Below are 144,179 nucleotides of genomic sequence, written 5' to 3'. Positions count from 1 at the left end.
GGTGTCCGAGGACGTAGCGTGTAGCTAGAGGTAGATTGCGCGTGGCGGCCATCTTGCGCGGTAGCCCTAGAGGTAGATTGCGCGCGGCGGCCATCTTGCCCATTAGCTCCTGGGCCAGAAGCGGTCTTTTATCACTACTAACCGTCACAAAGTTTAAAAAAAAGAAAGATTAAAAAATCCTGGAATGGTGCCGAACCATCGAGCGTTCCGGACTGTTGGATGCCGGACTAATGGAATTCTACTGTATTCGAACATGCCACAATTCTCGTTACCTGGCATTACCCGAACAGATTTACAAGCCTTACTTATACCCGCAAACGTAACACTAGTGATTTTCAAACTACGGCAGTGGCAGTACGTGTAATCTCGCAAGTCACGTTAAAATCATGGCTACATAGTGCCAACATGCAGGATTTACATTAACTGTAAGACGACATATCTGGAAGTAGTTCCCAAAACTGTATGGTTAACGACATGGAATCGAACCCAACAGTGAGAAAAATACTATAAATCACTACCTTAAGATTTAACAGGGGAGAAATAGTGAGATTGTACCCTTGGTGTATGTAACCATAACCTGGGACTTACAGTAGGAATTTCTCAAACATGACTCAACATGTTGAATAATCTGGTATGGGAGAAGATACTTCATCGTGGGAGCAGTTCCAAGCGCGCGTCAACAGCTAGTGCCACGTAAGGTCGCTTACTCACCAAGACATTGGAACCACTGTACCCTATACAGTTTCGGCACATTCCCCACACAAAATTGTGGTAAAACATAACGCACTCATTCCATTCTACAACACCAAATACCACCCTTTTAACCATATGAGTAGACTCAGAACCTGATATTTAATCCCGTTTACCTTCATACCACTGTCTACTGTCCATCTCACAACATTGCGAAGTCCATCTGTGGTCGTTTCTTTGTATTTTTATGGAAAGTCAATGGAGGGATATTATAAGAAACGGAAAAGAGGAAAATAAAATTGGCTGTTCATATAATCGGACATAACACTTTCGTAATTAATATTCTTGACGGGAAAGTATTGACCAAGAGAGGACTGCCAAGGAATAAGTACTTTTTTTGCTAGCTGCTTTACGTCGCACCGACACAGATACGTCTTATGGCGACGATGGGACAGGGAAGGACTAGGAGTGGGAGGGAAGCGGCCGTGACCTTAATTAAGCTACAGCCCCAGCATTTGCCTGGTGTGAAAATGGGAAACCACGGAAAACCATTTTCAGGACTGCCGACAGTGGGGTTCGAACCTACTATCTCCCGAATACTGGATACTGGCCGCACTTAAGTGACTGCAGCTATCGAGCTCTGTCGGAATAAGTAACTTGGAAGACATCGAGAAGAGGTGAATGCATGAATGAATCAGATATTGAAAGTGATTCTCGGCCGGATTTACAGGATTTAAAGTGAGCTGAGATGATGAATCTTGTTAATGTTAAAGTAGCTAAATAAATGAACCTTTTTCTCAGTAAAAATATGATCTTTTAATATGATACCAACTCACGTGTTTTGCGTACACTAATGTAGTATAGTTTTAAAACGTGTGCTACGAAAATATTATGATTTTTTAATATTCCCAATTTTAATTTTTTCTGCAGATATTGCATTATAAAAGGTAAACTATTCAAGAAATGTCAACCGAAGTAGATCCATACTCCCACAACAGCATCACAAACATTTAGTAAACCTTTCACGGAAATGCACCCCGTATTTTCTGAGAAAAGAAAGCATTTGTTTCAGAAAAAGTGATTTTTAGTAAATTCCATTTAAAATTAAAAGTATCGGTAAAGCTCACCTACTGCAGAATAGGAACTTTAAAAAACTCCGCCAAGACAACACTGAATCTTGCAATTGATGCTCAAGCAGGGTGAAAACAACTAATAAAACAAGAATTGCTCTTCAAAACACGACAAACCACAGCCTTTTATTAGAGTTAACAGTCCTTGAGGTATGTGTAAATCACACAAAACGTGTCTTGAAGTAAAATTGCACCCATATATTAAATACATTATCTGAAATAGTAAATATTAGAATATCTGAACGAAGCAAATGCCAAATTAAACAGAATGATTCCAAGTTAAGAAAACGTAAAGAAAAATTGTGAAAATGTCAAAATTTGATTATTTGGACCTTTACGACTTCCCATAATTAGACGGATTATTCTTTAATTTATTCGTTTACGTATATAATGTTAAGTTTTCGACGTTTAATGCAGTTGTTATATATAAATTAATGATGCAATAATAATGTAGAGAGAATTTTAGATACCATCCGGAAGGGCATTGCCATGTTCTTTGGACATATCAACAGAATGAACCCGGGAAGATTGTAATACGATTTTTTGAGAGCAGGAAAACTACGGTGCGGAGCTGGTGAAGAAGGACCTGGAAGAAATGGGAATACAAGGAACGGAAAGCAGCAACAAGGATGCCTACAAGTCGAGGATCAAAGCTATGAACACGTTTCAAGAACAAGATAGATCCCGTACCCAAGCGCCATGGATAGAAGAAAGGAGGAGATTGCGGAGTGAACAAATGAAGGAGAACTGGACGAGGATTAATGCCCAGAAATAGATGAAGCTGAATTCGAATTAACGTGCTCCACACTCGTCCAAAAGGAATGGAAAGGAAAGTACGTATATTTCTTCATGACGCAACAGTCAAGTAATTCGAAAACTTCAACAAGTCATTAAAACAAAATCAAATGCCGTGTTTAAATGAGAAGGTTGTTCATATGTACAAAAGTACTTCCTCCTTCCCGCTTTCCTTCTAGTGTACCATAGCTTCGGCGACGAGTTCTGAGAGCACAAGAGACGTATTTCATTACATCACAGTTGTACCAATTCCTTGAGTGTATTTTAGTTCATAGCAGTTTCGTTCGTAATATTATGTTATCTTGTAGCACGATGATATGCTAATGATGTGTAAATGTTATAATTCACTAAGGCCCTTTCTTGCATGATAAAGTGGATTATGTGTAGTTCAAAGGAGGAGTATAATTGAACATCAGAAGTAGTGACTCCAGTAAGTAAATGAAGACAAAAAGGATCACATTTCACAGTTAAAGGACTGAAGTTTCTCTCGTAATGCAGGTTGGTGCCTTAGAAGAATGAACTGTTGATCCCCAAGGCAAGTTCTGGAGACGATAGACCACTCCACTCGCAGCATCCAGAAAATAGGCGCTCCTACTCTCCTACGACTTCTACATTGCCAACAATGGATTATACACAATGCTGGAAACTATACGGGGGGGGGGGGGCTGTAAACGATTCTTATATCGGCTGTAAATATTAATAGCTGTCACTAATAAGGGAACATCTCTCGTATTATTAATAAACAGTGCGAGTTTTCAGGCGGTACGAGTCCTGTAACTGTTTCCTTGTATTTACGAAGGTGGTTTTCCCTGGTTTTCCCATATTTACACCATGTATTACAGCAAACAAGCATGTAATTTTACACGCCTGTTTATATCGTGAACAGTAGAGCCTGGAGTTTTAGGCAGGAATAGGTTAGAATGCAAACTTACTGAAGCGGGTAACAAGTATAGTCTACCCTGCACAACGGCTGTGCTGTAAGTTTTGCAGAAACAACAGGGGTCCGGCCCATAACAACGCCCGCAATCTATGTTACTCTCGCTACACAAAGTAAGAAAGGGTGAAACGACATTTTCTAATAACCAAATTAGTTACCAGTCAAACCTATTACTGCCTACATTATGCCACATCTGTTCTCATGTAGCAGTGGAAGATAAAGACATTCACAATCCGTAACCTCGGAGTTAAGTGGGACCTGATCGTTACGCCTACGTCCGATGATCTTTGTCATACAAACAAAAAAACAGCCTTGGCCGAACAACGGAGTGCTGCTCAGTTAGAAGGCCTGCAAAATATGAGACGATGCGTGGTCAGTGCGACGAATTCTCTAAGCCGTTATTCTTAGCTTTGTGGTCTGGGACTGCTCACTCGCCATCAGATAGCTGAGTGGATCCCGAATCATCCGTGGCATCCACCTAAAGTCCTTTACCTAAGTGAGAATAAAAACTGAAGCCTCCAAGTAAGGGGCAGCCGACTAACCCCTAGGTCGTGCAGCCGGTAGTAGGAGGTAATTAATCTCATATTGAGTGGAATAAAGTGGTTATCTTTATACCCAGAAGCCCTCGCCTATAGGAATTCTAGTGTCACTCCAGAATTTGAACTAACGTTTCTTGTGGTTCCTGACGGGGTTCGATGTCGCTTTATTTCAGCTGAACCGAGCACTTCTTTTATAGCTACGACCCAGTTTCTACAACGAATGTTGTGTTAACACACCGAGAACAATAGCTGCAATCGTTTAAGTGCGGCCAGTATCCAGTAATCGGGAGATAGTGGGTTCGAGCCCCACTGTCGGCAGCCCTGAAGATGTTTTTTCCGTGGTTTCCCATTTCCATACCAGGCAAATGCCGGGGCTGTACCTTAATTAAGGCCACGGACGCTTCCTTCCAATTCCTAGGCCTTTCCTATCCCATCGTCGCCACAAGACATATCTGTGTCGGTGCGACGTAAAACAAATAGCAAGGTGTTAACACTGCTGTTAAGGAGACTTTCACACACAATTTAACCAAATGGTCATACATCAAGAATTGTTACGTCTAACAAATTGTTAATACTCGTGTTAAATTAACATGGAGGCAGCCCTGAGTTAAACCTCTTGACAGCTGTTAACGTTTCAAAATGGTAACATGTAGAAGACGTAAGATTGAAGACTTACTACTGTTTGAAGAATATTTGTAAACTGAAGAAGGCGAAGGATAAAAAGGTTCTAGAAGAAACTGTAAATAGGTCAGAGTTTCCCGTAGATTGAAACTTCTCAGTGTCGCCAGTGCAGCTGTTGCTTATAGTTCTTATATATTTCGCTTAAGACTCATTTCATGTAATTGTAAGCGACTATGTTCATAGAATTCTGTAAAGAATTCCTGTTGCTATTGCAGCGTTAAGAAGGCATTACATTATTTTGGTCGCAGTAAAAGACTGCCCGAAAATCATTCAAGACATATCGATTATCGCATTTTTCAAGTGGTGTAGGAGCCTTGGAATATATTGAATACTGGTATATACAAGTTCATTCTTTCATTTCCGAAGCACACTCGCATACTTTCGAATTGAATCTACAACCTGTGACAAAGTTCGGTGAATAGTCCTGTACTATCAACATAGATGAACAATGCACGACAGTGATCTTACTGTTCTTCGAAACCGTCCCTTCTCATAACTATGCACTGCTGAGTTCGGCGATATATGTCCTGGAAACTTTGCAATACTTCCTTTGGGATGATGTTCAAAACGTCGTTCCCTCAGGTAGAAATTCCTTGTGGATAATGCCTTGACTATCTAAAAAGGTGATGAGCATCGTTTTGATGCGTGACTTTTCGGCTCTGACCTCTTCCCGACGAGGGGATCCCGGAGAACACTATTCCATGCTTTGCCGTTTCGTTTTAGGGTCGTACCTGAGACACCAGGTTTCATCCTCAGTGACGATACAGTTCAAAAAATTTGGTGTTGCATCCACTATTTCGACAAAATCTTGTGAAGCCTCTAAACGTGCTTGCTCCTGATCGTCAGTCAAGTGATGGGGCACAAGACGAGAACACGTTTTCCTCTTCCCTAACTTCTGGGTAACGATTTGTCGCACAGATTCACGGTTAATCTGCACTTCATCCGCTATCATGCACACAGTTAATCGCCGATCGTTCGTGATTAATGTCCTCACCTTCTCAATGTTTTCGTCACTGACGGCGGTCGCCGGTCTTCCGCGACGGGGGTTGTCAGAAACACTTTCCCGGCCTCCTCGAAAATGGGCGAACCATTCGTACACACACACTTCAAGGACAGTGCTTGATATTCATAAACACGTATCAGCATCGCAAACAGGTCTTACACGGTACACACACGATGCTAAACTGAACAACGCTGGGAGCAGGTGGTCAAAACCTGCTGCTACGCAGATGCAGCGTTGCGTGTCGCCAGTGTTGCCGGATCGACCGTTCTGAGTTCATTCACCGACCTTTTTTGTCACAGGTTGTATAAATACATTTGTCTAGCACTCATTATAATTACGCTGTTGTTGCCCCTTACTTGACACGTTTATGTCTTAGTGGTCTCCGCTAAGCATAACCTATAATAATGTCAAACACGTGTAACAAAATACTATTCCAACATACTGCTAGGAACGCTTTATGTAAGGAAACAAAAGATGCTCACTGACAAAACGCGTTCAGAAACTTCGCGGGAATAAGTTACCCTAATTTGTCTTCCACAATAGCTTCGTAAAAATGTTGGAAATGTGAAAAACAGGGTACTTTCAACCGAAGTGTTAAATTAATAACAATTGCTAGTTAACATTTGTTAAGTAAAATTTAACGTAGAGTTGACGAAACAGGGCCTATGTCTAGGCATCTCGCTGTTTGTACGGTAACTTAAAAAAAGAAAGAAAAGGATAAAATGTAGAGATGTGAGGCGTGTTCGTATGTTAACACGACGCACCAAGAAAGTCCCCTTTATACCAACCTCCTCACTTCCTATACACAGCGAATATGCAGGGGTTGAAGTGAACACAAGAAATCCATTAGTATTATATAATATAAGCCCCTCTCTCACCACTTTCTCCTGCTCCACTTTACTCTCCAGCATTCCGTCATATTTTAAGCTCCTCTCCACCCTGTTCTGTTCCCTTCCATCTTGCTCTTCCTTCTTGTATGCCGGAGCAGTTCTCCTTCGTACACAAGAAGACAGTAAGGACACTTTGGAATGTTAGGCAGACCGCCTCACAGTAAGATCAATCCAGCCTCCGCCTCTTGTACAACAATACACTACTCCTCTTCAAGGAGCGTCTCATCTGCTTTGGGTTTAGCTATGATTAAATGTTTAGATAATAAGGGATCGGGAGAGAAAAACTGACAAGGTATCTATACAATTATACGAAGAGGGAGTAGCATCGGAAGCAGAAGAAACAAATAGAGAGGATAAGGAAAAAAACAAAAGCGACAAAACTTTGGCAAAATATAAGAAAATGAAGAGACAATAGAGTGAGACGTATTATAAGGACGAAAAGATGAAATAGAAAAAATAAGAATAGGGAGTAGAGAGAAAGGATTATGAGGGGAAAAGAAAATATAAAAGAGTAAAGATGCGAAGATTTTATAGAATAGAGTTGAGAAGATTCAACACAGAGAAAGGATAAAGAACGAGAAGAGAGAATAGGGAGAAAAAATATTAAGATGAAAATGCAAAAAATGGTAAGTCTGGGAAGAAATAATACATAAAATGGTCAAGAATGGGGACAGAAATATCAGAGAAAAAATGGGTAAGAAGGGTAAAGAAAACAGAGAGAATTATTATAAGTATTATTATAAGGAATGGCAGAGAAAATAGCGCGAATAAAGATAAATAAATGAAGACACAATAGAGAAAAGAGATAGAGACGGAACGAGAACACCAAGAGAAAGGATAGAGGAAAAGGTAGACTGACAAAATGATTAAGAAAAATATGACAGAGGAAGTGAAATATGATACAAGGTGGGGAAGAGAAACAAGCCAGCAAAAGGGCAAGAAAATACGGAGAGTAGAAAGGAGAAATCTGATACCAACTCTTTAAATTCAATATCCCTTATAGGTTTCACCAAGGACGTCGAAATTTCTACCCGAAAAGGTTACAACCCTCGTGTGCAAAAATAATACGACAATCTGTACTAATATAAAGAAAACAAATTGTAGCGATGTGTGAAGCAAGTTCTTTTTGGAATTTTCTCAATTATGATGACATCGAATTTTAGTCCCGCTAACTACTTTTTACGGTTTTCGTAGACGGCAAATTGCCGGAATTTTCACCCTCAGGAGTTGTTTAGCGTGCCAGAAAATCTACCGACACGAGCCTGAGCTATTTGAACACCTTCAAATACACTGACTGACAGAGCAAATGCAACACCAAGAAGGAGCGGTTCGAAAGGGATGAAAGTTGGGGAAAAATCAGAGACGGCACGGACGAATAATTGATGTTTATTTCAAACCGATATGCAGGTTACACAATGCACACGGCATCGACTCAGTAGGATGTAGGACCACCGCGAGCGGCGATGCACGCAGAAACACGTCGAGGTACAGAGTCAATAAGAGTGCGGATGGTGTCCTGAGGGATGGTTCTCCATTCTCTGTCAACCATTTGCCACAGTTGGTCGTCCGTACGAGGCTGGGGCAGAGTTTGCAAACGGCGTCCAATGAGATCCCACACGTGTTCGATTGGTGAGAGATCCGGAGAGTACGCTGGCCACGGAAGCATCTGTACACCTCGTAGAGCCTGTTGGGAGATGCGAGCAGTGTGTGGGCGGGCATTATCCTGCTGAAACAGAGCATTGGGCAGCCCCTGAAGGTACGGGAGTGCCACCGGCAGCAGCACATGCTGCACATAACGGTGGGCATTTAACGTGCCTTGAATACGCACTAGAGGTGACGTGGAATCATACGCAATAGCGCCCCAAACCATGATGCCGCGTTGTCTAGCGGTAGGGCGCTCCACAGTTACTGCCGGATTTGACCTTTCTCCACGCCGACGCCACACTCGTCCGCGGTGACTATCACTGACAGAACAGAAGCGTGACTCATCGGAGAACACGACGTTCCGCCATTCCCTCATCCAAGTCGCTCTAGCCCGGCACCATGCCAGGCGTGCACGTCTATGCTGTGGAGTCAATGGTAGTCTTCTGAGCGGACGCCGGGAGTGCAGGCCTCCTTCAACCAATCGACGGGAAATTGTTCTGGTCGATATTGGAACAGCCAGGGTGTCTTGCACATGCTGAAGAATGGCGGTTGACGTGTCGTGCGGGGCCGCTACCGCTTGGCGGCGGATGCGCCGATCCTCGCGTGCTGACGTCACTCGGGCTGCGCCTGGCCCCCTCGCACGTGCCACATGTCCCTGCGCCAACCATCTTCGCCACAGGCGCTGCACCGTGGACACATCCCTATGGGTATCGGCTGCGATTTGACAAAGCGACCAACCTGCCCTTCTCAGCCCGATCACCATACCCCTCGTTAAGTCGTCTGTCTGCTGGAAATGCCTCCGTTGACGGCGGCCTGGCATTCTTAGCTATACACATGTCCTGTGGCACACGACAACACGTTCTACAATGGCTGTCGGCTGAGAAATCACGGTACGAAGTGGGCCATTCGCCAACGCCGTGTCCCATTTATCGTTCGCTACGTGCGCAGCACAGCGGCGCATTTCACATCATGAGCATACCTCAGTGACGTTAGTCTACCCTGCAATTGGCATAAAGTTCTGACCACTCCTTCTTGGTGTTGCATTTGCTCTGTCAGTCAGTGTACTACCCTAGAGTAGTATGCCACACTGGGCTCAGAAGACCAGCGCTATACCGTCCGGGATACTCAGCCCGGCAACGAGAATATAAAGATGAAAACATAGTAAAAAGGAGTAAGGATGGGAATAAATCATACAGATAAAATGCATAAGACTGGGAAAAGAAATCAGAGAGAAAATGGATAAGAAGGGGAAAGGAAAACAGAATAAATAAAGGGAGAGAAAATAGTGACAATAAGGATAGGTAAAGACACGATAGAGAAACAATACAGGGAAGGAAATAGAAAATAAGACATAGAGGAGTAGAAAGCTGCAAAGAGGAATTGCTAAGGAGCACTCGTCATTACAGAACAAGAGCAACCTTACACTGTGCACTGAGAGATTTGAAGTGGAAAGTTAATGAAGCAGTGCACTGTATCTCTTCCAAAGAGTCCACAGAAGAGCAGACTCGGACATCTGATGTTCTTTATCCAACCATCCGGTCTGAAAGAGACTTATCCCAGACCAAGGAAGATGACCATGGAAAGAAGAGCATTTATGAACCATGCATATGAGTGAGAGATATAACATTCGGCCAGAAAACTGGTCCGTGAGGTCCCAGTTTGCAAGCAGAGGCTGTGTATCGACGAATAGGTGGGAAATCCTGAAAACGCTTGGAATCTAGCACAAGACACTGGAAAAAGAAAACGCTTTTCTTTTTGTAAAAATCAAATGATCACGAATATGTCTCTTGGTCATGGCTATCCATCAACGGCTGCTAATTTTAGATGACCACTAGCCAACAGTATGAGGGCCCTATTCATCAGTTGAGATCTCAACCTTCAGCTGCGATGCCATGTTTTTGCTGCCCTTCTCTATGGTTTGAAGGCTGGACGCTCAGTCCTTTGCTGGAGAGGCGGACGGAAGCTCTTGGAATGTGCTTGTATAGAAGAATGCTTCGAATATCCTGGGTGCAAGGGAAGACCAATAAGGAAGTCCTCAACTTGTTAAAAGAGAAAAATAAAGCTTTTAACAACAATCAAGGAGCGAAAGCTCAGGTACATCATGATAGGTGAACGATATGAACCTCTCGAACTCATCATCGATGGCAAAATTGAATGAAAACTATGTATGGGGAGACGGAGAATTTCCTGTCTTAAAGACCTGCACCGCTGTAATGGACGAACTTCCACTGACATCATTCTAGCTGCCGTTTCACTAGTTAACGTTGTCATTTGGATCGCCAAACTTCTTGGGGAGACAGCGTCCTAAAATAATAATAATAATAATAATAATAATAATAATAACAATAATAATAAGAAGAAGAAGAAGAAGGAGAAGAAGAAGAAGACCAGCCATAAGACATAGCCTGCACGGTTGCTAGGTAACACTGTCTGGCCAACCATAAATAGCTTACATCACAGTCTGCATGGTGGCTAGATAACATTTTCTTGCCAACCATCCATAGCTTACATCATAGCCTGCACGGTGGCTAGGTGATACTGTCTGGCCATCTATCCATACCTTACATGACAGCCTGCATGGTTGCTAGGTCACTTTATCTGGCTAACCATAAATAGCTTACAGCACAGCCTGCAAGGTGGCTAGGTAATAATTTCTGGCCAACCATCCATAGCTTACATCACAGCCTAAATAGTTGCTAGGTAACATTGTCTGGCCATCTATCCATACCATACATCACAGCCTGCACAGTTGCTAGGTAACATTGCCTGGCCATCCATTTGTAACTTACACCATAGCCTGTACGGGTGCTAGGTAACATTGTCCGGCCATTCTTTCATAACTTACATCATAGCCTGTACGGTTGCTAGGTAACATTGCCTGGCCAGCAATCCATACTTTACATCATAACCTGCGCGGTTACGGGTAACATTGTCAGACCATCCATTCATACCTTACATCACACCCAACATGTTTGCTAGGTTACACTTCCGTCCTGCTAACTTCCGTATCGCAAATTTTAAGATGAACGCCAGCGATACTTATCTCAAAAATTATAGTGCAAGTTTTAAAATATACAGTGACTATTTTAAAATCATAGCCTGTACTACACCTAAATGATAATCTTCAGCGTTTCCTTTCTTTACAATACTTTCTGTTATATTTGTTTAAATTGTAAAAATTCAGGGTCCTTGCTGTCATTCTGATTTGTGAACTGATGTATTTCGAATCATCATAATCATTATCTAAAGGCTTCGCCTTGTTGCTGCAACCGGTGATCTCTTCTCTCTGCGATCCTTTTCACCTCTCCATAACCTTGGCATCCCATCATCTCAACTACCTCTTCAATGATCTTCTTCCATGGTTTCCCTCTGCCTATCTTTCCCATCACCTTGCCTTCGAACAAGTTTTTTTATGAAGTTGTTATGCCGGAGAATGTGACCGAAAACTGACGCTTTTCTCCTTTTTATCGTTGTTGTTAAATGTCTCTGGGTGTTTATTTCTCTCAGCACTGCTTAATTAGTTTTCTTCTCAATCCAGCTAGTTCTTGTCATCTTCCTCCATAGCCACATTTCCACTGCCTCTAGTCGTTTCACGTCCTCCTTCAAGAGAGTCCATCCTTCACAGCCGTATAGCAGCACACTCCAAATGAACGTTTTGATAAATAATTTCTTTTGTTCAGTATTTAAGGATTTAATAGTTAAGAGCTGCTTCTTCTCCTCAAAGATTTTCTTACACTGGGAAATCCTTCTTTTTATTTCCACAGTGCATCTGTTGTCATCGGTAATAACTGATCCTAAATATCAGAACTTGTGCACCTGTTTTATTAAAACATTTCCAATTCTGAGCTGCGCCTCTGGCTTCATTTTAGATTTGCTTACAACCAAAACATTAGTTTTATTTACATTAATGTTAAGTTGGAAATCCTTTAAGATGGATGTTAATTTTTTGAGCATGATCTGCACGTTCTTCTCATTGTCAGCCATAAGTGCAATATCGTCGGCAAATCTAATACAGTGTACAGTTGTTCCATTTATTTTAATGCCAGGTGTTTTGGATTTAAAAATTCTCATTGCCTCTTCAATGTACAGATTAAATAGAAATGGTGATAAGGAACACCCCTGTCTTACTCCTTTCCTGATTCTCACCTTGCATACTTTATCATTACTTTCGATGTTTATTCTTGATTAATGCAGTAACATGCGTTTATCGTAAAGTTTCTTCTTAAAAGTCACTGCTATTTGTACATGCTACTTACCAGAACACAGTACGAATTCAATTTCTTAAATATATATTTATGAATATTCAGGTGAGCATCTTTTAAATCACACCGAACTGTGTACAAAAATGCTGCTCGTAACGGAGGAGGCGTCTCACGAGACGCGTCGCGCCACCCCGTTGATGAACGAATGTAAAATATTCGGTTAGCGCACGCTATGTGCTCCTCATCTGTCTTCGTTATTGTTCGCGACTGTCATGGCGGACGGGTCCCGCGGGGAAATAACAGAACATCATCATAAGAGTTCTCAAACTGCAGTTCTTGGTGAACGTGTGGCCCGCTATGTCTCCGGCGCGCGTCAACAGCGCATTGTTGTGCCTGACTTTAACCCAGTACTACCTAGTTCTTCGCGGGCTGGTATCCGGGGAGGGGTGTGGGGAGGGAATAGTCACCTAAAAAAATAATGAGCGCATTTTATCACAGTCCATTTTAATTATTATAAAAATAACTTCCATGTAACCACAAACACTAAATCTGAAGGTGCAATTGTTTTCGAAATAAAGTGTATCTGCGAGGAACATAATATTTTTTTACAATTTGCCTTACGTCACACCTACACAGAATGGGATAAGAATAGGAAGAAGGACGCCGTGACCTCGATTAAGATACAGCCCCAGCATTTGCTGGTGTGAAAATGGGAAACCACGGCAAACTATCTTCAGGACTGCCGACAGGGGGGTTCGAGCCCACAATCTCCCGGATATAAGCTCATATCTGAGCGCACCTAACCACACGGCCAACTCACTCGGTTTGTTTTACATGTTTTACATTCAACCTATGGCAGTGGCTTCGAGTTAGGTTCAACACTGGGTCGGGAGTTTCCGTCGTGTCCGCTCTTTGGTTGTTTGCTTTGTCTAACAAGGAGGCCGTCAGATGTTCGGATCAGTGATTCTCTTTAAACTTTGTCGTATCAGTACAAAGCCGACCCCACGGTGCAAGAGTAGCGTGCCTGCTTCTTACCCGGAGGCCCCGGGTTCGATTTTCGGTCACGGCAGGAATTTTTACCTGAGTCTGAGGGCTGTTTCAACGTTAAGTCAGACTACGTGAATCTTGAGATGGCGGCCACGGTCTAAAAAGCCTAGAATAACGACAGAGAAGATGTGCAGGTAAAAAATATCCATTAAATATTCGTAAAAAATTGCGAAATCAAATTCAAATAATACTGGTACTATACATATTGTATGATTTATTATTTCTACCTGCGCATCTTTAAATGTCTGGTTCGAATCTTAGGTGTTTATTTCTACTTCATTAACATTTTGTTAAATTATTGTTTATTTTATTAATGTGTAAAAATAAAAATAATTCTAGTAACTGTATACACAGAATACATTTCCTCTTGTAAATTTATGAACCATAATATATTCATTTCATGAAGCCTTGTGTTTCGATACAGTATGATGACCGCGAAAGCGTCGAGGTATGAAAACACACACACGATGAGTCACCTAACAATACCATAGGTAATATTTCTTAAACAACAAGGAATTTTGTAAAACAGCTTTCACAGAGAGAACATTAGAATGCCTCATTCAATTATTGGATCCAATTAAATGAAAAAAAAGTCATATGGCTTTTAGTGCCGGGATATCCCAGGGCGCGTTCGGCTCGCCAGGTGCAGGTCTTTCTATGTGACACACCTAGGTGATCTGCGCGTCGTGATGAGGATGAAATGATGATGAAGACAACACATACACCCAGCCCCCGTGCCATTGGAATTAACCAATTAAGGTTAAAATCCCCGACCCGGCCGGGAATCGAACCCAGGTCCCTCTGAACCGAAAGCCAGTACGCTGACCGTTCAGCCAACGAGTCGGACAATTAAATGGAAAATGTATGGAAGTAAAATTCTCAATACACATTTAGGTTTTTAAATGTGCACCCAAGATCATCATTAGCGTAATATCAAGCAGAGGAAAACATATTAATAATGGCGTTCGTTGCAATGTAATTAGTTCATTCAATCACAAGTGAATGTAACCTGAAGCTGATGCTTGAAAATACCTCAGACGTTCATTCACGTGCAGTGACAAACATGATCCACGACCAGAGTGCAACAAAGCAAAGCAAAGTCACCTCCGTACAGGCCATGAAGGCCGTTGGAGAAGTGGAAGGTAAAGGCTTCCACCATTGTTAACCTCGGCGTGTGATGGGGTAGAGTGGTTAGCTTTACGCCCGGCCGCCTTTGCCCCCAGGAATTAACCTGGTACTCATTTTTGGTGTACTCTGAGTGAACCTCTGGGCCATACACATCTCCGGAAATGGAAATGTCGTTCCTTAAATTTTACGACTTCCTGACGGGGATTCAAACCCACGTCCTTCCGGGCGAACCGAGCACGCCATTACAGTCTCGGCCAGGCAGCCCCATCCAGAGTGCAACACAGGGCTATTTTTAAGCCGTACTGTCGTGTATGTTTGGTATAGTTGTCCTTAATTCGTGTAAGGCTTCAAAGACTTGCCCGGTTCATTCTGATGGGGAAGTGTAAAGGAGAAAAGAGAAGTAATGACTAACATCAAAGAAGCTCCACCAAAACTCCATACAAAATACGGGTACATCACCCGAGTAGACAAATTCAAATACCTGGGTGAGATCATCATGAAAAATGGAATGGACAAAGAAGCACTTCAGGAGCGAGTACGCAAACTGGAAATAGCCCACCAAACATCCCGCACAATCTACAACAAAAAATGCCTTTCCCAAAACACCAAGATACGTCACTATGAAACAGTTCTGAAGCCAGTAGTTCTATATGCAGCCGAAACCCTGTCTCTAAATGCCAACAAAGGACTCCTTGAAGAACTGGAGAAAAAAGAACGCATAATTGTGAGAGGAATCTTGGGATCAAAGTACAGAAATGGAATCCATCAAAAGAGATCCAACAAGGAAGTCTACAGCAAAATAGAGAAAATTACCGACACAATCAGAAAAAGACGGGCACGATTTTACGGTCATCTGAAAAGAATGGACGGATGAAAGTTAACTAAAGAAATCTTTCACTTTTTTGATTCAAACCCCAAAACCAAAATTCCCTGGTTTAGAAATACCAAAGAAGACCTGCAAATGCTACATATCTCAGCTGAAGACGCCCTTAACAGAGATCTCTTCCGCAAGAAAATATTGACGAACGGGCTAAACCGAGACGAGCAACCGAAGAGAAGACACGGTGCCCCTTGGACAGAGGAGCGTAAGCAGGCCCACTCACAAAGAATGAGGGAAATTTGGGCTCTAAAGAAGGCCAAGTTCAGTGTCAAATGCAACAAGACTTAACGTGGTCCTTGATGGCCCCAGCGAATTATATATATATATATATATATATATATAATATTAATAATAATAATAATAATAATAATAATAATAATAATAATAATATAGTGTAGGTGGGTGGGGGTGAGAATGGTAAAGAAACTTTTCTGATAAAACCAGAGAGATTTCACTCGCCGACATTGTGCGATATAGATTACACAATGAATTTTTACTTTCTAAAAAACCACGACGACAATGCGATCAATTGTTGAGAGTAAGAGTCTGGATTCAGACCATAGAGGGGCTGTCAGGAACATTTTTTCAGTAGTCTGCGCCAAGTAACTGAAAAATACTATGAGAGGAATGTTTATGTTTTGTAGATCTATGACAGAGTAACGAGGGAAAAAAATATTGTCCATACTGGAGGAATATGGGATTAAGGGCAGATTATTAAAAAGCAATCAAAGACATGTATGTTGATGATTTGACTGAACTAATAATTACTAATAATGTTACTGGCTTTATGTTCCACTACCTACTTTTACGATTTTTTTGAGACGCCGAAGTGCCGGATTTTAGTCCCGCAGGAGTTCTTTTACGTGCCAGTAAATCTAGCGACACGAAGCTGACGTATTTGAGCACCTTCAAAACACTAAGAATTGATCGTAGAATGAATCCTCAATCAAGATACCCGTACGGGTTATATAAGGCTGTAATCTTTCACCTATGTAGTTCATAGTTTACATGGATTATCATTTAAGTGGCAGGGAGGGATTCAGTTAGGTGCGAATGTAGTATGCAGTTTGGCCTATGCCAACGATTTGTTCTTACAACGGATTGTGACTAAAGTCTCGAACGTGGTATTTGAAAATAGTTACAATGAGTATGATATGAATTTGTTTTGCTAGTTACTTTACGTCGCACCGACACAGGTAGGTCTTATGGCGAAAGGCCTAGGAATGGGAAGGAAGCGGCCTTAATTAAGGTACAGCCCCAGCATTTGCCTGGTGTGAAAATGGGAAAGCACGGAGAACCATTTTCAGGGCTGCCGACACTGGGGTACGAACCCACTATCTACCGGATGCGAGCTCACAGCTGAGAACTCCTAATCGCACGGCCAACTCACCCGGTAATATTAAAATTAGCCTTTCTAAAACTAAATGAATGTCAGCAGGAAAGGAGCCTAAGAGAATTGAATGTCAGATTGGGGTTACAAAAGCTGGAACGGATAGATTATTCGAAGTGTTGAGGATGTGTTCTCCCAGGTTGGGAGGCTTACCGGAGACGATCTTTCCACCCGCACACTTATTGTATGGGAAAGGAGAGAGGTAATTTTAATTTCTCCGTGATAGACGAGATTATAATAATCTCCTCCGCACCTGCAAAGTGTCTGAGAGACTGAATGAAGGTGCAGCAAAGCTAATGCAGTGAGCTCGCATTTACGATCAACATTATTCTGTAAGAAAGGAGTCAACTCTCGGACAAAATTATCTTCACACCGGTATGTTTTCAGACCAACTTCCCTGAACTGGAAGGAAAGCTGAGTGGAATCAGGATATCTCATAAGTAACAGTAATGAAAGCAGGGTAGAATGGTTGCTGATACACATAGGTGGGAACAATGCCAGGAGTGTACTCGGAATGAGGAGAAAAACGCGAAGATAGTAATGAACTCGACTGATGAATCTGTATTCAAACCGGCTTTACAGGTGGAGTCATGAGAGGCGAATGGAAGAGAATAATGAACTTGGTCATGAAGGGTAAGAGAAGTAGAGGGAGACCAACATGACGATGGTTAGATGCAGTTTATAATGATTTGAAGATAAAGCCGCAGATATAGTTACAAAGGATTATAGGGGCTTGCATGCTGAACGCTAAAATGCATCACAGTCTATAACGAAGATAGATGCATGTGTTGGATTAGAGTTTGCTTTACGTCACACCGACACAGAGAGGTCTTATGCAGACAATGGATAGGAAATGGTTAGGAGTAGGAAGGAAGTGGCCGTGGCATTCATGAAGCATTTGCCTGGTGAGGAAACGGGAAAGACACAAAACCATCTTCAGGTCTGCCAACAGTGGGGTTCGAACCCACTATCTTCCGGATGCAAGCTCACAGCTGCATACCCCTTACCTCACGGCCAACTCGCCCGGTGATATATATTTTTTTTAAACCGTCGAATCCGCCACTTTTTAACCTACGATCATAAATTCTGCGGGCTGAAACACTACCACTGATCCGCCGCAGAGAGAGGTGTTGTTGAGGTGGTATTAATTAGAGAAGATAACATTTAAAATGAAATACATATTGGAATGATGAGAACGAAAAATGTTGAGTATGACTGCTTAAACCAACTCAATGTAACTAGCGGACCCATGCGAGAAATCTTGCATGTTCGTAAAGTATGTGGTGGAGTGGCCTCCTGGTGAACTAAGGCATACACAAATCTGTACAATATTAGACAGTCGTACTTACAACTTAACGTAATCTTTGATTTTTTAAAGATTTATGTTATCCACTTGAACGGAAGAAAATGCAAGTGTATTATTATTCTGACAAATGTTCCGGAAGTAATTTTTGGTTTTTCTATCATTCTTTTCTTAACTGATAATTACAGCATATTATAATGGCATAAAACAGGCGTTTCAGCGGCAAAAATGTGAACTGGGCAGCAATGATGGCGCGTATTATCCCACAACAACAGTATTTGCAAATCGCACACTTCGTACAATTTTTAAAACTCATTTTTTTTATAGATTTCATCGATATTAATTAAATGAGATTGCAATTCTTCGCTATTCTATTCTCATTTGTCACGATCGGTTACTTGTGAGCGCCGCAAAAGGGATTATACTACTGCAATAATATATGATAATTAAAGCCTGGATTTTTAGGCAGTAATAAGTAAGAATACTAATATACTGAAGCGCGTAACAAGTATAATTCATCCTGCACACCGGTAATGTTATGAGTTTTGTATAATCATTAGGGTTAAGGGTCGTAGGATTTATGTTAGTCCTACTATATAATTAAAGAACTTGCTAGACGGTACTTTATAATAACCCAATTAGTTTGCACTTAAACCCATTACTGGCTTAAAACCTTGGGGTTTACTAATAATCAATAATATGCGTCTAAAATATCTGCTTTCCTTTAGAAACCCCTTCATTATAATAGAGCGCTATTTCACCATTAATAAATGCATGAAATTCCTAGTCGCATCACGTCGTATGAAATAATAATCAAATTTGAGTAGAGCTCCAGCATCAAAGGGGTGAAGTATCGAAGTTCATTGATGACAGCTTGGAAACAGAATAGCATACAATCAATCTACGACTCGGGAACGTGACAGAATTCGTAACATATGTCGGGGAAATCAAATCCGAACTGGTATGCAGTTGAAATTAACAGACCTATCTATCTAGCACAATCGTTTCAAAACAAGAGTTGTGTTATCAGATGAATGTGGAATTTGAGAAGAGCTTTGTAGCGGTGTCGGGATTTCTAACAATATCTCTTTTGTACGCTATTGATCCTGCTTTGCTGTTGTACATCGGCAGAGCCATTGAGATAGCAACAGAGCACGGATAATGAGGAGAACACACATTGCAATACAGTCCACTGCCAGCGCCATCAGTCAGCGACGCGCCCCATAAGGCAGACACACTATTAACTGCTCAACAGAAGCGCTAATGATTTCAAATGACGATCATATGGGATAGCGAATGATTAATTTCGACCAGCCTCGAGCTTCGCAATGTCATCACGGTTAAAGCACGTTACGGTCATCTATCAAGGTGACCTATTTATGGGTGATCGTGTTGAATGGTTCAGACGAGGGCGTGCTGGGTTTCTGAATGCGAGTTGGCAGGTTTGATACCAGACTACTGTGTCTTCTATTCATAGTATGACTGTTGAAATAAAACTAGGACTGGTGTCGAGTAATGAAGAACGTATCTAAGAACTAGAGTCCAGATTTTTATGCATTAATAGGTTAGAATGCAAAGTTTCTGAAGCGAGCAGCAAGCATAGTCTACTTTCACAACGATTATGCTATGGGCTTTGCATAAACATTAGGGGTACGTCCCATCATAGCACCTATAATTTATGTTACTCTTGCTACATTATAGAAGAGCGGGTGGCCGATACTTCCTATTAATCAAATTTAGTTTGCAATCTAACCTTTTAGGGTATGAAAATCCGGGCTTTACTAATAACACTATATTCAAACGATAGTGTACTAATGATGGTTTGAGAGTGTCTACAGATAATCACATCAAGCACCTGTCCCAGCGCTGAAAACTTCCTTTTCACGTTCCTCAATTGAAGACGTTGGTTCCTGGCTGAGTCACTCTTCCACAGCATTAACACGTTACGCGCCACAGAGGACACCGGTCACTATGTTCAGATCTCCTACTAGGCCATGGAGGACACGGGCGCCCTCTTGCAGAGAGTAAAATTTATGTTTAGGCTCACAGAACAATATTTCAAAAAAATTGCACCTAACAGTTAAGATATGATCAGATCAGATAAGATGATACCCATTTCCTATAACCTCGAAAACCACAATTTAGGGGAGACTACTTTGTCTTCTATTCGTTTCTTTTGACATGTAAATTTATTAATATTTTCTATGTCATAGAACATTGTTGAGAAGCATGCAGTAGAAAGACAAAGACCAACAAACCAGGAACACAGCGTTCGGGTAAGAACCAACATTTAACTCTTGAAACGAGAACCACTCTCCCCCAACTCCACAAAGTGAAGGTCATCACGGTAGTCATTCGCACCACGTCCGACACCTCAAATGATCATATTTATTATTTCAGTAGTATAGATCCCTTTTGCTGTGCTCAAGGTAACGTACCGTGGCAAATGAGCATTCAAAAGAAAGAGTATAGACATTAGCAGTGACGAATTGCACTTTCATTTCATAAATATCGATAATTTCTTGTAAATGAGTTTTAAAAATTCATAAAGTGTGCGATTTGCAAATACTGTTGCTGTAGGAAGATACGCGCCATAATTGCTGCCCACTTCACATTTTGTCCGCTTGGGACGCCTGTTTTATGTCACTACTAGCAAATGTACCCGTGCTTCGCTACGGTATTCTACATTGTATACGGATTCCTCCGCAAATTTCTGTAAAGGCGGTGAAATTAAATTAAATTGCATGCCTCTTAGCGCTATCCCATAAACAAAACAGGAAGGTCAGAATACGTTGTTCCTGATGTAAGGTAGACATTGAGGAAGTTTTGAGGATAATGGAGGGCCACATTTCCTACTGCCAATCACAATCGAGTTCGAATGATTTTATTATAATCGAGAGATGAAGTGCTATTTCACGTATCAACAATCGAGACAGGACAATAAGTCGTAAGAAAAAGGTTGTTGATCTCTCCAAAGAGAACTGGGATTGTGCTACCTGTTTTGTAATACGACTTACCGGTAAGCCACCAATTATCGCAAAATGAAGGTCTGCACAGTCATTAAAATTTCATCCGTATTTTGATATTTTCCGGGGCCAAAAATTATATATTTGTATAGCTTGGAATTTTTTCTCAAAGACAAGAGTTTCCAGGTTTAGGATTAGCACTCGCATACATACGGAGTAAATAAGGAGGAAATCAACACAGTTAAGAAAGTTGAAAATAATATCTGAGGATAGCCGAATAGGACAAATATGTAAATACCAAGTGGATATATTGGAAAATCAAATGTCCCTCAATAAATGATGAAGGGATGAGTTAATGATATAAGAAAGCGGTAACAGAGGAGAAATTTAGGTAGAGGGATCCTCGGGTAAACCGATAAGAAGATAACTTATGGTGTTATTACTTAAGCTATTCGAGGACGGTTATAACCTCCAACGATTTCCCGCCAATATCCAGCAGAACGGCCGACTACGTCTCTCTTGCTTTCTACGCAAGCAACAACCATGAGTTTACAGGAATGTTAACGAAAATGGCAATACGTTACTTCCTGCTGGCAAGAAGTAAGAGACGTTGCCATGGTACCCTGTAGGTTCGTTGTCGGTCTAAGTCATTCAATGCAGAGCATGATACCTGCTGAAAATAGTAATTTTCCCAGTCATTTGAAGAATAAGCTAAATTATGAACATAACAACAGGTTGTTTATCATGAAGAGACGTTTCATATGCAGTCCACTGATTTTACAGAAAATCAATACTATAAGAGAGAATGGAGGAAAACTGTTCTGGTTTTCCTATAAACCCCCCGTCTATTCAAAGATTTTAAGATCATATGCATATCAAAACCTTACCCGGGATGACTATACTATAAATGTGATGTTTGGTCAAGATCTATTCAGCAGTTTCGCCGTAATGGTGGAACAAACAAACAGACACGAAAAATAAAAACCACAGATTAGGACTTGAGTTGGCCTAAAATGGGTAAATATCTGAAAAATTGGCAAAACAAACGAAATTACAGACCCACTACAAATTTATTTATATAGATAATATGTTGTAATGATCAGTTAAGAAAAGAAAGATAGTAAAACCAAAAATTATTTCCGGAACATTCGTCAGTATAATAATGCACTTGAATTTGCTTCCATTCAAGTGGATACCATAAATGTCAAAAAATCAAAACATTACATTCAGTGGTAAGTAAGACTGTATAATATTGTACTGATTTGTGTATTTCTTAGTGGACCAGGGGGCTGCTACACTGCATATTTTTTTTGCTAGGGGCTTTACGTCGCACCGACACAGATAGGTCTTATGGCGACGATGGGATAGGAAAGGCCTAGGAGTTGGAAGGAAGCGGCCGTGGCCTTAATTACGGTACAGCCCCAGCATTTGCCACTGCATATTTTATGAACATGCGAGATTAGGTATTAAACGTTCAAGAAACATGCAAACCAACTTGAATACGACGGTGTTTTAATTATTTGCTACAACCTACTTGCTCTACACTTATACTAGCTTGTATCTATTCCTTTCCTTCCATCAGTTTACTTCCTCCACAATTCCTTAACGATGTTAAATATTTTTTGCACTTCTTCCCGGATGTATTCAAACTCTCTGGACAATAACTTTACAGTCGTATACAACTCAGATTCGTTATCATTTTCCTCATATTACCCTGAGCCATAATCTTTCTATAATTCCCTCGTCTCTAATCTATTTTTTAAAAGATGCACCAACCCCATTTCTCTATATCAGGGATGGCGAACCTATGACACGCGTGCCTTAACCTTCCAAGTGTTGATCGTTTCGCTCTTAAGTGCTGAGCATTCTTAATGCAGCGTGCAGATACATTAAAAAAATTATAATAAATAAAAATTTGTAACTACATATCGCATATTATGTATCAATTTGTTCAGGAAGAATTAGAGAATAAGATAATCGTACATTTTACTTACAAGTAACCAGTAAAGGTATAATGGATGATTAGTCATATTAAAAAAACTAATCAAAAGGTATTTCAAATTTTGAGGTTAGTCACAAGCACTACATTGTCTGAAATTAAATTCCAAAATATACAAAATGTCCCACATTTCATTACAAGCACAATGATATATAATAATAGAAACTTCAATGAATAATAAAAAAGTCACAGGTAAAAAGATTCGGAGAGAGTTTGTTGTGGTGGGCCATTAAGTCTGGATGTGAGTGGTAGGGTTAGCATGTTTAGATTGTCTACATCACCATCATTATAGTCACGGGTATATAAACTAGGGTCATATTCTTCCCCACTTTCAGAAGAAAAGTCGTCTAATGATAAACCATTAGGAAAGTCTTCTACATTACCAATGTCGTCTTCACTTTCATCGCTCTCAAGCTCCTAATTGCGCTTGAACCCTTTAGTTCACTCAAGTTTATATTATAAAAATCACTAAACTAAAATAAACCAATTCAAATAGAGTAAATCAGGCACACAATTATCACAAATTGGCTAGCAAACACTAATATTCAAACGTTCGAAGCAACTGGACAGTTTGAGTAGACGTAAACAAAGACAAGTTCACAGCTGAAAAGATCGCCGCTTACTGCTTTCCTTCCCCAACCAAAGACCTAATTGGACTGCCTAACAGATAGAGAATTTCATTTCGCAGCGAAAATATTTGTAAAATCGCTTGTTATACCGACTTTACGAGTTATTATAACGATTTTACGAATCGTCTCACTGCGAGACGATAGCACTTGGAGGGTTAAGTGACATGCGAAGACGATCTCTGAGGCGGGCAGCAAAACATACTAAAGTTTTCAAATGTTTGTAACATGTAATAAATACATCGAGAATCTAGCAACATTAAGCTTTAATAAAAAAAGTAATGTCACAATTAATTCTACGACCACATTTTTTACAAATTTTATTACGTTAAAGCAAAAATAAATAATGAAACATTCAATCATTTATATGTCATGCTATTTAATACCTAAATGAAGTGAAATAAGGGATTTCATGATGATTTTAAAGGAAAACAACCGGTGACACACAAGTTAGTAATAAACAAGACCTTAAATGACACGCTAGTTGGAAAAGGTTTGCCATTTCTGCTCTAGAACATAATAAACATTTATTCTCATCTCTATTTGTATATATGCTTTGAGTATGTGTACCCACATTTAACCACCATATACACCCCTCATTTTCCATTTTGCCATGTAATCTACGTTTGTCCTCATTCTTTCAAATACAATATATTCCAAAATTCTGTGAAGCTATTTGTTGGTTTTCAATATCCTTAACCCCTATAACAAGATTTTATTCACATACACTTGGCTGTTAGCTACAGTTCCTTTACAAATATTGCCATTCCTGCCGTTTCCAAAATGTTTTATATTTTATTTGGTGTTGGAACGTTATACTGTATTTAACATTCATCACCTGATCCCATCTTCAATCTTAGCCAACACTTGATTGTCTTTTTAACAATATCTCCCTGTAGACTTACATCGTTCTTACTCCACATTTTGCTGCACAACTGGGTTAATTTCATGATTATTTTATCAAATTTACTAGTGATCTCATCAAGTGTTCTTGCACAGCATTAGAAACCGCCTAATAAGTAGTGAAACGCCTGCTCTTAAGGGCTTTATTGAATAGACAAAGGACGAACCGTCGCAAAAGGAGAGATTATCGCTGCAAGGCAGGTGATCCGAAAGTCCCCAGCGAAAACAATCCCAACTGTACATTTTTTTTTCGTTTGCCGCGTGTGGAGGTACGTTACCATCGTGCACAAGCATACTTCCTGAGAATCTTCCCAATCAAGGCACCTTGATCCCACAAGAGTTGAGTGATGCCACGTTGTATGTGTATGTAACACTAAAGTTGCTTCAATATTTTCCTCTTCTTAGTGGACGCGTGTCTCAGACTGATCCCGTTGTAAACTATAAACAACTTATCTATGCAGTGCTACCACATCTTGGCTGTTGCGTCAATTATATACAGTGTTGCCAGCATTCTCCATGTCTCATTTCAGTATTGAAAGTGTTCAAATAGGCAGCTTCGAGTTCGTAGTTTCCACGTCACTGAAAACCATAAACTTAGTGGGACATCAAACTGCTAGCCATGAGCTGTAAAGGTAACTCCCGGAGACCCTGATTTCGATTCTTTTCTCATTCAGGCATTTTGATTACTATGGGTAATGCCGTTACGGGAAGGAAAAGCCGTACACGGACTCTCAAAATGTGGCCCATACAGGGCTTCTAACGACGAAGAGAAAGTGGTCCAACGGGAAGTATATATTTTATACATGGAACAATATCGACTGATACCCTACCAGTTCAAACGGAGCACAGAAGATTCGAAGGTTCAAGTGAGTGTACTTCATGAAATATTTGCTCTGGGATCACCAAAGAAAACCCCACTGTGATTCTAATCTTACTTTCATTAGACAATGTTCCAACTTCGTGCTACAGAACCATTCTTGGAAGCTCCGTGAGTCTTGCTCTGTATGTTCATGCCGTAAGCATGTCGTTTTAGAAGTATACTCGGTGGTGGTTTTAAGTGTTTTATCCTACATAAAGAATGGTATTTTAAAGAAAGGACGAAATTTCCTAAACTACAACAACAACGTGCAAGTTATTCGGTTTTCTATTGGTAGCCAGTAACGAGAAAGTGTAGAGCAGTCGATTAGGTTACAATCGAGCGAGCAGACAGAAAACTACGAAAAGAAGAAATACGGACTAGAAAAAAGAAACAAGGAAAGAAAGAGTCTGACGAATACACAAACAAAATCATGCAAGAAAGAAGGATCAGAATATGGAAGACGGAAAAATGGGAAAGAAACAAACAAGGAAAGAAGGTAAAAGAGACACAGACAAATACGAAAGTAAAGGGGAGGACAGAAAGGAGGTAACTGAGAAATAATAATAATAATAATAATAATAATAATAATAATAATAAGAGCATGGAAACGAAAAAGAAATAAACATAAAAACAGGAAAGTGCGTAGAAAAATCGGAAGAAAGGAAACAGATGAAGAACATAAGGGAGATATAAATAAATAAATAAATAAATAAATAAATAAATAAATAAATAAAAAAATAAATAAATAAATGAGCGAATTAATAACGAGTGAAAGACAGGAGCGAAAAAAATGGAAATAGTAAGGAGAAAGGAATAAAGAGGGATATTATAAGAAAAGAAACAGATTACAGAGAGAAAACGTTTGCAAGGATAATGAGGAATTGAAGTAAATGAGGAAAGTAGGAATGTAGGAAATAATTAAGACGGCAAGAAGGAACCAAGGAAGGGTGGTAGATTATTATTATTATTATTATTATTATTATTATTATTATTATTATTATTGCGTTCAGCTGTTCCGGACTGCCCTGTACGTTTAGATATTACCTATGTGACCTGGAGCCATGCAATGCCATCAACTTGTGTCGCACAATCAAACAACACCATTATCCAATAGGACTGCGTGATGGCGGGAGAAAATAATATTATTACCGTTTAATGAATGGCTATCGGTTGTTTTACCCGATTTACTCCGGCCATTCCCTAAGCGAATCAGACCTCCAAATTCGATAGAAATCCAATCCAATATTGAACAAAACACAGATAATTTAGTAGAGGGCTATGACATTTGGGAGAGGTTTCAACATTCCGCATAGTATTTAACCAATAAATTGTCATACACAGGTAAGGAAAATTAAAGGCAGCATTGATAATATATGCAGCTACTTTCAAGAAAGGGAACTCTCATCGAAGTACATTGAGATCACTGAATAATGAGTGGAGATTACACATTCAGGCATTCACACCAAGGAAATCTTATGATGAATTCTGATCTGTAGAGCTAGGGTTGTTCTCCAGTAATCTATATATTATATAATTTGAACTTCCAACACAATATTGTGAGAAAACCGCAGCATCAACACCTATGTATTAAACAAATAACGAAAGGTCTCATCTCAGGATTTCAACAAAAATATTCATATTACCTATTTTATTTGCATTAAACAGTCATCTATTCAAATAATAAAATGCTTAGGTCGTTGCAGATAACTGCATTCGCCAGTAGATGGCTCTATGAAAGTTACCTCCGGTGATCTTTCTATGCCAGCCGATAGAATTGTCTATGTAGATATGTATTTCTAATGTTAGTCCAGATGGCTATATTTCAAAAAGTACACAATTATTAAATTTATTTAGTGCAGGGTTATTAAATGAATTATGTATGCACTGCCAAGTACGACATTTCGCCGTGGAAACGGTAAATAGGCATTTTAATTCACGATGAGACAATGGTTTTGTTTATTTTTCACAACCTCAAGTTAGCGAAGTACTTTAAGGTATGATACTACATGACAGTTATTTCATGGATCATGTAAGAAAGTATGAGAGTACAATGTCATTTGCATCCTTCTCTGCTAGCCGTAGCCAGATGAAGATTCTGAGGATGTTTCATGGGTACGAGGGCTATTTTTTTCAACCTCCGATCGGTCGCGACACTAAAACCACAGTGAGAATCCGACGAAGCGTTGTGCAGATGTGTTGCGCAATGTGTCTAGTATGCCTGTCGACCGCGTCATGTCTGTTCTGAGTGCGTAGTGAACACGTAAACACATGCCTAGGACAATAGAGTCTCCCGCCAAATTTGAAGTGCGTTCTGTCATTCAATTTATTCATGCTGAGACGTGCAATACAGCCGAAATTCATCGTCGAATGACTAATTTGTGCGGTGAAACTTTCTTGAGTGACAGCGAAGTGCCGCAATGGTGAAGGAACTTTGAAGCAGGACGTACAGACGTTCATGATGCAGGCGGTCAGGGAGGAAAGCGAGTGTCAACCAATGATCTTCAACGATTAGATCAGACGATTCGAGAAAATTGCATCGCACCCCACAGCATGAAGAAATCAAATGACACCACACACTTCACATTTAGCGAGAGACTCTGTTGTCTTGGGCACGTTTACGTGCTCACTCCATGCTCATAACTATACCTCGGATTTTTAGGTGGCAATAGGTTAGAATGCAAAGTAATTTGGTTTGTAGGAAGTGACATGCAACCCGCTGTATCATAATGTAGGAAGGGTAGCAAGAATTCAAGGAGTTCTATAGGCTGTACTCCTAATATCTATGCAAATCTCATAGCATAACCGTTGTACATTGTAGGGTATACTTGTTACTGGCTAAAGCACGTTTGCATTCTAACCTATCAGTACCTAATAATCCGGACTCTACTCATAACTGATAAGTACGACATTACGCGGTCGACAGGCATACTAGACACGTTGCACAACACATATGCGCAACGCTTCGTCTTATTCACACTGTGGTTTTAATTTCGGGACCGATCGGAGATTGACAAAAAAATAGCCCTCGTACATTTCAGATTCGCTGCCGACCATTCGCTGCCAGCTTTATGTGAGAGATTCAAGTCTTGCGGACATAATTCATATAGTGATTTACTGATGAACATTACAGGCGTTCGGCCCAAATACATGTTCCCATTACAAAGATAAAAATAGAAAAAATATGAACAAAATCTACCATGAGGACGCAAAATAAAAATTAACTAAGTCTACAATGCGGACGCTCACATGGGCGGGAAGCCTATCCACATGTGAGCGCTACCCTCATAACTACCTTACGGACCGGCCGTGCCATCCCCCGCTGGTGAGGAAAAAAAGGAACCACCCTCCCTGGGAAGACACAGCGGACAGAATTCGTTGTGAAAATTGTTAAAACTTCCATATGTATAGTCTGAATGGAAGTGTAAGTTTTAAAGCAAATAAACGGTCTCCGCAGTTCAGTATATTTCCGTTACTTTTCTCACGCTTCCTGTATCACTAATTTCACTTTGAGTCTTTCTTTGAGGCTATTGCTGAGACAGGCCACTAATATATTAGAATGCACACTTACTGCACAGCGGTTATGCTATTACTTTTACATGAACATTAGGGGTACGGCCCCATCGCGAGCCCTAGAATTTATGCCACTCTTTCTACATTACGGAAGAACGGGGTAGACAACACATCCTAAAACCAAATTAGTTTACATTCTAATCTATTCCTGCCTAAAAGTCTGGGGTGTACTGATCTGGAACTTAGGTACAAACTACAGTATAACAATGAATGAAACACAGCTCAGGACGTCATGCATGATTTCGATGTCAATATTTAAATAATTCACCTCACTAATAAAGCAATGATCTGATATCAGAAGAGCAGTATTTATATTCGTATATGAGGGCCGAAGACCTTCAATAACAACACAGAGGAACAAAACTTAATTAAAAGGCCGCGGGCCTTCATGTCCGTATACTACAATAGAGATTCAGATTGTAAAAACCCTTCATTTAAAATAGCAACACAATTATTACTGTAGAGACCATGGGCTTTAATGTCAACATTGCAGAATAAACTCCATTCTTGATGTATTGATCTCAGGAAAGTAAAATGAGCACTTGAGTGTAATCAGATGGCCACGAAAAGAAAAAAAGGTAAGCCTTACTCAGTAGGCCATGAAATTTCATGTCGCGATTAGAACTATCCAAAGTTCTAACCCTTCAGCCAAGCAATTTAATGTTGAAAACATCCTAGGAATATGAGCTACGAATTCTAGGTAAATAATATACAGCAAAGTATGAGAATATATTAATCTATTTCTGAACATTGCAATCCTTTTCTTGATCATCGTTATCAGGTCGATTAGATTAGCTGTTTGACTTTTCTACCACAACGAGCGCTAATCTGAGTCAATGCAGAGTTTCACTTAAGCCCTTATAACTATATTCTGTAAGGATACTTTAAAAAAATTAAAAAACGCCTGAGGGTATTGAACCAACGAATACGTTACAGAAAGAATTATGTAAATAAGTTAATTTGGCTTGGATTTGAATCAAAAGAAAAAAGAGGAAATAAACAAGCGATTTAAGGCTGTTTTTTCTGGAACTGTACTTAGGCCGGAAGTGATTTTTGGAAATTTGCTTTTTTAGTTTGATATAGGTATCCAAGGTTCACAATTTTAAACTTTTCCAGACCCTTTAGCCCTTCAACTTTCGACACAATTGAAGAAATTGTAGTATGGGGACCCCACTTTGTCTGCTAAAAATGTCTTCAACATTACAATCAACCTTACGCACAAGTTCAGGCATATTACTGACAAGATAGAAAAATTAACTTTACTCCAAAAGCCAAAATTCCCTTACTGTCAGGACAGAAATATAAACCTCGCAAACTGGGCCACGATTACTGGTGCCAGGATAGCAGAATAAACCAAAGTAAGGAGGCAATGAAAATTCGACCTCACTGTAGCGAAACGAACATTGTGCGAATAGTGTCATAGGATTTTCCCCTCTTGATGATATATGTGTTGCGGGTCAGTATTTCACCCACAGTGTCATCACATAGCGATTTTCGCAGCCGCAATGACGATTTGCTTTTCTAACAAATGTATTAGAAAGAAGATGAAACTACTTCTAAATTATTTCATCACCGGGCGAGTTGGCCGTGCGCGTAGAGGCGCGCGGCTGTGAGCTTGCATCCGGGAGATAGTAGGTTCGAATCCCACTATCGGCAGCCCTGAAGATGGTTTTCCGTGGTTTCCCATTTTCACACCAGGCAAATGCTGGGGCTGTACCTTAATTAAGGCCACGGCCGCTTCCTTCCAACTCCTAGGCCTTTCCTATCCCATCGTCGCCATAAGCCTATCTGTGTCGGTGCGACGTAAAGCCCCTAGCAAAAAAAAAAATATTTCATCAGTGGTCTATAAAAGTTTATTAGGCAATATTTGAAAATAAATCTCTTGGTATGTAAATGGTTCCATATAATGAGACTCTTTGAAATAAAACAAGAATGTATTTTTAATTTAATTGATGCAAAATATCAGATGAGGGTGTACACACTGTGAAGTACACACTGATGTCACCAAAAATGTTGTTCTAAGGGCGTCCTTGTCTGTGGTAGCGCTCAATCCTCACTCCCTCCTTCCATTGCAAAATGTATGATTTTATCTGGCGTTGAATTATTAAGTGGTGGAAGCTGAGCTGAGCGTAGCAGTTTTCTCCCCATCCAGAACTATTGATTTACACTCTCCCCCGCCTTCAAGAGATAGCCAATGTAAGAGTTTTCCTCTCATTGCCTATCGCACACTCCATATCGAGAAGGCAAATAATACCCCCGTACAAGCTCCCTCTCCCACGACCCCGCACCGCCATCACACTCACACCATCCCGCTACCGGACTAGACCTTTAATAGATTTCATTTCTCAGCTACAATCGCAAAAATATATATGTCTTTCACAAATGAGGAGACTTTTCACTTTGGAGGGATGTTCCGAACCTCTTGTTGGCGATTCAATAGAGTCGTGATTTTATAATTCACCCAAATATGCAAGCAAATATGGTCGTAAAAATAACTTAATATGACCCAAGAAATGGAGGAATGACTAAACATATGTATTTCCAACGAATGATTTTTGTTCTTGCATATTAAAAATAAAATTCATTATTAGAGCCTGGATTTATCGCCAGTAACGGGTTACAATGCAACCTTACTGAAGCGGGTACCAAGCATAGTCTATCCTGCACAACGGCTATGCTACGAGTCTTGCATAAACAATAGGGTTACAACCTATCGTAACCCCTTGAATTTATGTTGCTCTCACTTCATAATTGGTACGAACTGTGCGATTTGCAAATACAATTTCATTCTTAGTCATTGTTTGAAGCTATTGCTGCGACAGGCCACTAATATGTTAAAATGTACACTTACTGCACAACGGTTATGCTATTAGTTTTGCATGAACGTTAGGGGTACGGCCCCATCACGAGCCGTAGAATTTATGCCACTCTTTCTACATTACGGAAGAACGGGCCAGACAACACTTCCTAATAACCAAATTAGTTTGCATTATAACCTATTAGTGCCTAAAACTCCGGAGTCTATTCATTATAAAATCTTATTTAACAACCTCTGTTAACTTCTTTAGTAGTTCTTTTAACCCATTTCCGCTAGTCTTTACAATACATTCCTTATCAATGCCAACGGCCGTAGCCCTGTTGAAACACCGGATCCCGTGAGATCTCCGAAGTAAAGCAAAATTGGGCGTGGTCAATATTTGGATGGGTCGCCACGCGCTGTTGGTGGGGGGTAAGGGAACGGAGAAGCGGAAAGGAACTGGCCACCCTATCGTACGTAAACTCCGGATCAGACGCACCTCTACGGAGGTTCGGACCTGCCTTCGGGCAGAATACATCCTTACCTTACCTTATCAACATTAAACTGTCATCAATGAATATAATTTTAATTAATATTGTGTAAGACTGCAATATTAATTGAAAGTATCTGCCGATAGTCGGGTTTGAACACACTATCTCCTGAATGCAAGCTGACAGCTATGTGAAGCAAGTCATGCAGCCGCACGCTGAATGGTAACTTATATTATTGCCAGTAGGTGTAATATTTAGATCCTCTTTTGAGGAGTCAATTCGTTGCTCTTCAGTTAAATGTATATAATATTTAATATACTGTATGTAAATATTTTCAACTAGAATATGCCTCACAATGTTTGAGTGTCGGAGTATACAATATGTTCGAGGTATGTTTTTAGTAACGCACTCCGTATACGAACATCTGCAAAAAAATGAACGTTGCTCAACTTGGAATGTTTGGAAGAAATGTAACAATTCTAACATATGATGCATCTCTCAGACATAGGGAGCCAAGTCAATCGACGGAAGAGTTTGACCCTTGTAGCTCAGTATTTCCTGATCCGAAGCACGTGTCGATTTTTATAATTTGCCTGGTCTAAAATTATTGGGAATAACAATATTAAACACAGAATTTATCATTTAAATTTTTTAATTAGTTGGAAGTGCAAACGTACGTGCAGTCGACTATGTCATATATTTATTTCCGAAGAGTCTATACAGAGCTCTCCTCCAACTTAGACCCTATGCTGTTAGTAGTAAACAAATCAAATCTAATATACAGTTGTAAGTAATAAATGAACTGTATTAGGGATAGTGGGCCCTCCACGCAATGATCACTGCACGTTGGAGTCTGGTGTTTAGCAGATATTCGGCGATTGCCAGGAATCGCGAGGCTACTCACGATGCAGTCGACTATGTGTGTGTGTGTGTGTGTGTGTGTGTGTCTGTAAGAGAGAGAAATGCCTAAATAATTTGTGAACCAGACCAGTACGTGATTAAATAAAAAAGAAAACCACTGATGTGTGGCGAGAAGACATGTGTGTTAAATGTTTTCCAAATTTCGTGAAGAACATCCTGGAAATACTCTAGATGAAGTAACGCGTACAGTGACAGATGTAACAGGTATTTTAAGGCGCGCTTTTACCGTGCTAGGAGAGAACTCAAGGTTGATAGGAATCTGGCTAGTCGTACAGCGACGGAGCTAAAATACGACAATTTTACAACAGACGTTATCTGTAAAATAATTTACGACTTCATTTTAACATATGAAATACCAACTCTTAAAACAATATTAGCTTCAATTAATAGTGACGATAAATAGCCTACATTTTGTCGTGCAACTTCCCCACAGACTTTTGAGAATTTTGAACTTCGTTTACGTGTCTCGAAATCACAAGTGGGCGCTTACTGCAAAGAATGAAATAGTGTTCTGGAGAAGCTTGAGTAAATTCAGGGCAAACTAGTATGAAAATTTGGCAAGATGAAACTATAAAATCTAGTAAAGATGGATTTCTTAGGGGATTATCGAATGGATTGAAATCTTCCTCCGGGAAGGGTAAAAGGCTCATTGTTCTCCACACAGGAAATTAAAATGATTTGCTCAGGCGATGCAGTCTAATGAATGAAAGAGGAATGTTTAGGAACACGCAGTACTTCAGAATACACATGCTTGCTACTGCTTTGTCAACTCTCAAACTTGATGTGAAAGTCTGCAGAACGGGTATGGTAGTGCTACATTGTGTACTTTGTATGTTTATGAAGTATTTTCCACCACAAATGCTCTAATAGCTCCTTACCAATTCCTTTTTAATACAAAACTATACCTGGCAGTTAAAAAATAATTCGTTCATGTGACATTTAGGATGTCCCACTCAATAACTAATACCCACGGATACCGATGATTTTAACTGCTGAACGCTACACAACCATCCTTTTCCGAACTCAGGACAGGACTAACCAATGCAAACAGCACAATAAACCAGCATGGTGAACGCGAACACGAACCATTTGACACACGGATTTCACAGCTATGAGACACAATATAGGACGGGCAGTTTAGGTTCCCATGTAAGCTACGGGGTAAGTACATGCAAACAGGCGGACAGATCACGCATGTCGGGTTGTTCGCCGAGTTCGCAGGCGTGCAGTGGATATTTTGTAGTTATAAACCGCTCACCTAAGAGTTATTGTTTTCGTTTACTTCTTTGAGATGAATCAGTATCAACAATCCATAACTGCACAACGTCCTATAGAAGTAGTTAAAAAAAGAAATGATTTACGACTTGAGTGTAAACAGCTACAAGAACACTACATCAAACTACATCCCACTACATCACACTGATATTATTTATTTCCTTGTCATCGTCCAAGGCAATTACTTACAAATCATTCTACTCCAAACGGAAGGACTTTCACGATATCGCCAACGCTGCGCATAGGTCCGATGAAAATGCAATGTCTCGTGAAATAACCACTATGGTGTGCCCTAAAAGTTTGCCTATGGTGCTTGTTCACGTTCAACTTGGTACATGTAGTGCTTAGCGTGTGCAGGATGGGATGATTCCATGCACTGTCAGCAGTGTACATGAATTATTACACAGAATGTTATGCTCTTGTTAATGTGAAACCAATTTCCCAAACGTAAAAAATGTGGCCGAACGTGGCTACCCCATAACCCTCATAATGACTTAATTTAATTTTTATTTTAGTATGTACTCAAAGAAAAGTTTTACCACATGATATGCGAAAATATTTCAGTCGGAGAGTTCTCACTAATACTACTAACTCATCCGAAATAAACATACAATAAAAACAAACGGGTTCACATTTCGAGGACTACGCTTTACTTTTCTGCACACAGCCCGTAGAACGATACCGTTGGAATGGTTGCATAAGTGGTAGGGATCTTTAATTTCACCTTCCTTCTTCAGCAACATCGACTTAGCTAAGTCACATATTCTTGAGAACAATGATTACAAGTAACACTGAGATCTCCTTCAACTTCCTTTGAATAGTTCATAGTTTTCTTCCTTCTTGAAACATCTTCATTCATTTCTTACCTCGCTGAATTGTACGTGCATATTCCTCAAACATGCTAAATTTAATTAATGACTGCAAAACTTCTATAGCACAAAAATCACAGAGTTTGTTTTATTAACCTGAGATGCCAAACTACCAATAATGAACAAATGCAGGTGGGAAGTAACAACCAACATCATTGCATACTTAAAAGGTCCATTTTTGTATTAATTTTTTTTTAAACCACGCAGTTTCAATGACTTCAAAACAAAAATCGTTCCCGTAGAAAGCAGGTTTCGATGTAGCGTAACTCTTGAATAGTACAAGAATAGATGTGGAGAACTCGATATTATTATACAGAAGGAAGGTCTGCAAAAAACGGATAGCACCATCATATAAAGGGCTCCCGTATGAATGTGTATTAATAAAAAGTGCATTTCATTCTTGCTGTTGTTGTATAAAGCAAATTTTGCAAAAACAGTCCTCAATTACTGTATTCCGCGGTATTGATAATGACTAAAGATCACAGCTTTGCATACTTCCATAGAAATAACAACAGTGGAATTTGTAAAAACCATCTCCCATAGAAGCAGCCTCGAAAGAATCAACAACGGAAAGAATGTGATATAATGTGATCTGTAGATAGAACTCACCAATGGTGGTCACCATAGATCTAATCCATGACTCACCTGAAATAAAAGAAGAAATTTGTTAGGAACTTGACTACACAAATACCACATGCATAATGTCACCTTAAAAAATTGTTTATATCAACGAAATACATAAGCAACTCTTCATCGAACTAATAAGATTCGTAGACTCTACCATATATTCTTGTGCAAATTTTAATTCAGAGAAGTTTATTTAATAAAGATAATATATTATTATTAACAACAGAAATTCTCGTGAGTCGGCTTTGTCTGCAGTATAGTCAGTACTGAGAGGAAGGAAGAGTGAAGATGGCGCAAAACATTTTATGCTCCAGAGCGTGGGGGGCTCCATCAAGGGTCTTCATGGCTGCAGGGAGATGGATATTTTTGTGATTACGAACATAAATAATTTTTCAAATATTGCACAAACTACACAAACAAACAATATTATTTCTACAAATTTTGAATAAGCTACGGACATAAGTACAGTTTTGTGACAATTCGTAAAACTCTGTGCCCTCCATTTGACGTCGAGCCTTCATCTTTGTCTACCTAATGCAAATCTTCATCAACAAGCACTACGATGAGGTATTTCATTCTGGGATTATATTATCCTATCAGAGACACGGTTCTCCCATTGCGTAAACAATGCTGATTGATTCGGAAAAATGACAAGTCAGAAAGCCTGGAGTTTAGGGCCATTAATCATTCGTGGAGACAGCGGCGTAGCGCCCAGGCAGCGAGCGACGTGAAGTGAACTTCGATCCAGCGCCAGAGATAGGCCAGTTCGTCAGTCGCAAATATTTTGGGGACTGGGAGAGACAAAGCGACAGAGCGAGAGAGAGAAGTACGGGCTGGATTGCTTCTCTTCCCTAGCGAGATGACACAGGGTCGATATCTGGGAAGGGCAAGAATATTTGTGTTCGTTAGACTAGCGCACACTTGAGTAATATCCAGCTGTGTTACTGCGTGTTTTTCACGTACATGGACGACCTGCTAGGTGGGTTGCCACACCTGCGGATTTGCACGGCGTGATTTTATTAGGTATTATTTATCGTATATTCAATAAATCCCTAGAAAAATGGAAACTAAAAATAAATATAAAGAAAATCTCTGATATCAGGTCCCTTTGGGAACTCAAGAAAAGAAAATGGTAAAAATCAAACTTTCCGAAATAATAAAAACCTATTGCGTAACAACCATCTCAGTTTGGAGACAAGAAAATCATTTTTCAAGATCTCTGCTTGGAGTGTGCTATTGTACGGAGGCGAAAGCTGGACATTAGAGAAACAGGAAGAAACAAAAATTGCGGTTGCAGAAATGTGGTTCTCGAGAAGAATTACAAAAGCAAGTTGGATGGATAAAAAGAACAAATGACCTTGTTTTTAAGAACGTAAGAGAAAATCGATTTTTATTAAATAAGATAAATAAGAGAAAAACAAGGTTCCTTGGACATGTACTGACACATGACTCACTTCTCCAAACCACCACTGAAGCTAAAGTACTGCGATTGAGACCCAGGAGACGATCAAGGATGTCATACATCAGGAACTCCGTCACTGTACTGGCATGTGGTGCATTTAGCAACAGGAAGAGGCCAGCAGGAGATCGTCGGATGTGGTTACAGCGGCAAGGCATTACCTTCAGGAGATGAAGAATGAAAATGATTGTTGAATATTGTAAAGTAGCAAAGCTTCACCACTGATATGCATATGGAAGGAATTCTCCTTAATAATAACACCACCGTTGCGTTATGTACTGCGTTGGTTGTTCATCGTCGTAAAAAAGAAATCAATCCATGCTATAATAAGTGACAGGTCATCAAGGGGACAGACATGGTATAGGCTTTTGGGTTTATGCCGTGTCAAGAAAATAAGATGAAATTCTTGAGGTTTCGCAGAGAACTCTGCTCTGCATCTTCAGAAGAAAATCTCGACTATTCATGAGAAAGGCTTTTTAAACAATGAGGTTTGAATTTAGACGTTATAGCAGAAGTGCAAGTGGTACGTTAATTCGTCACCAGATGGCTCACCGGGCGCGGTACAGCACCAGCGTTCCGAGCGAAAGTTGATGGGACGATCAGAATCAGTCTGAGAGGGAGTAACATGACATAACAGGTGTACACAAGCCTGGAGTGAAACATCTGGCAATGAGGAACGTGCGAATTTGGGAAACACCGAAACAAAATACCAATAGTGAAGGGACAGGGAAGGGAACTACCCACGTAAATCATTAATGGCCCTGTTGAAATTGTTAGGATTTCTACGTATTTCCACAACTTCAAGTATGAGCGTGAACCTGTAGTGTCTAGTGTGAGTAAGAGCTCGAGCATCTTGGAACACGACATCATGACCCGAGCGTGCTCAGCTATTGCTGATTTGTCTGCCTGGTTGGCCAATGTATACCTTGCCGCAAGTACAAGGAATTTCGTATACCCCAGGATGTAAAAGTGGGGAGAATTTCCCATGATTTTCTTGACACGGCATAAACCCAAAAACCTATACCATGCCTATAAGTATGGACCGTGAAAACATCCATGACAACATCAAGTGAATAATATGTGCTCGTATACAATAAACTACAAGACAACTAAGGAACATTTTTGAGGATTACAGAATGACCGTGAACTCATTTTAAATGATTTGCTATTGCTTGAAAAATGCTATCAGATAAAGAAAAACAACATCTCCCCCAACACAACGCCCGTTACTGAAAACCAAGCATCTTTCTTCATGTCTCTGGTCTTGATTTCTTTGTCCTTTGTATCGTACATTTCCACTTTGTAAATTGAAAGTACAAACGGAGACAGATGGAGCAAGCGCAGTATTCAAACAAGAGCTCAATGACGCAGCGTCTTAATTCCGCAAGTATGACCAGGAACAGAACGGTAAAACACGCAAACAAAACGGACCTCGGCCCATTCTCGAGCGAGCGACTTTGAAGACTGCCGCGTCTCGTGTCCGTCGGCGGGAAATCACGCTGTGTGTGGCAAGTCCCGTGTTGTGCATTTTTGGCGCGGGATTTCACGCAGTAACGGAGCGTGAAATATCAAGCAAGTGTGGTCCTATCCTTACTAACCACGTACGAAGGTCATATGATAAAGTGTACTTTGTCTCCACTCTCCCTCGACGTATACAACTGAACAGCCCCTTCAATGTAGGCAGCCCTTACTTCGTGTGGTATTATATAAATCCGAGCGGCTCCGCGGTTAGCGTCAAGTACTTGTCAGTGTGCATTCGGGAGACAGTGGTCTCCAACACCAGCCCTGAAGACGGTATTTCATGGTTTCCCATTTTCACACCAGGAAAATGCTGGGTCTGTATCTAAAGGGTAGTGGTAAATCCCCATCTCGACAATGTTAATTTGACATAAATGATATCCCATTATCGTAAAAACTATTCAATTTAAAGTTTTGAAATTTTTACCACAGGTAATTACAACCTTCCCCTAGATCAGGCCCTCTCAAACGCCCAAAATCTCACGCGCGCAGAGCGAGGCGCAAGAGCTCCGTGCGCTGCCGCTCGGCATGGCTCGGATCAACGCTTCGTCTCTGGGCTACTCGGCTAAGCTCGGCTCAAGTCGCCTATACTCGGCTCAAGTCAGCCCGTATTTGGAGCGCTACGGCGCAAGTGGGGGAGAGGGAGACAGGCGGAGCGAGCGAGACAGGCGTGGGGAAAGAGAGAGACAGCGCTATTGCTCCAAATCGAGGAGTGGGGGTCTGCACTCTGGTCAACCAAGCCAAGTCGTCTTTTGCACCGTGCACAGTGCATGCACCACGCGCATGCACCCTGAGAGGCCCTGCCCTAGATAGTGAACTAGAGTGAGGTGAATTGATTGAACAGCTGCACATTTATTATTTTTTAATGTTAAAACATTTCTTAAGAAACAAAGTAGGGGTGGCCACACTACGAAAGTTGAAAGGCTAAAGAGCCCGGAAAAGTTCCAAATTGTAAGACTTGGATAGCTCTATGTAACTAGGGGAAAAAACCAAATTTCGGAAATAACTTCCGGCCTAAATGCAGTTACGGAAAAAGCCTAAAATCGTTTGTTTCTCTACTCGATTCCTTTTTAGTTCAAATCCTAGCCAAATTAATTTATTTTCATCTTTCTTTCTGTAATGTGTTCCTTACCTTAATACTCTCAAGCGTTTTTTTAAATTTTTTTGAATAATATCCACACCGAATGCTGTTATAAAGGATTAAGTACAACTCTGTATTAGCTCACAACAGCGCTCCTAGTGGTGTGTAAGTGAAACAATGCACAGACATTAGCGCTTGTAGTGGTCAGAAGGAAAATTTCTAATCTAATCAGCAGTATACCGATGACTAAGAAAATTACTTTAACTTGTAGGAATAAACAAAGGATATATTCTCATACTTTATTACATTTTTATTTACCTAAAATTCGTAGTTCACATCCCTAGGATGCTTTCAACACTGAGTTACTTGCCTACAATTGTGGATTTTTTTATATCCTATATTTTATCCAGAAAATGTCATAAAAAATTGCTCTAAATTAGAAACCAATTAAGGGAAATACTTTTTTTAGTTCAGTAGCTGCATTAAAACATAAATGTAAATTTCTGAAGAAAATCATGTTCTTAGATTGTATACTTTATGATATAATGGGTCAGATATGTGAAGAAATTTTCATAAATTGAGTTCAAAGTAAGACGCCATGTTCACTCACACATTCACCCACGACAGCACTTAAAAACAGCCTGGTTCATAGTCAGCATTATCTGAGTGTATTTCATGACAGTGTCGACGAATTCTCACAAATAATTCGGGAATGGATTGGAGAAAACCACAGCCTTCTAGATCACACGGTTACAAAAATAGGTAAATACAAATAGAAGCACGTCGAAAGTTGTAAAATTTCTCACTTGTGCATTAATATTCTGAATTTTTTTAAAAATGTTGACGGGTGGCGTATCATAATAAATTATACACCATTTAATTCAGCAGAGTCCATATAATTTTATGAGATATCATGTCGAATATGTCACTTTAAAAATTGTTTTCCAACTCCTGTTAATAAAGCCCACGGCTGCTTCCTAGCCCTTTCCTATCCCATGGTCACCGTAAGACCTCTCCGTGTCAGTGAGACGTGAAAAAAGGCGTTTCAATTCACCACCTTATTATCAAGTACGAAATTCCATGGAAAACAAAAAAATCAATTAATTTGACTTATTTGGTTTCAATAACTGACAATTCAATTTTGCTTAAATTTTCATTACAACATTCCCCATCAAACTGTTCTAGCACTGTTTATTTTCTCTATTTCTCTCATAAACATGTCTTGTAAACAATCAATCAATACTGATCTGCATATAGGGCAGTCGCCCAGGTGGCAGATTCCCTATCTCTTGTTTTCCTAGCCTTTTCTTAAATTATCGCAAAGAAACTGGAAAATTATTGAACATTTCCCTTGGTAAGTTATTCCAATCCCTAACTCCCCTTCCCCTTGAATTCCAACCTTATCTTCATATTGTGATCCTTCCTACTTTTGAAGACACCACTTAAACGTATTCGTCTACTGATGTCTTCCCAAGCCATCTCTCCTCTGACAGCTCGGAACATAGCACTTAGTCGAGCAGCTTGTTTCCTTTCTCCCAAATCTTCCCAGCTCAAACTTTGCAACATTTTTGTAACGCTACTCTTTTGTCGGAAATCACCCAGAACAAATCGAGCTGTTTTTCTTTGGATTTTCCCAGTTCATGAATAAAGTAATCCTGGTGAGGGTCCCATACACTGGAACCATACTCTAGTTGGGGTCTTATCAGAGACTTATATGCCCTCTTCTTTACATCCTTACTACAACCCCTAAATACCCTCGTGCAGAGATCTGTACCCTGTATTAACAATCATATTTATGTGATTACCCCAATGGAGGCTTTTCCTTATATTAACACCTAGGTACTTACAATGATCCCCAAAAGGAACTTTCACCCCATCAACGCAGCAACTAAAACTGAACGGAGATTTCCTATTTGTGAAACTCACAACCTGACTTTTAACCCCGTTTATCATCATACCATTGTCCATCGTCCAGCTTACAACACTATCGAGGTCACCCTGCAGCTGATCACAATCTTGTAACTTATTTATTACTCTGTACAGAATAACATCATCTGCAAACAGCCTGATCTTTGATTCCACTTCTTTACACATATCATTGTTATATATAACAAAACATAAAGGTCCAATAATACTGCCTGTATATAGCGCCCTCGCCTAAATTGAACGCAGCTGGGCTATTTGAAAAATGTAATTCCCATATTGTATCAGTATTCATGAAATTATGCCGATACAAAACGAAAAACAATATAAAATTGTAGATTAGGTGGAATATCTGTTTTAATTCATTCCTCTCCAGAGGAATGTTTTCATGTAAATGTTTCTTAGAAAAATAACGCCACTTCTGTTTCAGGGTAGCGCTTTAAACACTTCTCCAATTTTGTGAAATATGTAATTTAAAAGCAAGATTATCTCTCCCGTTCCATTGCGATATAAAAATGAGTAATTTTAATAGATCAAACAAACTATACTGCCACTGGTAATAGTGTACATGTGTGTGGATAGTAACATATGCCGGCCCGTGACACAAATGTGTATATCTCGCATATGGGTTAGAAGCAAAGAGTCATAAAATAAATATTGCAAAAAAAAAATAGATATCTATATATATTGACGAACATATTGGAACTGAACGCATATGCAAATAACAGTCGGGGAATGTTGCATGGATAAAAAAAAAGAGGAGAGAGTTTTCCACATCGTCATTTACTCCGATGTAACGTTTTAATAAAGATAAAAATTGTGCTCATATGGAATGTTATGTTATTGATGTATGGATTGTGTAATGTGGACCGCAATTATATTGAAATATGATAGCGGCATGAAGGATGAGGGTAAATGGTACAGCTTGTCTCCTCACTGCATTCTGGAGTTCTAAGTGCTTTATTTTGAAAGCTTCATCGGCGAAAGTATCGGTTATCAGTAAAGCATGAAGTCTATCATAAATAGGAATTTGTTATATGTAGGCTTTTTAAGTAAAGGTAGGAGTTCACCAGGGATGAGCACTAAGCCCTTTACTATTCAATATATACCCTACAGAGGAAAAACATTATGATAGTCGTATGGCCACAACTACAGTGTGCAATCGTTTTAATTTAATGCCATATAGGCAGCCTGAACGTCAATTTTGAGGTTCCGTTTTACTCTACCAGGTGGTGTAGAAAAGTCAGATCTCTCTTTGGCGATCTATATCAGAGTTTTTTAATTAATTCTGTCGGGTAAAAACCGATGATGTCACCAGAGAATGTTTTAACATACCGAAATCATACATGGAGTGCCGAATGGATACCAAAAATCCATCTTTCTCTGACAACATACTCTACACTGTACAGCAATCAGTATCAAGATAGCAGAAAATTAAATGTAGATTATGGGTTTCAGACAGTAATAGTTTAGAATGCAAATTTAATGAAGCGAGATGCAAGCATACTCTAGCCTAGACAACGGTTATGCTATGAGTTTTGCCTAAATATTAGGGGAACAGCCCATCACAACCCCTAACATTCATGTCACTCTCAATACATTAAGTGTACTTTATGCACGTTTGTCAGTATTTCCAACGCCTACGTTTCTAGATAACCAGGATGTCACTGAAGATGCGTACAAGGCCAAATATCTAAAACAAACAGGCTTGTACAGTAAATGTAGGAGTCCCCCAAGGCTCAGAATTAAGCCCTTTACTATTCAATACTGTGATGGATGTGCTAACAGAGACAGTATGAAAGGAAGCTGATGATGTGATATTATACATAGACTCGCAAAATGAAGCATAAGTGTTGATGGAGGACTGGAGGAGAGCAAGAGCAGTGTGTGCCATGAAAAATCTATAACCGTACAAGGAGTGAGCATACTAGCAGTGAAAAATTTTAAATACCGTAAGTGACAAGGGCGATCTCTAAAGTGAAATCTCAAGCAGAATGCTTAGAGAATTGTTTCCGGCGTGTCGTGTGACAAAAGGATTCTGGCCAAATTGACAGGGAAAATATGCAAGATAGTTGTAAGACCAGTGCTCGTATATGGAGCTTAAACCTGGACGGCCACTAGAGAGCTGCTGAAAAATATACGTGTTGCACAGATGAATTGCAGAGATATTCGAATGGAGTGACTAGGAGAGATAAGGTAAGGAATGAGGCAATAAGAAGATAGGTGTGGAGGAATTAAGCACAAAAGTTACGGATCCAAGGCTGAAGTGGTTTCGCCATGTTAAGAGGAGGTCGGAAGATCATGTAGGAAGGAGAGGAATGGAGATTGTTGTGACTGTTAAAAGGAGAGGGGGAAGACAGAAGACGTTCGACAGAGCTGACTGAACCTGAAGTAAAACCTTGTCACCGACAGGATCAAATGGTGAAGGTTAACCTCCACCGCCGACGGAATTAATGTGAATAATAATAATAATAATAATAATAATAATAATAATAATAATAATAATAATAATAATAATAATAATAATAATAATAATAATAATATACGACGACCACAGTCGGTTGATTCACTAGAACGCAAAAGAACGACAAAATTCCGGCACCTCGTTATCTCTGATCATTACAATTTTATGGTGACTTATACAGAATGGATAATAACACGCTCACAATGATAATTTTAAACTTAGTCTTGTCAATGAAAAACCTCAATAATTGGGTATCAGTGAGGACCCAAATGAAATTGGCATTAATGAAGAAACCTTTAAAGATGGAGTTTAATTCAGAACCTTAATTCAAAAACTTGAATTTTCTCTAACGTTAACCCGATTGAAATCAAAATAGATGGAAGAGCGCAAAAACGAACACAGCGGCAGGATGAAGAAACATAGGGGAGAAAGGAAGAAATAACACGAAATATGCTATAAATTTCAAACGCTTGGCTTAAGGAGTCAAGAAGATTATATAAAATGAAATTAATATTAAAATCAATTCCAAAACCAGGTTAAACAAAAGTACATGGTTTGGACACCATTCATAAATGATATTCCACAGAAATTCTTTAGCATGGACTCTCGTCTTACAAAGATTGCACGAAAAATGTCACGGTCATATTAGCGGTAAAAACTCGAATACGTTCAGGATATCCGGAGAAGAATTATTGTGCTGCTTGACGATTTTGTTCATATAACAATTTTTTTTTTTTGCTGTTCCTAGGCAACACTTGTTTTAGAAGAGCGATGATTTACGCGCTGAGTTTTAAAAAGGTATCCTTCCGTTGTTACTCCTTGCTGTGAACTGGTCCAACAAGAGAAGGAATAAAAAGAAAAGGAAATAAAAGAGGCTGGAGGTCGGGGATGGGAGAGGAATTTCATGATAGCTGTAGTAGGCGTGTTGGAAACCTCGACTAGAGGAAGATAGCAACAGCGGATGTACGCTACATAAATCGTGACTCTCCATAACTCTGCTGCTGCACAAGGTCCAACGTCACACACACGAACCAATACGCGACATTAATTCCAAAACACTCCTCTCCCGGGTTACAAAATACAAGCTCTAGAAGAATAAAATACAGTTCCTAACAAATTGTTGTCCGATCGTTGGAGAATGGAAAGTTTGGGGAACAAAATATACTCACGAGATTTGAAACATATATCGACAAATGTTGATCATGTCATCATTTCTTTATAGCTGCTGTAAAACACTACACAAAATTGTGAAACAAAATTTGAAGGATTAGATTTAGTAAAGCAAGTGCAATAATATGATTAACAAAATTATAAAAACCATCCACTGAGTCGAATTCAGGAAGACAACAATGAAAAATGAATGCGAACGTAAAACAACCAGTTGATCCGTACCGCAAAGCCCCACCGTTCTATAAAATAACTTCAAACAATGGTATAAAATGAACTAAGCAAATCATATTTCGATGCTTGGTCACCGGCGCGTCATAATCACTGGCAAAGTGGACTCATTGTTCCTGCCATAGTGGTACTAATCAGAGGTAATGCAGATTCATGGCGTTCCTCACATAGCGGTACAAATCGCACATAACGTCGACCCATGGTGTGGCTCGCTTAATGCTACTGATCAAATCTTATGATTCCAAATCCATCATCCCTTGGTCGCCCCTTTTAGTCGCCTCCTACGAAAGGCAGGGGATAACGTGAGTGTATTCTTCGTCTGCGTCCTCCCAACTACAGCGTCTCAGTTCCCATATCGAGAATACACAAGTCGTACGCATAACAGATAAGGTAGTCGATTCTCTCTTAAATAGTTCCACACGTACATTTCCGTTGGCTTGTTCTACTTATTCCAGACGGGCAGACTGTGCGATGACCGCTCAGTGTTCAATTTGCAGTGCGCCATAAGAGTCTGCGTACGACTCACAAGGAGACACCGCACTCTGCATATCCCAGACTTACCTGCGATTTGGTGAGCTGAAAAGACACTTGTGTTATTGTTTGGGTCATCCGTCCATAGACTCGTTTGATGCAGCTGTCTGTATCATCCTATCATATGCTAACCATACCATTTCAACGAAACTACTACATCCTATATCTGATCTAATCTGCTTGTCACATTCATGCCTTCGTCTCTTCTTATCGTCTTTACTGCCCTACTATTCCCTCTAATAGTGCCTTAAGATGTCCGTAATTCTCGCTTTCTCTTCAAATTTTTACCATATCGATCTCCTCTCAACCTTCAGAATTCTTCTCGAACACCACATTTCAAAAGGTTCTATTCTCTTTCTTGCTGAGGTAGTTATCGTCCATGTTTCACTTCCATACAATGTCACGCTCCAGAAGAACACTCTTGAAGAACATCTTTCTAATTCCTGTATCAATGTAACAAAGTAAGCATTTTTTTTCATATGAAAAGCCTTCCTTGCTTGTGCTAATCTGCATTTTATGTTCTCCTTACTTCTGCGTTAGTTATTTTACTACCTGAATGACAATATCAATTTACTTCCCTCCAGACATCATTTTCTGATCTAATATTTTCTTTATCACCTGACTTCCTCCACTGCACTCCACTACTTTCCTTTTGGACTTATGTATTATCATCTTGTACTAGTGAGCATATTAAAAGACTCAATGCCTATTTTAAATCAGCACACTCTACCACTCCTAAATGATAATCTTTCAGTAAATGAACGTAGGTTTTCGTGGCTCACTGACATTTATTAAAGCCACTTTTATTAACGAGTCTGTCACCAGCAGACATTCACATGCTTTTCCCAGACGAAAGTTAATGAAACTCGACAGAAATCTTGGTTATTTTGTTAGATTCCTTTAAATAAAAATTGTATTAATGCAAAAAATATTTACTTATTTTAACAAATAAATAATCGTTTAGAATGCTCTTTCTTTAAAATAGGTTTTATATGTTCGGTTATCATCCTGTAAATTGTAAAACGGATCTTTGTGGTCATTGTGGTCATTCACGGTCTGCGAACTGATGTCTTTTGAAGAGAAATTAATATAGATTATATGATTACGTGTCAATCAATCAATCAATCAATCAATCAATCAATCAATCAATCAATCAATCAATCAATCAATCAATCAATCAATCAATCAATCAATCAATCAATCAATCAATCAATCAATCAATCAATCAATCAATCAATCAATCAATCAATCAATCAATCAATCAATCAATCAATCAATCAATCAATCAATCAATCGTGATCTGCATTTAGGGCAGTCACCCAGGTGGCAGATTCCTTATCTGCTGTTTTCCTAGCCTTTTCTTGAATGATTTCAAAGAAATCGGAAGAAATGTATTGAACATCTCGCTTGGTAAGTTATTCCAATCCCTAACTCACCTTTCTATAAACGAATATTCGTCCCAATTTGTCCTCTTGAATTCCAACTTTGTCTTCATACTGTGATCTTTCCTACTTGTAAGGACACCACTCAAACTTATTCGTCTACTAATGTCGTTTCACGCCATCTCTCCACTGACAGCTCGGAAAATACCACTTAGTCGGGCATCTCGGCTTTTTCTCCCAAGTCTCTCCAGTTCAAACACAGCAACATTTGTGTAACTCTACTCTCTTGTCTGAAATCACCCAGAACAAACAGAGATGGTTTTCTTTGGATTTTTGCAGTTCTTGAATGAATTAATCCTGGTGAGGGTCCAATACGCTGGAACCATACCCTAGTTGGTGTCTTACCAGAGACTTCTAATCCCTCTCCTTTACAGTCTTACTACAACCGCTAAATACCCCCATAACCATGTGGGGAGATCTGTGCCCTTTATTTACAGTCCCATTTATGTTATTATCTCAATGAAGATCTTTATTTCTAACACCTAGGTACCTACAGTGATCCCCATTAGGAACATTCTCCCCACCAGCACAGTATTTAAAACTGAGAGGACTTTCCCTATTTTTCAAACTCACAACGTGACTTTTAACCATGTTTATCACCATTCCATTGACTGCAGTCGATCTCACAATATTATCGAAGTCATTTTGCAGTTGCTCACCATTTTGTAACTTATTTATCACTCTATACAGAATCACCCAGAAAAAGCCTTATTTCTGATTCCACTTCTTTACTCATATCACTGATATATATAAGAAAACAAAGGTTCAATAATACTGTCTTGAGGAATTCCCCTTCTTCTCTAGATAAAGACCTGGACGTAAGCGGCAAATCCTCTCGCAGATATTTTCAATTACTTGGTGCGTACTCAAAAATTTGATGTTCGACAGCCGGATTTTCTTCGAAAATATGCAAATAATTTAAAGACAGGCCTACAATTATTGCTTTTAAAAGGGCACGAGTTCCGTTTCCAGATCGCGAAACGTTGAAGCATCCGTCCCCGAAGGCGTTGATTACATGTATCCCATCTGGGAGTGCGGTACATGTATCACGTAATAGCCTCCCTGCTGCGAATACGACCTAGCCTGCGATAATTACATCACGAGGGGGAAGGTGATAGGTGGATGGGTAGCAATAACAGAGCGGTTAGTGCGGCAACCCTCCACAGCCACAAAACACTTCCCATGACATAGAGACGTTCAGCATGAGTAAGAGTTGAACAAAAACGTCAAATTTCGGTGGGCATTAAATTCTTTCCTGCTTGTTTTTCTTCGCAGGGACTCAGTCAAGTCTAATCGCGACGACGGGATAGGACCTGGAAGAGAGCGACCGTGGCCTTAATTAAGGCTGGTCCGGAAATGGGAAACCACGGATCACCATCTTAAGTAGTTGGGGCTCAAATCTACCGAATAGTGATGGGCAAAGCCCGGGTTTTCGTGCCGTGACAGGTTAGATTCCAAAATAATTTGGTTAATAGGTTGTGTCGGCCACCCGCTCTTTCATAATGTACTAACACTAACATAAATTATAGGAGTTCTGATGGGCCGTACCCCTAATCTTTATGCAAACCCCTTAGCATAATCGTTGTGAAGGTAGACTATACTTGCTGCTCGCTTAAGAAACTTTGCATTCTAACCTATTAACGCATAAAAATCCGGGCTCTAGTGATGGGATAATGAGATACTTTTAATATACGAATAACTTACATCATATTATTTAAATACTGGAATAAAATAATCGAATGAGTTTTAAAAATCATTCAGGTGTATGACATAGAATCCGTGGTGTAGGGGTAGCGTGCCTGCCTCTTACCCGGATGCCCCAGGTTCGATTCCCGGCCAGGTCGGGAATTTTTACCTGGACCTAAGGGCTGTTTCGAGGTCCACTCAGACTACGTGATGAGAATTGAGGTGCTATCTGACAATGAGATAGCGGTTCCGGCCTAGAAAGCCAAGAATAACGGCCGAGAGGATTCGTCGTGCTGATCACACGACACCTCGTTATCTGCAGGCCTTCGGGCTGAGCACCAGTCGCTTTGTAGGCCAAGGCCCTTCAAGGGCTGTAGTGCCATGGGGTTTGTTTGTGTGACATAGAATAATCGGATATGTCATGAATGAAGTTTTCAGTTGAAGTGTGTCGGATAGATAATCGACTGAAGAGTCGAAGCGAAAAGTCGATTTCTTACGAAGAATAGTAATACGCCATTTTTTCAAATTTATCTCCAAATGTTGAAAATAAATGAGTGAATGAGCTGTCTTAATCCTTAATATATGTAAAATAACGTTGTCTCACAAAATTTTCTGTTAATATTTTTTCTTCGTTAAGGTATTCCTCTTTTGTTCTTTAACCGAGCTCGATAGCAGCAATCGCTTAAATGCGGCCAGTATCCAGTAATCGGGAGATAGTGGGTTCGAATCCCACTGTCGGCAGACCTGAAGATGGTTTTCCGTGGTTTCCCATTTTCAGACCAGGCAAATGCTGGGGCTGTACCTTAATAAAGGCCACGGACGCTTCCTTTGCAACCCTATCCCCTTCCTGTCCTATCGTCGTCATAAGACATATCTGTGTCCGTGCGACGTAAAAGCAACTTGCAAGAAAAAGAAGTTTCGCCTTTAAAATATATCTGTTTAGATGTTTTACGTAATTCATTGTCAATGGTAAATCACCATTTGTACGGTATATTTGGCACAGCTATACAACAAGGAAATTCCAAAATTTAAAAATATGTAAGTTATTTTTTAGACTACATTTACGAAATCAAAAGCATACGCCTCAACCCAGGATCGCCCCTCGACCTCCTGCATGCTAACCCAAAACTCTATCCACTGCACCAACTGTACAGTACGACTAATATTTGCTAACAGAGGTAGTTACCCTACATGTGGTTACAGTGTTGCCAGACTGACACGCTTCAACGTCCTTTTTCTGCCAGATATACTCGCAGAACGAAATTTTGAGAGAGACATTTTTTTTATTGCTGGCATGTGAGGAGTCAGTAAATCAAGCGACACGACGCTAATCTATTTGAGCATCTTTAAATACCGGACTGAGTCAGGATCGAACCTGTCAGGTTGGGGTCAGAAGGTTCAAACGTCTCAGCCACTCAGCACGGCTCATTTATCTGGACACGGTAGCTGAGGACATATTTTTATTATTTATTATTATTATTATTATTATTATTGCCTTACAAGTAACGCTATAAGTCCAGTTTAAACTTCTACCTAAAGCTACCTGCTAGTGTACAGATGTTGTCGTTCATGACCTCCAAAGTTGCGTTGTATTTCTAGTTGAAAAATCCTAATTCATGGCCTCCTACGTGACACGAAATTCAGCTGTAGTAACGTCGATATTCAAGGCCTACTGAGTAATCTCCTGTCATGCTAATGTCAAAGTCGAGGCTACTTTCATGGCACTGCACGCCAACAGAGTGACATCCAGCTGCGTGGATGCATTTGGTGCTGGATGAACAGAGCATGCCCGAGACACACTACAATGCACAAAGATAACATTTAGTTGGTAAATGTTACAGGAAAAGATAAGGTTCAACTATAATGAAACACATCCTCTCGTAACAAAGCCCCGTGTATATATAAATAGTATCAGACACTACAAAATAATCGAACAGTCAGTTTAAATACGTTCTCCAGCCTTTTCATTACGTTAATTGTGCGAGTCCTGTGACCTCGCCCCAGATAAAAACATATATCAAGTGATTCTTTAAACGTAATAACAATAATAACACAATCGTTTATTCAAGCAGATGGAAGCGTCACTGCAGTAAGCCCTATGTCATTTCCGAATTAATTTTCAAGCGGATATCCTCATATTAACAAAAAAAGAAGAATGTACTTTGTAATCGATGTCAAAATGGTATATAGTTTATTCATGGAAGAGTCATGCGACAAAATTAAAAAACACAGCTACGTGCAGTTCAGGGATGATGCATAGTGCAGAGGAAGGGGAGATTCAGTGATTACACATACACCGTGTTTTCTAAGTTTCTGAATAAATATTTTAGATTCAGGAGGGCAAGTGGACTGTATCGCTACTGACCTATCGGTGCCCTTTGACAAGATACTACTGCTATTGACTTTACGTCGCACCGACACAAATATGTCTCATGGCGACGATGAGACAGGAAAGGGCTAGGAATGTGAAGGAAGCGGCCATGGCGTTAATTAAGGTACAGGCCCAGCATTTGCCTGGAGTGAAAATGGGAAACCATAGAAAACCATTTTCAGGGCTGCCGACAGTGGGGTTCGAACCTACTATCTCCCGAATACTGGATACTGGCCGCACTTAAGCGACTTCAGCTATCGAGCTCGGTTTTGACAAGATAAATCACTGAAGAGTACCGACGGAAATTAGGGCTTATGTACTAGGAAAAAGTGAAAATAAGTGGCTGAATTGAAATGAGAACTTTCCGAAAAGCTATGAGAACTCGCTGTCAATGGATGTCAAGAATGTGCCTCCTCCAAAATTTCAGATGTATTTAAAGAAATATGTCATTTAATGTAAGTGTTGAATGTGTCCGTGAGTGTGTGGGTGAATGTGTGAATAACTGGTTGGTAGAGTAAAAGAAGTATGCGAGCACAGGAATTCCACACACACATATATATAAAACCAGTATTTTTTAAGTATTTTGAAGGTTGGCAACGGAGACACTGTGTCTGACGTCATGCGACCTGTGTAGTTTTGCGCACAGACCAAGGGTTGCTTGCAATGTCCCTGAAGCCTGCAGTAGACAAATCAATGTAGGTACAGCACGTCCTACTGTCATAAGTATACCTCAGATTTGTAGGTGGTAATAGGTTAGAATGCAAAGTAATTTGGTTTGTAGTAAGTGTCACGCAACCCGTCGTACCGTAATGTAGGAAGAGTAGCATAAATTCAAGGAGTTCTATAGGCTGTACCACTAATGTCTATGCAAATCCCATTGCATAACCGTTGTACAGTGTAGGGTACACTTGTTACTGGCTGAAGGAAGTTTGCATTCTAACCTATCAGTACCTCATAATCCGGACACTAGTCATAAGTAGACCCCGGAATGTTATACATTAATATGTTAGAATGCAAACTTACTGAAGCGAGAAGTAAGTATAGTCTACCTTCACAACGATTATACTGTGGGGTTTGCATAAACATTAGGGGCACGGCCCATCAGAACCCCTAAAATATATGTGACTCTGTCTACATTATGGAAGAGCGGGTGGCCAACATTTCCTACTAATCAAATAAGTTTGCAATCTAACCTATTACCGCATGAAAATCCGGGCTCTAGTCATAAGTTATTATTTTCATAGTGGTCCGCATTGAACACATTTACAGTCCAAATGAAAAAGAGTTACATCCTATTTAATTCACATTTATTATAAATAACTGGACAAAGTCCCAGATACAGTGCAACTGTTAGCAGAATGAGTTCTTCATCGGAAGTAGTCTGTAATCATTTATCCTCGTCGTTCGTACTTTATACGTATCATTTACTGAATGATGCAAAATGAGGGATAGGATTTTCAGTTGGGTGGAATTCTAGTATGCATTTTCACCTTCGACAAGAGACTGTGCTGAAAGCTAGCAATCTAATACAGTGGAGTTTGAAACGAGGTGTAGAGAATTAAACTAATGTTGGTTGAAAAAACCCTAGACGATTCGGCTCGCCAGATTCAGGTCTTTCTATTTGACTCCCGTAGGCGACCTGCGCGTCGTGATGAGGATGAAATGATGATGAACATAACACATACACCCAGCCCCCGTGCCATTGGAATTAACCAATTAAGGTTAAAATCACCGACCCGGCCGGGAATCGAACGCGGGACCCTCTGAACCTAAGGCCAGTACGCTGACCGTTCAGCCAACGAGTCGGACTGTACGTAGGATGGTAGTGCTGTAAGTGAAATTCAACCAAGCGGTAGCAAAGCTATACGTAATGTAGTGAGCTCGCAGTTGCGATCAGCGCTACTATGTACGAGTGAAGTTAGTTCTCAGAGAAAATTATCTTTGTGTCAGTCTGATTTAACACATCATGAGGGCTCCTCTAGGGGATTTGAAGGAACATACTTAGCGCAAACCTCGTCTTAAACATTACTCGCTCCAGTGGGCTCTGCATATAAACGTCAAGGTTCAGAGCAGGTACTCTAGCGGGGGAATGAAAACTGGGTTTACACTCAGGATATCTTACTCGTAATTTGGAGGTAAGGGACATGGTACTGATACGAACAGGTGGGAACAATTTCCGGAGAGTACTCTGCGCTATGGGACCAAGGAACTACCCCGCCACTGCCCACCAAGAATTCCTTTAGATACTGGAAAAATTCTTATATAGAGGGCATTTCAAAAACAGACGGCCAAATGGCTGGATTGCATTCGTCATATTAAAAAAAGACGAAATTCATAGTTGCAGAATTATTAGACTCTTCATTTTCATAAGTTGGAATATTATTTGCAAAAATTTATTTTGTATTTCATATTTGTTTTATAATTGAATGTTATTAGATTTACGACCCACTAACTACTTTTATGGTTGTCGGAGAAGCCTAGGTGCTGGAATTTAGTCCCTCAGCAATTCCTTGAAATCTACCGACACGTGGATGACGTATTTGGCGTCATAAGGCCAGTGACGTACTTAATTACTTATTGACCTACTTACTTACTCACTTACTTACTTACTTACTTACCTACTTACTAACTTACTTACTTACTTGAATAATGGCATTGCAAATGCTACTACCATACAACACAACGAATTTCCTGCAATGATGCACCCCGTTTATTGCCTTACAAGAATTCCTCAATGCGTTACGAACACGCTCAAAAATGCCTTGACCTGGCGAGTTAGCCGTGTGGTTAAGGGCGCGCAGCTGTGAGATTACATCCAGGAGATAGTCGGTTCGAACCCCACTGTCGGCAGCCCTGAAGGTGGTTTCCCGTGGTTTCCCATTTTCACACCAGACAAATACTGGGGCTGTACCTTAATTCAGCCACGGCCGATTCCTTTCCACTCCTAGACCTTTCCTATCCAATCGTCACCATAAGATCTATTTGTGTCGATTCGACGTAAAGCAAGTTGCAAAGAAAAGCCTTGTATTTTACGTATCTTGGTAAGTCTGCTGTAATGTAGTAATGTTTGTAATGCCATTCATTATAAATAAATAAATAAATAAATAAATAAATAAATAAATAAATAAATAAATAAATAAATAAATAAATAAATAAATAAATAAATACCGACACAAACTAAATTTTTGCAAATAATAGTCCAACTTAGGAAACTGACACTCTAACAACTCTGTAATTACGAATTTCCGCATCCATCTTTACACATCCATCTTTACACAAACATTTCGTACTTTTTAAACCCGTTCTGCTCTGGATCTGAATCTCCCTAACAAACGTACTGGTCTGGGCATTTTTAAGGATTAAAAAAATATCTCAGTACCTATAGGGGATATTTGCATGGTTCCTTTTTCTTTGTGTTTGTTTGAGAATTTAGTATGGAAATTTTTTTATTGTTTCAACTATCACTTGAGATTTTAAAATACCATGTTTGCGAAAGAAAAAATGTGACGGATTACTTAGTAAGTACAATTTTCTGAAATATTATTCTATTTACCCTATTTTGATAATGCCAAGTCTGCATTGCAATTACAAGACAACAACAATAAGGAAAATGATATAAAAATACTAGTTGTTCATTAAAATTAGTAATAACTATATCGAAAATTGGACCTCTTATGAGATTGTATTTACATATCTTCATGTGACGGTAGTGCCTCGGAAGGCAATATTAGCGAAGATACTCAGAGTGAAGATGATATTAAAGGCAAGTAATTATAATTTCATGCACATATGGAAATATTATTGACAACCGAATATGAATTCGAAACATTTCATTTTGATTGGAATTTGTTTTTACGACATGTTCTCTTTTCTGCTAGGGGCTTTACGTCGCACCGACACAGATAGGTCTTATGGCGACGATGGGATAGGAAAGGCCTAGGAGTTGGAAGGAAGCGGCCGTAGCCTTAATTAAGGTACAGCCCCAGCATTTGCCTGGTGTGAAAATGGGAAACCACGGAAAAACGACATGTTCTTGTGCATTTCATATTTGCATAAATACATACATATTAGTAAATATTTTTTTGACACGAGAGATTACGATTACATATAACATCGAAAATATCACTTTCATCATGATAAAGTACACTCGTTATTAATACACGATGAAGCCCGTAGTAAGGTTTTACAATTCACTAATAACAGACAAGAGCTATGCTCGCAGATTTATTTACCACCAACAGGTTTCTCCCAATTACAGATGGTGTAAATATGAGGAAGCCTAACCTGTCATTTTCCGTGCATTTCTGAAACAGCTCATATTGTTGGGAGATCAGAAGAATGCACATGCCCGGTGAGGCACGGGGCGAAGGGGTTTTCACCAGCAGAGCCAGTGACGCAATGGTTACCATAGCAACTCCGCTACTACACAGGCGACTTTATATACCTTCCACTGACAGTTCTTCGCTCTTGTAAGTAGTAATTCAGCAAACTGCAAAGTGTGAGTCAATGTTTTCGTGTAGCAGATAAGAGCAGATAAGAGCCAATCTGTCTGGGCAGAAGAGGAAGTTCGTGCTTGCAGGCCACATTCCTCATACTTGCATTCTTCTTATATCTACACAGTACTTAAGGATATTTCCAATATCTAAAGGAATTCGAGGTGCGCAATGGCGGGGTCCCATAGAGCAGCAAGTCCATCCTCGAGCCTACAGCCTGAGCGAGGGAGTAGCTTTATAAATAAGTCGAAGGTAGCAAACCACTTTGCTCTTCTTAAGTCATGAATAAGTGAGACTTGGATGAGCTTTCTAGAGCACTCAGCATACGGATCATTAAATAAACAATGGCAGCCCGTTATATGTGCAACCAACACATACACACTGAAGACTTCCACCACAACACAGGAAAAAAGTATGATAGCGCCACATCCTACCGGGGAAAATTACTCATAGACAAAAAAGTAGGTGGTTCTTGCTTCCGTTACTCAATGCACTTCACCGCTAGATGCATATTCATCAACGGAAGGAGAGAGGTTAAGCAGAAGATACCCTGTTTTTAAAGACAAAACCTCTTCCTTCTTAAACAGACCACGCCATACACAGGATGCGGATAGCGTAGCTGGGATTCACGACGCTCAAGTTAAAGAGTACCTTAAAATCATCGACCTATTTTCATCTTAAGAATTTATAAGGCGTTCATATATTACTGGGTTTCTCAGCAGCCTGGTAGATATTATGGTGAATTGTGCATCCGATAAACCACGATTTATTCGGAAGAGCACGCACTCAGTGCTCAAATTAAGTCTGAAGACTCCGAACAACCTCAGAAATGATTGGAATGTCCTGAAGGAAATAATATTTTAAGCTTAAAATGAAATAAGTTTGATATTTGCTTTACGTCGCGCCGACACAGATAGGTCTTATGGCGACAATGGGACAGGAAAGGGCTAGGAGTGGGAAGGAAACGGCCGTGGCCTTAATTAAGGTACAGCCCCAGCATTTGCCTGGTGTGAAAATGGGAAACCACGGAAAACATTTTCAGGGCTGCCGACAGTGGGGTTCGAACCTACTATCTCCCGAATACTGGATACTGGCCGCAATTACGCGACTGCAGCTATCGAGCTCGGTAAATAAGTTTATCATATTAAACAAAAAATCCACATCTGATTCATACATTCGTGTATACAGAACCACTCTCCATCTTCTGCTGATAGGTTTGTCTTTGTGTGAATTTAACATTCCATTCTCCTTCTCATATCCTCTAGATACTTATACAATGCCCGACCTCTCTCTCTTTCAATCCTAACACTTTGACTTCGAAAATGACAGGTTGAAATAAAAAGGAAAATAATTCTTAAGGACTGTGTTATTTTCCGTTTCTCCGACCATTTACCTCATGTACGTTCCTTTTCTTTTTCCTCAAATCCCCGCGTTTGGACTATACTTCTGATTTCATTCTGGTCTAGTACATATAAGGTTATCCAAATTCAATGAGGTTTTTCTCCATCAATTCATATAGAATAGGCGGTAGAGGTAACCAAAGAGGACTGTGAAAAGAGATTCCTAATCCAACGATAGGAAATCAAAACCCTGAGATTTGGCGATGATATTGTTGTTGTTATTACTTTATGTGGAGAAATTGCTGAATGGTATGGACAGTTTTGGGGAAAGAATAGAAGATGAAAATGATTAAGTCCAAAATAAAAGTAATGGAGGGCAATCGAACGAAGTCAGTTTTAAGAATACACAATTTACGAAGGTGAAAAAGAATTATCGGTTTTCTTAAACAACAGTTGGATTAGCTTTTCCAAGTGCTTCCTTTATCCCACAGTGACTAGATTGGTCAAATATGTACTCAGCTAATGAACTTCCGTAGTTCAATTATGTTGGAATGAAGAAGTGCTGAGAAGAAGGAAGACCGAAAAAAAAAACATTGAATCGGCGAGGTTCTAGAAGGTCCGTTGGTGAAGAAGCAGAATAAAAAGAAAGAAGAAGACAACAGGAACATTTATCCCATATTCGACTAATATGGGCGCCAGTGTCAGAATCTTTTTGGGCTTCAGTACATTCTCCTAATTCAAATTTTCCCTTCACTTGGTTACATTGCCCACTGTCTTCTGTCAACAATATCAGTCCACAAATTACTTGTTTTCTAATTATAAATTTAAAAACTTCCCTCCATTTCGTCAGAGCAGGACTACCAGGACCTATTTGTACTGCATGGTTTGAAGAGGGGGCGGGAAAGTTGTGGCCGTGGATATTAATGCTTGCCCCCCAAGCAAGAGTGAAGGTGGCTGCTTATTGCCAGGAAAGGGAAGGAAAGGAGTAAGGCGAATATATTCACTGGAGGTAGCAACTGAAGAAAGTGGCAAACAGCGCCTCGCTACTCAACAGTATTACAATTTCTCCTGCCACATCTGACACAAAATTACCGTCATCATCAGTCACACGACGTCAAATCACGACGCCGAAATACAATTAAACACTGTCCAAGTTCCTATATTTAATTAATTTTGGCACATATTGTCAATGAAACGCTCACATCCGATCTCTCACAAAATAAATCCCAATTAATATCGCATCGCTCACATAACTGACGACACGTCCAATATTATAATATGCACATTGCTTAGCCTGGCCAATACCGATAGTGTCAACGCGGGGGTTACAATGATTGACGCTTTTATAATTGAATATTGATATGTAAAATGCCTCTATAATTAAATTGTATTTAATGAAAGGGAATGGCTAGAGGGGAAACTGATACTAATAACATTCCTAAAACATATTCCAACCAGTGTTGCCATCTTAGCGGATTTTCCGCTAAATTTGGCGGAATTACTAGACGGTCGGCGGAGAAATATATCATTTAGCGGACAGCGGATTTTTTGGCGGAATTCTAGATTTATTATAGCGGAATTTAGCGTTTTATCCATTTTAGTTTTTTTTTTAATTTGTACTCCAGTCTGTCTCCGAACTATTCCGTATTTCTTCTCAGGAGCTAGCAGTCACATGAGGAAAACATGTTACTGTATTTGGATTTGTTGTTATGAGATCATGGTATCATAAATTTGTAATACGCGGGGAAAGGTTACTTATCTCTTAGTTGACGAATGACGACAGATAATGAAACTTAGAGAGAGTAGCATCTATATTTATGCTATGATGGAAGACCGTTTAATGAATTGGCCTGTTCTGTGCGTGGCCCTTGAGGTAGGGGATTCACCTAGTTTGCACCCGGCACTAAAAAGCCAACAAGTTCTAACGCGCCGACTCGCAGGTAGGGGGTTAATCCCAGTGAAACTCACAGATCAGGTGAGTGCAGACATTTACTTTTATTATTATCATTATTATTATTATTACTCATTTTATTGCTCATTATTTGAGGTCGGATTTCTTGGCGGAATTTTAGCGGATTTTTAGTAGTATTTAGCGGATATTGAAAATATAAGTTGGCAACACTGATTCCAACCTTCCAAGATTACACTCACTCACTCACTCACTCACTCACTCACTCACTCTCCCTTTTCTACAAATCACGAAATCAAGCGCAAGCATGTATGTGGTCGTATGTCATAATAATAATAATAATAATAATAATAATAATAATAATAATAATAATAATAATAATAATTAATAATAATTTAATGAAGGGAACAAAGCATTCTCACTCTGCAAGGGGAAAACTTCGCGCCTCATTATTTGCTGTTAAATGAAATGGCGTATGGCTTTTAGTGCCGGGAGTGTCCGAGGAAATGTTCGGCTCGCCAGGTGCAGGCGACCTGCGTGTCATGATGAGGATGAAATGATGACGAATATGACGCATACACCTAGCCCTGATGACAGAGCAATTAACCAATGGTGGTTAAAACCAGTACGCTAACGAGTTAACCATGGAGACGGACATTATTTGATGATCTGCTGCATAATATAATTATTTGCTATTATACAGCAGAACATAACGGAAGTTAGCAAATTAGTAGAAAATCATCGTGATACATGAGGAGTGTGCAAAAAGGAGCACAGGTAATTATCTATCCAAACTTGCGTAAATATTTGTGTCCAGTACACATCTTGAAAGAAGCTAAATGGACCCTTGAACCGAAGAATTAGGGTCAATTTTTAAGAAGCTCATTCAATGCTACGTTGTTCGTAATAAAATATTTCCTGTCTTCTGCAAATACTGTGCGGGATTAAAGTCAATTTCTACAGCAATTTCAATCTTTAGGTCGCTCGCTGCTGGTCAGAGTTTGATCAAAATGGTTATTTAGTTTTAGTAATGCAATATCCACATCGCAACGATATACAGAAGGGGAAAGGGAATTTTTTTTTCGGTTTTCTTATATGACAGCTGGATCAGCTGTTGGAGGTGCTTCCTTTATTCCACCGCGAATCGATTTGTCCAATATGGACTTAACCACTAAACTTCCGTTGTTGAAGGAAGGTGATAGCAGCTTTTGAGGAAACTTGTATCGAAAGCCATTATTTCAATTTATTTTTTGAAAAAGCCTACCTAAATCACCGTTTATTAACGAGTCAAAAAATCTTGTCTTTCCGGACATACTTGGACTGTCGGCGACTTCGCATCCATCAAGAAATAGCAATAGGCGCCTAATGTATTTGGTGGGGACATAAGACCGTTCGCGTTGTAATCCATTCTTACTACTATTCTTACTCCACTTTTCCCACACCTTGTGAGGTCACGGGTGCGTATATCGTAGCACATGTGGATTTGGCCCCTTTTATGGACGGATGCCCTTACTGACGCCAAATCTATCTGGAAGGAATTAATCACTATTGCTTTTTTGTGGTGGTTGGTAATATGGTGTGTTGACTGAATATAAAGAGGAGAGTATTGGGCCAAACACATACTACTAGTCCCCGAGTCGGAAGATGTGATTAATATCCCCGACACGGCCGTGAATCGAACCCGGGACACACTGAACCGAAGGACACGCCTAAGGTGTCGGACTTCGCGTTGTAATCCATACAGCAGTAATATTCAGCCTCGGGAGGCTACAACACGCTCTACTGTACACCAGCGACAACAGAGGGTGTCCTCGCACAGTAATGGCTAGGAGTTAGGTAGGCAACTTGTCCGTCCATCCTGTTAAGTGGCTATGCATAACTACCAGACGTTATGGAACTGTTGTCTCCCCAAGTAGTACTGGAAGATAAAGAATTCCGCTTTCCATAACATCATCACTAACAGCAAAACCGTAGTTAGCTTTGTGCCCAGCTACCTTTGAGCTGATGTAAGACTCGAAGGTAAAGACTTCCATTACCCATAACCTCAACAGTAAATGGAATAGACTGGGTAGGTCACCCCCGCGGAAAACGGCGAGTCTGGTCGTAGTAAGTTCGCTATTTTATGTTCATACGTTCGTGACAAGGTAACGTACAAAATGACCAAAGCTGCCTGTTCTATCCCTGTTCGTAGCAAAGCTACCAGGTGCAACAGAAATGCAATACTCAAAATTCAAGTGATGGCACGAGAGACGAAAACAAATATGGACATGATAACCTTCAACGTCGTGTCACTGACCGCCATACACGTTCAAAGTCTCCAGGCATGACCTGTAGAGAGTAAGCAGCTATGAACACCCGAGTGACAAGCTCTTCCTCCAATTAAATTGGGAGTCTCATACATCATCAACTCTTCAAGTGCCCCCACACAAAAGAGTCAAGTAGGGTTAGGTCAGGAGAAAGAGAGCTTGTAATACAGTAGGAGGCTGCGCTGTTGAACAGTTTTCGTACGAGGTTACAAATAAATCGAAATGTCTGATTCTAAGTCGCCGGCCTCGCGGTAGAGGGGTAGCGTGCTTGCCTCTTACCCGGAGGATCCGGGTTCCATTCCTTACAAGGCCAGGGATTTTTACCTTAATCAGATGGCTGGTTCGAGGTCAACTAAGCCTAAGTGATTACAATTTAGGAGCTATCTGACGGTGAGATTATTAATTAATTTTCGTGTCAGAAACATATACTTATAAGCCAAAATTCAAATATATTATTTGTGACCAGAACTTGGCTACTTCAAGTGCATTTAGTGTTGAGCAATGAAGCTTTCTTGAGTACAGGAGGCTGGACACAGATGGCATTGCAGCAAATGTAGTACATCTCGAATTCTCCACATTCACACTGAAAATCATTCTTATAAGAGTATCCCCTTTGATCTGCCCACTCCAGATCTCGATCAGCAAGATAACCATTCCTAGTAATGGCCAGGAGGCCACGTTTCTGAATTTCTACTTTGAGATGGCGTCCCCCGTCTAGAAAGACAAGAACAAGGGCCGAGAGGATTCGTCATGCTGACCACACGTCACCTCATCATCTGGAGGCCTTTGGGTCGAGCAGCGGTCGATTGGTAGGCCATGGTCCCTCTGGGCTCTTGCGCCATGGGGTTACAAGATAAAGTACCTCTATTATTAATTTCCGACCTACGGTTATTTAATAAAACATGTTTGTTTTGGTACCTTCTACTATCCCTCCTCCATCGGCCGAGTTCGGAGTGCGGTTAGGAGCGCGCAGCTTTGAGCTTGTATCCAGGATATAGTGGGTTCGAAGATGGTTTTCCGTGGTTTCCTATTTTCACACCAGGCAAATGCTGGGGCTGTACCTTAATTAAGGCCACGGCCGCTTCCTTCCAAATCCTAGGCTTTTCCTATCCCATCGTCGCCATAAGACCTATCTGTGTCGGTGCGACGTAAAGCCCCTAGCAAAAAAAAAAAGCCAAAGCCACTAGCAAAGAAACTATCCCCCCAATTTAAGTACTACTTTTCCTTACACCCGGTATAAGAACAAATATATCGTGGCTAACAAGCTGCAAATCCTTGTTCTGGGCATAATAACTATTTTCCAAATCATTTACGGGCAGATTACATGGAAATCCTTCCCCCCCTCCCCCCCCCCCATTCACTTCTATTTAGAATGAAAGAAATGAAAGCTGTCCACTCTCGCGAGAGCCCATAATGAAAGACATGTTGTATCACAGGCACACTTTTTTCCTCTTACCCTATCTCTCTCTTCAGTAGGAGATGGAAGGCGGAGGATGAGGTGGTACTCGCTCAAATTACATCTCCGGAGATAAAGTACATGTTGTGAGAAGCAGCATCGCTAATGGCCGAGTATTTTTCAAACAAGCGGTAGCATCTTCTTCCACGTCTCTCTAGAGGGACTGTATGTTCCAACATTTACCACTAACGGGGTTGTTCCTTTCTTACCGAGTCAAACACACAGGAAGTAAAAAATACGCTTACCAGAGGAGCACGCAAAATTACGCTCTAAATCACGAGTGGAGATTCAACCTGAAATTTGATACTTAATATTAAATATACCAGGAAAATTATTAGTGAATCAAAGCAACAGAACTTATGCGCTATTATGCCGTGTATACAGGATGAACCGAAATTCGCGCACTCGGACGTCGCAGCGCGACTCCTCACATGCCATTAATAAAAAAGTCTCTGTTCGTCCTGCGAGTATATCCAGGGGAAAAAGGACGTTGAAGAGTGGCAATCTGCCAACACTGTAACCACATGTAGGGTAACTACCTCTGTCAGCACGAATTAGTAGAGCTGTACAGTTGGTGCAGGGGATAGAGTTCTGGGTTAGCATGCAGGAAGTCGAGGGGTCGATCCTGGGTTGAGGCGTATGTTCTTTATTTCGTAAATGTATTCCAGGTGGTATGATATCTGGCATCTTAATCGTCAACAGCGATTGCAGAGGGTCCTCTAGAAATCATTTGCACTTACATACTACGATCCCAGAAATGGATGCACAATCGGTTTCATTGGTCAGCTTTGAAAGACGCCCTTTCCACGTCGCGGGCGTGAATTTATTCGCTGTTGACGCCCGAGTACGTGAATTTCGGTTCACCTTCTGTGTGTGCAGCGTTTCAACCACAGGGTGCAAATGGGCTCTTCTCTTGGACTGGCACGCCTTTCCAAGACGCTACCTTGTATTGGCAAACTGTGTACACAGTTCTGCATAGTTAGCATGTATTTAAAATAAACAAACAAAATAAATAAATAAATAAATAAATAAATAAATAAATAAATAAATAAATAAATAAATAAATAAATAAATAAATAAATAAATAAATAAATAAATAAATAAATAAATAAATAAATAAATAAATAAATAAATAAATAAATGAATGAATGAATGAATGCATCCGAAACCCTATCCCTAAATGCGACCAAATGATTCCTCGAAGAACTGGAGAAAAATGAGCGCAGAATATTTAGGGGAATCATGGGATCCAATTAACAAGAATAGCATCCACCAAAGAAGCTCCAATAAGGAAGTCTATAACAAAATGAAGAAAATTACAGATACGATCTAGAGGAAAAGATGGGCGTGGTTTTACGGTCACCTCAAATGAATGGACGGAAACAGGTTGAGTGAACAGATCTTTCACCTATTTCAGAGCCTCTCAGGGTGCATGCACTGGTACATTTCATGGCGGAAGGTGCAAAAGATGACTTGGCTACACTGACCAGAGTCTGGATCCCAACTCCACGATTTTGCGCAATAGCGCTGTCTCTCTCTTTCCCTACGCCTGTCTCGCTCGCTCCGCCTGTAACTTCCATTTCCTCATTTGCTCTGCAGCGCTTTACCATCCGAGCAGATTTCAGCCGATCTTAGCCGAGTTGCTACGACACAAAACGCTGGTCCAAAGCAAGAGCCGACTTGGACCGATGCACAGTGCACAGAACCTCTGCGCTTCAGTTTGCACTCACGAGATTTTGAGCATTTGACAGGCCCTGACCTATTTCCTTTTTCCAAAAGGAGATAGTGACGAACGGGCTAAGCCGAGATGAATAACCGAAAAGAAGAGACGGTGTCCCTTAGATAGAGAAACACAAACAGGCCCAGTCAGAAAGAATGAGGGAAATCTGGGCTCAAGAAAAAGCACAGTTCACTGCAAAATGTATTAATACTTAATGTGGTCCTCGACTGCCCCAGCGAATAAATAGTAAATTAACAAATAAATAAATGATTAAATAAATTGTACTCCCCACGAAGTTTAAATGCCAATTAAAGCTTTCGTGGTTACATATCAAAATCGTAAATATTTTATGGCTGTGATCTTTTGATCTGTGATCATGAATGATCAAATACCCGGCATCATTGTAACCATGGCAACCACTGTTCGTCTATATATACTAGGTCAGTAGCGTCATCTTCTCACTGAACACTTTCTTCCTGTAACCAAGAGCTTGAGAAAATATCGTATGAAGTTCCACTGCTCAGTCCATAATTAAAATACTTGAGCTAGCCAGATAACGAACCTAGTGCCTAGGGCTGAGTAATAATAAAAATAATAATACGTTCATGTACATGAAACATGGATCAAAAGAAAAACTGCACATTAGTACAAAGCAATTGACAAGTTCACCGATACCGTACCGTACGCAGGAGACGATTGAAATTCTATGGCCACATCTGTAGAATGGACGACACTAGATATGCAAGAAAAACGGCTTGGTAAACTTAACTCAAAGGAGGCCAAAATCAGCTGCTTACAGGAAATAAAGCAGGACTAAGAAATGAACATCACAGAAGATACCATCAGGGACAGCATGGCTTTTGAAACTCTGATTGCAAAGCACGCGTTCACGGAAAAGGCCAAAAGAACCATAGGGAAGCAACGGACGGAAGAACGCAAGAAACAGCATTGCGAGTTCATGAAGAGATTTTGGGAGGAGGAGAAGAAGAAAGGAAAACCATCATCAAGCTAACAACTTACAACGCACTCTTTAAACAGGCATAACGAAGAAAGAACAACAACAACAATAATAATAATAATAATAATAATTGTTTATATTTACGAGGTCTAGAATGTCTTATTTCTTCATAACTCATGAACCGCACAGTGCTTTTGGGGATACAATCATTCTTCTTTCTATGTATCAGAGCTCCTTATTTTACCTGTGGGTGGAGTCAAAGGATGTTTTATGTGCAAGCATGCATATCGTAAGATGCTACTAAGATGGAGAATTTTCTAACAAGTTGCCTTACGTCACACACGACAGAGACAGGTTTTATGGCAATAATGGGATAGGAGCGGGAAAGAAGCGGCCGTGGCCTTATTTAAGGTACAGGCCTAGTACGAGCATTATAACTTTATTATAATTTGTAGTAAGCTAGCTGCATGGTACTTACAGTAGTTGTATATATTTGGGCATGTGCTGTTTTCTCACTATTTACGCATAGTAGGAGATGGTAAGGAGTGATGTGCAAGAGAGAGCAGGGCATACCCGTAAGAGGACGGGGTAGGACGGGCCTGCCCCAAATATGTAAAAGAAGAGATACATGTGAGAGGCGGGATATGGGAGGGGAACGGCTCCAGCTTCATGTGGCCGGCCGCAATGGAATGGTGAGAGGACCGCACTGTCTTCTGGTCTTCTTTTGGACCCCACCGATAGGGCCGGTCGTGTCATCATCGGGAGGGCGACTTTCTTCTCACCAGGGGTGATGACGCGGCCGGACAGTGGCAGTAGACTGTCATTAATATTATTTCATGCTTTCATTTTATTTTGTTTCTTAAGATTACGTGGAGACGATGGACGTGGCATGTAGGGACTGAGGATGACTGCTGTGGTGACCGCCGCTTGGGAGTATCACGTTTCCGGGATATCCAATGGACCTCATGGCATGCCCAAGGAATCTTGTGTTTCTCTTCTTTCCTTTTGTTGTTAGTTGTCATGCATGGAAAGGGGCCTTGTGAATATGTATCGGGGCTAATTCGCCTGTTATGCTCAATGAATACTAATACAGGCCTAGCATTCACTTTGTCTGAAAATGGGAAACCACGGAAAACCCTCTTCAGGGCTGCCGACAGTGGGGTTCAAACCCACTCTCCTAAAGGCAAGATCACAGCTGCACACCCCTAACAACGTGGCCAAATCGCAAAGAACCACAAAATCTGGCCAAAAATATGGCTTCCGATTGAGGTAACTAATACAAATTCGAAACTCAATCGTAAAGAATTGTTAACGATTGTGTTTCCTGAATGGTATGTAACCACAGAATCTTTTCTCGCCCTTTTGTCTTTTAAGCCCAAACACATATTCATAACTGTACGCTTTTTCCTGCCGCGGAGATTTTATTTTTAAATGTAGCCTGAGAAATTCACGGCCATATACTCCTTCAGAAGTGGAAATCTCGTTTCTAAATATTCCGACTTACTGGAAGGAAATCGAACCCATGACCTTCCATGTGAATTGAGTACGTCTGTAAAGACTCAGCTAGATATCCCCCTTAAGAATGTATGAAACATCCACAGGTTGGTTGTGGAGAGAACATTCTCCTATTTCTCGTAGTACTGCACATAAAGAATCCAACAGGTATCTAGAATGCAGATTAAGGAGTACTGAAAAGCTCTAAGTTGGGAAATAAATGTCTTAACGCCCGAGTTGTTCAATTGCAGCTAAAACAGTACCTGTTGCTCCCTACATCCAAAGTATACTCACTTCCCTGTGTCTAATTCAATCCACTTGTCCTCACTACAGCAGTACGCTGAAATCTGGAGAATCCACGTTCAATTCTCGATATCAATTTGAGGTTTATATTCATTGGAAGTCACGAGAGACACTATCTCTTCGGCTGCTACTCCATGAGTCATTCTCTATTGTTTTCCTTTTAGATCAATGTATAGATAGTGAACCATTCTCGGGAAATCATGTATTACTTCATAAAAAATCACCTTTCACGGGATTGTGACAAAATGAAAAACGAAACGTAATTCTGGCCACCAAATTTTGTGTCAATGTTTGTGTAATTCTGATATTAAGAACACGTGGTAGTTTTGGGAATAGGACTAAGCATACCTTATGCCTCCTTATTCCAATCCTATTAAATATAGAACACTCAAATTGTAAACATTATAATAGTTCTTCTTTAGCCCAAAACAAAAATGGCATAATTTATGGTTCAATTCCAGAAAATAATATGTTTCAATTTCATGTGTAAAACAATGTTTTAAATGTGTTTTACTCTAAAGGTGCACTTTTCATAGAATGTGCCTCAGCGAGAGCAACTAAACTTCACACACATATACTAGGTGAGGAATTATATGACTTTTGCTAACAACTTCGTCATAAAATATTGAACGTGAACCACCATATATTGATATTTTTAACGTAGGCCTATTTAATAATTTTTTGAGACCAACATTTGACTTATTTTCAAGACAGGCCTACATTTCACCCCTGTGTATACGCTCAAGAAATATTACTTTATTTGGTTGTACGTTTTCTGAGAAAAGTGTATCTTTAGAGCAAATTACATTTTAAAAAATTTACACATGAAATTAAAAAAAAAATTCTGTTCTGGAAATGAATGCATAAATCCCATACTTTTTCTTTTAGTTTAATGAAGAACTATACAGTGCATGTGTAAAATATGAGTATTCTATGTCTAATAGGATGGGAAAAAGATGGCATCAGAAAAGAACATGTTGCTTGCTTGATGATGCTTATTGTTTAAAATGGCGCAACATCTTGGTCATTCGCCGAAAGAAAGAACACATGTATTGTTGTACTTACTTCTACTCCCAGCTCTACCCTGTGTCTTTAACTGTGCACGGGGCGTGACTGCCAAGTGGAATCGTAACTGTTTCTTCCCCTAAGTGATGTTGGTTCACCTCCTTGGCACATGGTTAGGGTTTTTGAAATGTGAAATCGCTTCCTGTAATTCGATCCCACGTTAAAATGAATGGGTCTGCTCAATAGCGGGATAGTAGTTAAAAGATATGGACAGTTATGCATTCATGGGCAGAAAAGAAAAGCTCCTTATACAATAAAAATCATGTAACCTGTAGTCCAAAGGGCAGTTCTGCAATCAGGTTTGCATAAATATTAGGAGTACAAATGTTAAGACACCTACCATTACTGCAACATCTTTCACAGCAGTTTAGAGCGGGTTAAAGAGCGCTTACTACACGTTCATGCGTGATTTAAGTGGCGACGAGTGAAAATTACTTATAACAAAATATTGAATACTTTAATTTATAAAATAAACCAAACCAAACCCCATGGCGCTACAGCCTTTGAAGGGCCTTGGCCTACCACGCGACCGCTGCTCAGCTCGAAGGCCTGCAGATTATAAGGTGTCGTGCGGTTACCAAGAAGAATCCACTCGGCCGTTATTCTTGGCTTTCTAGACCGGGGCCGCTATCTTACCGTCAGATAGCTCGTCAATTCTAATCACGTAGGCTGAGTGGACCTCGAATCAGCACTCAGGTCCAGGTAAAAATCCCTGACCTCGCCGGGAATCGAACCCGAGGCCTCCGGGTAAGAGGCAGGCACGCTACCCCTACACCACGGAGCCGGCACTTTAATTTATAGTATATAGTGATAATTATTACTGAGACAGGTATAGAATCTCTTGGAGGTGGAAAGTGTTTGTAGAATACTTTATTTGTAAATATTTTTTAGTAGTGCTTACTGTATGATCTGGAGTATTGTGCTACAATATTTTATTCGTATTCCATTCAGCTACCTAACCTCTAGTGTGTAAAAATATTTTTCTAAATATGTTGGTTGTAACTAGTAGATTACATTTCTATATTAACTGGAACAGTCTAGGAAGTCTGTGACGCGAACTTTTGAACAGGGTGTGTTGGCCTTCGTTAGTTATGCATTCTAGATATATGTTCTTACTATTCTGGAAATGGAGGGATCACGATCGTTTGTGTTCGAGAAAGTGCTTCAAAGATCGTGACCGCAGAAAGAGTTGTGATTGGTAGAGCCCGGATTTTTATGCGTTAATAGGTCAGAGTGTAAAATTACTGAAGCAAATAGTAAGTATAGTCTACCTTCACAACGACTATGCTATGAGGTTTGCATAAATATTAGGGGTACGGCCCATCAGAACCCCTATCATTTATGTCACTCCTGCAACATTATTGAAGAGCGGGTGGCCGACACTTCCTACTAACCAAATTACTTTGCAATAAAAATCCGGGCTTTAGTGATTAGTCAATCTGGGCAAGCTCCTGTGTTCTGATTGGATACTCCAAGGACAGATTTCCCCTTAAAAGGGGGATAGGCAGCATTTCGTGGTCTTTGAGGAGTCTTGGTCTTGGCCTGCCGAAGTTTCGACGTCGTCAGCGTCTCCTCACTACCAGAATGGGCTGCCTCATGGCAAGCGCTGTTTCTTTCTGTCCGGTTTTAAGTTCCATTTAGTTCTCGTTGGTGTATCATAGGAGACTGCTCATCTGCATGTCCCTGGTAGGTTCCCAGTACCGTGCCGCGTTCCTTGTTTGATATCGTCAAATTGCCCTTACTGATATTTATTTCTGCTGTTTTCGCCACAGTTCTTTACATGAATATGGTGTGTATAGTGTTTAGGTACCTTGTAATTTGATTTACTTTCCTCCCTTTAACTGTGGGGCCCCAGGTGCTCTGAACTTTGGAGCGTGGGTTGGTGACCACGGGGCTCCTAGCTGACTCCTGGCATTGCTTCCATTTACTTGTGCCCGGCTCCTCACTTTCATCTATCTTATCTGACCTATCTTGGTCAACTCTTGTTGTTTTCCGACCCCGGCGGTATTACGTAAGGAGGCCTAGGGAGTCTTTCATTTTCACGCTCTTCGCGACCCTTGTCGTCCTTTGACCGATATCTTCGTTTTTCGAAGTGTCGGATCCCTTCCATTTTCCCTCTGATTAGTGTTATATAGAGGATGGTTGCCTAGTTGTTCTTCCTGTTAAAACAATAATCACCACCACCACAACCTACACATTAGTCAGTATTGTGACGGCGCCAGATTACCTGGGCTGGAAATGCATAGACGCCATTTTTTGTACAGATAGGTACTGAACCACAGTGTGCAATCAGGTGGAGAAACAAATTCAACAACACTGATGTCCCTTGATTCAAGATCTCTTTGAATATCCGTTTTTACATCATTGTGAAGCGGAGTTCAACCAAGGTGATTACAGTACGGTAAAGTGTCATTTCCCGTACTCTTTCGGGTAGGCGAAGTAGGCAATTACGTCACAGTATGAAATAGAATATTGAAGGCAAAAGCCACTAAAGTGATAAGTAGAGCCCGGATTTTTATGCAGTAATAGGGTAGAATGCAAATTTACGGAAGTGGAGTCAATCTGCACAACGGTTATGCTATGGGTAGTAGTAGTAGTAGTAGTAGTAGTAGTATTTATTCATTCATCATGTCGTTTACATATTTACAGGACTCTGTTTTATGTATACATAACTCTTCTAATAACATTATTACTTGAGAAATATTAATCTTATAACTAAACCACATATATTACATTAGTAGTATTATCAACGTATTAATACTTAAGATAATTTGAACTTCTAACTATCTCTTGCACACATTAAATAAATTATTATTATTATTATTATTATTATTATTATTATTATTATTATTATACAAAATCACACCAACCTCAACAGAGTCGAGTAGATATCAGTAAAATACCACGTAAGGTGAAACCTTGTGTGTGGTAATTTAGAATATTAATTACATAGTGAGAAATATATTTTAAATGATGCCTGAAATACGAGTATGGGTATGAGTGAATGACGGATATGATCAACAGCACATGGTGGAGCATTGAATAGAAATTGGATATGGTGACGTGATATTCTCATTTAGTTATTTCTTCCATAACAGTTTTATTATCCCTGACAAAGGATTTAAGACACTTCAGACTCATTTTCTGACCTAATAAAGTAGTTTGTAAAGAACCGGGAAGGACATTAAAGAATTTTGGAATGAAGTACAAGAAATTGCGCTTTGTTATGCTAAGTTTGGGTTTGTATAACATACAGCGGTGGTTCATCTTACTGCGTGTTGAATATTCATGTTTAATGTTCTCAATTATATTTTTGTTTTTGTTAATATATTTGTATATTTCAAGGGCATAGAGCTGTTTTACATTAAATATATTTGCTTCAGCATATAATTGACTACTTGGGTATAATCTTCCTTTCTGGTACATTATTCGTAATATAAGGTTTTGAACAACCTGTATTTTATTGATTACATTTTTGTAGGCACCTCCCCATGCCAAAATTCCGTAGCTAAGAATAGACTGAACTAAAGCGTAATAAACCTCTCTTAACAATTTTATACTGGATATGTATTTTAAATTATGAAATATATAAACAGTTCTTCTGATTTTCTTTCTTAAATCGGTAATGTGACTTTTCCATTTCATGTTCGAATCAATTAATAATCCCAAATACTTAACATTATTTACTTTATAAATTTTGTAGCAGTTACAATTAAATTTACAGTTGATGTTGTGTACAATTAATTCATTAAAATCGTTTCGTGTATCTGTTACAGAAAAATTCATAAATTTTGTCTTTTTGATGTTTAGAAATAATTCATTATTATCTAACCATGCTTGAACTTTAAGCAGTGCTCGAGTTGCTCTCTGTCTGACGAGATTCCAGCTATCACCCTCAACATAAATGACTGTATCATCTGCATATGTTACGACGTGCGTATGTTCGGCATTTGCTATTGTTTTCTCTAGATCATTAATAAATATAATAAACAATAAAGGACCTAATACTGTGCCTTGTGGGACACCCTTTATTATCCTCATTGGTGTGCTTAGATGTTGATTAATTTTGACATACTGTACTCGATCTGTCAAGTAACTCTCAAGTAAATCCAGCACATTACCCCTAAAGCCGTATTTTTCCAATTTCTGGAGGAGCAAGCGGTGTGACACACTATCGAATGCCTTTTCAAGGTCGAGAAATATCCCTGTGGAGAGCAGAGAAGAATTAAGATTTTCGTATATTCTCTTTGTTAAAGCGGATATAGCATCAGACGTTCCGAGATTTTTAATGAATCCAAACTGTCTGGGCGAAAGTATTTGGTGTTTTTCTAAAAATTGGTAAATATTGTTCTTTAAGCATTTCTCGAATATTTTTGATATTGTTGTAGTTATCGAAATGGGTCTGTAATTTCTAATGTCACAAATATTTCCAGACTTGTGAAGAGGTTTTACTATTGTTGTTTTAAGCTGTTTTGGAAAGTAACCTAAGGTGAAGGAATCATTGATAATATTCAGCAACGGTTCCTTTAATGACTCTATATTTTCTTTAATAATTCGAGCCGAAATATTGTCTATTCCTACAGCTTTGTTTTCATGTACTTCACTCAAACATCTCTTCAGATCGTATTCTGTTACCGGTGCAAGGAAGCAAGTATGAGGGTTGCGAGCGATATTTAATGTGGAGTCGGAAATCTGTCTGTGATGCTTTGCTTTCTCAGTGGTTTCGTTAATGAAATAATTGTTAAATTTATTAGAAATATTTATGTCATCTTTCCAGATTTCACCTTTATATCTGATTTCCTTGATCTCTTCTTTTCTAACTGACCTTTGTGTTATTTCATTGACTATGCCCCAGACCTTACCCCGGTTATTTGAATTGCGATTGATCAGATTCCTATAGTACTCAGTTTTCGTTTTCATAATTAGATCATTTAGTTTGTTCCTATATTTCCTGTACTGTTCTTTAATTTCCAAGTTATCCTTATTTTTTAAATATTGTTGATAAAGTCGGTCTCTTGTGTGAATAGATTTTACCAAACCGTAAGAAATCCATTCCGTTCTTTTGACTTCCTTTGATTTCAATTTAACAGTGGACAGGCTCATGCAGCTTTTAATTGTATTCACGAATTTATCAAGTTTGATATCTAAATCACTGCTGTTTAAGATGTCTCCCCAATTTATTTTACTTAAATGATTTTTAAGCTCAAAATGATCTATTTTAAAACAGTTACGTCGAAAATTTGGTATATTATTAGGGACCGAGGCATTTTGAATGTTGAGACTTACTATTATAGGATAATGATCTGAAATTTTACTTTGAGAGATGATAGACAGAATGTGTCGTCATTTCTCAACCTACTTTTAATCAAAGCATGATCAATACAGGATTTACTTGTACCAGATACTCTAGTAGGATTGTTTATTACGGACTGAAAATTTCTTTCTTGTACCATGTTGAGATATTCGTCACAGTCGTGTTCATTTAAAAGGTCTATATTTGTGTCCCCTATTATCAGTTCGGTTTCAACATGGCATCTATCTTGGATATAATGATCTAACGCACTGAGAAACCGCTGTTTGTGATATTCATGTGACCGATATACTCCTGTAATAGCTACTTTCTTGTTGTCATAGTTAATTACTACTCTGAGAAATTTAAAGTCATCGTACTCAATAATTTCCATTTCGTGCTCCAAACCATTTTTTACCATTAATACAACACCATCACATTTGTTAACTGAACCCTCATTGTAATAAGATTTATACAAGGCATGGTTACTTATATTTACATTACTCAGTGACCAACTTTCTGTTAAAATTACGACATCAAACCTATGACCATATGCTTTCAAAACAACGTCTAAAATGTTCTTATTTTTCCTTATGCTTCTAATATTAGTATGAAAAATTTGTAATGTACTTTTCCCTTCCGCATGCTTCTGCAATATACTCGTGCAATCTTTGATGCCCCTTCTCGTCTCTGAAAGAGGTTGGTATGTTACATAATCATCTTCTAGACCTATTCTGACTATTTACAGGAAAAGGTTAAAGTCAGCTGTTAGCTATTACTAAGAAGGAAGTTACTGTAAGTACGGAGTTTGTACAGAGGGTTGGGACAAGGTCAGTGTCCAGTGGGGTACCGTAATTAACGAGCTAGTGAAGGTCAAGCAGGTAGACTATAGCCGTTCAGCCAAGCAGGGTGGAATGCAAGAGCAGTGAAGGGGGGAGTGAGAGAGAGAGAGAGAGAGAGAGAGAGAGAGAGAGCGAGAGGGAGATGTGTCCTAGAAGAGGAAACAAAACTTAATACAAAGGGTTACCAACTTATGCGTTAGTAAACTAAACACAGGTTAGATATGAGTAAGCTCATGGAATGTCACTCATCTGCGTAGCGCGGTGCATGCTGCCATCAGCGGTCTTAAACAGGACAACTCCATCACTGGTCCAGACATTTCTGACGCCGAACTTGGAGATAGCCGCCTTCAGAACCGTCAGTCTGGCAGACGTAAGGTCCTCCCGGATCGTGACACGAGATCCTTTTAAATGCCTTTTCTTTGCGAATATCTCCTTCCTGCTGCGATAACTTGTCATCTTCACGATAATAGGCCGGGGTTTATTACCAATTTTAACCCCGACTCTGTGGCTCCTGTCAATATCAGTCAGTTTTATGTCGGCACCAATGTCACGTGCAACATTTAATACTAAATTGTCCGTGTCCTCATTCGACTCTTCCGGAATGCCAAATATGCGGAGGTTATTTCTACGCTGATATTGTTCCAAATTATCATAATTTGACTTCACTTCCGCTTTAAGTTCTGCGAGTTCCTTGTCTCTCTTGGCAATCTGATTCTTTAGGTCCTCACATGCATTTATATTGAACTGAACAGATTCTTCTAGTCTCTTTAACACACACTCCGTAATTTTGTCCACTATGGTACTCACAATTAATTCCACGAATACCTTAGACTGAAGTGTCTCTTCTATTATTTTCCTCACGGTGTCTTCTGTTGGGTTGGCACTCCTGCACTCGGCCTGCTGTTGATTCTTCTTCGTTCCTGGCGCCATTTCACTATTACACTAATTGCACGGCACTCGAACAAAGAACGAACTAATTGTTGATAGTACTTGATTCCACGATACAAATAGATGCACTGTGGCAAATTACAGCACTGTCGCAATTGTTTACACCTGCCAAAACACTTAAATTCCACGAGCTTAAACTCACGCGTGTTACTCGTATGGCATCTCGTTAGTTTTTGCATAAACATTAGGGGTTCAGCTGACAAGAACCCCTATCACTCTCGCTACATTACGGAAAAGCAGTCTAGACGACACCCCGTAATAAGGAAATTAATTTGCACTCTAACCTATTACTATATAAAAATACGGGTTATAGTAATACGTTTACCTGAATACTTTCCAAAATCCCGTGTTAGCCGCACGTGACGGCGTATATGATTTCGTCTCATTCATAACGTCAAGTAAATTCGTGTCCTCAAACCGCGGTGGTGCAGCTCTTTTCAAACGAGGTGACCTGCATGTACTCGCATATCAGCTCTTCTACAATTCTTGAGTTTCTGGCAGTACCGAGAATCGAACACGGGTATCGGAGGACGGCAGCTAATAGTGCTAACCGTTACACTCTTAAGGTATAACAATATTTCCTTTGACTGTTGCTTAAATATTTTTTTAATGAGACTGAGGCGTAGTCTTCGAATCAGTCCTCTAGGATTAACTGAGTTAAATAAGTTTGCGATCTAATCCATTATTGGATGACAATCTGGGTTCTTTCTCATCCCCTATTCAAGAGAGAAAACACAAAGTTTGAGATTTCAGAATTTACAATACAATTCTTAATAAAAGTCCTACAATTTGGAAAGGGAATTAAAACACCTTTCTGAGTTATTTCTATCGGTTTCAAGATTAATTCGAGTGAAACGAAGCTGCCTTCAGAAATGTAATGAAGAGAATAAAAATGAACGAAACACGTAATAGGATCTGAGAGACTCCATATACATTTATTCTTTAAAGTTGAAACGTCCTTCTTTCGCAAGTGTCCTTGCACGTACTTACACTCTATTCTTTTTAAAAAATTTAAATAATCTATTCAATAAGGCGAATGAAGAGGGAAAAACACGAAAGACTGAAAGAGATCCATGCGGTAAGGAACGGGATATTAAAGAAATTTTTTCCTTAAACTTTCATCTCAAAGAGAATGAGAGCCAAGGGGAAGACTTTTTATATATCCCTTGGCTGTCATGAGATCGACGGAATGAGATAACAAAAGGGGCGAGCAGGTAGTAAAAAAATGAAGACAATGAAGAACATAACCGAGAGAGATTAAGGAGTGATAAGAGAGGTAAATGTAGGAGGACAGAAGATGAGGAAGGGGTTGTGTTCACTTCACAGAGAAGACTGTAGAGAAGAATGACGATGATGAAGTGCACCTCTTGAGGGTTTATTGCAGTACGGAATGATACAGTGTATGTGTGGGTGTGGATATGAAGTTCTGCCCTTGAGAGGAAGTATTAGCGGACCACCTCACGACTGCACAGCATCGTGAGCTGTGGCAGGTCGATATCCTGTTTGGTATGGGAAAGATACAAAAAAGGACTCACTAATGAACTTGAGATGGTACAGCGAAAGGCTGGTAGATTCGTGCTTACCGATTTCAATCCTAGAAGCAGTGTGATAAGTATCCGGTGGGAGACGTTGGGGGCTAGCAGGAAACGAACACGGTTAGGCCAGCTTGGGGAGAGATGAACAGTAGACTAGAAAAGCCCTGCTTCAAATGTACGAGAGATCATCCACAAAATGTAAAAGGTAGACCGCAAACAAACTGTGATACATATTCCTTTGTTAAAATTAGGATGCTTCAAGAATAGACTCCAGCATTTCTGTAAATTGCGTGTAAATTTCTATATGACCGCGTCATATTTTTATGTAACACTGAATCCACTGTAAATTGTAGTATTACCGGGCGAGTTAGCCGTGCGGTTAGGGGCGCGCAGCTGCGAGTGTGCATCCGGGAGATAGTGGGGTCGACCCCCACTGTTGGCAGACCTGAAGATGGTTTTTGTGGTTTCCCATTTTCACACCAGGCAAATTCCTGGGCTGTACCTTAATTAAGGCCACGGCCGATCTCTTCCCACTACTACGCCTTTCCTATACCATCATCGCCTTATGACCTACCTGTGTCGGTAAAAGATAAACCAATCTATAAAAAAATGTAGCATTAAGGCATCTGAATTATTTAAGGTATGTGTGAATTATCAGCAATGTCATCATTTCCCTTCTTAAACACACATTTTCTTATTTTATTTGCCTCGCGAAACTTTTATGTAGCGCGGTCGAAAAGTGTTGTTTTATGTCACATTCACCTTCATGTTCAATTGAAAAAAACTGATTACAAATAATAACACATTTGGTGTGCAGAATTACTAGGTGAAAACAATGAACTGAAATGCAGGCTCGGTGAATTCTACTGTAAATAGATGATTTTAACCACGTCAGAATAAGTCGTTTAAATATGGAAATAAAGGGTGTCCCATATGGTGTTAAAATGGGACAGTAATTAAGATTTTCATCCAGTATAATCCAGTATAATGCAGGACACCTGAAAACCCTACTAATAAGACACTAATTTCGTTATTAGGAGGTGTCGACTAGACCGCTCTTCCGTAATGTAGTGAGAGTAACTTAAATGCTAGGCGTTCTGATGGGCCGAACCCCTAATATTTATGCAAAACTCCTAGCATAACCGTTGTGCAGTTAGACTGTACTGTATGTCTCTTCAATAAGTTTGCATTGTAACCTATTACTGCATAAAAATCCGGGTTCTATTATGATCAGTATGACGTGAATTGTACTGGAGGCAGCAGACTCAACACACTGTCGAGTGGAGTAGCGCTATATCAAGTCATGGATTTCCGATTGGCGGTACGGCGGGCGGGCATATCCGGAGCATGAAGGGGGAGGGCTCGGGAAATTAAAATGTTTAATGCGATGCGGGCGGGTTGCAGGATTGGCAGGGACCGCGCATCTCATTATCCGTAACGTAGTAGAGGTCACTCGTTACATCAATCTGTCGAACGTAAATATACGCCCTGCAGGCACAGTGAAAGGCAGGGATATTGTTAAAGTCCGCAAAAAAATGGTCAGTCATACCAGGGGCATTACTGAATAAAAATCGGCAGCAGAAGTAGATGAGATATGTAGCCCTTAAGGGGAAGTTGCAAAAAGATGGCGGTAGGCCACTGATCACGATGTATTCACAACCTCCAACTGAGCATGCGAGTCAAAATAGCGCCATTTTTTAACACCGGGTGACATCACATATTTAGAACAAATATTTTCTTAATTTGAAGCGCTATTTCATGAAAACAAAAATTCGGATTTTTAATTTTTGCAACTGGTAGTCTCCTCCTTTATCTACCAATTGAGACATTAAATATAATCCTAACCTAAATACACTCGGCAATCTACGCTTTCCACCCAAACACTAAAAACGTCTTAACATTTGTCTTTCCATGTACCCGCTGTCAAAAACAAGTCTACGTTAAAAAACATGATACAACAGCTCCGAAGGGCTATGGACTATAAAGTGATCATTGTTCATCCCGAAAGCCTGCAGATTATGATGTGTCGGCACGATGAATCCCCTTGGCCGTTATTCTTGGCTTTCTAGACCGGCGCCGCCTCTCACCCTCAGATAGATCCTCAATTCTTATCACATATGCTGAGGTGAACCCGCACAACAGCCCTCAGAGGAAGATCAAAATCTCTGACCTTACCGGAAATCGAATCCGGAGCATCCGGGTAACAGACCAACACGCTACCCTTACACCGCGGAGCCGGAAATCGGAGGTTGCAAGCCAAGCCATTTTGGGTTGAAAATATCGAATTTTTAGATTTTTATTACTTTGAAAGCTGTAAGTCCATTTTATAATGTGTATAATGAAATGAAAATGAACAGCCTGTTTCCAGTCATTCGACCAGGTCAGAAATGAATTGAATGAAGCCCCATCTAACGGCAAGGATAGGAAAAATGTGCCGGCTGCCGAAGAATATCGCACTTCCCTGGGGCAATGATTAATGACTAACAGATGAAATGAAAGGTTATTGGAGAGCGTTGCTGGAATGAAAGATGACAGGGAAAACCGGAGTACCCAGAGGAAAACGCGTCCCACATCTGCTTTGTCCAGCACAAATCTCACATTGAGTGACCGAGATTTGAACTACGGTATCCAGCGGTGGGAGGCCTGCGCGATGCCGCCTGAGCCATGGAGGATTCCTTTATAATGTATATAATACGGTTTTTATGATGAAAATGTATTCCAAGCACCATTTAAATGCCACGTTATGTATGAGGGTACCGCCTTGTTTATAGATGTGTCCCTTTCGGCCTTAGAACTGCAGTACTTTGTCTTCTTGATTAGAACCGTTTTCTTAGGGAGGTTTGTGTGTTCTAGGGGAGTTTTGTATGTTGGCCACCCTGATAAACAGACGTTATGCTCCATTTCGTTGTTTGTTTGGCGGTTACATGTGCTGGTTAAAGTGTGATTGTATCCTCATGGCTGTGTAATTTGTATGTAAGGCATTATCATGTCCAGATCAACAAGAATGTTCAAGAAAAGGGGAGAAACGTTCCAGAAAAGGGTAAGTGTGGGGTATCAGACACTGATTCCAGGTGTTAATGATGTAGTATTACAATTCAAAGAAGGAAATATGTAGCTTGTTTAAGTGCTGCAGTGGCTGGTTATTAAACCTGTAAGGAATGCATTGAAGAGTTTCAAAGAACTCGACGGGACATATGTTGCTAAAATTGATTTAGATCCACAAAAGCTGGCAAAAGGAGCCAGAGATGAAGAAGACAAGAGTAAAAATACAGAATATGGGAGTGGAATGCATTACTGTAAAAGTAGCAGCAACTTAAAATCGTTGTTTCTCAAAACGTTGTCATGGTAACGTATTACTGAGTTTTTTCAGGACGTTCATTCCCTGGTTGTGTGAATTTTTTTACAGTTAACTCATACTTAGCTGTGGAATTCCTGATTTTTCATTGTTCTCCCTATTTTGTATTAAAAACTGTCTGCAATGATAATCGAAGGCTTTAAAAAAACTGCAATCCAGAAAGGAGTGAGGCAAGGCTGCTGTTTGTCCCCGCTCCTTTCCAATGTTTATATAAATGCAAGCGGTAAAGGAAATAAAAGAGGAATTTGGAAAGGCAATCACAATCCAAGGAGAGGAAATCAAAACGCTGAGTTATGCCGATGATATTGTTATTCTACGAGGGCTGGTTTTTTCAACCTCCGATGGGCTACAAAAGAAAGACACACTGACCTAACAAAATGATATCATTACTAAAAGTTTAGTAGTTTCATACTTATTTTCCCACATAATCGCCAAAACGGTTTAGGCATTTACTGTACCGTGACACCAGCTTTCCGAAGTCTGCCGCCAGTGAGGTAATATTCGTCTCGACGGCCTCCTGCTCAATAATGCCCACCGCCAAGACACATTTATGGTCCCAGTAGCCATTGTTATCCTATTGCTTAGTGTCAGTTTAAAATGAAGGGATTCGTCCTCCCAAGAAAACTATGGTGTCGTGTCAACAGACTGAGAAATGGGCATAGACGCTGCAATTTCTTACGCCATAAATGGGGTTGATGGACTCTCCAATGTGTGAATGCAGTGAAGAGGAGCAGAGCATTGGACCATGTCATCCTGCGCTGCCCTCTTCATGCCTACTCCGGAAGCCCCAGCGACCAGTTTCATCTCTCAGAAAGTGCTCTAGAGTGGCTGGAACACTTGGACGTGGGCTTATGAATTTGTTTTTGTAATCACCATACGATTAAATAAAACGTGTCAGTGTAAACTTTCTTGGCTTCTTTGGAGAAGAAGGATACATCCACTGCTTAGACCGTTCTTTGGTTTGTGAAATGTCATACAGGATTGAAGTTTCACCGCCAGTAACGACAGACTTTAAACACATTTCTTCATCACTATGGTAACGTGTTAGGAACATCACGGCTGACTTTATTCGCTGAGTTTTGTGATCGTCAGACAACATTGTTGTGACCCAACGTGAAGAAAGTTCCCGGTACCCTAAGTGTTGAGTCACAATCGTGTACAGAAACGACAATGAAAGATCCGAGATTGCTGTAGAAAGTTCACTGATCATAAACCTCCATTTGTGGCGGACGAACGAAGAACTTCAGGAGGCTGTCGAGACTCGCATTAGTTCACCGGCGGCAGACTTATTTGAAGAGCGCATCGGAAACCTGGTGTCACAAATGCCTAAACCGTTTTTGCGATTATGTGGAGAAATAAGTATACAACTACTGAATTTTTAGTGATGAAATTATTTTGTTATGTCAATGTGTCTTTGTTTTATAGCCCATCGAAAGCTGAAAATAAACATAAAAATAAAATAAATAAATAAATAAATAAATAAATCCAAAACAAAAGTAATGGAGTGCAGTCGAACGAAGTCGGGTGATGCAGGAAATAATAAATTATGGAATGAAGACTTAAAATAGATGAATATTGTTACTTGGGTAGCAGAATATCTGTGATTTTTCTTAATAAAAGAAATTTGCTGACTTCGAACATTGATATAGGAATTAGAAAGACTTTCGCCTGGAGCTACAACTAGTTTAGAAAACTATGGGAACAGACGCTTTTGAAATGTGATGTTACAGAAGAATGCTGACGGTAGGATGGATAGATGGAACCACGAACGAAGTGATACTAAATCGAGGTGGGGAGAGGAAATCGATTTGGCTAAATTTGACGAGAAGAGGAGGTAGAATGAGAGAACACATCTTAAGACACCCAGGATTTCTTCAGTTGCGTTTTGAGGCAAGTTTAAGCGGTAATAACAACAGGGGTAGAGCAAGGTATGAATATTACAAGCAGATCAGAGTAGATGTGGAATGTAGTAATTACGTAAATATGAAAAGCTGCATCAAAACCAGTCTACGGAATAGTGACTCAAACAACAATTTAATTATGGGAGTTATCAAGCATTTTTATGGGAAAATATGGGGGAAATTACTGCATTATTAAAAATAGATAAAAGTTTTCATTCAGCATTAAAACAAAAATAAATCTGTGTATTCACAAGTTGCACGAAATTTCAATAGCATACGAAAAATACTTTCAGAGAGAAGTGTCCATAGTCGAAGTTCGTCAATTTAACATTGCCAGTAAAGGACATACAACGTCCTCTTAAGGAAGTGCGCGTGCAGTGAATAGCATTTTTTATTGTCTAAACTTTTTCTAATGAATATCAGAATTCATTCACTACAGTGAAACGATTGATGATTGATGTTTGTTGTTTAAAGGGGCCTAACATCGAGTTCATCGGAACCTAATGGTACGAAATGGGACGAAATGAAATGACAAATCCCTCCACTGACCAGAATTCAAAGCGTGAGGACGAAGAATGAATGGATGGACGTGTATGTCTTTAAAACGATCAGTGGATCCGACCCACAGTGCCTCACATGCACAGAAGCCGGCACCAAACAATAGTAGTACTGACCAAGAGACTGCTTCTATAGCACGATGCTGAATCGATTATGCTTATAGCCGAAACGAGTCTAAAATCCAGGTCATCATCGGCCCCTCATAATAGTATTTATCTTATCGGTAGGAGAGTGGAATCATGCTACGTGTAATGTTGCGGTACTAATCAAAAGTAGCGGAGACTCGCGGTATTCCACACATTATGGTACTATTCACAGGTAGTGTAATGCGCACATGTAACCCAGAACTATGGTGTTTCGCACATTGCGGCTCTATTTACAGGCAACGCAAACCTACGGCGTTCCTCACATAAGTGGACTAACCACAGGGACCCGTACTATCCCGTGGAATTCCTCACATAGTGGGAACTGAGCATAGGTAAGGCAGAACCAGGGTGTCGCTAATCCTCTGATGTCGCTCATATAGGGGTACGAATCACAGGTACTGTAGGACCCACCTCCTGTTTCACAAACTGTCGCTACTAACCACAAACCTATTGCGTACCTAACATAGTGGTATTACGCGCAAGTAAATGCGACCCATGGTGTTCCCTGCGTGATGGTACTAATTACAAGTAGTCTCGTGGTTCTAATTGGATCATCCCTTGGTCGCCCCTTTTAGTTGCCTCTTACCACAGGCAGGGCATTCCGTGGAGAAATTCTTCGTCTGCCTCCCCCACCCACAGGCGGTGCGTGTTTGGTCCGCGACAGGTATTTTACACAGTGAAACGACCAACCAGATGTTTCAAGAAAGGACGTGAGATATGCAAAAACGATAAAAGATGAGGATAAAATAACTGTAACTTTATGCTAAACAAATCGTTTATTGTTGCTATGGTTGTAATTACACAGTTAATGGAGCACCTTCCACGAGACGGGACGCGTAGCGCAAATTATTAAAATTCTCGCCTCGTTTGGCAACGGTAGTAGGGCCACATTACGAGAGTGTGTATGAATGTGAGAGGGGGGCCTGCTAAGAGAAAACAGCAAGGCCGTGCTTGGTTTGGTTACCGGAAACAGAATCTTTCTGCTGTATTTTGTCTAAACGCGACTTATTGGTACATCATCAACCTCCTGAGGCTTCGATCGATTTTGCTGAGTTATACACCGTAAATATGACTATTTGAGAAGACTCGTAACCTTGACAAGAGGTGGGATAGAGTAATGAGCTCCATATAAGGTTGCCTTTACGATATGTTGATGGCACAGAACTCCGCTACCTGTAACCTTGGGACTAAAAGGAATATAGTGGTTAGTTTTAACCCAGGCTGTCTCAGTTCTCATGGACGTGTGTAAGGTAGAGGCTTCCAATGAACTAACTTTGGCATTAAGTGTGATAGTGTACCTGTGTGGTAGACCATCATTGCCCCCATGAATTAACCTGGGAGGGGAGTACTAATTTTTGTAGAAGGAGATGGCTCGATCCTGGCTCAGTCTGGTGGTGTTTGAAGGCGCTCAAATACGTCAGTCTTGTGTCGGTAGATTAACTGGAACGTAGTCTGACTCGTTGGCTGAACGGTCAGCGTACTGGCCTTCGGTTCAGAGGGTCCTGGGTTCGATTCCCGGCCGGGTCGGGGATTTTAACCTTAATTGGTTAATTCCTACTGCACGGGGGCTGGGTGTATGTGTTGTCTTCATCATTTCATCCTCATCACGACGCGCAGGTCACCTACGGGTGTCAAATAGAAAAACCTGCACCTGGCGAGCCGAACCCGTCCTGGGATATCCCGGCACTAAAAGCCATACGACATTTCAACTGGAACGTACAAGAAATCCTGCGAGACTACATTGCGGCATTTCGGCGTCTCCGAAATTAGTGAGACGTAAATATTATTATTATTATTATTATTATTATTATTATTATTATTATTATTATTTAGGCCATCCAGAAACAAAGTTTCGCTATTTTTTATTTAGCCAGGAAATATGAGCATGTGCGACAGATCTATGACGTAGCAAGTTCCGCCTGGTGGCAGTAACGCAGCAGCAGTTTCTTTTTTTTTCACAAGTTGCTTTACGTCGCACCGACACAGATATGTCTCATGGCGACGATGGGACAGGAAAGGGCTAGGAATGGGAAGGAAGCGACCGTGGCCTTAATTAAGGTACAGCCCCAGCATTTGCCTAGTGTGAAAATAGGAAAACGCGGAAAAACATTTCAGGGCTGCCGACAGTGCGGTTCGAACCCACTACCTCCCGAATACTGGATACTGACCGCACTTAAGTGACTGCAGCTACCGAGCTCAGTCGCAGTAACAGTGGCTCGAAATGGCGGCTCGTAGTCCTTCTCCCGCCGCCTGTGAGGCTCGGTCTATGATGAAGTTTCTACGGAAATTGCAATGGGTCATTTAAAACAAGAAGCATGGAAAACTCTATGCAGGTGCTGTACTGATCCGTGGAAATGTTCGCGCACATACGGCTCGGCGCTCATCGACTGTTCTTCAGGAGTTCGGCTGCGAGGTATTTGATCATCCTCCATACAGTCCTGATCTTGTTCACAGTGCTTCTCATTTTTTCCTGCACTTTAAGAAATTCCTGTCCTCCTGACAGCATTTTCACACGGACGAAGAGCAGAAGACGAATGTCATACCCCGGTTCCATTTCCAGGCGACAGAATTCTACAACATCGCCATACAGACGTAGATATAACGATATAACAATTGTCTCAATTCTAGTGGTGATTATGTCAAAAAATATCTCTAAAATTGTTGTATCGGGTGGCAATAAGTTTCCATGTAACTACTCGTATGTTATCCTTTTTCAAGTATACGGGAACTTAATTCATGGATGACCCACGCATTATTTAGAAAGTAGAGTGGACTTCGTTTCTAAATTCCTCCATCTACCGGTGGAGGATCGAACTCGTGTCAATCTGACAGAGGCAAGAGCGCCTTTGCCGCCTCTTTCAGGCGTAGTCGGATTTCTAGAGTGCTTTGTGCGTGGCTGTTAATAAATCTAGCAACAGCGCGTAACGCATGGCCACCCATGTGTCATGGGTACTCACAAATCTATTAAGCGCGCATTGAGCGAACGCAGGGGGCCATTGAGGACACAGCACGCTATCTATCACGAGAGAATGGTGGCAGGCTGTGAAGGTGAATGTATGATATAGAGGCAGCATACTGCAGCATCGCAACGCCCGAGCAGGCCATAACCTATGAACAAACTTAAATAGCTTGTTTAGAAAGTAGTCTAGCTCCGGTAAGTATCGTTCAACACTCTGAGAAAATCACACAATAGAGAATTATCATAACACTATACAGATCGTGGAACTATAGCCTTGGTTTAAAAATAATTAATGATCATTATTCATGAGAGTCAACAAGTTGGAACTGGCCTATCGACTGACTGTCACGCAACCTGAAATTGAAGCACCACACTTCAGTCTTACGACCAGAAGCTCTGTATGCCATGGAGTGTCTTTCGTTGAACCGAATAGGTCTGATGGAGAAACTGGAAGTCAGAGAGAGGAGAATTCTCAGGAAGACCTCAGGTACGGTAAAGAAAGATGAGGAATTCCATAGACAATACAATTCCGAGCTCTACGAACACATATAGAGACTTTCTGATTGTTCTAGGAAAAGGAGAATAGCTTTCAATGGCCATATAGTAAGACTGCCTCCCAAAATACTGACGAATCACCTGTCCATCATCTGGAAGAACAAGACGATTCATATAACTTGGCTGATAGAAACTGAGAAGGACACTGAAGAACTGGGAATATCATATCCTCAAGATAGACGTACCCTGAAGGAAGTCCATGGATTTCAGGAAACACCCCGAAAGAAAGGCACCCCCTGGACTAATGAGAGAAAATGCGCCAATACTGGGCAAAGATCAAAGTCCAAGAGTTGAACAAGAAGAGGACAGCCAACTTTTGGAACCCGTAAGAAAGAAACAAAACCAAGAATTACACCTCAAGATGGAAAAGATCTCAGATACCATCCGGAAGAGGAGAGCCATATATTTCGGAAACAAATCTAACAGAATGAAGCTGGGAGTAGTAACTAATCACATAAGTGTTTTGAGATCAGGAAAAATACGGTGCGTTGATATCACGAGGTGAGGAAGGTCCTGCAAGGAATGATAATATGAGGAATGGAAATCAGCAACAGGGATGTTTACAAGTCAAGTATCAAGACCACCAAGGGTTTTCAAGAAGAAGTCAGATCCCGTTCCCAAGCGCCGTGGACAGAAGAGAGGAAGAGATTGCAGAGTTAAAGGATGAAGTGGAACTGGACAAGGATTAAAACCCAAAAGCACATAAAGCTGAATTCCAATGAACGTGGTACATAGTCGGCTAAAACCAAACAAGAAGAAGAAGAAAACGTCTTCCATGGAAAACTTAATCATTAAGAAACCTCAGAAATCTGGTAAGGTGTCATCATACATAATTAAAATAAGACAAATCAACTATTTTATTCCCATCCGGCATATTGAATTTTTGCCTTTGAATGTACTGTAATTTACAAAAGAAATACCAGCTCGGGTAAAATAATTTTTAACGGAACATTAACAACTTTCCAATGTTATATGTAATTATAAATGGAGATTCAATGGCGTATCACTAGTCGTCGAATGTTTAGGCAGGAATAGTATAGAATGCAAACTAATTAGGGCAGTATGAAGTGCAGTCTAGCCCTTGCTTCCGTAGTGCAGCGAGAGTAACGTAACTTCTAGGAGTGCTTATAGGCCGGGCACCTAATGTGTATACAAATCTCATAGCAGAAATGTGCTCCGGGCTTGAATAAACTTATTATTCGCTCTACATATCAACCCTTCTATGCAATCAATTTTAAAAAACGCGTATTATTATAGTTTATGTCATTCGCTGATGAATCTGCAATGCTAAGTAAATGATCTATGTGCTTCACTTATTTGGTTCCCTTTAAGGAGCAGAGGTACGTTTCACCTTCGCTCCCATGATCGCAGTTGCAAATCCGGCAGACGTATCTGGAATTTTGAGGGGAATTTCCCAATACCTTTTTATTTTATTTTCTTACAATTTGTTTTATGTCACACTGACACACACACTGTAGGTATTATGGCGACGATGGGAAAGAAAAAGTCAAGCAGTGGGAAGGAAGCGGTCGTGGCCTTAACTAATGTACAGCCCCGGCATTTCCCGTGTGTGAAAATGGGAAACCATGGAAAACAACCTTCAGAGCTGCCGATAGTGGGATTCGAACCCACTATCTTCCGGATGCTAGTTCACAGCTTTGCGCCCCTAACTGCACGGCCAACTCTCCCGGTGATACCAAATATGAGAATATCAAACGTTTCATTCATTCTAAGTATTTTTTAAAAATTTGCTTTAAGTCGCAGCGATACAAATAGGTCTTATGGAGACGACGGGATAGGAAAGGACTAGGAGTGTGAAGGAAGAGGCCGTGGCCTTAATTAAGATACAGCCCCAATGTTCACCTGGTATGAAAATGGGAAACAACGAAAAACCATATTAGAGGCTTCTTTAAGTATCACTGAGAGATAATTTTCTTTAATAAAGCAGAGAAGGAGAGAGAGAGAGAGAGAGAGAGAGAGAGAGAGAGATGTTGGGAGATATCGTGCAAAATGCACGAAAACAGCATATCTTTACAAACAGATTTATTAGTGCAGGTCGATATTATGACCAATACACCACAGTAGTAAGTCCTGAAGCCTTGTATGTTGCCGAGTGTTCAGCCCTCACTTGCCTCCCCCCCCCCCCCCCCTCCACCAAAGAAGGACTTCGTAAGAAAGATCCACGGCTAGTGTCAAAATTCGGAGGTCGAAAGTCGTCTGAGGTCAAGTTCAGAGCTAATCTCTAATTTTATAAATCTCACCTCTCAACTTCTACGGGATAGCGTCTTTTCACTGGATTTCCTATCACCACAATTTCACCCGGAACTCTTGATCTCTTTAGGAAATGAGAATGTACCACTACGTGGCAACCGTTGTGAAGGAAGATCTGAACGAGTTATGTTTAGGACGGGATAAAGTTCTGAAGGGCGAAAAGCCGCATGATGGAGTACTAGAAATCCAGAAAGGTCGATGTGTTAACTGAGGTCCGAAGGGGATGAAGCGACATCATATAATAATAATAATAATAATAATAATAATAATAATAATAATAATAATAATAATAATAATAATAATAGCCCGGATTTTGGGACAGTGATATGTTGGAATGCAAAATTACTGAAGCGCGTAACCAGTATAGTATATCGTGAACAACGCTTATGCTATGAGTTTTGCATAAACATTAGGGGCTTCGTTTATCAGAACCCCTAGCATTTATGTTACTCTCACTACATTAGGAAGAACGGGCAAGATGGCATTTCCTAATAAACCAATTCGTTTGGATTCTACCCTATTGCTGCCTAAATTCCGAGGTCTAACAATAATGTATTCACATTTTAACACTCGTGCAGATTTCCTGTGCAAAACTACCATAAAAATCTACGTGGGTAAATATAAATGAAGTTCATGAATCTCATCTCCGAATATTAAGTGCTTTTGTCGATATTGTGGCTCAGACTGTTCTGCGTGCTGAATGCAGATTGGTTCCATCCGGGTAGATATCGTACAGCACGGAGTGAGGGATGTGTTTAGAAGGCAGGCAGCGTGAAATCCGTTTGAGGTATTACAACAAGGGGCCATGACATGAGCTGCGAGTGCCAGCTTGCACTGGGAGTATGCAGTTTACGTCGCTAGTTGCTCATCGAAAGGGCTTAGGATATCGCATCTTTTATCCCCGTGGATTTCATGCAAGAGTAGTTTGATAACCCCGGTGAATGTACTGGTGAATTTCCATGTAGTTAACTGCTTTAAACGTCCCTGACAGATCGCTGATACTTTGAATTGGCGACGCTTGCCGTTGATAGAGCTGGCTATCAAAATCGACGTTCTTTAACATCTCCATTATCGTCGGTGATACGGTAGGAATTTATATCAAATTTAAAGACAATAGAACGGTCTTTGTTGAATAATAATAATAATAATAATAATAATAATAATAATAATAATAATAATAATAATAATAATAATAATAATAACAGAACGAAAGAAAAATCCTAGCGAGATCATGAAGAGATTCTGGAAAGGAGAGTGAGCAAATTAATCTTGCTAAACAAGTTCAATGACGCTCGTTAGTTGGGCACAACGTTGTGAAAAATGTATTATTATTATTATTATTATTATTATTATTATTATTATTATTATTATCGTCGTTCTTTGAATCTGTGATGAAAGATTGGTAATTAGTCCATATTTCGATCTTTCTCACAGAACTATCGTGGTCTTCTCGCAATTACTGTAGTTCAGGTTGCCATTAGAATTAAAATAAGTGCTAGTTTACGGGCGAATGCCCTTCCCGACACCAACTTTATATGGAGATATGTATTCACTATAATATGTGTGTGTGTGTCTGTGATAGTTGGCAGTGTAATGTTCTGCGTGTAAATATACAGGTATGAACTCACCACACGAGTGTATGATCGCCGTCTTACCGGGAATCGAAACTGGAGGGCGATGAACGCTGGCCATTCGGAGAAGGACCGGAACAGGTAATGGAGTGTACGAAGTTCCAATACGTGGTTTTCGTGGTTACAACATATAGCCTACTGCAGGCACATATCAATCCTCTTTAATGTACCTTTGAATATTTTAACTTCAATTTGTTTAGTTTCACAAGAATGTGCTGAAATTAGTTGCAATTATATTTAATGCCCTGTACATAATTTCAAACAAAATTCAGTAGTTTTTACTTAAACGTTGCTTACATTGTTTATATATAATACAGAATTATATCTCCTATTACAGGTTCAGAGAACCATTTTATAAAACACATTTCTATTATTCACACCAGATCTTGCTCCATTTATTTATTTATTTATTTATTTATTTATTTATTTATTTATTTATTTATTTATTTATTTATTTATTTATTTATTTATTTATTTATTTATTTATTTATTTATTTGACTTTAGCAGTGGCGAAGTTATGTCAATTATAGAATAATACAAAATAAATATTCCATACTTCTTGTTTCATTGAGGCTCCTTGGACCACGTGGTTAGAAACTCTGGTGAGCTTTCATCTTAGCCCAGTATTCCTTAATCTTTTCATTGTGGGTTGCTTTCCTTTCTTGAGTCCACTTCTCTCTCACTCCAGGACGTAGTGTTTTAGCTGTCAGTGACTGGTGAGTGTCAGATGATCTGATCAGCATTCTAAAATTATCCACATTAAATACATATTAGGTATCAATTTTTAGAAATTCTAGGTCTTTTTGAACCAGTTTAGTCCATTTAGTATTTGTCCCCTCCCCTCTAAAAAGGGCGTTGAAGATTCTTGAGGTCAGTCTCTTGTTGTCCATTCTGACTCTGTGACTTTAGAATGTAAGTCTCTCTAAACGCTGGTAAAGCTCGTCGTTATGCCTAATTCTCTATTCATCTCCCTCTTTAAGGAGAAATGTGCACTAAAATGCATTAATTTCTAATTTCTCTGTAACCTGAACACTACTTGAGTTAGGATCATGAAACTTTTTACACCGAACTAAAATACATTGTTCTTAGATATCAACACTAATAAGTTAATTTTGATCAAATATTTTGGATAAAAGTTATTCTTCAAATTTGAATTTTGGTCGCATTGATGTACCTTTATTTCAGCAATGCCGAGGTCTTGGTCGTTTTAATTTTCTTTAATGATTTCTAAGACCATGATGATTTAATACGTGCAGGTGTTTCCATGCCTATTTCAATTTAAAAAAGAAATAGCCTCTTCAATTTGAAAACTTAACAACAAATTAATATTGATTTAACTCTTAAGTCCACAAAGTGAAATATTTCGTGATATCCTTGCAGAAAAATGTGTAACAGTGTTTACACTGCCCGTATATCAAGTTTCAGATTGATACCTTCAGTAGTTCCAGAGGAAAACGTACTTTTGTCATGGAAAAGGAAAGTCTAGGAAATGACGATTAATTTTCACAACACGAAACCTTGCACTGTATCTCTCAAACCAAAACAAACTTTCCATGGTAATAACTATGCTTGACCAACCGGAAATGACGCTTAAGAGCCTTCTTCAATACTTCTAGGTGTGATACCGTCAACTGCCTGACAAAACCGACATAAATAGTTCAGCGAGGATGAAAAAGGAATGCATGAATAAAGAGGGCGTGGCATATGTCGCAGATATTTTAGGAATTTAGTGCACTTAGGTACCGAGTTTATGTAATTCCTTTCGGGACTAGATTCCTTATATAATACGCTTGCAATTTCAGAAAAATTATAAATGAGAGCATTGGAAAATTTCGTGCACGTGTCCCCTGATTGGGGCCCATGATTAATCTCAGGATCTTTCGATCTTTCAGTTCCAAAATGAAATAACAAAATTATAGGTAACTAAGCAAAATAACATATTTGGGGAATATGTGATAAAGAAAGAAAGAAAGCAAATCTCAACAAATAACATCAAATAAAAAGGAATCCGGAACATAAAAGTAAAAGAGAACAAAGTTATAATGAAAAAGGTAACATATTAACTGAAAAATATAGGGTTAACTGTATACTGTTTTCTATTTCATAGAGATGCTAAGTTTCTTTTTTTCACGTTGTGGCAACCCTGCTTGTTCGGTGTACTGATTGGGGGATCCTGACGCGAATCTGGACTCTATTCAAGAGCAGTTCAGTAACTCGTCTTCAACATCATACGATCCGTAACCAGTCTTGACAGATGGTCCAATATGTAACAGCACGTGGGTGTCACAATTCAAAGTGAAAACTGCTCCTGGATTCTTCATTTCAATGAGATATCGTTTTTTCTAGAGCTTTCACTTCAACACTACTACCAACCAGCAGGTTCGCTTGAAATATTAGCAGTCACGCTGCCAGCAGAGTGAATACCAAATCTTTTCTTAAGATGCTGACACTCCACACGAGATATTTATTAAATTTCATAAAGGAGAGATTTAAGACTCACATGCTGGGAACTTTAGGGCGGAAGCAGGGAATAAATTTCTTTATTCGTTTGAATGTCATCTTCCGTGGAGAAAGTCGCTCACTAACTTCCAGACAATCTACCTGCAAATTGCTTACTTGCAGTATTATAACAATAAGAATTTATTTCAGCCAAATTAAATATGATTGATTTCCTTTAACGTTCACGATGATGATGATGATGATGATGATGATGATGATGATGTTCGTTGTTTAGAGTAGCCTAACAGCTAGGCCATTGGCCTCTAACGGTACACGGTAAAACGAAATAGAAGGATAATTACAACTAAAAAAACAGTATCCACTAACTAGAACCTAAAACGAATGATGGTGAAGAATGACCATGAATCCAAAACCATCAGTGGATCAAATTTACAATACTGTATTTTCTGAGATTTGTAATCCAAAGGAGTCTAAAATCCAAGTCACCGGTCCCTGATAATAGTACTAATCACTGTTAAAGCAGAACCATGGTGTTTTTCCTATAATGGTACTAATCATAGGTAACGTAGACTCGTGGTGTTCCTCCCATGGTGGTACTAATCATAGGTAATGTACACCCATGCCATGGTATGTCACACAAAATGGCACCACTCACAGCTAAAACAGACACCTGGTGTTCCTCACACAATGGTACAAATTACAGGCCACGTAGAACCATGCTGTTCTTTACACAGCGGTACCAATCACAGGCCACGTAGACCCACAGTGTTCTTCACACAGTGGTATTAATCACAGGCCACGTAGAACCATGGTGTTCTTCACACAGTGGTACTTATCACAGGCCACGTAGAACCATGGTGTAATTCACACAGTGGTACTAATCACAGGCCACGTAGAACCATGCTGTTCTTCACACAGTGGTACTAATCACAGGCCACGTAGAACCATGGTGTTCTTCACACAGTGCTACTAATCACAGGCCACGTAGAACCATGGTGTTCTTCACACAGTGGTACTAATCACAGGCCACGTAGAACCATGGTGTAATTCACACAGTGGTACTAATCACAGGCCACGTAGAACCATGGTGATCTTCACACAGTGGTACTAATCACAGGCCACGTAGAACCATTGTGTTCTTCACACAGCGGTACTAATCACAGGCCACGTAGAACCATGGTGTTCTTCACACAGTGGTACTAATCACAGGCCACGTAGAACCATGGTGATCTTCACACAGTGGTACTAATCACAGGCCACGTAGAACCATTGTGTTCTTCACACAGCGGTACTAATCACAGGCCACGTAGAACCATGGTGTTCTTCACACAGTGGTACTAATCACAGGCCACGTAGAACCATTGTGTTCTTCACACAGCGGTACTAATCACAGGCCACGTAGAACCATGGTGTTCTTCACACAGTGGTACTAATCACAGGCCACGTAGAACCATGTGTTCTTCACACAGTGGTACTAATCACAGGCCACGTAGAACCATGGTGTTCTTCACACAGTGGTACTAATCACAGGCCACGTAGAACCATGGTGCTCTTCACACAGTGGTACTAATCACGGTCCACGTAGAACCATGGTGTTCTTCGCACAGTGGTACTAATCACAGGCCACGTAGAACCATGGTGTTCTTCACACAGTGGTACTAATCACAGGCCACGTAGAACCATGGTGTTCTTCACACAGTGGTATTAATCACAGGCCACGTAGATCCATGGTTTTCCTCATGTAGTGGTACCACTCATTACGTAACAGAGACCCATTCCGAACACAGGGGAGGCAACACGTTGCAGCGCAGCGTACGGCATGTTCTGAACGAGGAACAAGCGGCCACTCCCCGCTTCGGTGGGATGCACACGAAGGTGCCTAATCACAGGCAAAGACCAGACCTGTGGTGCTCCTCACGTATTCGTACAAATCAGCACCTGTCTTATGGTTCTAAGTCAATCATCCCTTGGTCGCCCTTTCCACTCGCCTCTTACGACAGGTAGGGGATATCGTAGGGGGAAATTCTTCGTTTTAATCTTCACTATATATTTTTTTTTGCTAGTTGCTTTACGTCGCACGGACACAGATATGTCTTATGGCGACGATGGGATAGAAGAGGCCAAGAGTTTGAAAGAAGCGGCCCTGGCCTTAATTAAGGTACAGCCCCAGCAATTCCCTGGTGTGAAAATGCGAAACCATGGAAAACTATCTTCAGGGCACAGTGTTATTTTCATTCAGTGATTTCGCTGCTTCATGGCATTTGTTGAAGTGATACCATACACATAAATTCCCCCACAAGGTTCACACACACATTGGTCACTTGGTGCATGGAAACCATATATATACTCCATACATGGAAATGAAATACCAGTTTTTAATCAACTTCAGAGAAGGGAAATGTGAATGCTATTTTTTTCCTTTCAAAATATTAGTAACAGCATTATCTAATAATAACGTATGTCATTACAAGGTCAAACTCATTTGGAATGAACTCCAAATGTCAGGTGTAAATTCAGCACTATCCTAAAGTTTGAGGGAAAATGATAAAAGAGATGCTGTTGATTTGAAAATACGTCAACTTTATGTTCTATATATAATCAAATTAGGACGTATAGGAACACTTTTGTGTTTATGCTCTACTATCAGACGGCGGATTTTGGCATATTGCATATTTTGTGTTTTCGAGATATAATATACATTTTTTCATTTTTTAATTATTAATTCAAATGAACTGACATTGTTGGTGGTCTTCTTCCTAATTCAATTGTCTTGGGTAGAATAGTATTTATTTCTTAATTTCACTCTTTTATGCCCGGCTGAGTGGCTCAGACGGTTTTGGCGCTGGTCTTCTGACCCCAACTTGGCAGATTCGTTCCTGGCTCAGTCCGGTAGTATTTGAAGGTGCTCAGATTCGACATCCTCGCGTCAGTAGATTTACCGACACATAAAATAACTCCTGCGGGATTAAATACCGGCACATCGGCGTCTTCGGAAACCGCAAAAGTAGTTCGTGCGACGTAAAAAATAATATTATTATTCAATTTTCTCTGTGAATATTTTCGAAATCTCTACTAATGTTCTACAAAAAAAAATTTCAACTGCAATTTTGAGAGATACACTCACGATAGTACATAATAAACTGTATAACATAGAAGTTATTTGAATAAATAGAATAAATGGGGGGAGGGGGTTGCTGAGAGAGAGAGAGAGAGAGAGACGAAATTATTCCGCGCGCACAGAATAATACATCAACAACTCCCCACAGTTCATAATTCTATACATGTGTCCTAAGTCATGAAAGCAAGGCTTATATTGACCTTTATTTTCTCTATCGACCTCTCTCCACCGACCTCGATAGCTGCAGTCGCTTAAGTGCGACCAGTATATCCAGTATTCTGGAGACAGTGGGGTCGAACCCCACTGTCGGCAGCCCTGAAGACGGTTTGCCGTGGTTTCCCATTTTCACAGCAGGGAAATGCTGGGGCTGTTCCTTAATTTTTTGCCATTTGCTTTACGTCGCACCGACAAAGACATGTCCTATGACGATGATGGGATAGGCCTAGGAATTGGAAGGAAGCGGCTGTGACCTTAATTAAGGTACAGCCCCGGCATTTGCCTGATGTGAAAATGGCCGACGACGCTAGTTGCTTTACGTCGCACCGACACAGATAGGTCTTATGGCGACGATGGGACAGGAAAGGGCTAGGAGTGGGAAGGAAGCGGCCGTGGCCTTAATGAAGGTACAGCCCCAGCATTTGCCTGGTGTGAAAATGGGACACCACGGAAAACCATCTTCAGGGCTGCCGACAGTGGGGCTCGAACCCACTATCTCCCGATGACTGGATACCGGCCGCACTTAAGCGACTGCAGCTATCGAGCTCGGTGTGTTCCTTAAGGCCACGGCCGCACCCTTCCCATCCCTAGCCCTTTCTTTCCCCATCGTCGCCATAAGACGTATCTGTGTCCGTGCGACGTGAAGCAACTTGTAAAGAAAATGCATCATCCTCTCTGGACTGTGTCTCGTCTCGCTCAAACCGGACTGTTGGATCGATAATGACGCATTTGTTGTATTTCCTGGCAATGACTACAATGCCCTCTCGTTTAATAGAAACTTCAGCTCACGTACAAGTACTTCTTGATAACCTTCGAACTGATTTGTAATTCGAAAACAGTCACTATGCTTCCTCTTAAAGGGCCAATGACCTTAGATGTTAGGCCCCTTTAGACAACAAGCATCATCACCATCATCACTCTTAGTACGTACGCCATCCAAAAATTAAGTTTCGCTGTTTATTTTCTTGTAAAGTAAACGTATTTAACCGGCAAATACGAGCATGCGCGACAGACCTATGACGTAGCAATAATATACCGGCCGGACAGGACTCGCCTGGTGTCAGTAGCGTAGCAGCAGTGGCTCGAAATGAAGGCCCGTATTCTTTCTCCCGCCGCTTGAGAGGTTCGGTCTGTGATGAAGTGTCTACTGAAATTACGATGGACCATTCTAAACAAGAGGCGTGGAATGCTCCGTGCACGTGTTGTGCAGGTTCATGACAATGCTCGCCCACAGACGGCTCGGCGCTCAGCAACTGGTCTGCAGGAATTTGGCTGCGAGGTCTTTGATCAGTCCTGATATTGCTCCAGAAAATTTTCATCTTATCTTGCACCTCAAGAAATTCCTGTCCTACTGTCAACAGTTTCACACGGACGAAGAGCTGAAGACTTATGTTACACGCCGGTTCAATTCCCAAGCAGCAGTCTTCTACAACACCGGCATTCCGCGATATGACAAGTGTCTCAATTCCGGTGGTGATTATGCCGAAAAGTAGCTCCAACATTGCCAATAAATATTTTCATGTAACTATCTTGTCCTTTTTTTAAAAATTATGGAAATTTAATTTCTGGATGGCCCTCGTATAGGGTGCCTGTTGTTTCTTAAGAATTCCCCTTTGCGGCAGAAACCAAGAACATCAGGAAGATATTCAATTTATTTTATTTTATTGAAATATATAAGCAAAAATCTTAAATTCCGTGAATGATAAAGGAATATTCTCCTTACAATCAAATACTAAATAAAACAATTCTCTGCAAGAACTGTTCTTTTTACAATGTTCATTATGCATATACACTGATTTTCTGCATTCACTGTATAGCAGTGTTCTATTTCCTAAACAATGATATACCTAAAGCCTTTTAAATGTGTGCCTTTGAGGTTTCGTGCTCTTTTATTCTGTCTGCTGGATGATTTTAAATGTCATCCCTGTTTTGGCCCATTTATCCTCCCCGCAAAACAACAAGCGTGGAAAGCAGTACAATGAAGTGCTCTTTTCACAGTCACAAATCCAATTTTGTTTATCATATGAACATATTAATTGAATTTACATGTAAACAATCTACTTTTACTTCACACAGTCATATCTGTGTATAGTACTGGTGTGGGACGTCCTAATTATTACATTTCTAGCTTCTCTTCTGCTAAATGCAAGCTGAAGCGTTTTATCTACAGACTGGACACTAAATTCTTTCCGAAAATGCAATACTTGAGTCGCAGTTGAATTAAAATAGCAGCAACACTACGCACTGCTGAGTAGTACCAGAAATGTTTGCAACTCAATTGCCATCCAGTTTCTTCGGACAAAGCTTTATGACATCAGCAGTGCAGAAGCTAGGTAGATGCTCGCGCATTAGAAATGAATGGAGAATGCAATCTGTCGTGTGGTTGCAAAACAAATCTGGAACACTCACACTCCGCTGGACTGAACAGAAACGAAGATGTATGTTATGTTGATGTGAGGAGATTTAAACGAACAAATCGATGTTCATTATTATTATTATTATTATTATTATTATTATTATTATTATTATTATTATTATTATTAACCTTATCTGCCACACTGAACCTCTTGAGTAGTTTCACGTTTACTTTATCTTTAAAGGTTGTACTGTTTGGTTCTTGTGATCTGTCCAGTACTTTTTCATTAGTTCGGATCATAATTTTCTCAATTCGTCTGAAATCGCTGCAGCCTTTCTATGAGTGATTTCTCATGAAAATTTGTGAGTTTTAGGAAGGATGTTAATTTCGTTCTCCACATCTGCTATCTCGAGCCCAGCTGCTTTGAGATCTTGCTGGATTTCGTGGATCCATCATCCTCCTGTCTTTGCGAGATTTCTCATCACTAGTTGTCGTAAAAGCCGACTTCCTGGAAGTCGCAAGATGTGAAAGAACTACAAGATTCTTTCCTTCCTCATAGTGCTGATGATTATGTCAATATCTTGATATACAGTTTCATTGAGAAGGATTCTCAAGACTCCTTCGATCTGGTACTTTTTATTTATGCAAGTTCTGATGATTCTTCTTTCAGTTTTGAGGAGGTGATCTGTTCTTTTTACGTTTTTAATCCGGAACAAGGTTTCGCAAACGTAAGTGGATTCCGGGAGAGTTAGGATTTTGTGTTGGATCTTGGTGTCTATTGACAGGCTGGGCGTTTTTTCATTTTCAGTTGGTTAGTGTCCAATTTCCCTTTCGAAAAACCAAATGACCATAAATATCTCTTACAATCAATGAAACTCAAAATGATAACATTAATTTATTTCCATCTAACGAAGGCTTGGAGAGACAGTGCATGGAATTTGGAGTGGACAAAATGAAGGATTCATTCAGTCGAAAGGGGTTAATAGATATAGCGCCTGTAAAACTGCCACCAATGAAATAACTAGTTTTCTAGAGTATGATGAGATGATGCCTCTTTGACAAAGTAGCCTTCTGTATGTCTCTCAATTATGGCCCTTTATCAATACTTCATATCACAGCCTGCATGGTTGCTAGGTAAAATCGCATCACACATTTTATAGCTAATTTCATGGCGTAGATTTCACCCTGACTCATGAGGGAAATAATAGTTTCAGTACAGGTACATTTTGATTATTGACCAACTACGGGTAAAGCACGAAAACTTGACCAACTATGATTTTTATAATCTCCATACATAGGAATCTACAGACTGATATGGCGTTTTTCTGTCTGTCTGTCTGTCTGTCTGTCTGTCTGTCTGTAACCCCCCCCCCACACACACACGCGCGCGCACGCATATATATATATATATATATATATAGAGAGAGAGAGAGAGAGAGAGAGAGAGATGTAACCAGAATGCCTTGCCTTTCTTTTTTCCACAGTACCTGTGACCTAGTCTTTTCTCTCTTTATACAAAAATAAACCAGACTGAAAACAGGAACAAATGGAGGAGGATTGGTATCACTTACTTATAGTTTTAAAGAGCTGTAGGGAGAGACGGGATGTTACAAATCCTTTCCATTCGATTTACCACCTTCCGATTTTATAGATGCACAGTGAAAGAAAAAAGTAACAGAATCAGCTATAAATTCCAGAGCACGCCTATTACGGGATAAAGGTGAAGCCTGTGATGCCATCATAACGCCAGAATAGCGGCGCAAACACTGCACCGACAGTAGCGCTGTTCTCAGCTCGCTGATAGCGGCGACATAAACCACAGACGTCTCCCGCCACCGTCTTTAAGTTCTACGACCATGATGCCCGTCCTGTTTGCGGCAGCAAACATACAACCTGACAAATACCAATGACGCAGTGGAATGTGTACCACTACCAATACAACACTGACATGTATAGTGGAGCCTTTACATTGAGACGATTCAAATCATCCTGCAGATCAGAAAGATATGCAAACCCGCACGTTGTCTTCTCACGAAGTATTAGATATTACCAAAATTTTTTAGAGCCTGCTCAGTACAAAATATTAAAGTGGATAATATTTTTGGGAGAAGGAAGATTTCGGTAACAACCTGGGAAGCTAAGTCAAGCAGCAGGGAAATCTTTATGTACAGCAATAAAGCATCTTAGAACGGGAGGGGAAAAATGAAGCGTAAATAAGGTGAACTCATAATAGATCCCAGGGAATCACTGGACAGGTGGAAGGAATATTTTGAAACTCTTCTCAGCGTAAAAGGGAATCTTCCCGGTGACGTCGCAAGCAACCGAGCTCGTGGAAGGGAGGACAATGATGTTAGTCAAATTGTGCTTAAGGAACTGGAAAGGATGGTAAATACACACCACTGTCATAAAGCAAAAGAAATAGACTTAATTAGACTTGAAATGGTGAATTACGGTGGAATGTCAGGGATGAAACGGCTTCACAGAGTAATAAGATTAGCAAGGAATGATAGAAAGATGCCTTCTGACTGGAAGAAAGCAGTAATTACATCTATAAGGATTCCAGTGACTATCGAAGCATTTCATTGGTCAGTATATCAGGCAAGGTGTTCACTGCTGTCTTGGTGCGATCAGTGATTGAGAGTAGAGTTGAATGAAAATCAGTGTGGATTCAAACCACAGAGAGGCTGCCAGGATAAAAATTTTTCAGTATGTGCCAGGTACATGAAAAATGCTACGAGAGAAATAGACAGCTATGTTTATGTTTCGTAGAGTAAATCTCGAGAAGACATATGAATGAGTACTGAGGGAAAAGATATTCGCCGTAATGGAGAATTATAGGATTAAGGGTAGGCTATAAAAATCAATCAGAGGAATCTATGATGAAAATAAGGCTGCAGTAAGTATTGATGGTTGAATTAGTTCCTGGTTCAAGGTACTTACGTGTGTAGAAAAGGCAAAATTCTTCCAACTTCGTTGTTCATAGTCAAAGCCCGGATTTTCATGCAGTAACAGGTTAGATTGCAAAATAATTTGGTTAGTAGGAACTGTCGGCCACCCGCTCTTCCATAATGTAGCAACAGTAACATAAATTATAGGAGTTCTGGTGGGCCGTACCCCTAATGTTCTTGCAAACCCCATAGCATAATCGTTGTGAATATAGACTATACTTCCTGCTCGCTTCAGAAACTTTGCATTCTAACCTACTAATGCATAAAAATCCGGGCTCTATATCATAGTTTACACAGGGATCTTCTATTGAGAGGTATTAAATGGCAGGGAGGGATTCATTCAGGTGAAAATGTTGTGAACAGTTTGGCCTATGCTGAAGACTTGGTCTTAATGAGAGATTGTGCCGAAAGCCTTGGAACTTGAAAACAGGTGTATGGTATGAAAATTAGCCTTTCCAGGGACAAATTGTTGTCAGTAGGTAAGAAATCTAAGAGAACTGAATGTCAGGTTGGGAACATACAGATGGAATGGACAGATAATTTCGAGTAAGAAGAAAGTCAGCTCCAGGACGAAACTATCTTTACACTGGTCTGTTATCAGACCAACTTTGCTCTACAGGAGTGAAAGTTGGGTGGAATCAGGATATAAGTTAGAAGTAAGAGACGTGGAAGTAGCGAGAATAATTACTGGTACAAACAAGATGGCACTCCGAATGAGGAGATAAATGATAAGTTAAGACTAAACTCAATGGATGAAGCTGTACGCACTAGCCGGGTTCTGTGGTCGGGTCGTGGCCTTCTGTAAGATCTCGCATAACTTAATATTAATCATGCCATAATAATTAATAGGAGTGACTACCGTTCAACGATTAAAAGCAGACCCTTCCTAACATTCATTACAGAAGCAAACCACAATGAGAGCGGACCAGGAAGTGGTCCGAAGACCGCAAGAAAATTAAGGACTACCGGGTCAACAGAAGCAGAAAGCAGAAGACAAAGTCACAATCAAGAACACTGAATGCGGCAAAAAACAACAAAACAACAACAGCATACATAAAACACAAGCACCGCTGTCCTTAGGCGGCCCAAACGAATTCATAATAGTAAAATTAAAAATATTACATTTTTAGGAAAATGTAAATGGCATATGGATTAAAAGAAAAACTACAGACCTGTAGACAGCAACAGATAAGTTTGATGATGCAGTACGTAGGAAAAGGCTAAAAATTCTATGGTCACATCTGTAGAATGGCCAATAACAGATTTATTAAAAAACTATTACCTATAGTCAATTCAAAGTAGGTCAAGATCAACTAGTTGGAAGAAACCGTAAACCGTAAAGATACCGTAAAGAACGTAAAATGTTTGGAATTTGTGGAAAGATCGTGGTCAGAAGAATGAAAAAAAGAAACACCACAGCAAAATCAGGAAGTGATCTGAGGAGGAAGAGCCATCAGAACAGGCTAACCATTTCAAACGCTGTATTTAATTGGGCATAAAGAAGAAAGAACGAAAGAAAGAAAAAATAATAACAATAATAATAATGGATTCTACGTCACACTAATTACTTTTTACGATTTTCGGAGATACCGAGGTGCCGGAATGTTGTCCCGTTGGAGTACTTTCACGTGCCACTAAATGTACCGACATAAGACTGACGTATTTGAGCACCTTCGTATACCACCGGACTGAGCTAGGATTGAACCCACCGGGTGAGTTAGCCATGCGGTTAGGGTTGCATAGCTCTTGAGCTTGCATCCGAGAGATAGTGGGTTCGAACTCCACTGTTAGCAGCCCTAAAGATGGTTTTCCGTGGTTTCCCACTTTTGCACCAGGCTGTACCTTAATTAAGGCCACGACCGCTTCTTTCCCATTCCTGTCTCATTCTCGCTGTAAGACCTATCTGTGTCGGTGCGACGTAAGGCAAGTAGCAAAGAAAAGAAAGGACTGAACCTTACATGTTGGGCTCAGAAGGCCAGCGTTCTACCAACCTAATTGCGAAGGGATTAGCCCTTCACTGAAGTAAATAATACGTGTGACACAAGCAATGAACATGTTCGGCTATTTGTAGCAATACGCTCGGTCTTCTCTTGACGTCAAATCCTGCAACAAGAACCTGTATCCAGAAGAGAACAGGCCAGGACAGGGAATGCGCGCAATATCACGGGTGCTAATTGATCGTGTGACGTCACGAGGTATAATTAGTGATGTGAAGTAACGTTATTACTCCCCCCACCCCCACCTGGTGTGATGAATGGAAGGGGACTACCCCTATTCTTCTGCGAGGTTCTCTTTGTGAGGCAGACAATGGCGGACAGTCTGTATACAAGAGCAAGCGTAAGCAAATAGCACAGTGCCCTGTCGACCCCACACCACACACATTTGTTAGCAATGATGAATGTACCGCGACACTAGACTACTGGGCGATCCTCAAGACAGTTCATCACCTCCTTCTGTTAGGAACTACTTCGAAATACGAGGGCCATCCACAAATTAAGTTCCACTACTAAAAAAAAAGACAATATAGTTACATGAAAACCTTTTTGCAAACAGCAGTGTTGGAACTGTTTTTCTAATAAGTACCACCAGAATTAAGACACTTGTCATATCATGGATAAACTTTTGTATGCCGGTGTCGTAGAAGTCTGCCACCTAGGAATGAAACCAGCGTCAGACTTTAGTCTTCAGCTCTTGGTCTGAGTGAAAATGCTGACAGGAAGCCCCGAATTTACTGATGTGCAAGAAAAGATGAGAATGAAGAATTGTACGGTGGATGATCAAACACCTGCCAGCCGAACACCACCCGCCGAGCATTGCCATAGATCAACACATCACCTGCACCGAACATTCCACGCTCTTGTTTTGAATGTACCATCGCAATTTCCGTAGAAACTTTATCACAGACCGAAACTCCCAGGCGGCGGGAGAAAGAATACGCGCCACTGCTACTGCGCTACTGACACCAGACGGGACTTCTCCGGCCGGTATATGATTGCTACATCATAGATCTGTCGCGAATGCTCATATTCCTCATTTCACAATGACCTACGTATCTGAACAGGTAGTTAATTTAAAAATCCCTCATTTTTATGCAGTAACAGGTTAGAATGTAAACTTGCTGAAGCGGGTAACAAGTATAGACTACCTGCACAACGGTTATGCTGCGCGTTTTGCATAAACATTTGGGGTACGGCCCTTCAGAACCCCTCGAATTTATGCTACTCTCGCAACATAACAATTCTTCTCGTATCACTGAAAGAATACTTCAGTTGCTTTGACACACTGGGAGGCGATCTGGAGAAAGTTGATCATGGACGGGAATGTTGAAGTCAGTATACCACGGGGAATGACTACAAAGATATGGATGAACAAGAGAAAATTCTCACCGGTTCATCTTATGTTAGCAGAGGAAAACCGAAGATCGTTCACGCGAAGGCGAAGCTACAGCAGAGATGTAACCAGCAAAGCCAGTGGGGTCAGACACTCAGAAGTGAGTAATTCGCTTAGTGATGATTTAGACGCCGAATCTTTAGGTGGTAATAGGTTAGAATGCAAACTAATTTGGTTACTGGGAAGTGGTGACTAGCCCGTTCTTTCGTTCTGTAGCTAGAGTAACATGCATTCTAGGGGTTCTGATATGCCGTATTCCTAACTTTTTATGCAAAACGCATAGCTTAACCGTTGTGCAGGATAGACTATACTTGTTACCTGCTTCAATAAGTTTGCATTCTTTCCTATTCCTGCCTAAAATTCCCGGTAATGATGATAACGATGACCACAGCAGCGCTGTACGACTGTTGATAGCGATATCCACGTATCGCTTTACACGAAGTAGATCCGCAATGAAAAGGTATTCCACCTTACAAATTTATCGGAGTATTTGCGATCCTTCGTAAAAGCTAGGATTTATTCACAACAATACATCTAAATGAGCTTGACTTCAGATAAAATCCGCTATAAGTCAACGTGGGTGTAGATAAAAATAGTCTATATATTCAAAAATATCCGCCGAACTCCCTAGGGTATATTTCTCAGGGTTTGGTGAGATATATCGCACCAACCACAAGCTGCAACAGATTCTAGCGGCTACCGCGCGAACAGAAGAATATTTCACTTGCCACGAAGAGGGCGGCTGCAGTAGGGGGATGAAGTCGAGAGCCTTTAAAAAATATACATCGCTGAATGTCCCATTAATCATGCAGTAGTCTCCTCCCAGACCGCACTGCACAGCACCGCATATCGACTCTCGGCGAAGAATTACACCCTTGACTTCAATGATAACTCAACACAGTCGCAACATATGGGAAATGCAGACTACAGTCTCTTTACAGCAGTAATGGACTAGGTTTCGTATGCAAGCTATTTCTCTGGTGCGAGTTGCTGTACTTTTCGTGCTATGTACACGAGATTTGGGACATTCAGGCCATCAACCCAGCAAAGATACTACGTATTACGTACATAATAACAATAATAATAATAATAATAATAATAATAATAATAATAATAATAATAATAATAATAATAATAATAGGATCTACAATAAGAAGTGAATGTCCATGAACTGCCAGTTGGAGAAGGTAGAGGGATCTTAGAAAGGAGAATCCTCAGAAAAAGTATGGGAGCTATACAGACTGAAAGTGGATGGAAACTTCGGAGAAATAAAGACTTTTACCAGAAGGTGGTGAGAATCTGAGAACATAAGCAAGTAGGAAGCTGGCATTTCTATGACATTTGTACAGAATGAACTGAAATAGTTTTACAAGCAGATATTTGATTACTTCAAGAAAAAAAGGACCACAACTGCATTGATTAAGGGAACGCGGAAAGATATGAAAAGGTTAAACATCTCGCAGGTCTACATGTTAGACAGAAATAAATTTAGAAAATCAGTGAAACATATGGAAGGATTTCAAGCCGAAGGAAGACTTAAAGAGACTGGAAAAGCCTGGACAGTAGACCTACGGAACCAGGCCATCGAATGCATGAAGGAGGAACTCCACACGAAGATAAAGAAATGAAAGTTTACTGTGATACTAAGTGCTTAATTCACTAATAAAATAATAATAATAAAAATAATAAAGGTATTAAATGAAGATGACGCTTGTTGATTATAAACGACCTATCACCAATAAACAAAGACTGAATTGTCACTGCAACCATCCATCCACGTTCTTTACTGCTCTCTCCATCCGTTCATAACTTAAAGGTTCCATAACATAGTATTTTCAAAAGAATTTTTTGATGTTATCAAGAGTTTTATTTAGAAGATATCGTTGTAGGAATTTACTATGCCTGATCATGTAGCATACACAAAATTTCCCGTTCTTTTGAATGTATTAACCAAATGGTTCTTTCCGTATTCAATTTCAAAATTTCCTCATTTGATTTCTTAGCGCTTCACGCTATTTTTAGAGTCTCTTCAAGAATTATTATTATTATTATTATTATTATTATTATTATTATTATTATTATTATGGCACCGTACTTCATCACAAATGGAACAATGCTTCTGAAATTAGGCCCCGGATTGAACAGATACAGACTGCGTTCAAGAGAATGAGGAAACATATCTTTTCAGGGAATTTAAGACAATTACCGTCTACGTTTACTTCGGTGTTACCTATTTTCTGTCTTTCGTTATGGTGCCGAGACTTAGACCCTAAGAGAGAAGATCACCATAAAACCTGGATCCTTTGAGACGTGATGCTACCGACACCTACTCAGAATATCATGTGTTGACGGGATACGTAACACTGAGGCCATACACAACATTAAAAAGAAGGAACTTGAGTGGTTTGGCGATATAATTCGGAACGATAAATTAAACTTCTCCTGTTTACCTTAGAAGATAAAAATTGAAGGAAGGAGAAGTAGGGGAAGAAGAATACTTTGGCGACGGATTCAACGCGAATGGTATGGGGTCAGTATCCGAACTCGTTTCGGAGTTTCTGAGGACAAGAACCAGATTGCCCTGATGACAGCCGACATCCAAAGAGATTATTATTATTATTATTATTATTATTATTATTATTATTATTATTATTATTATTATTATTATTTAGTCAAAGGCTCCAGGTTATAAAGAGTGGTTTGTAGGTATTCAATTGCGCTATCGTCAAGAACGTTGCTTCCAGAGGGTAATCAGTATTAATAGTCTCACGACTACGTGAAAGCTTGCCTTAGTCGTACACAGAATGGGAAATAACGAGGTTCGCATTAAATTTCACTTAGGGCGACACTGTCTGAATGAGAAAACTGAAAGATATTGCTGTTTTCTCAACTCCACCCCTCGCACGAGCATTTAGCAAACGTGCGATATTAAAACTACAGTAGCTGCGGTGACAGTGTGTTCGAACAGAACAAAAACTAATGGGTCACCCCGCGGAGGGAGATAAAGAAAGCGAAGGTTTATGAGTTTTGGAGAGAAATGTATGAGAGGAAAGGCAGTAAATAATGTGTACATTAAGACGACCAGAGTCAGGTCAGATTATGATACGGCAGGCAGTGTAAAGTTTTACTAGATCTCCGATTCTTGTGATGCTAAGGTGAAAATATAAGTGCGAATTTCCCCGTTATAGTGCAAAGCATAGAATCATGATCTTCTTCTTATGCTTCAGCGTTTATCTCTCCTGCTGGTGGGCACCTAGGGCCTAGGAAAGTTTTTTTATATTCCCGTCCCCGAAAGGGGAGGGGCGGGCCAACTAGATGGTTACGTCTTCTCTCTGGCCAGGGGATTCAGCGGTTTTGGTGATTTGAGGGAGTTGGGAGGTGGGAGGGGGGGGAGTGAATCTGTGATGGAGCTGGATGGGGGTTTTCGGCCTCTTGGCTTGTTGGCAGATGTTTGTGAAGAGTAATGGCCCATCGCTGTTTTGGTTGTCCTTTTGGTCTCCTACCGGCGATATCTAACATGTAACCCGTCTTCGCGATAGTGTCGGCGTCTGCCCTTAGTACACGTCCAAACCATCGTAGACGACTCTCGCGCAGTTTGTCTCGAATCCGTGCAACGCCAAATCTCTCCCTGATGCATTCATTGGAGATGTTTAGTGACGCCAGCTGTCCATCTCAGCATCTTAGTCTCCGTGACACCCAGTCGACGCTCTGTCTCGGTCGTAGTCGGGAAACATTTGCAACCATACCCTGCAACAGGTCGGATGACAGTATGATAGATTTTAAATTTGAGATTACTTTTCATACTCCGGTCCCAATTGACGCCGATTGTTCTTCTTCATTTTATCCAGGCTGCGGATAGCCTTGCATTGACCTCTTCGACAAGTCATCCATCATCAGTGATCGTGGAGCCAAGATAACTGAATCTTGTCACTCGTGGCAGGTCCTCTCTGTCTACCTGAATGATCCCGATTGTATGATCTATGTCCAACAATACAGCAGTTGATAAGCAGTAAGGCATAAGCAGTTCCACACATCATGGCACTACTCACGAGTACTGTACGTCGCACAGGTAACGCAGACCTCTCCTGTTTCTCACGTAATAGCGCCATTCATAGGCAACGTAAACCCATGGTGTTCCTCACAATGGTACTAATCACAAACCTATTGTGTACCTTCCATAGTGGCACTACGCGCAAGTAAAGGCAACCCGCGGTGTTACCCGGGTGATGGTACTAATTACAAGTAGTTTCATGGTTTTAATACAAACATCCCTTGGTCGCCCCTTTTAGTCACCTCTTACGACAGGCAGGGGATACCGTGGGTGTATTCTTCGCCTGCATCCCCCACCCACAAGGGGTAAACAATGGTATTTCCTTCTTATCCTGGATGTCCGCGACTAAATATGATACTATTTTCTTGGAATTATAATCGAAATACAGAAAAAATCACACTTTTATATACAGTTTGTTTAGAATTTTAATAATCAATGCAGTGTGGTTAAAATAAAATGACCAGTGCTGTTGTTGGAGGAGATGAGGTACTGTACCAGTCCGAGATACTGTGTCGTATACTATATCATATCATACGGAGGATTTGTCTAACTTACAGGAGGACCCTCACGGGTGTCCTCAAGTTAGACACGGCAACTTCTAATTGAGATACATGGCCTTCCCTCGAGAAGGGGAGAATGTGCCATAGCAGTTATCTTAGCGAGAGTATAAGCAGCCCTACTCTCACATTACCAACTTTATCATCTTCGATACCCTTCTATATTACTTAATATTTTAGTATATTCTCCAAAAGAATATTTTAACTTTTAATTATTTTTTTTCTTTTTAGTGGCTTTAGGTCGCATCGATACAGGTAGGTCTTATTACGACAGGATGGGATAGGAAAGGCCTAGGAGTTGAAAGGAAGCGGCCATGGCCTTAATTAAGATACAGCCCAAGGATCTGCCTGCTGTGAAAATGGAAAACCATGGAAAACAATCTTCAGGGCTGCCGACAGTGGGGTTCTAACCCCCTATCTCCCGAATGCGATCTCACAGGTGCACGACTCTACCCGCACGGCCAACTAGCCGCTCCCTGGATCACTGGCAGAATATTGGACTCAATCTCAAAGTAGTGGGTTCGAACCTGGCAGAGGTAGTCAGAATTTTACGGGTAGAAAAAAGTAATTACGACACTGCAGGTAAAAGACTTCTGGTGACACATTTGGTGTTTACCCGACAAAACTCATTAAATCTCAGCCACAGACGCCCAAGAGAGATTCGACTTACTCTCCCATCTAGCCTAGAATAAAACGGAACGTCGAAATACGTCCGGAAGGTGGAAAAGGATACGGGCCGTGGCCTTAATTTAGGAACAGTCCCTGAATTTCCCTGGTGGGAAATAGAAAACCACAGAAAATCACTTCTTGGCTGCCGACAGTGTGGTTCGAACCTAGTATCTCCCGAATGCAAGCTCAGAGCAGCTGAGCGACCCTAAACGCACGGCCAACTCGGTCGGTGGAGCTGACTTCACTGTACAAGAGTGAAAGCTGGGTAGACTCAAGTTACCTTCTTCACAGGATGGAAGTAACGGACATGAAGTAGACAGGAAGAATAGCATGAGAATATCAGGAATGAGGAGACAAATAAAGGCCTAGCTAGGAATGACCTTGATGAATGTATTGGATATAAACAGGGTTTGGTGATGGGGTCGCGAGAGGCGAATGAAAGAGGATAGGTATTTTCTCCTTTTACAAGTTGCTTTACGTCCAACTAACTACTTTTACGGTTTTACAGTTTTCGGAGCCGAAGTGCCGGAATATAGTCACGCAGGAGTTCTTTTATGTGCCATTTATCTACCAACACAAGGCTGACGTATTTGAGTACCTTCAAGTACCATCGGACTGAGCCAGGATCGAACCCCCCAGGTTGGGGTCAGAAATTCAGCGCCTCAACCGTCTGAGCCACTCAGCCCGACAGAAGTAGGAGGCATAAAGACGATGATCGTTAGACCCACTTTTTATAAGACGTGTGAAATTGAGCGACACATCATACGAACAGTTACAATTTTTTTTGGTAGGGGCTTTACGTCGCACCGACATAGATAGGTCTTATGGCGACGATGGGATAGGAAAGGCCTAGGAGTTGGAAGGAAGCGGCCGTGGCCTTAATTAAGGTACTGCCCCAGCATTTGCCTGGTGTGAAAATGGGAAACCACGGAAAACCATCTTCAGGCTGCCGATAGTGGGATTCGAATCTACTATCTACTAGTTACAATTAAGATGGCTTCGGAGGCACCCAGTTACTTCGCTGGATTATCTATAGTTTATCAAAAGTCTTAATACAGCTTATCTCTTATAGACAGAAACCGAACGCGCGGTACCTGCAGTATAGAAGCACGCGCTTAGTTCTTGACCTAGTAGCAGCCTGCACGTGTTCGACCTGGCAAGCATGAGTCGCCAGTCTGAATCTCAGCTGTTAACATGGTGAGACAGTAATCATTGCAACGCCGTACCTTCATACGTAAAATTCCTGGATTCAACTTAACAGTCGTGTGAACAGTCATAACTCCTAATAGTGTTTATGAAGTTCTCTCAATATATCAGGAAGATTGGTGCTTGGTGTGCTGTCAGTGCAAGACGAATAACTGGGCCTATTTTTTCGAGATGACAAGTGCAGAGAGGTACCAAGATGATATTTTGATGCCATTCTTCCATCCGTTAACGGAAGAAGAAAAAAAACAGTGCCGGTCAATTTTCCCCTCGTTATCCAGACCTGACAGTGTGTCAATTTTACTTGTGGGACAAACTGATAGAAAATGTGTATCGAACAAATCCTCACATATCGGAGGAACAGAATGAGATCAGAAACATTACAGTGGCATAACCCACTCGCGTCACCCACAATGTGGTTACCAGATAAAATGCCTGCATAACCCAGGAAAGACGACACTTCCAGCATCGTTTTTAAGGTAAGATTTAATATAAGATTGTATACGCACTTAAAGCAAGGTGGCCGCGCGCGACTTAATTTCGGCTGAGGCATCTCCCGTAGCGCAGAGTACGAACACCGTGCGTTCGATCTTAATTTATACGAAAGACCCTGTAGCTAGGCACAGGTGTTATATTGCTGAGCCACAATTTCTGGAGCATCCTATACAGCCATAATTATGACCTCAATTACACAACGAGAGATTAGCGGGAAGAAATCGATTGCCAGCTAATTATTTCGATAAACTATGTAAGCGGTGCTTTCCGTCCAGGAGGTGAGGCTTAGTCCCGGGAACCGAACCAGCGTGACCAAAGGCCAGCGAGCTGCGATATTGAAGCCGGACTCATTAACATTTTACGGCCCCGGTAATTACCACAGCCACCACCAGCAACAGTACGTGCGCTCAACGTATAGCAGGTGCACCATCATAATTATTTTGTTTTAGTCCAATGTGCACGGCTGACAATGACAAATGATTAATCCATGAAATAGCCTGTCCCCATTGTTTACCACCGATGGCTCGCCTACTGTGAAAGTAAGGTGAAAACGGTACGGGAGCAAAAAAAGCATGAAGTGTGCACAGACTGGAATTAAGTTCACAAGCGGGCTTCAAAGGAAATATCACATCTGTGGAACGTATCCACGGAAATAATAATGTCACATCTACAACAATGAGTAAAAGTACTAAATGGACGACTGCCTGTCGTAGTGCAGTAAGGTTTGCATAAGCAGTAGGGATACTGCATTACAAAATGCCCAATAAATCCGCTGACTGACGCCCCCTGAGTATTAATAATAATTCTCAAAAATGCATAGCTCACATGTTAACTTCCTAATATGTGTACGTTACCATTATACACTCCGATATCACACAATACAACAGGCATTTTATTAATCGTCTTTAAGGAATGCTAGATGTAATGCCCGGCTCTGCTCGGGTACTTTCAATGTGTATTTTTAGGATATGTATTAACTGTCTGAAGTGAATTTTTGTAGATTCCTTTATTGTGACGTTCAGCGATAGTTTACGAACTCTAGTAGATTTAGAAATATTGTTATGTATATAATTTTAAGTTTTAACAATTTTTCCACCATAAATCATTACAACGCAAAAGCATCGTATAATGATAATAATAATATACCACTATGCTGCAGTGGGTTAAAAAACAATTTATATGAATAAATCCTCCCGTGTACTACAGTCAGCTTTACTATAGCGCAGGAAGGTTTGCATACGTAGTAGGGGTACGAAATTACAATGCATTTACAATTCATGAAAAATCTCTCGATAAAACTGCCTTGTAATAAAAACTTCGTATGGCCATTATAGCCTGGTACTGCCTTCGTAAGGCAGACCCTACGATGAGGGCGGGCAGCGTCTGCTGTGTACAGGAAACTGCCCGCTATTGTGGTGGAGGGCAGAGTTGTGTGTGCTGTGTGTGAGTTTGAAGTACAAACACTCTCTTCACGGAAAGGGAATAGATTATTTACGATTGAAATCCTATGGAGTAACTGCGAATTGAACCCAGGACCACGAGAACCGAAGGCCAATAAGATGAGCAGTTAGCACTGAACCCGAACCACCATCCACACTGTTAACTGAGGTAAATATAGGAATCTCAAAATACGCTTCCTGTGAAATGTGAGAGTGAAACTCATACAAACGCTAGTGCTTCTCGTCCTCGACTACTGTGACGTCATTCTGGTAGACGCAACAAAAGAGCAGACTTCGAAACTTCAGCGAGCGCTTAATTGTTGCCTTAGATTCATATACAGTCTTAGTTATGATACACATGTCACCTCATACTATCACACTATTTCACGGTTGAAACATGACAAACGATGAACGTATCACATACTGATACAGGTATACAGACTGCTCTCTGAAGACAGACCACTATACATTTCATCCCAGCTTAAGTATTTGTCCTCCTTTCATAGCAGTAATACCCGCTCTAGTTCCTCCCTTTCTATTCCAGTTCACCGATCTTCTATGTACAATAATCCCTTTGTTGTGTCGGGTTCTAGACTTTGGAATTCCCTGCCTATCAGTGTCAGAAATTCCACTTCATTTCTTAAATTTAAGACTGCTTGCCGAGACTATCTGCTGAATACAGCTGACTAACTTGTATGACTGGAAGATCGAATGAATGTGAGTTAGAAAAGTGTAATGTATTTTTGTGTAGGTTATTATTTACTATAATATTATGTACTGAAACTCTGCTCCCAGTGATGTATCACTACAGTGGATAAGTGTAAGAGAGGGCCAAGAGCCCTAACTTCGCCACCTACAAAGGCATAATAAATAAATAAATAAATAAATAAATAAATAAATAAATAAATAAATAAATAAATAAATAAATAAATAAATAAATAAATAAATAAATAAATAAATAAATAAATAAATAAATAAATAAATAAATAAATAAATAAATAAATAAATAAATAAATAAATAAATAAATAAATAAATAAATAAATAAATAAATAAATAAATAAATAAATAAATAAATAAATAAATAAATAAATAAATAAATAAATAAATAAATAAATAAATAAATAAATAAATAAATAAATAAATAAATAAATAAATAAATAAATAAATAAATAAATAAATAAATAAATAAATAAATAAATAAATAAATAAATAAATAAATAAATAAATAAATAAATAAATAAATAAATAAATAAATAAATAAATAAATAAATAAATAAATAAATAAATAAATAAATAAATAAATAAATAAATAAATAAATAAATAAATAAATAAATAAATAAATAAATAAATAAATAAATAAATAAATAAATAAATAAATAAATAAATAAATAAATAAATAAATAAATAAATAAATAAATAAATAAATAAATAAATAAATAAATAAATAAATAAATAAATAAATAAATAAATAAATAAATAAATAAATAAATAAATAAATAAATAAATAAATAAATAAATAAATAAATAAATAAATAAATAAATAAATAAATAAATAAATAAATAAATAAATAAATAAATAAATAAATAAATAAATAAATAAATAAATAAATAAATAAATAAATAAATAAATAAATAAATAAATAAATAAATAAATAAATAAATAAATAAATAAATAAATAAATAAATAAATAAATAAATAAATAAATAAATAAATAAATAAATAAATAAATAAATAAATAAATAAATAAATAAATAAATAAATAAATAAATAAATAAATAAATAAATAAATAAATAAATAAATAAATAAATAAATAAATAAATAAATAAATAAATAAATAAATAAATAAATAAATAAATAAATAAATAAATCAATAAATAAATAAATAAATAAATAAATAAATAAATAAATAAATAAATAAATAAATAAATAAATAAATAAATAAATAAATAAATAAATAAATAAATAAATAAATTATTACAACGCACAAATGCATTCCATAATAATAATAATAATAATAATAATAATAATAATAATAATAATAATAATAATAATAATAAAAAATAATTATGAGAGTCGACTGAACGGTTGTAGTCCTGTAGCTGTGCCATCGCATTCCGGATATACTATGTTCGAAACTCCTCGTCCACTACACTAAGGGTGATATTTTCTGATCTCCCCTTTTCTCACCAAGCGAATGCCGGTGTGTATCATAATAAGGCCCGAAATGTTACGCGGTAATACGTTAGAACACAAACATTCTAAAGCGGGTAACAAGTATAATCTATCCTGCCCACATTTTATGCCATGAAGCTTGCATAAACAGTAGGGGTACGGCACATCGGGACCGAAGATGTTTGCTGTTCGTTTAAAGGGGCCTAACATAGGCCCATCCCATCGAGTACCCTCGAATTTATGTTACTCTCGCTGCATCACGAAAGAACAAACAAAACGACACTTCCTAAAAATCGATGTAACCAAAATTTGTTTATTTATTTTTATTTATTTCATACCACCAACAGAGATGTTTCTCCAATTACAGGTGGCTTAGTCACTATGCATTAATTATTAAAATAACAAATGTTAGAAAGAACTTAATATCTAAAATAGAAATATACAACATTATTAACAAGTAGAGTAGCAAACGGAATTTACAGCACATTAATACTTTTTCAAGTTTAAATATACTTAATATCTAAAAATTAATACAGAAGTATACTTTTTCGGGTTCGAAGTGGACTTATGACCTAAAATACTTAATATCAAAAACTAAATTAAAAATTAGAAATACAGAAACATAACATAAATTAGAAATAAGTATCTACAAAAGAAATAACTCCAATCTTAGAGTGACACCAGTAACAGAAACTGACATATAAAGAGAAAATCAAGGAAAGCAACGCATGAAATATATGTGTTTGGTAAGAGATGAGTTGGGGCAATCAGTATGAACAGCACATTAAATCTTAAGTACAAATAGACGTTAGTAATGATAATTAGTTTGCATTTTTCCCTACATTTACTTTATCTATATTCAAATTATATGAATTTAAATAAAATTAAACACAAATTAACCAAGAAATAAGTATAAATATAGTACATATATACACCTATACGATAAACCTTCAGAAATAGTGAACTGAACTCCAAGTGCCCAGCATAGTGCGACCATGTGTTCCTTCTTCAATAATTTTGCATAATAATTGTATCTAACTGCAAAGTCTAGATCAAAATCAGGAAATTTAGTATGAACTGTGACGTTATAAGTAGTGCACATTCTGAACAGTGGTGTGAGCTTCTATAAAAATACTGGTTTAGAGATCGGAGAAACAAGAGATGTCTGTGTCTTAAACTTCCTTTCCGGGTATTAAACGAGAATTATTGTAGAAAGTAACGGTTATCTATCACATTATTGATAACTATATGGGGGTATTTTTTTATCATTTATTATAGTCTGTTTAATGATGAAGTGAAGTTAAATTCTTTCAGGAGATCTATATAGTGAATTATGCCGCTAGGAAGAAACCTGTTATATTTAAAAAAAGTAAAGATAACGTAAGAAACGTGGTTTTGATAAGATTTATAAATGGGAGACCAAATTACCGACGCGTACTCAAGTTTGGACCTCACAAGTGTGTTGAACAAAAGTGTGAGGGCTTGGATATTATTCAGGTCTCTGGTGTGTCGGATTAAGAAGCCCAGTTTTTTGTAGACATCATTAATCGTGTCATAAATGTGTGAGTTAAACGAGAAATTGTTTGTGCTGCGTACTCCTAGATCATTAGCTGAATTAACCTGCGTCAGTAATTCGTTGTTGATAGAGTACACGTGTTCCTTAAGGAATTTTCCGTGTGTAACTTTCATGAAGCAACATTTCTTTATATTGAAACATAAATTATTTTCTATACTCCATTCGTATAATGAATTTAAATCGCTTTGTAGTTTGTCGATGTGTCAATCACATTTTATTTCTTTGTAAAGCTTTACAAAGCCTTTAATAAAGGCCATACACGCTACCTTCTCTGTCCTGGAACTTTGACATCATTACATTGCCGAAAATCTTAGACGGTAGCGCTACGTTAAACCACTAGCAAAAAAGAAATAATAATAATATACATACTTCAATATAGACTGTTAGGACTTTCAGTCTTCAATCTGCAAGCCCCTGTGAATTTACTAATCGCCGCCACAATCCTCTATTTGTAACTAGATCTATGACCTCGTTTAATTCAAAGCCTCTTCCCTTTAAATCCTTAGAAACTGAGTCTATCCATCGTCGTCTTTGTCTCCCTCTACTCCTCTTACCTTCCATAAAAGATTCCGTTATTCTCCTAGGTAATTCTTCTCACCCCTGCCATTGTTCCCACCCGTTTGTACCAGCAATCATTCTCCTTACTTTCATGTATGTTACTTCTAACTTACGAATAAGACATCGTGAGTTCAGCCAGCTTTCACTCCCGTGAACCAAAGTTGGTCTAAAAACAGATAATAATAATAATAATAATAATCATAATAATAATAATAATAATAATAATAATAATAATAATAATAATAATAATAATAATCCAGCTTATGTTTACGAGTTACATTCCCTAATTGCGGTAGACCGTGCTTGATAAATCACGCTGCCATTTATCAGCAAGTTGTCTTTCGAGGAATTAAACCGATACATACTTCATCCTGTTCTTTAAAAGAGCCATTTATCAAGGAAGTAATTTCAGGAGCTAATTTATGGCGGTAAGGAGGGGCAAGAATTACAGAAACGTAAGATAAGCCAGGGGTCACAAAGAGCAGAGTCGCTTAGCGCTCTACGCTGCGGTATTAATGTGAAATATTGCGGCTTCACTATCGGATTAGAATCATGAATAATAACAAAATTTAGGTTGTGTAAAGCCTTACAAATTTAGTTGAATGTAAACGTTTCCAGGCTTCCTGACGACACTCTTAAAGCATGATTCAATGAATACCTGTGAGAAGAGGTGGCGAGAGTTTAACGCTGTACTGCGATTGACCGATGTAAGGCATTTGATAGGGTATATCATGGGAGACTACTAGCAAATATGCGTGCAATTTGACTAGACAAAATAGTGACTGAATGGGTGGCTATATTTCTAGAAGATAGAACTCGGAGACTTATAATAGTTGAAACATTATTTGACCCTGTAAGCTATACTTTTCTATTCTTTTATTATTATTTTTTTCTAAACCTTTCTTGAACTTTTGTACACAGCTCATTGTTCACTTTTCTCCCACAGGTATGTGAACATCTGCTTTGAGGGCCTGTTACCATTCATTAGATAGATTATGTCTAAATAAATAGCAATGAGCTTTTCCTTACTGTTTCTGTTACATTTTCTATGTTGTAGTATATTTCCTTATTATTTCTTATTTTACGGTATACTGTTGCTTTCACTGGCCCTAAGATTTTTCCCATTTGTCCGATTCTATTACCTTTCAGTAGTACAGATTCCTTTTTCGGCTCTCACAAGTAACCGATCGCAACAAATGGACAATTAAATGAAAAATAATAGACATTAGCAGTCACGAATTGCACTCTCATTTCATAAATATCGATAATTTCATTGAAAACTGAGTTTAAAAATTGTACGAAGTGTGCGATTTGTAAATACTGTTGTTGTAGGAATATACGCGCTGTCATTGATGTCCAGTTCACATTTTGGCCGCTGGGATGCCTGTCTCTTGTGCCATTATAACATGCTGCAATTATGGGTTTAGAAAATAATTATATTAAAACCAAAAATTACTTCCGGAATATTCGTCAGCATAATAATGCTCTCGTATTTGCTTCCGTTCATATTAATGTTTGAAAAAACTAAGATTACGTAAGTGCTAGGTAAGACTGTCCAATATTGTACTAATCAGTGTATTCCTTAGTTCACCAGGGGCTATTCTACCACATACTTTGTGAACATGCGGGATTTCTCGCACGGGTCCCCTAGTCCATATTATAATTCAAAACTAGACGTTCTTTTCTTTTCATTCTCTGTTTACCCTCCAGGGTTGGTTTTTCTCTCGGACTCAACGAGGAATCCCACCCCTACCGCCTGATGTGCACTACCTGTAGCGTGAGACTATGGGTCGCGGGAAAAAACTGTGTTTTAGAATTAGTCTCTCACCCAGGCGGCCCCACCTGCTGTACTGAACAGGGGCCTTGCAGGGGATGGGAAGATTGTAAGGGACAGACAAGGAAGAGGGAAGGAAGCAGCCATGACCTTAAGGTACCATCCCGGCATTTGCCTGGAGGAAAATTGGAAAACCAGGGAAAACCACTTCGAGGTCGGCTGGGGTGGGAATCTCAACCCCCCTCTAATCACTTGACCTCCTGAGGCTGAAAGGATCCCGCCCTTCTACCACATTTAAATTTCGTGGCAAGACCAGGAATCAAATCCGGGCCTCCGAGGATGGCAGCTAATCACATTAACCACTACACGATAGGAGCAGACAACTAGACATTCACTTGCGTAAAGACATTCTGGTTTCATCACTGTATAGTGCCTTATTTTAAGACTTCGAAATAAGCATTTCTTGTTGTTATAATTATTAGTGATGAAATACGCTTTTCCATCTTGTGTAACCTTTCCTCAACAGCAGAGTTTTCAAAATATTGTTCTGAATCATTTCTCCCACGTTTTTGAATTTCTTTACTTTCGCTATTTGACCGATAAATGTTGTCAGTTATTTTATTCTTTTGCTGGTGGCTTTACGTCGCACCGACACAGATAGGTCTTATGGCGACGATGGAATAAGAAAGGGCTAGCATTGAAAAGGAAGCGGACGTGGCCTTAATTAAGGTACAACCCCAGCATTTGCCCGGTGTGAAAATGGGAAACCACGGAAAACCATCTTCAGGGCTGTCGATAGTGGGATTCGAACCTACTATCTCCCGGATGCAAGCTCACAGCCGTGCGCCTGTATGCGTACGGCCGACTCGCCCGGTGGTCCCCATACTACGCAAAAACGTAAAATTCTCAATTCTACAGAAAGCTGAAGGGATAAAGGACCCGGAAAGGTTTCAAATTGCTCTATGAAAATCCAGAGCCTCTTTCCGGTCATTCGACCAGGTCAGGAATGGAATGAATGAAGCCCCCATCTAGCGGCGAGGATAAGAATTGTGCCAGCTGCCGAAGTCTGTTGCACTCTTCTGGGGCAATGATTAATAACTGACACATGAAAGAAAATTATATTGCAGAATGATGCTGGAATGAAAGGTGACAGGGAAAAGCGGAGTATCCGAAGAAAAACCTGTACCACCTCCTCTTTTGTCCAGCACAAATCTCTCATGGAGTGACCGGGATTTGAACCACGGAACCCAGCAGTGACAGGCCGGTGCGCAGCCACCTGAGTTACGGAGGCTTTTGGATAGCTTTATCACGCTAAAATATAAACAACTGGAAAATTACTTCCAGCCTAAATGCAGTTCCGAAGAAAAGCCTAAAACCGTTTGTTTCTTTAAGGGCCAACTCGTTTACATTTTTTATTCAATTCCTAGCCAAATCAACGCATTCACATAAATCTTTCTGTAATGTGTACCTTGGTCGAAAACCCTCAGGCGTTTTTTGATTTTTGAAAAATATCCACACAAAATGTAGTTATAAACTCTGCATTGACTCACGGCAGCACTCGAAGTGGTAGAAAAAGGCAAACTGATAATCTAATCGAGCGGATAATGATGATTAAGGAAAGAATGGTAATTTTTAAGAATAAATAAAGAATATATTGTTTTTTACATAGTATTACTAGCTCATATCCGTAGGATGTTTTGAACATTGTGTTCCTTGCCTGAAGGGCTAGAAGTGTGGATATTTTTTTACAGAGTTTATTATAATAATTGTAATTATCATTATTATTGAGGTAATGTCTGTACTAAACTGACCAGATTCCCGCTACCCAGGGCGGGGGAGATAAACACTTTTGAAGTTTAGGGACGTTATTCTAACCGCGACGCTCTGTTCGGGATAGACTTTACGGTGTGGGTGTCAAGGTTGAAGAGACGCTGTCTACTCGGCCGCCAGGGTCGTCATGGCGACAAACAAGTGATGGGCACTAAGCCAAGTCCAGTGTCAATAATGAGACGGCACCCCGTTGTCAAGATGGGGCGGTGGGTGCTCTACAGGACGGTTTAGCTAACACTGTTATTTCAGAGTAGCAACCTACCACTTGTACAACGCAAAAAATACATTACTCATCCCGAAGAAGAACCAGGTAAGTTATTATTTTTATTTTTACAGTAACCTACTAAGGTTAATGCTCCCTCTCCTTTGACACTAACAGGGTAATTTATTTATTTATTTATTTATTTATTTATTTATTTATTTATTTATTAGCTGATTTACCTGTCCTTCGCTACAGAATTCTCAGAAAGACTGTCTTTGTGGCTCTCCCAAGTGAAGTCAACATAGATCATTACAATGCCATCAGTAGGAATGTAGGGACTGAAAGCAATGTTATCATATAAAATACACGATCAAATGAGACAATGCACATTTTCTCACTTTTAACTACGGTGCCGATCTAACAGTTCATTGTTCCAGAGCTGAAATGTCCAGGCCGCAGACTTCTCTATCATTATTCCGTTAAATACACACGGTTCATTCTAATCAGTGCCTCAGAGTAGTGATTGAATAGTCTGAATGCTATGATGAATCAGTGTGCTGCGTACCAGTAATATCAGAAAATTTATGAACCAGAGGAAAGGAATGGAGTACTAAAGAAGAGAGACATGTGACTATCCAGCTACTTCCCGCCAATACTCAGGCAGGCTCTTATACTCGGTAGGGAAACGCAGCGGTAATCCCATTTATCGGAGATGAGTGATATATATATATATATATATATATATATATATATATATATATATATATTTCCTTATGTTAATGGTCAATGGTGTCAACGTAATGTTATTTTATAAGCCCGTGGGTATCATTTACGAATATGAAAACAGAATACCGATATCTTTAATGGTTTAAACCTAATTTTCGTGTAATGTCTTAGGTGAATAACCCTGTATAAACATGTTCTCGATATGCATGAACTGGGATATGGTTTTAGAATTTTGCGAATATGAAAGTTTTCTATTGTGTATGTTGATGAACTGAAGGATATTTTGACATCATGATATTTATGACGTGTATTTGTTTTACAGTTGTTAGATTCCCCCCGCCCAGCAATCCTGTTCACGTCTTTGTAATGGATGTTAGATAAAATAAGGGATATTTTAATTTTATAGTATGATGTTATATATAGTATTTTAATAGATTTAATTAAACAGCACGGAATTACCAAGGATATCACGAAATAACCATTGGCAGTCAGTTGTGAAAAAAAGGCATAAGTTGCCTAGAACAGGTAAGTTAAACTATTGTTTCATAAATATTAACTAATGGAATACAACTTACAAAATTCAATTTTGCAGTATTTAAAGGAAATCCAGATTATGACGAAATTAATAAGGTTTACCCTACATTTTCCCCACCATGGGTTTTTCTGTCTAACCTTTGAAACACCTGGTATATAACGTTCCGCCAGAGCACATGGCAGTGGCTACAGGACACTTGGCGTGACATAAAGCGCCCCTGTCGTGAAACTTCCATAAACGAGCTTCATTCAAATGAAACTACTCAGCAGGGTGGGAGACATATTATAATCTACCCTAGGAGGATGTATGATATTAGAGAATGTGATGTGTGAAGTGCGCGCACGGGGTCCCTCAGGTAATCAACCTCTGCATAAGAGTGTCGGGAGAAATTGTAGTTTTATAGCTCCACGCGGGATGACGTGACGTAACGTAATGAGATCGAAAGGGAAGGGTGGCCCACTCTGAACACAAACAGCAGCTGACGGTACCAGCAAAGGCGATTCCTGGGCCAGACAATGAGTTAAGGGAAGTCATGACTAAAATTGGGAACTTCTACAATTATCCACGTATCACAACCAAATTGTAAACACAACCACATATTAACAGGATAGAGTAGCACATAAAATGCGAAGTTGATTTCTTAACCTGTTGCAAAAATATTAACAAATAAAATCTATTTATGATATGGCACATTGTAAACATTGTTTGGAGCACAGTTTTCATTATTTTAAGGGTTAGAATTTGAATGACTTATCAACAAAGCCCGGATTTTCATGCCGTAACAGGTTGGATTGCGAACTAAATTGGGTTAATACGAAGTGTCGGCCACCCGCTCTTCCATAATGTAGGAAGAGTAACATAAAATATAGGAGTTCTGTTGGGCCGTACCCCTAATGCTTATGCAAACCCCATAGCATAACCGTTGTGAAGGTAGAATATACTTGCTGCTCGCTTCAAAAACTTTGCATTCTAACCTATAAATGCATAAAAATCCGGGCTCTACTATCAAATATACTCATATGTGAGCCAGGTACATGAGTGTAAGAGGGTTGGCCATGTTGATAAATAATTTCCAAAAAAATATTCGATATTACATGACGTCATTTTATCAGCTGCTGAATTTAGTCAATCACACAGCTTCGCCAATGAATGAAAATGGGTATTTTGGGACCAAGAAATCAGCATTAAACACACAGTAGTTTTCACCGTAGCGCACTTGCTATGGCGTGATGCTGTCAGCACGGACGGCAATGTTCAATTCCTCCCCTGGCGAAGTTTTTTCTTCGATTGGTGTCGTCAAGTCGTTCTTCAGCCACATGCAGGTTTAGCAACACCGCAACCGCAAAGTTTTGCAGACAAGTTTAACCTATAGGGGATATAATTTTTTCAATATTTCACTATTCATCAAATAGGCAAAATGCGAATTTGTGCTATTTTAGGAACTAAAATATGAAGGTAATATTCATCTGATAATAAAATGCAGAAAAGCTTTTAATTCTTGTACATATTCAAAACATTTCATAACATTTCAGGTGAATATGATAAGAACTCGGTCGCAAGGAGCATTTTACACATGGCAAAGAGCTCATAATATTTTCACCCTTTCGCTCCCAGCGTCCGTATATACGGACGTTTCGTAAATATTTTTGAAAAATATAATACGCTCTCAAATATACGCGTAACATACATCAAATTAATCGGGAAGAAAAATTATACTCATATGAGCCGCTTAAACAAACTATAGTACAGTATAATGTGCCGAAAGAAGAGAGCGAAATTTAGAAGTCATTGACCTTGTGCGCCAGTTGACTACGTTGCTGGAGGGAAGTGAACTGTGCGGATGCCAGTAGGCTCGCTGTACAGAAAGAGCTTTATGAAATATTGCCTCTGAAAATAGGCCGTTTATGTAGTGCAGTTAGCACCAAATCTGGAGGCAAAAGAAGAAAAAAAACTAGTTTTATATGCTGAAAGTGCAAAAACGGATTGCACACTTTATGCTACCCTCTGCACAAATGTTAAAATTTATTGGCACATATATATATTTGTACATATATTCTGTAAATACTGTACATGAATAGTAAATAGTAGTGTAATTTTTAGAAGATAATTGTTATTTTAATGAACAGTGACATTTTTCTGGGTTTTCTTATTTATTTACCCTTGTTATTTTGAACATATGAAATGTATGTGCCCAGAAATACAAATTGCCGGTTTATGTTTCATTTTCAAATAAAATTTTGAAATTGAGTGGTTTTGTTCATTCTTAAATGTTCATCTAAGTGATATGGATGGTTGGAGGCCAGCTATTTTGTTGTATTCGAAATTTTGAAGAAATATGGAAAAATAAGAAAACTTTCTGATCTGGTCAGTAGATTTTGGAAAATTATATATCCTTTTTGCAGGACTATTTACATTTTACCGTTAGTATCTCTTAGTATGTATTTACAAATGAAACATTTAAAAATATTCAATTTGGTCAATAAGTGAAATATGCATATTTTAGTAAAATCCCACAACAAAGCAAGAAAAGTGCCAGGGATTTCTTGCACATACCCTGCCAAAATGTCTGGGAGCGAAAGACTTAGAGCAGAAAAATGCAATTGAAAGTTTTAAGAAAAATATTTGCTTTAAAACTGTTCAGGACTGTAAATCACTCACTCAGATTTCAGTCTGCTCTTATTCACAGCCTAGTCCTACTACAAGGTAAACATATTCCAGCGGGATTATTGAAAAGGTAGCCCGAAAGAAATTTAAAATTAATATTGCCTGACAGCGCGAGAGAAGTGGGCGTCGCTTCCTCTACATACAACGTGGCCCTACCCCTTAAATCCGGCATTCAGAGATTTAAAAATGATGTTAGGGCAAAAGTTATACCGGATTTGAAAGAGGAGTAAATAGCGGATTTTTTAGGTTAAAACTTTCTTGTAAAAAGAACAGCAGTATTTCAGTCATGATTCCCTTTAACAGATAATGGTGGGGTGTATTCTGCCCGAAGGCAGGTTCGAACCTCCGCAGAGGTGTTCCTGAGTCGGAGTTTGGGTACGGTAGGGTGGCCAGTTTCTTTCCGCTCCTCCATAACCTTACCCCCCCACCAACAGCGCACAGCAACCCACCCAAATCTTGACCACGCCCAATGTTGCTTGACTTCGGAGAGCTCACGGGATCCGGTGTTTCAACACGGCTACGGCCGTTGGCTAAGACAGACATCATCACGTAGTTGTTCTAGGGAGCCGGTGTTACTTGCTCCGCTCGGGACGAGTGTTTGTCACGTGACAAGAGAACAGCAGTCAGGCGGGTTGCATACCGTGGCCGTACTGTACTTGCGCCACTGGCCTTCAGTACATACTACGTCATGCACTTCCCCTACTTGCTCGCTAAGCTGCTCTCGTTCCTCGAGAGCGGGGAGCAAACTGGCTCCGAAGGCATTTCGCTCTCGTTTGACGATGCCTGGGCTAAGAGATAAGGAAAAAAAACGCAAAGAACACAAAGAGCAAACGATTCGGTTGTTGATGTTGCTTTTCTTATAACATGGTTTGGCATATTACGATTTACGACGAAGTGTCCTAATCAAGTGTCTTTAGTCACCTGTGCGACTGTAACGATTGCAATAGAAAGGTGTGAATTTTTGGATATAACTAACTTGCGGGCTATATTATTAACCCGAATCCGGTATCACTACGTCTTTCAGACTAGAGAAAATTACTAATCAATTCCTCGGTACATATGTTTTCAAATATGTCACAGGAAAAATTACGAGACAAAATTACAAATCCAGATGAAAATAGCGGAATACAAAAATCAAGATCCGAGAAACGGATCTTCGTATTATTCTCAAAATCTAGAAATAAAACAATTATTACATCCTTGCCATGTCAGTTTAAAATAATACAATACGAAAAAACTGGAAAACTCAAGACATAAATTCACATTTTGATATCCCGAATGTTACATCATCTTTAGTCATATTAGAATGTAAACTTTCTGAAACGGGCAACAGGTATTGTCTATGCTACACAATGGTTAAGCTACAGGTTTGTCATTAATATTAGGGGTTCGGCCCATCAGAACCCCTAGAATTTATATTACTCTTGCTACACAACTGAAATACGGGCATTCTAACCTATTACTTCCTACATATCTGGGGTCCAGTCTTGGCCAACTATCAATTCTTCACATCGCAGCCTGCAGGTTCTTATCGACCATCTGTACCATCTGTACTCTAACGCCCCTTTAAAGATATGTCTGCCAGTCATGACCGTCTATCTTTAAAAAAATACAATTTGTCTTTCGTCGCACCGTTACAGATAGATCGTATGGGAAGTGCTAGATGTGGGAAGGAAGCGTCCGTGGCCTTAATTAAGTTACAGACCAAGCATTTGTCTGAAAAACCACGGAAAACCACGTTCAGGGTAGCTGACAAGAGTGTTTTACCCACCATCTCCCGAATGCAAGCTAATAGCTACTTTCTCAGTACGTGACCACTCATCAACACTTCGCATCACAGCCTGCACGATTATATTAAATATCTGTAGTGTAACGCCACTCTTTGAAGATATGCCTCCCAACCATTTCTGCTCATTCCTTCATTGTTTTCCTTTTATTTTCTGTTTAAGGACGTCACACAGGCTCAGTCCCCGAGGCAGTGGAAATAATCAATTAAGGGTAAAATCCACGACCTGGCCTGGAATCGAACAATTGGCCCCCGGAACATCGCATCGCATCGCTAACTTTGTGATGGAAACTTTCAGATCCCTCCCGGTCATATGTAAGTATACTATTCTTGTGCTTTGAATAAATCATCAGCGTACAGTCCTTGGATTGGAGGGCCAGGGATCGATTCCCGGCCAGGGAAGATACTTATTAATGCCTCTAGCTCGGAGGACAGGCGTTTTTATTCTTCTTGAAACAGGTCTTCAAATTCACAAAGCACATCACACTACAAACCACACCCAACAGAGACGGTCGGAGTCAGGTAGGGCATCCGGCCGTAAAACTATTGGTATTTGCTTTACGTCCCATTAACTACATTTACGGTTTTCGGAGAAGCCGAGATGCCGCAATTTAGTCCCGCAGGCGTTCTTTTACGTGCCAATAAATCTACCAACATCTGACGTATATGAGCACCTTGAAATAGCACCGGACTAAGCCAGGATCAAACCTGCTATGTTGGGGTCAGAAGGCCAGCGCCTCAACCGTCTGAGCCAATCAGCACGGCCTTAAAACTATGCTACATCAATTAACCCTAGGTAAATCGAAGAAGCCACACTGCCTGTCTGTCTACCAAGCAACAACGAGGAAAATACTAGCTTTTTATTACAATTGGCTTTACATCGTACATCTTATGGCGAAGATCGTTTAGAAAAAGGGCTACGAGGGGGGAAGGAAGCAGCCGTGGCCTTAATTAAGGTACAGCACCGGCATGGTGTGAAAATGGGAAACCACAGAAAAACGTCTTGAGGGCTGTCTAAAGTGAGGTTCGAACTCACTATCTGCCAAATGCAAGCTCACAGCTGCGCGCCCCTAAACGTACGGCCACCTTCGTTTCGAACCGGCGACGTGATAGGTCGAACTAATCAGCGCAGATTTCTGTGCATAATCCACCACCGATTTAGATCATACTAACCGCAACAATACGGGAATATTGTAGATAGTTTAAAAAATAAATCTTTTGAGAAGTGCGAAGTATTCTTAGGCATTGTAAAATATTATATCACTTGCCGTCGAATTGTTGGATAACCGAGGAACGGATCATATGTCATCATCCTAAACTGAAGTAAATATCTCCTTGAAAGTACCTGATTACTGGTCTCTTGGCCAGGATAAAGGGATTTTTTTGCTATTTTGCTTTACGTCGCACTGACACAGATAAGTCTTATGGCGACGATGGGATAGGAACGGCCTAGGAGTTGGAAGGAAGCGGCCGTGGCTTTAATTATGGTACAGCCCCGACATTTGCCTGGTGTGAAAATGGGAAACCACGGAAAAACATCTTCAAGGCTACCGACAGTGGGACTCGAACCCATTATTTCCCGATTTCTAGATACTGGCCGCACTTAAGCGACTGCAGCTATAGAGCTCGGTGATGAAGGGATTAATGATGCTAACTTACGTATAGATTTGGATAAGGCTCTACTTTAATCCAGACAATCACAAAACCAGAAGTTCAATGAGAAAATGTAGAATATCATCGTAACTCACCAAACAGAATCACCATGCAGCTGACAACACACTCACCTGTAACAGAGAAGAAATATATGTTAGATGCCGGTAATGGGAGGAAATTAAACAAAAAGTAATTACATTTTATTTCAAATAAAAATTAAATTCCACTGCAATAAAACACAAACTGCACTAGACTGAACAACCTAAAAGTTCGTAAAATAGACCATCTCATCTGTCTATAAGCTCATTCTCATGATCTGCGGTAGCACTTCCAAACGTACCATGTCAAAATGAAATAGATCTCTGGTGACGCAAACGCTGTTTACCGGACAAAATTAATTAATTAAAACGCAATAATATTTTACCCGACGCATCGAAAGGTTCTGTGCCGTTTAGTACAATAACCAACGTCGGAATAAACATGCAGGTCACATAAATTGCGTCCAATCAAAATGTCTACAGATAGTAGTTCAGTCCATACAGGGTAACTATTTCTTAATTATGCATTCTTACATCGCACCGACACAGGCAGATCTTATGGCGACAATGGAATAGGAAAGGTCTAGGAATGGATAGAAAGCGGTCGTGGCCTTAATTAAGGATCAGCCGCCGCATTTGTCTGCTGTGAAAATGAGAAACCGTGGAAAACCACATTCAGTGTTGTTAACCGTGGGGTTCGAACCCACAATCTCCCGGATTCAAGCTCACAGTTGCGCGCTCTTAACCGCAGGGTTAACTCGCCTATTATTCATATTATTATTGTTCATAAGTTAAAAGCAACAGACATGAAAGTAACGAGAATGATTGCTGGTACAAACAGGTGGGAGCAATGGTAGGAGGGTACTAGGAATGACGAGTAAAGGCTAAGTTAGAAATGAACTCGATGAATGAAGCTGTACGCATAAACCGGCTTCGGTGGTGGGGTCATGTGAGGCGAATGCAGGAGGACAGGCTACCTAGGACAATAATGGACTCAGTTATGGAGGGTAAGAGAAGTAGAGGTAGATCAAGACGACGATGTTTAGACTCAGCTTCTAAAGATTTAAAGATAAGAGGTATAGAACTAATTGAGGCTAGAGCACTAGTTGCAAATAGAGGATTGTGGCGACGTTTAGTAAATTCACAGAGGCTTGCAAACTGAACGCTGAAAGGCATAACAGTCTATGCTGATGACGTATGCATTTTATGAGTATGTTATCGTGTTATAGGGGTTATATATAGTGTTCAACACACAGAACTGCTTAAAGGTATATTGCCTGGTGTGAAAATGGGAAACCACGTAGAACTACAGTATTTTCACGACAGCCGGCAGAGGAGTTCAAACCCCATTATCTCACGAGTGTAAGCTGGCAGTTGCATGATCAAAAGCACGGGGCCAACTCGCTCTATTATTATTATTATTATTATTATTATTATTATTATTATTATTATTATTATTATTATTATTATTATTAAACAGAAAAATATTATCAGCTTCTCATCGTAAATATTATTTGAATAGTTTATAGATTAGGTTATTAATATAGACTAATTTGAGAATCAGTGACAAACACACGGAAAGAATTATAACCATAATTGTGATTAGAAATCCTATAAATAAATAAATAAATAAATAAATAAATAAATAAATAAATATGTAATACTCTTATCATATTATAATCTGGTTAATTTTTTGAAGATTAGGAAAACCTATAGAATGCAGCACCGAAACATTGGCAAACGTGTAGTTTCAGATGACTTTATATAGTGATTATTGCACCTGTCTCTCAGGTTTACGCGAAATTCAAATAACAGGCTGTGTTACTTCATTTCAAAAGTCCCGCATGCACTGTTCGGAATTCGAAGTGTGTCCGCTTTGGTAAAAAGCCACGAAGTGATAATGCCACCAGGCTATCACGCTTCAGTATCCTCAGGGACAAGTGTTAAAAAGGCCGTCTCCCTGGCTAAATGGTTAGCGTGCCGGCCTTTGATCCACGGACTCCCGTATTCGATTCCCGCCTGGGTCAGACATTTTAACCTCCATCGGTAAATTCCGATGGCTCGGGGACTGGATGTGTGAGCCGTCTTCATTAGAATTCATACTAAGTAGCACAGACACGCAGGTCGCCCTTACGGCGTCAGTTCGAAACACCTGAAGCAAGTCTCTCCGGAAACCACACGCCATCAAATCATCACTGTTAAAAATGAGACCGTGTTTGCCACTGAGTCCCAGGTCTCTTCATCAACAAATGGGATAACTGTTTGCGCAGGGAGGAAGTGAAAACAACACCATATCAAGTGGAATGTGCGACCGAGTTATGAACTCTGGACGTCCCTGCCGAGATGATGGATGCCCTAAATGATGAGAACAGTAAGAATATTTACCCCTTTCCCCCTCCCAAACTGATGGATGGATGGACAGACGGACGGACGGATGGGCAGAGTGACAATTACTCAAATTACTGCCGTCAGATACGAACTCGGGAACAGGCTTGTCGCTAACCACAACGCACTGGACTTATATCGTCTAATTTCATTCGCCGTGCTCGCTGTCACAGATCGAGCAAACGCTTCTATGACAATAGCTCACAGTCAATACACCGCAACAGTGGATAAGTGTTAAAATTAATGTTTACCAAATTCAGGCTATTCCCCAATTACCACATCAATAAAATCATAACCACAAAACACACCGGCATCTAGGGTTAAATACAACAGATCGTGACTGCTAATTCGAAAACCTTCTCCGTTTATCAAAGACCTAAAAATCTCAAGCACTACTTTTTATCAAAATTTTGAAATTCACTTTCTGTTTTGAAATATTGAATGACAGCCAACCGCGCAGATTCTCCCACAAAAAATGACATTTTGAGAGACAGTCCATGCTGCATCCTTTATAATCATATTCTGAACTATTTAATCTATTTTCCCAGTTATTTTCATCATTAAAGCTGTAGTTTATCTGACACAGAAGAAAGTAATTTTTAGACATTTCTAAAGTAGAAAATCTTCCTAAAATTTAAGAATTTTCAGGGCAACGATGACTGAAATTTTCAACTACTACAATTTTGCAGAAATCAGCATGAAATTTCCTGAGCACATTCATAAATTTAATATGACCTACTATACCAAGTTTCATAGCAGTGGGATGATTCAATATTCTTTTTTTTAAATATTTAGTTATGAGTTTCTGAAAAATGTTCCCTGACACACAATTTTGGTTTCTATGACCTCAACATTTGATCATGGTGTTCATATTCATATATAAACTTACATAAACGTGCATCAGACTACGCGTTTTGAATTTCTTGTTTGCTAATTTCTATAGAAAAATAATATACTGTCATAATCAAATGCATGTGGCGCTGCTTCCAAACAGCAAGTAAAATTCTTTATAAGTATATTTTGTTAGTTGAAGATATTACTATAACTCCTGAAAGTTTCATGTGAAACTGCCAAGAACTGCAGCACATGGAGCTTTTCGCAAGAAGCACAGCACTCAACGAATGTTGAGAAATAGGCATCACAAATTTTGAATGCACCTATTATTTTTAAAATATTATTTGTTAAACAGTGCAACATCGTAAAGATCTGACGCCATACCACTGTCATTTGTCAAAACTTGGAGCCAAATTCAAAGGGAGACTGCAAAATACTGCCAGAATATTCGATAAAGTGCCATCAGTGTGAGGTGGGAGTGGCAGACACCCCGACACGGTAGCCCATAAAAATATTCGTTCGGCCTTTAAAACAAATGGAACTTGAAATATTGTGCAATTTTCTGATAACAGAAGGATAGGTGTAACAATAAATGCAAAAATAGATGTTTTTTTTATGGAAATCACGAAATTCAAGTCACCCTAAATTTTTAAATAAATTTCTCTCTCTTCAATGGACAACGATTTAATGACCATAAAATAGGCCATTTACTTCTAATCGTTGAAATTAATAATGTAAGAATACAAAGTTTTTCTTCCAATCATATTTGAAGAGTGAGGAATTGAATTACTTGGTTTATTACCTCCAATAAGACAGCAGATACTAGAATTTTTCTGGTTGCTTGTACATCAATGAATGACCATTCGGTTCTATTCGTTAACTAATCTTGCACCATAAATGTTCAGAAATAAAACTAAGTTTAAGGACTTCACTTCCTTAATCCTATATTGTCAAAATATTTTACATCAGTTTGTAAGTAAATGAAATACAGTAATTTGACTGTCGTTAAATGTTCACAAATCAATTTCCATTATGAAGACAGTCTGGAGAAAAACATATTTTATTTGCTAGTTGCTTTACGTCGCACCGACACAGATAGGTCTTATGGCGACGATGGGACAGGAAAGGCCTAGGAATGGGAAGGAAACGGCCGTGGCCTTAATTAAGGTACAGCCCCAGCATTTGCCTGGTGTGAAAATGGGAAACCACAGAAAACCATGTTCAGGGCTGCCGACTGTGGGGTTCGAACCCAATATCTCCCGGATGCGAGATCACAGCTGCCCGCTCCTAACCGCACGACCAACTCACCCGGTCATATATTTTACCTAAAGCATGAATTTTCATGCAACTTTGTGGGAATGTCACTTAAATAAAAGTAGGAAAATAATGAATATTAATTTCATACAGGCCCTACAATTAATAGTTTTTTCAGAAAAATTTCATGAAAATATTTTTTTGAAATTTTCAGTTCCATTTATTCACGAAATTTAATTGAGATGTTAATAAAAATTTGGAATATAGTAGATAATACTTCTTTCATAAGCACTGTGTATTGATTTTTCTGTACATAATTTATATAAAGAGATATATTGTACTAAGGTTTGTTTAATTTTTATGTTCTAAAATTTTAAATGTAAAGATCCTTTCTACTTAAAAAATCCGTAATAAAAAGTTCCATACACAGGTTTCCTTACATATCTGTGAAACATATACCATACAAATTTTGTTACATTTAGCAGAAAAAATTGGGTGTAATATGTACAATTATAATTGGTGGGAAAATAAAAGCAAAACAGAGACACGCCCATTTCTGCTGTGTACAAACTGGCAAGCGAATTATTATTAAAGTGATAAATTGTTTGAATTCAACGGAATAACATCGTGACAAAAAAGAAGAAACTTAATCCTTTCAATTTCAGCCAAAAAACCTTTTTTGTCAAAATGACCAAAATATCGATTTTTAACTCCGGACTGTTTCTTTGACGTTACTAAGCTCTCCAATATCACTAGTCGCAGACTGAAAAAAATTCGCTCGCTGCGGCTTTGAAGGTCCCTCTAGGACGTTACCATACGAAAAACTAACCAATATAGAATATTTAGCGTTCCGGCGAATTCCAGCTCAAAATTGCAGTAGTGACGCAGCGCTCCATCCTACACAATCAATGTTTATACTCGTGTTATAAAAATACACCAATAACAAAATTAGCTACGCATCGCATCTCATGCAGTGAAGAGTTGCTCCCACATTTATTCCAACAAAGGGGAAAGTTAGTGATCAATTTGTCTCCCGCTACCAAGGTAGGGGTATTACATTCCTTGTCTGAACGAAATGAAACTTATAAAGGAGCACAATATAGCTGCAAACATGGGGAAGAATCTCGGGAATTCTGATCCACTACATGAGAATGTACTGATGGTTGTATAAACATTAGGGTGAGAGCACTTCTTTAACGACGATTATTTGGGCCAAAACTTCCCCTGCTGAGGGTGAAACGTGAATTAAAAAGCTGTAGCCTACGTAGAGAAAACATTATTTAAAAAAACACTGTCTGTAACAGCGTGAGAGAGAATGACAGATCTGAAGAGTGAAAATAAATATGAGAGTTCATGAAATAACGAGTGAATGATTAGGTGATTGGAACTGATTAGAGAAAACGCTGATTGAGAGAATGTATATCGGGGTGTAAGTGGTCCTAAATGTATAGTTCACTTGGCGACATCGATCCTCGATCAGGCCTGTAGTATTTTAAGGGGCTCGATAAGCCAGTCTCGTGTTTGTAGATTTACCGGCACCTAAGTAAATTCAAGCGAGACAACATTCCGGCATCTCTGCTTCTTAGAACAAGTAGTTAGAGTCAGGTAAAACAATTATTATTATTATTATTATTATTATTATTATTATTATTATTATTATTATTACACCTGTTTTTCCACAAAATACTTTCACGGTTTTCATATACGCCGAGGTGCCAGAATGTTGTACCGCAGTAGTACTGTCATGTGCGAGTGAATCTATTACCAGCCGACTAAGCCACGATCGAATCAGTCAAAATAGTGTCAGAATGCCAGCGCTGTTATATTATTATTAATAATAATAATAATAATAATAATAATAATAATAATAATAATAATAATAATAATAATAATAATCTAGGATTGAGCATCTTGGATGACGGAAAACACCATGTGAAGAATTACCAGCTGTGCATATGGGGTACTGGACCACTTTGAGATCTCTAAATAGGCTGCGCTCGGGTGTTACAATGTGCAACACCAATCTGCACAAGTGGGGATATTCGGAGAATTCTTTTTAAGTGGCTGTGGTGATGCGCAGACTACAGCCCATCTGCCAGAATGTCATCTTCGTCCTGCCACATGCACTGAGAAAAAGCTGCCTGAGGGGACAAGGAATACACTCGAAGCTGCTAATTTCTGATGCACCAGACTATGATGGTGCACAATTTATTTTTATTTAATTTTTATAGACTTTTTTGAACATATTTATATGTAACTCTGCTTCTGATACGACATAAATAAAATAAGTATATATATAAACTTGGATGTTGGTATGTTTGAAGCTCATAGACTCAATAACTACTGGACCGATTTGGCTGAAATTTTCACAGTTTGTCTTATTACATCTGAGAGGGATTATGAAGTAGTTTGAACGAAATCTAATTGGTAGTTCGGCACTAAGGGGTGAAAAATAAAATAGGGGAAGATAAGCAAACCGCAAGACAAGTCCGATCAGTGGGTTGCCGACCGTACAGTATGTGGAGATTATGATGTGTTCCTTAAAATCTATTTCTGTTTTTATAAAATAGTGTGGGGGGGGGGGCAGGACACCTACCCCAGCCCAAGGGGAGAGGACGAAATGTAAAAGTAATCGAAAACAACCGATATTAGTGTCGTACATGCTGAGGTAAATAAATGTACACAGGCGGGACAACATCTGTCGGGTTTTGCTTGTATAATAATATTTTTTATATAAAGCGAGGTAGGAAAAATTCCGAATATCTCTGCGCAATTCCTCAATTTTCAGGAATGAAAACTCCTAACAGATTCAAAATTTTACGTAATCAAACACTGCGCCACTGCCAATGAATTTTATTATTATCGAGGAAATGGCTGTGCGGTTTGAGCCACGGAACTGTCAGTTTGCATTCAGTAGATAGCGGGTTCGAAGTCCACTGTTGGCAGCTCTGAACACTGCTTTCCATGGTTTCCCGTGTTCACAACATGAACATTCTGGGACTGTACCTAAATGAAGGCTTCCTTCACACTCCTAAAACTTCCCAATCCCATTGTTGCTGTAAGATCTAATAATAATGTTATTGGCTTTACGTCGCAGTAAATACTTTTACGGTTTTCGGAGACAAAGATGTATCAGAATTTAGTCCCGCAGTTCTTTTAAATGCCAGCTAATCTACCGACATGCCACTGGCATATATGAGCACCTTCAAACACAACGGGTCTGAGGCAAATTGTGAAATAAAACGCAAATTGTCATTTGTCTTGGCATGAATGACGGAGGACAATTTTTATAACCATACGATACTTCTAAATCTGCAATTACATCTGGGACACTGAGAGGCGGCGAATTCACTTGCTACATTTGAAATTGGTTTGCACAGTGTTCACGTAATTAAAACCACCATCAAAGAGATTTTTAATAAATTCGATTAACTAAATTGAATAATTGAATGAGCACATGTATGTTTGCTGCAGGAAGCTATTAAAAAAGGCTAGCAGTAACGAGAAACATATTACATGCGTAGGTAGTACGAGTGATTATAGCAGACAGATACTACTGCTCTTTTGACGTTCACACGTGAGCCTAGAGCAAACAGCACATTGCAAATTACTTTTTCCGTTTACGTCGCACCGACACAGATAGGTCTTGTGGCGACGATGGGATAGGATACGGCTAGGAGTGGGAAGGAAGTAACCGTGGAGTTAATTAAGGTACAACCCCAACCTTTGTCTGACGCGAAAATGGGAAACCACGCAAAAACCATCCTTAAGGCTGCCGACAGTGGTAATCAAACCCACTATCTCCCGAATGTAAGCTGAGAGCTACGTGACTCAAACCACACGGCCAACTCACTCGGTTTACAAATGAATTGATCTGTTACTCTGTAATATCTAGAGTTAAGATTACAATGTACTGTATGTCCGAGTCATGCGTTAGAAGTGCGCATGGGCAGATATTCCTACCCCCGACCCGATCTGAATCGGATCCGGACCCGGGAAATGGTTAGAGCTCAACACGTATCCGGACCTTGTCTTCATAATTATTGTACATAATATATTTTAAACAAAATTATTTAGCAGTTGGAAATGTAGACATTATTAGTAAATTTAAGTGACGTATATATGTGCATATGAATGTATCTATGTATGTCTATGTCTACTAAAGACGTAAACAGTAATAACCCAATTTTGGTACAAATTGGAAACTACGAATACACCAACAAAATCAAAATAATTCCACATGTTTATCGAAAATCATCTTTGGTAAATTAATCGAATATCGAATTCCTTTTCAGATCATCTGGAGACTCAGATAAAATAACACTATCGTTATCAAATCTTAGGATTTTAATTTCCACTCCTTGGATTGCGATTCTCTTTTCAAATTCCGCTCTGATTTCCTTTACAGCCTGTTCTATGAAAAAGAATATAAATCGTAAAAGCAAATATTCAAAATAGTACCCGGATCAACAAAAAATAACTCCACACATAATAACAGGCAGTAAAAATCCTAAAAGAAAACATTAAAAGTAGGTACCCGGTTACCATGGTATAATTTCATATCATGAACCGTCACCTGACCAACTTATAGTGAATTCTGCAGAGTAACACGAGTCCTTAAGTAATTAATAACTTCAAAGTTTGCCATTAGCTAAGAACACCATGGACACAGAGAAGAACGAATGTGTCAATTAGGAATGAGGTAAACATCTCTTTCTTTACTGTGCTACTGCAGTTCCTTGGCCACTCACAAGACGACAGGGGGGGAACTAAGAGAATATTATAAGTTCAGGGATCATTATGATGTTTATATCCCCTTGTCCAGCTCCGGCCCCGTATGAGTGTTGATGGTACTTCTCCACCAATGCCTCTCCTTCCATCACTACTATTCAGTAATTGTAATCCATTCAAGTCTCTTTTTTTCTTATACTGTTCCTAACAGAGTGTCCTATATCCATCTTGCCCTGGGCCTCCCTCTTGCCCTCTTTCCCTCTATCTTTGCCCCCCCCCCCACACTTGTTTTGTTATCCTCCCTCCTCCAATCTCATAACACGTCCAAACCATCGTAATTTATTCTTGTCCAACCACTCACACAGTTATAATATTGAAAACATTTCTTAGCAAAGTGGGTGTCCACATACTACGAAAAAACGTAAAAATTAAGAGATTCAATTTTGCGGAAAGCTGAAGGTCTGAAGGGCCCGAAAAGGTCTCAAATTGCGAGTCTTCCATAATCCTATTGCCCTAAAATATTCGAAAATCACTACCAAATTAACTTAGTTACACAATTTTTCAGTAATGTGTTCCTTTGGTTCAATACCGTCACCAGTTCTTTCTGCTTATTTTGAAAAATGTCCACAGCGAATGTAGTTATAAGGGGTGAAGTGAAACTCTGCATTGTTTCACATTAGCGCTCGCAGTGGTAGAAAAAAGCCAACTGCTTATCTAATCGACCGAATAACGATGATTACGAAAAGGATTGTAAGTTTTAGGAATAAGTAAGAATATATTCTCATAGGTTATTATATTTTATTTGCCTAAAATTCGTAGCTCATATCCCTCGGATGTATTCCCAATTGAGTTGCTTGCCTGAAGTGCTAGAACTGCGAGTTGTTTGCACCATTCTTGACATAGTGTATCCACCCTGCACTGGGCCCTCTCACTTGATTTGTTTCCCTACATCTTAGTCTCCAACACTTGTCTTAGTATCCTTCCCGGAATTTTTATACACTAATAGGTTAGAATGAAAACTTACTCAAGCATTTCCTACTAACCAAATTAGTTTGCAACCTAACCTATTAACGCATGAAAATCCGGGCTATACTCATAACATGCCCAGATCATCTCAATTTGTTCGTGTCCATCCTATCACACATATTTTCTATTTCTATTTCCTCTCTAACCTCTACATTTCTTCCGCCTTTCCTCCTTACCTTTCTTAACAATAAAATTTAATCGTTTACTTTTACCCAGTTGCTTCCGAACTCTCAAAGAATATTCCGCCACAAGAGAAAGCAGACGACGTTAGCCTCCGCTGTCAGCCCCATGCTGTGTGATGGCTCTTAATAATTCACGTCCTATCAAAGTTGTGGACTGGGTCGTCCGGCTGTAAAGGGTCGGTGTTGGTTGTAAACTTTAGGAAGGTCCTAAGTCAAGACAGGTATCACAGAGAAAACAACCCTATCAAGGGGAAGCTCGAGGGTCACATCACACTACGAACAACTAAGGTTAATACGGCAGTGACACACATAAACAGTGGTATAAATCTTCTGTCAACTGCTCTCGCTTGAGGTGGAGATATACAGAACACAATATCCCTCTAACAGAGCATTCTCATAAACTAGCAGCCTTACAAAGGTGTGAGTTACCTACGTAGGGTAATGGATGAACGAAATACCACAGTGTTAATTTCAAAACTGACTGTTAAATACTCATCATGCCGAAAAGATAACAAATGTCCTCGACTAATCACACTGCCCACCAAAAGTTTAAGACAACCAGTCCTTTTTGACTAATTTATGATAAATGACATTTAGAATCGCAAACGGCCGTAGCCGTGTTGAAACGCCGGATCCCGTGAGATCTCCAAAGTTAAGCAACATTGGGAGCCGTCAAGAAGTGGATGGGTTGCCACGCGCTGTTGGTGGTGGTGGGGGGGGGGGTAAGGGAATGGAGGAGCGGAAAGGAACTGGCCACCCTACCGCACGTAAACTCCGGCTCAGGCACACCTCTGCGGAAGTTCGGACCTGCCTTCGGGCAGAACACCCCCTTACCTTACCTTACATTTAGAATCAACAAGAAAAAAAACATATAAGAGAATTAGACCTGAAAAAAGAAACAACTGAATTAAAAATAGGATGAGATGTTTCGTCCTGGAAAGCACATCATCGGATTCTATCGAGTAAGGAGTGAGGAAGAACTGTTAGAGGTCTTCTAAGTTCCACATTTCAATTATTTCTACAGAATTTAAGCTGTCTCTATGGATCACTGGCAGTCTGTCAGCGTCCAGACCCACAAGATATTGGGTTCAAACACGGCAGAGGTAGTCGGATTGTCGAGGAGCAGAACGATGTCGAACGAAGTCGGCATGTAAAAGATCTTTGGTGACACACTTGGTGTTCACCAGACAACATTCATTAAATATCAGCCATAGACGCCAAAGAGAGTTACGGTTTAAGTCTTCCTGCCACGTAGTAGGTCTAGAGAAAACCGGAACGTCGAAATTGACGACCAGACAGACAGAAGGCGTCAAATTGAAATATATTAATACGGTATCTGAGGCCATACGATTATTATTATTATTATTATTATTATTATTATTATTATTATTATTATTATTAACAGAATGTAAATATTTCTACATATTATTCTATCGTCGCCATAAGACCTATCTGTGTCGGTGCGACGTAACGCCACTAGCAAAAAATTTCTAGTGCAATTTGAAAGAACCTGATGATGCTCTATCAAGAGTGAAACATGTCATTTTATTTGTTAAGATGTCTTTTAAAGATATAATGAAAAAAATGGCTGCAGTTATGACAAATCATCGATCCGCCTAAGGAAGTTCATATTTCTTTCCGCATTTCAAATATTAACAGAATATTTTTCTTGGGTACTCCATAGTATGCAGTCCTCTGGATACGAATTTGTAAGGAAATAATGTCAAAAATACTATTTTTAATTCGCACCTATACAGACAGGTATTTTTTGGCGGGCATGGAAGAGGACAGAGAAAAAAAACGATCGTTACCTCACTTATTGACTGTTCCAAATTTGGGTAACTATGGTAAACCATTTCAGTGCTGTAGTACGGTCCAGCCCACTACCTCCCATATGCAAAAATGCAGCTATCTGACCGGATTCACGTAGTCTCCTCTCTCGGAAGTTCAAAAGAACAGTGATTTCTTTAGTATACATTAAACCTGTACACAAAATAAGTTATGTTTAATTTATGTACCATAATTCAGGCAGAAAGTCTAAATAATCAAATGCGAATTTCATCATGCATTTATTTTGCTAATTGCTTTTCGGCGCATCGACAAAGATAGCTCTTACGGCGACGATCGGTATAGGGAAGGGCTAGGAATGGGAAGGATGCGGCCATGGCCTTAATTAACGTACAGTCTGGTATGAAAATGGGAAACCACGGAAAACTATCCTCAGGGCTGCCGACAATGGGGTTCGAACCCACTATCTCCCGGATACTTCATTCTCGTACAAGAAACAACACCGACCAAGCAAGCTATGTCGTCTTGCAACAACCCATTCATTTGTTGATATAGATTTCGATTCCTATAGTGAACTTAAAATATTTTTCCTCAATGAGTAAATTCATAATTTCATAACCTATATCCTGATGGACTACAAGGCATCATTCTTTTAAATAAAAGCGACGAAGTCTCTCATCGCGTATTAGCATTGCCTGAAGCTCCAATTAGACTATGTAGTGGTCTCCACAACACGCACTAGCCATGCATCTTTGAAGGTGTGCCACTTATTTACTGATGAGCCCTATTCGGCACTCTGGAGCGAAACGGTGACAACCAAGGTTGAGTTAGCTGTAAAATGAATAATTTCCAACAACGGACAAATTATATTGGAACCATTAGTTTGTTGTTTGATCAACAAATCTCGAAGAACATATTACTGTAATCTGCTGGTCACTTTCGTGTACAATGCCCACTTGCTACACTCATTATTCACCATTTAATCGGCCCTGACACACTTCATATCCCGTTTCTGAACTATCAATGTGCAGTGTGGTTGTGAACCAAAGCTTTCAACATCAAGTTTACCTTATCATTCCAAATACTTTCCTGCTACCGTTGCAAGCTTAACTCTTTCTCCATACTTTCGTATCCCTTACTTCCAATTCATGAAGAAAATACCCAGAGTCAAGCTGGCTCTCCCTTCCGCACAATTCTCGAAACATGCCGAGTTACTTTTATTTTAAAGTAAAAAATCAAGTTTTACCCGGATGTTGGCATCGTGATCTTAAACTTAGGACCTATAATACAACGTGGAATTAGAAATACATCTGATAAGATTGCGGACATTTAGGCAGTAACACGTTAGAAAACAGTCTTACTGTAGCGGGTAACAAGTAAGGTCTATCTTGCACAACGGTTACGCTATGTGTTTGGCATACAAATTAGGGATACGACCCATCAGAACCCCTAGAATTCATGTTACCCTCGCTACATACAGGAAAAACGGGCTAGACGATAAATAATATTAACCAAATTGGTTTGCATTCTACATTACTGCATAAAATTTCGAGTTCGACAGATTGCCTTTCATTTCAAAAAAATCTTACATACATCGGTGTGTAGAATTTGATTGAACACACAAGTTGGTCTAATCTCTGGTCCGCAGCTTTACATTTCACATGCCACTAGTTCAGTGACAGGGACTTGACAATCTGCCGTAGAGCATGTTAACATTATGTGGTGCTGATGATGATACAGTTCAAATAGAGGGGTGGGGGTGGGGAGGAGGAGACTGTGTGTATTGAGATCCGGAGATATTGCCAGTACAGTAAACAGCCAGTGGCCACTAGAAATCCCATGGTGCGCACATGATAACTCGCATACTACAGGCACGAAGCCAAATAAACATGTTCGCCCATAACAGCAAGTGTTTCTCCAGGGCACTATTATTATTATTATTATTATTATTATTATTATTATTATTATTGCTGTGCATCACACGGACACAGACAGGTCATAGGGCGACGGTGGGATAGGACCAGAAAGAAAGCGTCCGTGGCCTTCAGGTACAGCGCAAGGTCTTGAACTGTTTTGATTGAACCTTAAATCTGTGAATGCAATTGTTACTTTGATATCTTCATGGATTCCGAAAGTTTGGTTCGAACCCAGTATTTCTCAATTTAAAGCTGAAGGCTAAAAGAACCAAACCGAGCAAAATAATTGCTCGGTATTTTTCTTCATGATGATAATAATAATAATTGTAATGATGGTCATGTTTTTTGTTTAAATGGGCCTAACAGCTAGGGCATAGGCCCCTAATGATACGAGATGTACGAAATGAAACGATAATCAAAATTTCAAAATATATCCATTGACCAAAATCTGAAACTAATGAAAATGAAGAAATGACCATGAATTCAAAACAATGAGTGGATCCGATTCACAATGCCTTATTTTCTGAGATGATGTTTGTTTCCCAAAGGAGTCCAAAATGAAGGTCTCCGGG

The sequence above is a fragment of the Anabrus simplex genome, chromosome 13 (assembly GCF_040414725.1).
Source record: "Anabrus simplex isolate iqAnaSimp1 chromosome 13, ASM4041472v1, whole genome shotgun sequence".
Classification (NCBI taxonomy): Eukaryota; Metazoa; Arthropoda; class Insecta; order Orthoptera; family Tettigoniidae; genus Anabrus; species Anabrus simplex.
The sequence above is the reverse complement of the archived record's forward strand: the minus strand, read 5'-3'. Positions refer to the sequence as shown.